Below are 144,179 nucleotides of genomic sequence, written 5' to 3'. Positions count from 1 at the left end.
TTGAATGGGGAAAAGAATAATCTTTTCAACAAATGGTGCTGGGACAACTGGATTATCTACATGCAAAAGAATGAAGTTGGACCCCTACCTCATACGAAACTGAAGTAAAAGTGAATTAAAAACCTAAATATATAAGAGCTGAAACTATAAAACTCTTAGAAGAACACATAAATTTAAATCCTCAGGACTTTGAATTATCAATTTTTTCTTAGAGATGACACCAAAAGCACAAGCAACAAAAGAAAAAATAGATAAATTGAACTTCACAAAATTAAAACTTTTGTGCTTCAAAGGATACCATAGAGGAAGTGAAAAGACAACCACAACATGGGAGAAAATATTTGCAGACCACACATAATCTCAACAATTAAAAGATAAATAGCATAATTGAAACATGGGCAAAGGATTAGAATTCCTCCAAGGAATATATACAAATGGGCCAATAAGTATGCAAAAGGTTGTTCAACATCATTAGCTTTGAGGGAAATGCATATTTAAACCACAATGAGACAGCGCTTCATATCCAAGAGAATGTCTAGACTCAAAAACACAGGTAACGACAGGTGTTGAAAAGAATGTAAAGAAATTGTTACCCTCATATACTCCTCATGGGAATGTAAAATGGTGCAGGCACTTTAGAAAACAGTCTGGCAGTTCCTCAAATGGTGACCATATACCCCAGCAATTCCACTCCTAGGTATATAACCAAGATAAATGAAAACACATGTCTGCACAAAAACTTGTACATGAAGGTTCAAAACAGCATTATTCATAATAGCCAGAAAGTGGGAGCAACCCAGATGTCCATCAACTGATGAATGCATAAATAAAATGTGGTGTACATTTTATTAGAATAGTATTGTCAAGAAGAATAAATGAAGCACTGATACATGCTACAACATGAATGGACCTTGAAAACAGTATGCTAACTGAAAGAAACCAGTCACAAAAGCACATATGTGATAAGATTTTACTTATGTGAAATGTGTAGAATAAGCAAATATTTTTATTTTATTTTAGAATATTACAAGGGTACAAACATTTAGGTTACATATAATTGCCTTTGCACTGCCCAAGTCAGACCTACAAGCGTGGGCAAATCTTTATAGACAGAAAGTGAATTAGTGGTTGCCAAGGGCTGGTGGGATAATGGTAAAGGGATACAGAGTTTTGGGGGGACGATGAAGATGTTCTCAAATGGATCATGGTGATAGATGCACAACTCTACGAATATACATTAAGAACCTTTTAATTGTGCACTTCAAATGGATGGACTGTCTGGCATAGAAATTATATTTCAATAAAGCTGTTCATAAAAGGGGTCATATACAGACGGGGAAGTAAACCACCAAAGAGCCCTACCTGAATTGGTTATCATAGAATTCTGTCTCAAAATTGCTAAATCAGTCAGAAGAAACTGGGATCACTGGGAGATTGCAAACTGAGAGGAACTGCAAAATATGGCAGGACATTACCAGAAAACACTTAGAAATGAAGCACAGAAAAAACAAAAGATTCATGGCCTTCCAATTTAGAGAGCTCACAATAAATCTTAAAGCCAGGATGATAAGAGATGCGGGAATTCTGTTACTTAGTTAATTAAGAATTAAGTCTAAAAGTGAAAAAATAGATGTAGACACTGCCAACAGTAGGGACTTGGGAAAAATGTGTCCAGTGCCAAAGGAAGACTCAAAGGCAAAAGTATTTTGAAAAGAGAAGGCAACAGTTACTTGGAAAGAACGCAAGAGAGTTTGACTTCAGAAGCATTTACTCATCAAATCATGAAGAACAAACACCATGAAAAAGCCCTACAATATCACCAAAGTTGCCATGTGTACAGTGGTCTCTTCCTGGTGGGAAACCAGAATTTTCATATAAGTCTTGATAGTTTTGTGGGAAATGCTCAATATTTTATTTATTTTAGGTACTAGAATAAGATGTGATTTATCTCAGAGTGTGAAATATGTGGGTTTTTTCCCAGCTGTGGCAGACCACAATTGGAAGCAGGGCACAATGCTGGGTTTATGCTTCCAGTCTTGTCCTGAAAGCAAGAGGTTGCTTATAGCCAAAAGGGCTCCCACTGACATAATTCCAAAGGCCATTAAGAATGTTCAGCTATGTCCTCTGTTCCTTGTTTCAGAGAAAAGAATTATCAATTGTGTTAGTTTTCTACTGATGCCTAATAAATTACCTCAAATGGCTTAAAACCACACCCAGTGATCATGTCCCTGTTCTGGAGAACAGAAGTCCATGTGGTTCAGCTGGGTTCTCTGCTCAGGGTCTCCCAAGACTAAAATGGAAGTGTTGGCCAGCCTGGGTTTTTCTCGGAAGGCTCAAGGGAAGTGCTTCCTCAGGATGCTAGCAGAATTCGGTTCTATGGGGTTGTAGGACTGAGGTCCTTGTTTCTTTTCTGGTTGTCATCCAGGGCTTGGGGCCACCATCCTACCCCACACGAAGCCATCTACATCTTCAAACCAACTGTGACACTTCAGTTCCTTCTCATGCTTGAACTCTCTCTGCCTTCCCCTTCTGCCTCTCTCTTCTACCTGCCTCTTCTCTCATCAGCTGGGAAAGTCCTCTGCTTTTAAATAATTGTGTGATTAGATTAAGTTTACACAGATAATCCTGCAGAGAATCTCTGAATCTTAATATAACCAATTTAGGACTTTAATTACAACTGCAAAATCTCTTCTTGGCAGTACCTATACTAATGTTTGATGGAATAACCAGGGACAGAAATTGTGCAACAGGGAAGAATTTTTAGGACTCTACCTACCACATCTATAAATATAAAGAGAAAAAGTAGCACATTTCTAGCTGACACAAGTGTCACCCTGTCTATCCTGATCCCCTCTGCAATAAAACAAGTCACTCAGAGAAAACAATGTATTCCTATAGTGGGTATTTCAAACCCACTTGCTTTGACCAGCATATTAAGACCAAGAGAAAAAAAACACCAATTGCTCCACTGTGGTTCCACGCTTCTCACGCCCCAGCAGAAGCCTTTTATATAAATGCAGCTGTTGGATTAAGTGCTCACCTGAAAGGTTATTCTTGGAAAATAAAGAACCACTAGAAACACAATTTCATAGCATGCTATTTCTACACTCGACTGTCCTAAAGTCGCCTACAATGACTCTTGAGACTATAGAGCCCTTACTCCAGCTGGTGCATTGCAATTTCTGAACAAAAGCTCTGTAGACGGAGGACGAATGATGGGAATAGAAACCTATAAAGACACAGGTAGATCGAAGTCATTGCCTAAGCCACTCTAATATCCTCTGAACCCAGAAGTTATTCAAGGAATAAAACCAATTATAGATCCTCAGATCAAAAATTTCTTACATGAGTCTATGTGTTGTCTTTTTACAAACCTAGTGGAAAGGGACATCGGTTTGTGCAAGACTTAAGAACCACTCATAAAGCTGGTCCGAGGTTTCCGGTAGTGCCTCATTCTGATGCGATTCTGTCTCCAGTTCCACTTACAGGTAAATAGTTCTCTGCCAGAGACCTTTCTCAGCCTTCATTAGTTTCTCTGCAAATAAAGATAGTTGATATTTTTTTTCTCTATTTCGCATGACTAACAATATACAGGTGTTTGGGCAGCAGTGCCTCAGAGGCACCTTCCCGTCTCTACATAATGATTTACAGGACATAACACTCCCACAAGGTTACAGTTTCATTCAATATAGAAGACCTTACCTCGTATTTACCTCTCCCGGAAAACTCAGGAGGATTCAATCTACTTCTTAAAGTAGCAAGTAGCTGAATATGATAAAGCCACAAAGGAAAAAGTACAATTCTGCTAAGAAGATGGTAAATTATTTAATAGTGACCTCTCCACTAAAGGGCACACTCTATCCAAAAAGAGGGAACTGACAGCATTGGAGAAACTGGAGAGGTACTAAAGGTGATGGATTCCCAGTTTTTCCAGCATAACTTGAACTTACCAAAAACATGTAACCAGAAAACTTACTTGATGAGGCTGAAACTGACCTTGTCACTGTGAAATCTAAATTACAGCAAGCCCCAATCCTAGCTCTACTTGAACAACAATAAAAAAATCATTTTCCCTTTGCCCTTTGGCACATTTCCTTTAGCTGCAGCAAAAAGGAGGTGGGGATGGGGTACCAACAAGAGGCTTTTGCTCAACAATGTAGGAAACACCAGAGATCATCTCCGATTTAGGTACTTCTCTTGACTTAGCACCTAGGGTTTCCCGCCTTGCTTTGGGCCGTGACAGTGGTTGCAAAAGCAGTCGAAGCTTCTGTAGGTATTATCCTTGCCACACCACAGCTCCAAAGGTTCCACATGCTATTCATTTTTTATTTCTGACAAGCAACATCCATCATTGTTCAGCAAGCCAATGAACTAGGAATGAATGCTATTGTTGGTCTCTCATATTACCATTTGTCAATGTTATAATCTCAATCTTGCACTGTTACTTCCACCAACTGATGAAGACGTGCCCCAGGACTATATAACTATAAAATTGAGCATCTCCAAGGAAGAGCTAGTTGATGTTTTCCTAGCAAATGTACAGCAAATGTTCTTTTTAAATGATCTAGGTCAATACCATTGAGGTTATACAGTGAATACATAAAACTGTATTAGAAGATAACCTTTGACACAAAGCCAAGCCAGCCTAACTGGTGGCACTAACAGCCCTTATAAGAGCTGGTGTCAAAAGGGACACACAGACACACACACACTGACACAGACACTCACACACACATACACACACATAGCTATTATGCCTTTGGTGTTGTACATGATTTGTCAATGCTATGACACAGAAGGAATAGCTGACCTCATCAGATAGGCCTAAAAAATGGGGAAAAATAGATGCATTAGAAGCACTGATGCTCCCAAAAGATGCATCCGTATTAAAAGTTTAGGCACATAGTAAGAACAATAGTAAAGAAGGCTAAGGGAATTCATTGGCAGATCATTAAACAAAATAAGTACACTTTTCTCCTTGTTCATAGGAGTTATTTACAATGAGGGAAATGTAAGAAAATGAATTGATTTTTTGCATACAATTTGTTTCAGACATAGTATTTAGCCCCTGGTTCAGAAAGTAGAAACACTGGCTAAAATCACGATGTTCTGTCCATTTCAATGGCCACTAATGCAGCAAAGATGGCCCCTTGGTCATACGAGAAAACTGAGGTAAACATTGACCAAAATGTACAACAAAAAACTGTTACAAAATGTTTTTCCCACCTGGGAAACCAACCATACTCCCTAATGTTACAGGTAATCATTTACTGGAACAGTCACAAAGGAACCTGGCAAGGTGTTATTGTTTAATCAAAAATCTGCTATTGCCTTTACTCTCCACAGTTTCCAGGCAAAGCAGAGGTGCAAATGTAACTATACAATTTAAATTGGCTAAGTTTTCTGAAATCCTTGGACATCCCTGGCTGAGAACTTTACCCCTAGTGGCCATCAGGTCAGCCCATTCTGGAACTCATCGAATGTAAACTTACTGGTTATTAACTAGAAGACCTATGCACCTGCAAGTCTTAGCACCCATAGCTGATTTGACCTTGCTTCAGGCAGACCCAATGAAATACTGTCAAAAGAAATTCAATAATCATTCTGACCTTCCATGGGCAGGCAAACGGGATTTTCAAAAATTTCACCTTCAGAATCTCTTTAATCCTTTAACCTGGATGTTAGGTATTTCTGGAAAAGATGCCGATTGGAAATATTGTATGGAGACACGCTGGAAAGGATCCTATGAAGGCTCTTAACAACAGACACCATGGTAAAACTACAAGGAGTGTATCTTTGGATCCACGTATCCCCTATGCAAAAGAAGGCTAAAGAAATTGATTTGGTAGTAGGGGCAACAGGGAGTCCATATTATTGAGCATCTTACTACACTGAGCCTTAAAGAAAACCTTCAGATGAAGAAAACTGTCTGAGGCTGACATCAGCTACCCAAGTACTTTGAACCAAGTTGATAGATACCCGGAGTAGACAGTATCCACCCAAGATCACCAGAATGAGACCCAATGACCAAAACTACAAAGTTTTTCTTTCTTTCTTTTCTTTTGTCTTTCTTCGTACTTTTGTGCCTAACCCTTGGAGCTATTTGGGTTCCTTTTGGGTGATTTAAATTTGCTGATAGTACACTAACAATGACTTATTCATGTTTTTTATTCTTGTCCTTAACACATGTTGCCCAGGGAGAGTTTATGCTCACCATGACATTTTCCATCCAAGAGTGTAAATACTCTAGGAAATTGGAAATACTTCTGGATCTTTTTTAAAGTATCTCTAACTTCTGGTGTATCCCATATCATTGGATATCAAGCATCCCATATTTCTGCTCAAGATTTCCAACCTTATAATGCTAACTTATCAATCATGTGGATTAAATATATGTCTGAATTTATAGGCATTGGTACCAGTTACTATAATTATACTTATATTAAATCTTTGACCCATATAAGGCCTGAAATCTATTCTAAAGTTTTGACTGAGAAACTGAGTAGGTTTTATTGTTTTTGATGTTTCTACCTAAATTTTTATAACTGTACTAAATTCTGTGAAAATTGTAAAATTGTTTTCTCAAACTTTAGCATCCATGTCATGGAAAATCTCATGAAACCCAAATCAAAATTGAAAATCAAAATTAGGACCAATTACCAAACTTTGTGCCAGCACTATATAGAGGAAGGCTAATATATTTGTGCAGTTAGAGAATTCAAATATACTAAACAATTAACATTCATGGTACACTGAGGATAGAATGTATACCCTTTCCATGACAAGCTTTTATATAAAAGCCATACTAAATCTGGTCAATTTTTAATTTCTGGAAATCAAGAATTATATTAATAAATATTTTCATGAATTTTTAAATCCCCCATATTTTCCAGGTACATTTTATACCCACCTGCTGCTCTCAATGGGACACAAATCTATCTGGAGAAATTAGAGATGGTGAGAGCCATATCTTTATTAAAGGTATCATTCCTTATCTTGCTAAATAAGAGTTTCTTACATAAAATTCAAGAACAAGCCAACTGGTGTACAAAGTGGGACAAAACATACAATTGAAATCTATTCTCATGGCTTGAGTTTGACAAAAGGAGGGGAACTTGGTAAATATTAGTTATGCTGTTTTTAATCTCTGTTTCTAATCATTGCTATTGTCAATGATTAGATTGACAATATTAAAATATTGACAATAATAAAATGATTTGTAAACACATTCTGAAATGCTGCTTCACAATCTCAACAAACATCAAATGATCCTGAATCAAAAGGACTCTAAAGTGACTCTAATAAACACACTTGAATTCTGAGAAATTAGCACCTATGCTGGAGTGTGATGATAGCCCCAACTCTTCATCCCTCTTGTATCCTCATCTTCTTCCATGTGCCCTCTCTCTTTGATGCATAGGTCCACAGGAAAAGCCTACAGCTGAGAGTGTAACAGGAATATTGAAGAAAACCCTATGGCAGCACAACCATAGTCTATACACAAGGTAAAACTAGAAGATTTTGAATCCAGTGGTTCACTGTGAGTGACCATAGCAACAACAGAACCCAAATCCAGCTAAAATATTGCCTATGTTGACTCAACTCCCCACAGAGTTAAGTCAAAAATCCTAGCAGAAGAATTGTTCCCATTTCTATGCAAAACATCATTTACTTTAGCCTTTACTACACAACACACCATGTCTGGCTTTCTACCAAAAATTACAAGACACACAAAAAAGTAAGAAAAAGTAATCCTCTGTCAAGAAACAGAACAATCAACAGAGCCAGACTTAGATATGACTAGATGTTGGAACTATCAGGCAGGAAATTTAAAATAACTGTGATTAATATGATAAAGTCTTGTGGAAAAGTTGACAATATGCATGAACAGATGAGGAATTTCAGCAAAAAAAATAATACTATGAGAAAGAATCAAATGGAAATGCTATAATTTAAAAAATTTTGTTAAAATAAGATGAAGAATGCCTGACCAAGCTCATTACCAGATTTGACACAGCTGAGGAAAGGATCAGTCAACTGGAGGAGAAGCCAGCAGAAACTACCCAAACTGAAACATAAATGGGAAAAAAATACATAAAACAAAACACAGAACGAAGAATCTAAAAGCTGTAGGACAATACCAAACAGTCTAACATGTGTAATAGAATCTCAAAAGGAGAAGAGAGTGAAAATGAGGTAGAACAGATATTAAAAGAGATAATGGCTGAGATTTTTCTAAAAATAATGAAAGAAATCAAACCACAGATTCAAGAAGCTTGGCGAATACTAAGTACTACCCTCTCCAAATCAAGACCATGCACTTAGACACATTATATTCAAGATGTCTAAAACAAAAGAGAAAATCTTGAAGACCAGAGGAAAAAAAGACATAAAAGAAGACACAGATAAGAATTACAAGAGGTTCTAATTAGGAACTATGCAGGCCAGAGATAATGGAATAACATTTTTAAAGTGCAGAAAGAATAAAACTCTTACCTCTGAATTCTATACTCATTGAAAATAATTTGCAAAAATGAAGGAAAGATAAAGACTTCTTCAGACACACAAAAATTGAGAGAATCATTTCTAGAAAATCTGCACTATAAGAATATTCAAGGAAGGTTTTTATGGTAAAAGAATTCTGATAGCAGACAGAAACTTGGATCAACACAGAACATGAAAAGATGCTCAATTCTCAGGGAAATGGAAATTAAAACCACAACTAGATACCACTACACACCTATCAGAATGGCTAAAAACTGCAAAACCAACTGCCAGCGAGGATGTGATACAACAGGGACTCTCATACATTGCTGGTGGGAAAGCAAAATGGTATAGCCACACTGGAAATAGTTCATCAGTTTCTTTTAAAGTTAAACATATGCTTACCATATGACCCAGTAATCTCACTGTCAATTATTACCCAAGTGAAACAAAAACTTATCCTCACACAAAAACCTGTCTGCAAATGTTTAAATCAGTTGTATTCATGATCACAAAACTCTGGAAATGGCCCAAATGTCCATCAAGTCATGATTGGACAGCCAAATTGTGGTACATCTATATAATGGAATACTTCTCAGCAATAAAAATGAATGAACTACTGATACACGCAAGAGCATGAATGAATCTCAAATGCCATGTGCTACATAAAAGAAACCAGATTTAAAAGGCATATGACATGGTAGAATGGGCGAAACTATGGGGAAATGAAACAAATCAGCATTTGCCAATTGCCAGGAATTTGGCAGCTGGTAACTTAAAAAGGGGTGTGGGTGCCCTTTTGGGGGATGATAGAATCATTATGTATCTTAATTGTGTAGGTAGTGGTAGCAGCGGTTACGCAACCATATGAGATTTTCAAATCTCACAGAACCTCATACTAATAAGAGACAATTTTAGTGTATATAAATCACACCTCATTAAATATAAAATGAATCAATAAAATAAAAAAATATATACTTGATACAACACCCAAAACTGATCTGAATCTGATCTGGATCTGAAAGTTTGATAACTTGCATATCCTTTCAGGTCAACCTTTCATCCCTGAATAAGGTAGGGCCACGAGAAAGGTCTGTAAAAAAAAAAACAACTCTACAATTATAGCAGTACTTGCCTGGGGTTTATCACACCTGAATGCTATTTTAATCAGCCAAAGCCGGAAAAGGACTATACACTTTGACCAATATACTAGCAAAGGTGATAAACAACCAAGAGTTTGAGTGACTCCAGTTTGCCAGAGCCTCACTGTCTTAACTGAAAATACCTTCCCAATTAAAGAACAATGAGACTCACTTCATACAACCATATACATAAAAACAGGCTCCATTCTGCCCAATCCAGGGTACAAGCTGCAGTCCTTAATTGGCAAAACCACAATGAATCTCCCCTTTGTAGCATATAAAATCCTTGATTTTTCCCCCTTCAGGGAACCATCTGATTGAAATAAATACATGTAGTGCTCACATTTCCAGGTACTGAGTGGTCCTTATCTTTCCTTTAACAACACACCCAGATCGAGAAAGAGAACAAAACTAGAACCCCAGAAGTAATGTTTTTTTCCCGAAAGCATTACTGTCCCTCCACCCCAAAGGTAACCATTACCATACTTCTAACACTATAGATTAGTTTTGCCTTTTTTGGAACTTTATATATAAGTGAAATCATATAGTATAAATAATTTTTTGACCCAACATTATGCTTGTGGGAGTCATCCATATTACTGCACGAGTAAGTAGTTGTCCATTTTTATTGCTGTATGATATTTCGTTGCATGATTACACCACTACATTTATGCATCTGCTATTGGTGGACATTTAAATTGTTTCTAGTTTGAGCTATTACAAATACTGCTGCAGGTAGCATTCCATTACACTATGGTTTGAATGGGTCCCCTCCAAATTTCAGATATTGCTACTGTGATAGTATTAAAAGGTGGAACCTCTAAGAGGTGATTAAACCAGGAGGTCTCCTTTCTGTAAATGGGATTAGATTCTCTTATAAAAGGGGCTTGATGGAGGGATTTGCTCTCTTTTGCCCTCCTACCTTCCACCATGTGAGGACGCAGGAAAATGAGGCTCTCATCAGATACTGGTGCCTTGATCTTGGACTACCAGCCTCCAAAACTGTGAAAGAATACATTTCTGTTCTTTACAAATTACCCAATTTCAGATATTCTGTTACAGCAGCACAAAATGGACTAAGATATATGCTTTTTAGATATATATCTTTTGGGTTTTAAACCATGTGACTGTATTTCCTCTTCAAAATGGAATCAAATTAAAATTTTAAAGTAATGAGTAAATTCAGTAAGCATTTCTTTGGATTTCTTTCTGACAAGTAGTAGTGCAAGTACACTCTGTGTGTAAAATGTTTTAAAGTGGTATTTACTTTTATCCCTTGCCATTAGAATCCAATAATTACCAGTTGACCCTTGAACAACACAGGTTTGAATTGCAAGGCTCCACTTATACACAGATATTGTTCCATAAATACAGTCAGCCCTCTGTATCAGCAAGTTCTGCATCCACAACCAAATGAGGGTCGAAAGTACAGTATTTGTGGGATGCAATACCTGCATAGAGGGCCGACTTTTTGTATATGTGGGTTCTGGACAGCCAACTGCAGAACTGTGTATGTGTGGATTTTGGTATCCTCAGACAGTCCTGGAACCATCCCCTTTGGATACCAAGAGCCAACTCTATAATTTATTCTAAAGCGTTAATGATATTTACATGAATTAAGAGTGTGGTTGTAATTACAGCATTTTTTGCTGATTTGTAAAGAATTCTCTGTTTAATGAAAATTAGTAAACAAGGCCAAAGATGTTTTAATTGGGAAAAGAAAAACTCCATTTGGAAGAATCACAGAATTGTATTCTTTGAGATGACACTTTCTGTCACTTTATGACACTTTCTGTCATAAAATTCAGGCACCCTCACTCTGTTTTAATTTAGCTGACTAATTTATGTCTGAGATTATACTTTAAAACCTGAGTATCAACAAGAAAGCAGCATGTAATATTAGGTTGAATATTGCAATTCAGTAGAACACTTGATAAGCTATACACATACACACAAATTTACAAGCATCCAAGGCTGCAATACACAGAAATCATAAAACCATTAATGGCTCACGTGTCCATTTCATTATTATTGTTTACGCTAAGGGTCATTATTAAACCAATGTATAAAGTATTGCCCAAAGGAATACCTGTTCTTGTCCATTTGAATACAAATGTAATCATTAACCTTTAAAACATTGATATTTTCCATGTCCTTGTCTACCTAAGAGATCAGAACACAATTTACTTAGAGAAAATGTAGATGCATGATTGAGTGTTCACAAAGCTATACTCTGCCATGGGTTACTATAGGAAAACGGAGTGTCTAACAGAAGAAACAGTGTATAGGTCCACAAAACAAGTGAGTCGTAGTTTTGGCTTTGCTGCAGTCTTATTGTGCATTGTGCATGCTTTTTAAAAATCATATTTGTGAGGATTTTCCCATATAAAAATAATTTTTTAATAATAGGACAAAGTATGTCCCAGCATGCTGATATTCATGGACCGTCCTCTCCACTCTAGTGTACAGAATTTGCAACATTCTAGACAGGTCCAGTATTTTAATGGATTAGGCACTGCCACCAGGCCCCAGGAAGAGGACTGCCCCTGCCTCTCAGAAGCCGGCCTGGGGAACACAGGGGCACCTCGCCCAGCGCTGTGGGTATATCTCCCTCTGCCTACCTTCTGCCGTCCCCTCCATCCATGCCCTGGAGATGAGTCCAACAAGACTTGCTCCCGAATCCACAGCAATCGTCCCTGATCCCGTGCCCCACCCAGCAGAGCTCTGTGCCCCGCTGAGCTCTGTACCCCACAGAGCACGTGATCTGAGTTGTAACTGCTCTGGGCCTCAGCCTCTGCACCTGTCAATCACAAGCTCAGAGTGCTTCACGAGGAAACAGGGAGAACTTTATGAGAAGACGCATTTGTAAGACTCATTTTTGGTAATAGCATTGGAGGGAGGGTATAGCCTCACATATTGCTAATAAATTCCTTTTGTTTGTTAAAATCTGAAAAATTCTTAAATGTGAATTCTTTTGTGCTATAAAAATTAAATGCCAAATTTTCTCAATACTGTGAGCCTTTAATTCTGTGCCATGGTGCTGTGATGTGACTGTGAGTAGGGACAGCTGTGCTGAGGTGCACGCGGTCGTTATGCACCTCAGATGTGGGAAGTACACTTTGGTCTGCGGTCAACAAAGTTTCTCGTCTCTAAACTTCACTGCACCGAGCTGGAGAAGCTACAGTTGCTGTTTCCTAGTGGGTTTGGGCAACGCTTGGGGTTGGCTTGAAACCTGCTGTAATTTTCTCTAGTAAAATGAGACTCTTTCTTCTAACTCCCCGGGGGCTTTCTCAGCTCCCTGTCACACCTGGTACTGCTTTTATTGCACGGTCTGTGTCATCAAACCCACCTGAGACTGGTGATCACTAAACCCACCTCCTCCTTTTCCCTGACACTCAACTAGAAAGCATTTCCCAGCGTCCCTCGCAGCGAGGTGAGGTCATGCTCATGCCACTTCCAGCCTGACCCTTTTGAAACCGGCCATGCATACTCAGGCTGGATGCTCGAGGTGGGGAGACCACGGAAGCCACGTGTGGAAGATGGTGGTGCCACTGCGGCCTGGGTCCTTGCATAACAGGGGGCGGAGGGCAGGGGCGGGACACAGAGCCACCACTCCCGACACAAACCTCCCCACTGACCTAGACCGGCCTCGGACTGTGGGACCCAGTAGCTTGGTCAGACCTGGCCTGAACGGACCAGCCTGCCTTTCCTGCTTCGGGGCTGGCACTATTGGGCACTGCCAGAGAGAAATCTCAGAGACACGTCAGCTGGGGTGCAACGTGCCCAGCAATGCTGGTGTGTCCCCAATCCTGTTCTTTCTGCTACTTTCTGCCGTGGCTATTTCAAGTCTCTGGTTTCCTGAAGCCCTTGAGTCTCTTGTCCTACTTCAAGGAGAAAGTTGCAGCCGGGGGTTGGGAACTTGCTCCGAGTGTCGGGCATCTGTGCCCACCCTTTCATCCTGTCCACCCACGTGTAGAGAGGTCATGGCCAGCCCCTCCCGAGGGGCACCGGCTCCCACCCTTGACCTTCACAGGGACACTGCCCTACCTCATGCCCTTTCTCTCTTGCACCTTCCTCTCTGTTAGTGCCTGTCTGTGGATTCAGCTGTGGATGAGAAGTTCTCTATAAGCAGGACCTAGTTCAATAGGAAAAAAAAAGAAATCTATACAGGACAGCTTTGATGCCCTGAATACCACTTACAGAGCAGCTGCTAGATACTTGCAATCTAGCCAAAATGCAAATCTTGCTCAACTATCCTGGTGTCACTCCCCTAGATAAAATGGCACAGATTATTCGTGGTGGGTAGCAAACAACATCAATTGCTACCACTTGCTTTCTTGTTTTGGTGATAATGGAGACGCACCAGGGAACACTTACATCCCTCCAACTCCCTCCTCTCAGGAGGAAGACTGGGTTGTGCTCTAAAACCTGTCATTAAAGTCGTATTTGGAGAGCTGCACTGATGAGCTGGCTGAGGTCTCTTTCTTCCCGAGCAGCAATCTGGCTGCCATGCAGCTATTTCTCAGGCGGGCTGCACAGGGAAAGCTGAGAGGCCACATCTTTGACTCTAACATAATTGTTTTTTGTTTTTTTTCCTGCTTCTTCTGTGGTTAAGCATATTTAGAGGACCTGTTTTGAATGTTTGAGTGTTCCAGAGTTGACCCATCTGCCTTAGGCAAATCATAGGCATATGCATTTATGGAATGTGAGGAACCTGTTTAAATCATCTTTTGAGAAAAAACAGAAGTTGTTTATACACGTCAATGTCTACCTAGCATTTCAAAAGTAACATTGTCCCAAACTAAATGCCTGATGTTCCTTCTCCCCAGCTACCTTCATCCCAGCAGGAGTGTCACCAGTGGCTCAGGCCAAAAAACTAGCAGACTCAACTCTTCTCATCCTCTCTCACCCAGCGTTGGCTCTACCTTCCAAATCCACCCCATCCTGTCTCCCCTCACTTACCCCTACCCTGGCCAAGACTGCTCCCATCTTTTCTGGACAGTCGCGGTGGCCTCCTCACAGGTCAGCCTGTTTCCGCTCTTGTCTCCCTAGTTCTGTTTTCCATAGAAAAGATAGACTATTTCAATCATGAAAGTCTCATTGCACTGTTCCCTGCTTAAAATGGCCTACTGTCCCTTATGGAATCAGATCTGAAGTCCTTGCTGCACCTCCATGAACTGGTCTTGACTGTTACATGCTGCCCTCCAGATCCCAGCTCCTTTTGGCTTATTGAGACTTCCAGGCAAGTTTCCAGCTCGTAACTTTTGCATGTGTTACATCCTCTGCCAAGAAAGCTCATCCCCGAGATATAAGTTACTAGAGTGGCTTTCCTTGACATCTGTATCAGTTTCTCAGAGCTGCTGTAACCACAGACTGAGTGGACAGCTCTGGAGCCAGAAATCCAAAATCAAGGTGACTGCTGGGCCATGCTCTCTGAGAGCTCTAGGGAAGAATCTGTTTTATGTATCTCTCTTAGAGTCTCATGTTTCCCCTCAACCTTCCATGCTCCTTGGCTTATAGATATATCATTCCACTCTCTGCCTGCATTGTCACCTGGCATTCTCCCTATGTGTCTGTGTCCCTCCTCCTCTTCGTATAAGGATACCAGCCTTACTGGATTAGGGCCCATCCTTATTCAGCCTGACTTCACCTGAACTTGATTACATCTGTAAATACTCTATTTCCAAATAAAGTCACATTCACAGGCGCTGGGTGTTAGGACTTCAACATATCTTCTTGGGAGACACAGTTCAACCCATAACAACATCCTATATATGTACAATCTCTATTTGCTCTATCACCTTGGCCCATTTTCTTCTCCCCATGACATTTATCATTATCTAAAACTATGCATTTGGTTAAAAAATTAAAAATGAAACTATGCATTTCGCCATCCCAAAGGATAGTGGCAGCTGCCTAAATTAGATTCTTCCCACTCATTCTCCTTAAAACTGTACAGATGAGCAACGAGGGGAAACAAAACCATCCATCACTCATGTCTACAACACACCTGGTAGACAGAGAAAGGAAAAAGTGGCTAAAAAAATAAGGGCCCGGCTGAAGCAATAGGGCACCATGGCAATGTATGACAGAAGAAAACCGGAGTCATTTATTAAAGAAACTGCCCTTCACACTAGCAACAGAAGAGGGAGCAGTTGAGCTGCACAACCAAGGAGGCCACCAGACCCCTCTTTGCCGCCATTGCATGGTTTGTTGTCGCCACTTCAGGGAAATGCAACAGAAATAAACAAGAACAACAGCGAAGGAGAAAAGGAGAACCAAAACTTTCTGGCAGGTTGGGCCACTTTGGAAAACCGTTTGGCAGGACCTCAAAAAATTAAACATATAATTACCATGACCCAGCAATTCCACTCCCAGGTATACTCAAGACAAATGAAAACATATGTCCATACAGAAACTTGTACATGAACATTCATAGCAGTATCATTCCATGATAGCCAAAAGGTGGCAACAACCCAAATGCCCATCAACTGATGACCAGATAAGCAAGTTGTGGTCTATCTAGACAACAAGAGACTATTTGGCAATAAATAAGAATGAAATACTGATTCATACTACGACATGGATTAACTTTGAAAATATCATGCTAAGTGAAAGAAGCCAGTTATAGAGGGCCACATACTGTATGTCTCCATTCACATGAAATGTCTGGAACAAGCAAATCCATAGAGATAGAAAGTAGATTCGTGGTTGCCAGGGGCTGGGCAGGGGGCCATGGGGAGTGACTGCTAATTGGGGGTGATGAAAATGTTCTGGAATTAGATAGTGGTGAGTGCTGTACAACTCTGCGAATATATTAAAAATCACTGAATAGTATACCTTAAGAGTGAGTTTTATAATATGTGAATTATATCTCAATTTTAAAACATATGAGAAAAGACATCAAAAAATGTTTTAAATAATTAAAAAAAACCTTGGGGGCAGATAAAAACACACCCAGAGCTGGGTGTGGTGGTACATACCTGTAGTCCCAGCTCCATGGAAGGCTGAGGTGGGAGGATCGGTTGAGCCCAGGAGTTTGAGGTCAGCCTGGGCAACATAGCGAGACCCCATCTCAAAAAACCCAAACCAAAAACTACCCAAACAAATACAGCTGCTGGGCCGGTTATTAAGTTATTTCCTCTCAGTTCCAAACTGATCCTCTTTCACTGTGCTTTATGATGAAACTCTGTTTTCTGGACATGGTGCAGGAAGAAAAATAAGTTCTAATTTCTGTAATAACAGTAAAAGTTTATTAATGGATCAAGTACACATATATACACACTTTATTCAACTTTATATAACTGAAAAAATGGAATTACTTAAAGCCTAACATGACTTGAATCCTGACTTGCCCATATGATGGAATCTCACACTGAACACTGGTTTAGAAGCATGTTTGAAATCATGGGAGACTGGTGAAGATATGAAGTGGGGAAACTCGGGTTCGTTAGCAATGTAGTTGGTTCTTCCTATGTCATAAAAATGGGCACACAAAAAGATTGAAAGCAAATATACTAAAATATTAACAATGTTATCTGGGGGTAGGGAAGTGGATTTGCAAACTATAATTTTATTAAGTTTATGCTTTTACTCAATTAAAGTATAATATTTTGTAATCAGAAAATTTAACTTTTTTTTAATAGACCAAAGTAAATATTCTGCAGTACGTGTCTGTAGATTTCAGGATGAGGCGCTGGAGTCGGGAAGGCCAGGTTCAGGCTGGCGTGGGGGCCGTGGCCCCCCTAGCAGCCGCCTCCAGCCCCAGAGGCTCTGGCTACGGGCCCTCTGGGTAAGGAAAGGGCTTTGCACACACACACACACACACACACACACACACACACACACACACACACACACACATGTTCACACTTCCTCTCACACACTCTCACTCGTTTTCACACTCAAACAACTCTCACACACTGTCTCGCGCAACTCGGACTCTCACGTTCACACACACTCCCACTCTCACCCCCGCACACGCACGTTCTCCCACGCACCCAAGCTCACCCCGCAGGTGGGTTCCCACTGCTTTTTCAGTGGGGCCTGAGGAATAGTCATGTTCCCTTCACACTAACAGGAGTTGAGGTGAGGCTTAAGGGGATTCTTACTAGAATTCCTCCAGGAGGAAAAAAATGTCCTTTCATTTAACTCTTGGTTCCTGCTGTGGTTTGAATACTTGCCCCCTCCAAAAGTCATGCTGCAACTTAATCCCCACTGTGGCAGTGTTGAGAGGTGGAGCCTCTAAGAGGTGACTGAGTCATGAGGGCTTTGCCTTCACGAGTGGATTAATCCATTGATGGGTTAATGGGTGAATGGGTTAACGGGTTATTGTGGGACTGGGGCTGGTGGCTTTATGAGAAGAGGAAGAGACACCTGAGCTAGCACATGAGCACACTCCGCCCCCTCGCCATGTGATGTCCTGCACCTTCTTGGGGCTCTGCAGAGAGTCCCCACCAGCAAGAAGGCCCTCACCAGATGCAGCCCCTCGACCTTGTACTTCTCAGCCTCCATAACTGTAAGAAATAAATTTTGTTTCTTATAAATTACCCAGTTTCAGGGATCCTGTTATAAGCAACAGAAAACAAAGATAGTTCAGGACTTGCTCAGCACAGCCGAGGCTCATCCAGAGCTAACCCTGTCTGGTTCCTCCTGGCCTCCAGGGAGGGATGAATGCTCCCACCACCTCTATCAGCGGAGGCAGGGCCTGGAGGGGGCCTGTTGCAGATTTTCTAGCAGCTCCCTTAGAAAGAGCTTGGAGGCAGGAGATGGAATTACTTCCCCCGTGTGCCTTATTTGTTAATGATGTGCTGATTCCAATGATCCATGTCACCCTGTGCCATTACCATAAGTGATGAAGCCCTGGCTGTACATGGCAATGGCTGTCTGGAGTGGCGAGGACCCAATTCCCAGGGTGCCTGGCCTGTCAAGCACGTTGACTGTGCTTACAAACGACACTGCAGCCTGTCCCCAAGATCCCTGTACGCTTTCATCACATCAAGTCAGAACCTCAAGATGCTATTCACTCCGAAGCCATGTCAGCTCAGCTGTCAAGATAAAAGAGTTGATTGCATCTTGTATTTGTGATAAACCTGAGCGACACACAGATTTTGAATATCTCATTTTGAAGCAATTTTAATCTGGGTTAAATGCAGCCTGTCAAATTCACCTGCAAGGTGGGAGCCCTGGTGGGGGCAGGGGGCTGAGGGGCGAGGATGGCCCTGTGGTTGACAGGCAGGGGAGAGGGCAGGGCATGTAAGCAATGGAGAAGGTGCCTGAGTCCCCAGACAGGGCTCCAGAGGCGAGCCTGCTCTGCCATTTAGTGAGGTCACCCTGGGGTAGGACGCATGGAGGGCCTCGCTTGGGGGAGCACAGACCAGTGGTCTGGCCCCAGCGGTTGGTTCCCAGGGACTGGCTCATTCCAGCAAGAGCTACTGAATCCCTGAGGGGAGGGGCACTAAGTCACAGAGGAGTCAGGTCTTTGGAGGTCTCAGTGTTTGTGAACAGAGGGTGGCCTTGGAAATTGAAGATGCTCCTGACTTACACTGCCACCACGTATGAGGCTGCTGGACTGGGACTTACTCATGCCTCTGTTGTAGCTTCCGGGATGGGAAGAGCCAAACTGTATTATTACTCTCTGAAGCAGACTTGTGGGCCCTGGGTGTATGCCACCAGGGCGCTCTCTTTAGGAAAAAGAACAAAAAAAAAAAATGTGGTACAAAATTGCTAGGGGCTCTCCCAGGGGCCCATGGAAATGGTCTGCCAGTGAGGGGGTCTTCATATCCCAGGACACAGGACCCTCAGCCTCCCGGAGCCTCATGCCCGTGGAAGGCTAAGACGGGAAGCCCTGTGATAGAATAAGAAACATACATTTGGTCTTGTCCCTGTTTCTGGCACAGTGGGCCTAAAACCCTTGGATCTCTGGAGTGATAATAATGTCTGTTGTGTGCCAGCTGGGAGACCCTAGATAGCTTCGGGGTGGCGGCTGGTCTCCTGAAAGACCAAGGCAGTAATAGAGGGTTGGGACTTTCGGCCCCGCCTCCAACCTGCGTCCGGGCGAGGGAGAGGGGCTGAAGGTTCAGTCAGTCACCAATGGCCAATGATTTGACCCATCACGCTGCCTACATAATGCAACCTGCATACACACCCAAAATGACAGGCCTCAGAGAGCTCCGTGTGCTGGGAAGTCCACACGCCCCAACTCCATGGGGACAGAAGCTCCTGTGCGACTCTTCATCTGGCTGTCCATTTGTATCCTTGGTGATAAACTCGTAATAGTAAGTAAAGTGTTTTTTTGAGTTCTCTGAGCTGTTCTAACAAATTACTGACCTGAGGGTGGTGGAGGAACCCCCCAGCTTTGTAGCCAAGTCAGACAGAGGTGTCAGTTCCCTGAGTAACCAACCAAGACTTTGGATTGCTGTCTGCGGTGAGGGCGGGCTCGGGCTTGTGGGACTCAGCCACGAACCTGTGGCACCTACCTCGGCTGGTCACTGTCAGAACTGAATTGCATCGCGAGACACCCAGCTGGTGCTAGAGAACTGGTCGGTGTGGGCAAAATCCCACACACGTTTGGTGAGAGGGTGTGGGGAAAAGCGCTTCCAGCCCATTCCTCATCTGTCAGCAGGGCAGCTTTTGTGTGCTTTGCTTTCCAACATTTCATTTTTCATCTGGGTTCCGATGGGCCTCCATGAAGAAGATAAAGCTTTTTAACATAAAAATTGGCTCCGGATCTGAGTCCACTCACTCTCCGGAGTGTCTCTGGGGTGCTGGTGGGCTCTATTTAGACGGGTGATCCCAGAGTCTCTCAGCTTCAGAGGCCCTGAGGCTGTGGCCCCCCTCAAAGGCAGCACATGCTGGAGTGTCCCCAAGGAGCCCCCATCTGCCTTGAATTCTGCCCTCAGTGGCACAGAATGAGCAGTGGGCACAGCTGGCTGCCATGGCATCAGGGGGCTGCAAGGAGACTTTTTACCCAGTGATTCTTATCCAGGGCCCACAGAGTCCCAAGACAGCACACACGGTTTTTATTTGTAAGGTTTGCTTTTCTGAGGAAATCGGTCATCTGCTTTTCAAAGGGGTTCTTGACCACTCCCAAAGGTTAAAAGACTTCCAGGTGAAAAATTAAAAAACAAAGAACAAAAACACTGCTGCATTCTCTATTTTTTTTCCGTAAAAGTCAAATCAAGTTTGGGAAATTCCAGGTTTCCGGAATGACTGGACCAAGGAGTCTTCTGGGTACTTGAACTCTGAGTTGTCACACAGTCCACAGATGCTGCTTTGTGAAGACGTTTCATCTCTCTGAAGGCTGAGATGGGGATGCGGTGGCCTTTGAGTACGTGTGGCTATGTGTGTTCAGGGCAACAGGGCAAATCTGGACAAACCCAGAGTGGGTGGCCCCCTTCCTCTCTTTCCCTGCTGGGTCAGGCAGGAGTGTCACTTAGGAAATGGTGACCTGGGGGCCATTCCTGCCTTCCAGGCTGCGTGGGACGGCAGAGGAGGCGTCTATCGCTATGGGCTGCCTGGGGAGCCTGGATGTCAGCTGGGGCGGGGGTGGGGGGGAACGGGTGGGGGAGAAACCAGCCCCGGGGGCTGTGCCAGTGGGCGAGGGAGCCCTGCACCCCAGCTGTCCCCCCACCCCAGCCAGACCAGCCAGCGCTCCACCTTTGTCCTGCTGGCTGAGCACAGAGATTTAATCAGATTTTTCTTTCTTCTAAATCCCAGTGAGACTAACTGCCTTGAGGGATTAAGAACTTCAAGGAATGGAAGGGAGACTAAAAGAAAGGGCAGTTTTCCTCCCAGCATATAAATACATGTAAACCTTTTGAACAAAAAACAGAAAAAGAGAAAGGGAGGCTGAGGGGGGAGGCATGGCCAGAGGGAGGCGGAGGCAGGGAGGGAGGAGGGGAAGGAGGAGGGAGAGGCCGGCCAGGAGCAGGGGGAGGTAGAGAGGAGGGGGGAGGGCCCCTCTCCCCCATTGGCTTCTCTTGTCCCCTGGCTGCACCCCTGCGGCACCCCTGCGCCTGCGGCCCTCCCAGAAGCCGCCCGCGCTGCGCCCACGACCCTCTCCCGCACCTGTGGGCGCCCCCGCCGCCCTCTCTGCGCCCCGTCCCCCGCCTCGCCGTCCTTCCCCGGCGGGCCGGACGTCCTCTGGTCTCAGCCCCGCGGGCGTCCCCCGCCCCTCCAGCCCCTGCTCTCCCCACCCCCCCAGCCCCCCGCCTCACCTCCACCTGCCCCTGCCCGCCGCGACGCGCCTGCCCCCCCTTCCCCGCCGCCACCCCGCTGCAGTTCAACCCCCTTTAGCCTCGCGCCCTCCCCCTCTCGGTCCGCGCCCCCCCAGTGTGTCCTCCGGGTCTCCAGCCGGAGCGCCCGAGACACCCCCGCGCCCCCGGCCCGGTGCGGTGGCGGCCGGCGCGGCCCCTTCTGCCCCTGTCCCGCTCTGGCCACCCCAGCGCCTCCCCCTCTGGCTGAGCGGACGCGCTGGCGCTGGGGGCCCCGGGACAGCTCCGGGACTCGGGCGGGGTGGGGTCGCTGCCCGGCCTACCCGGCTGCGGTGGGTCGTTTTGACAGATTTGGCCCAATGGCAAAACCCCTGGAAGTGGGTTTTTTAATATAGCGAATAAGGAGTCGGTTTCTCAAACCAGTGAAGCTCAAGTGCAGGAAACTGTCAAACTCCCGGTGACCGAGCTGCTTGGATTGGGGAGCGAGTGACCGCGGAGGGTGAGGTTCAAGAGGCCGGCGGGGGAGGCCAGGCTCAGGCTTGGTGCGGGACAGGGGTGGGGTGGGGGGCTGGGCCACGGGCGCTGGCCCGGCTGTCCCAGGGAAAGAGCTCTGAGGAGGGGAGGCTAGATAGCTGGGGAGGACGGGAGGGCGGGAGGAGGCCGGTTCCTCTTGAACCAGTCAGACCTGCCCCGAGAGAGGAGGGTGTGCTTGGGGGGCCTGCATCATCGGCATGTGTCATTGTTCCTGCTGCTGCAGGGGCTGAGGGTCTAGTGCCAGCAAGGGGTTTATAAACGCTGCTGAGCTGGTCCCTCGCCACTCAGTCACCTCCACACTGGCTTCGCCTCCTGGAAGGCCTTACTCTTCAGAATGATGTCACATCCTTGCTGGTTGAAAATAAGAAGGTTGTTTTCCTCAGTCCCCTAGAAGCCCCAAAATAGCGATGCAGATGTGCAAGCAGCCTTGGTTTGGTTACGGGAGCGTGCACAGAACTGCGCCACGCGCACAGGGGTGTGCAGAGGGAACCGGCCTTGGAGCCTCGGCCGGGAGGAGAAAGCCTCCAAGGAACGCACACCGGTGGCTCCCACCCTTCTGCACAGGCCACGCGCTCGGGAGAACAAAGCACTTGTGGTCGGCAAATGTCTCCCAGCTCTTGCCTTCAAAGGAAAGAAAGGATAGTTGAGGGTCATTAAGCAAAATGCCCAGGGATTTATTGGAACACCCTCTGATGGCTCCATCTAATTGCAGCTCGTGCTGCTAAAGGACAGCAGCCCCTGCCGCTGCCCGGCTGGAAGTCGGGGGTCTGGTTTTTTTCTTCATGGCTTCTGAGTTTTGTGGCACTTTTAGAAAGCCCTTTCCTATTCCAAGATTATGAAAATATTCACCTGTACTCTCCTCTAGCATTTTTATTATTTCATTTTTTCAGATTTACCTGTAATTATTTTTTCACCTGGAATTTATTTTGGTCTAAGACTGCAGTTAGGGATACAAGTTTTTCCCCCCAAAGAGGCTGGTCAGCTATTTCAGTGTAGTTTATTGGAGTCCATCTTTCCTCCCAATCTGAAATGCCAGCTTTATCATATCTGCAACTTAATCTCCAATGGTGGAGCAAAAAACATTTATAAGTTATGTGTATTGAAATTAAAGCAAATGTGGGGAAATGTTTGCACAGTAATTATTGAGTCACAGTAATTATTGAGTAGTACAGTCGGCCCCCGTATCCACTTGGGTCTGCACTTGCCCATTCAACCAACTGGGGATCGAAAATATCTGGGGGGGAGAAAACAATAAAAAATAACAGTACAACAATAAAAATGATACAAATAAAAAACAATACAGTGTAACAACTATTTACATAGCATTTAAATTGCATTAGGTATTGTAGGTAACCTAGAGATGATTTAGAGTATATGGGAGGATGTGCAAAGGTCACATGTAAATACCACACCATTTTCTATCAGGGACTTGAGCATCCATAAATTTTAGTATCCTTGGGGGCGTTGGAGCCAATCCCCTGAAGATACCGAAGGACAACTGTATATAGAAGATCATCACACTATTCCAACTTTCTGTATGCTTAAAAATTTTCATAATAAAATTGTTATTTAAAAAGTCAAAAAGAAAAGAAGTATGAGAAAGGAGATGTAGTTTCCAGTTTCAAAATGGATGGTTGAGCAAGACTTCATTTCCTGCAGAAGGGCCAGGGTGTGGCCAGGAGGGGCAGATACCCACCAAGTCCCAGTCCAGGGTCTGCGGAACACTGAGGGGAGGGGATTCGACCCGGGTTTTGGTGACTGTGTGTCAGGGTACACACCCGGCTTGCCTCGCCCCTGCAAGAGCAGGGCCACATCTCACCCCGCTTCATCTTCCCGTCACACCAGGAAAGGGCCCTGCAGGTGGCCAACAGCATGGGCTGGACCGACTCCATTTGCCTGAGCACACCTGTTTACCTCCTTGGGAAGCCCAGGCCGCAGAGCAGCAGAAGGAAGAACAGAGGGTAAAAAGAAGATGGAGAAGGGAGGAGGAGGAGGAGTTGGAGGAAGGGCAAAGGGACAGAGAGCAGAGCAGACCTGCCCTGCAGGGAGAGGGAGGAAGAGCCAGCCAGTGTCCTCGCAGGGCCCCAGGCCCCTTCCCAGCAGAATTGGTGACACCTTGTTCCTCCCACTGTATTTCAGACTTCCAGAGCAGCTCCGGAATTGCTTGGTAGATAGCAAGTTTGGGTTTTTATCCTTTTCTTCCTAATTACAAGGCTCATGAGAACAGGAGCGGCTGCCATCTGTACAGTATTCATCATCCCGCTGCAGTGGGGGAAAAGGAGTAATTTTAGCATAAAATGTAGAACTGCCATGAAATTCAAATTGCAGTAAGTTGACAAGAATTATAATGTTTGCAGAAAGGCTCATCCCGCAGGCTGAAGTGGTCATGTGGGGGCAGCAGCCCGGCCACCGGAGAGGAGGGTGTGCCCTGCCGGGTGGGGCCTGGATTCCCTGCCCCGGGGGACTGGGCTGAGGCCACCTCTTAATTTTTTCCACACCCCTTTGTTCTTGAACATAAAATAAGACTGAGGAAGTAGGAAGGTGGAAGATAGCACCCCTGCAAATAAAAGAGTCATCCTTCGACCGGGTATCAGCCAAGCAGGCAGAATTCTTGCCAATGTAGTTGACAGTGCATGGGAGGAGAAGCTTCTAGTGCCTTCTGGAAACAAGATGTTATTTTAAAGGGGCCATCAATAACACCCCTGGTCATTCCAAAACCGACCTACCAGGGCCTGAAGCCCATGGCTGGTCTAGTCCCAGATCCAGAGAAATGAGTGTCCTGGTGGCAGGAGGGACTGCCGGTAGCAGCTGTCAATAGTCACAAAGGCAAATAGGAAATGTGGCTGCCAAGCTGCAATCGACAATTGCCCTAAACACGCACTTTGCTTCTAAGAACTTTTCACTTATTCCTCGCACTCAAAAGCTAACAACATTTAGATTCTATGTTCTTCGTGCAAAATCTGGAAAAGACAGTGAAGGAGGCACGTGCAGGCATTTCTCAGAGAGGGGGATGAGCCTGGCATCCCTTTAGGTGGCAGAATGGCTCAGAGTCTCTGTGCCCACAGCCATTGGAATGAGCTCCCCTGGGGCTCGTGGACCCGGTGCTATCTCCGTTGAACAGGCAGTCACTTTCACCAAGGCTGGCTGGCGCTGCGTGACTTTCCCCAGAGGCTGATTTAGTGGCCCGTGCACATTAGTGCTCCTGACCCGTGAGCAGCTGCAAGCATGGGCTCAGGTTTTCTTGTTGGGAGGGAGGCGGCAGCCACCCTGCACCCACAGGCAAAGTCCTGTCCTCTGGCAGCCTGGCAGGAAGGCACAGCTCCAGGCAGGGCGAGCCTCAGGCACGGATCTGCCAGTTTCCCCAGGTGAGAATCACCAGGAAATGACAGCTGAGGCTCCAACCTGCCCTGAGCAAGCCTGAGCTCTGGGTTCATGTCGCCTCTGCTGGGAGGGGTTTTTCTCATAGTCGGTTGACACTGTCTGGAACCAGGTGCATGTCATGCCACTCCTGCTGTGCTGTCCTCAGCAGCTCCAGAGGCATTGCCCAGGCAGCACGGGCAGGGACTCCGGTGTGGGCAAATCAGTGTGTGCGTCGGGCTGAACTGAATGCTGCTTGCCCTCTCCGTTCTCACTCCCAGGTGGGGCTGCTGCCAGGAGGGAGGAGCAGGGAGGGCAGTGTGGTCGGGCCAGGGCAGGTGGCACATCGAGGGGTGGTGCAGGTCGCCCAGCCCCACTAAGAGCCAGAGAGACGAGGAGGGGGTTCTGGCTGCACCCACCTGGTCCCTGGGAGGAAGGCATGCCCTGCCACGCGGTGTCACCACTGACTGGCAACTGTCAGGTAGTTTATTTCATGTTATAAACAAGTGAAAGAGCCTGACCCTCAACCTTACCTGCCCCAGGGTACTGCTATTTTTCTGGCTTTGTTTCTCTCAACTCCTGACCCTCAACATCGTGGCTTCAAACTTTTTTTTCAAGAAAATTGCTGAAGCTTCTGGCCTCGCTTCTTCCAAGAGGCAGTCACGGACACTCGGCGGGGGGCTCTGGGATCTGACTTAGTAGGGCCTGTGCACCCTGCGCACGTGCCAGGGCCGGGACACGGGCCGGAGGAAAGGCCCCGCACAACCCTGGTCTGCAGATGGTATTTTTAGTGACTGCAGGGAAGTGGTTCCCCAATAGCAAAGCTACTGACACAGGGATGACAGGGGCTTACCGGCACCTCCTGAGAGCAGGCCTGCTGTAAACACCAGACCTGTGACAGCTCAGCCATACCTCACAAGTGCTCTGTGACATAGTCACTCGATAGATGGGGAAACTGAGGCAGAGAGGAGTGACTGTCCATGAATATGCAGTGGATGAGGAGAGGGTAGAGACAGGGTTTGAACCCCAGCAGTGTAGACACTGCACTGACCTGCTCTGCCTTCCTCCAAGGCTTGGGGTCTGCGCTGGCTGGAGCACTCCCTCTCTAGGGTGGGCCGCAGCCCTGTCCTGTGAGAGGTGGTCTGTGGGTGCTTCCTGATCCTGAGAGAGCCTGAGGCCCCATGAAGGGTCCAGGAATGGGCTCTGCCGAGCTGGCCCAGCTTGTGCTGCCAGAGGTTTGTCTTTCCAGATGTTGGGAGTATGAGCACAGGCTGCCACCCAGCCTGCAGTCCCCTCCTCAAGGGTACTGTGGAGATGGACAGGAGAGCCCATGGCTGCCCTTGGGCTCCACGCCCCTCAGCTCCCTGTGATCTGTCCTTGTGTCCACTGGGGGACTCAGTGACAAGCCCTTGGAGTACTTCCACCATGTCTCCTTCATGCCTCTCAGCATACGCTTGGTAAGTCTCTAGGACTCACCATCCCCCACAACCGGAGCCAGAGGGAGACATGCTTAGGGCTAGTCCAGGCCCGTCAGGGCTCACGGCCCCAGCCCAGAGTTGCAGAGACAGAAACCTTCAATAGCACAAACCACCTCCCCCTGCCAACTCCACCTGGGGATTGCCCTGGGACCAGGAAATGGGGGTCAGTTTCTCCCCAGGAATCCTGCCCTGCTATGAAGCACACATGTGGTGGCCCCTTTGTGCTTCTGGAGCTGCTGTCCCGATTGGCACCTGATTGGCAATAACACAAAGGAGAGTGAAGAAATGGAGCAACATTGGAGCAAAGTTTCTGTATTTCACTGAATTTAGTATTAATCTGAAGTAGGCTGTAACAAGTGAAGAATTATATTGTAATCCCTGTAGCAACCAGTAACAATAAAAGTAAAAATAAAGCAATAAGAAAAATGAAATTAAAAGGGTACACTAGAACACGTCTACTTTATATAAAAGAGGGCAATAAAGGAGAAAGAGAACAAAAAAAAACCTGAGATACATAATAAATAGAGAAATGGCAGGCAAAATAATTAAAACTTATCAATAGTTAGACTAAATGTAAATGGATTAAGCACTCCAATCAAAAGGCAGATTGACAGACTAGGTAATAAAACAAGATCCAGCTATATGCTTTGTATGAGAGATACATTTTAGATTCAAAGATACAAACAGATTGAAAGTACAAGAATGGGAAAAGATACCATACAAATAGGGACCATAAGAAAACTGGAGTGGCTATACTATTATCAGTCAAAATAGACTTTAAGACAAAAAATATTGCTAGAGACAAAGAGGGACATTTTGTGATGGCTACAAGGAAGATATAGCAATTACGAACATAGATATTCCTAACAGAGCTTCAAAATACATAAAACAAAACTGACAGAATTGAAGGGAGGAAAAGGTGATTCATCAATAAGTTGGAGACTTCAACACCCCACTTTCAATAATTGAAAGAACTAGACAGAAAACAAGCAAGGATAGAGAAGACCTAAACAATAGTATCGACCAACTTTCCCTACATCTGTAGAACACTCCTCCCAACAACAAAATACACATTCTCTTCAAGAGCACATGGAACATTCTCTGGATAGACCTTATGCTAGGCCCTAATAAACGCTTCAAAGAAGTTAAAAGGATTCAAATCATCCAAAGTATGTTTTCTGATCAGAACAGAATTAAATTAAAATTAACAAGAGACTGGGAAAGCCCAAATATTTGGAAATTAATTACCTCTAAGTAACTCACAGGTTAAGAAACCACAAGGAAAATTAGAAAATATTTTGAACTAAATGAAAATAAAACACAACCTATCAAAATCTACGGAATGTAGCTAAACCAGTGTCCAGACAGAATTTGTAGCTTAAAATGCCTATTTTAGTAAAGATCTTATCAATGAACTAAAATTCTGCCTTCAAAAAAACAGGAAAAGAACAAATGACCCAAAGCAAGCAGAAGGAAGGAAATAATAAAGACTAGAGCAGAATTCCACACAAGGAAAAACAGAACCAACAGAGAAAATAAATGAAACCAGAGTCAATTCTTTTAATATTTTCTGAGGTTAAGACATGTACTGAGGTTATGTGAGAATACCCTTGCTTTTAAGAAATATGCATCATGTCTGCAACGTATGCTCAAATGATTCAGAAAAACAGTATCTGCTATGGGTGGAATGCTTGTGTCCCTCAAAATTCATAACCCCCACTGTGGCCATATCTGGACATGGGGCCTCTAAGGCAGTAACTAAGATTAAATGAGGTCCTAAGGGTGGGGTCCTGATGCAATAGGATTAGTGTCCTTATGACACACCAGAGAGCTTGCTTGCTCTCTCTACATGCATACGCCAGTGAGAAGGTGGTCATTTACAAGTCAGAAAGGGAACTGTTACCAGAAACCTACCATGCTGGCACCCTGATCTGGGCTTCCAGCCTCCAGAACTGTGAGAAAAGGTCTGTCTGTTGTTTAAGCCACCCAGTCTGCAGTAACTTGTTACGACAGCCCGAGCTGACTACCTACCTACCTAGCGCGCATGTGCACGTGGCAAACAGTAACACTTGAGGAACCAGTGTAAAGGCTTTAAGGAAGTTCTGTATTATTCTCACAAGTGCTATGTTACTCTTGCAACTAAGTGTAAAAATATGTTAAAAAACAAACTGACCTTTCTCCTGCCTGGATGGTGGGCACTAAGTTGTTGGGCTGTGATGGGCTGGAAGCTGTGTTCTCCTGGTTCCCCGAGGGATGGAGTTGTAGTTTAGTCATAGCCCTCCCTGCCTGGGTCTCCACCTCTTCCCCAGAAAGCTACCAAGATGGTGGACACAGACTCACCTTCCGCTTTCTCCTAGTGCCTGCCCTGTGTCTCCTGTGGTCCTTCTGGGGGGGGGGGGGGGGGGTGTCACAAAGGAGTTTCAAGAGGACCCATGTCTCAGATGCTTCCTTGGAAAATTTGCAGTTTATGTGCTGTCATAAATGTGGCCTGTTAGTGGTTGTTAGAATTGAGGAACAAGTCCCTGAGGCTTGGTAGGAGCACTTCAACTTTGTTTACTTAAATATTCAAAAACATAACGATGAAACCCTGCCCCCTAGGGGCAGTAGCACGGGACCCTACTGACCAAGCCTCCACTCTCCTCCTCGGACCTATCGGGAAGAAGCAAACGAACCTCTGGGACTGTTGCATTACATGTGCCCTCTACTAAGCTAGCAGTTCACTAAGAAATTCAATTTTGCTTTAAATTACTTGGTTTCAAATCTACAGCTTCTTAACACGACTGCAATTTCTACCCCAGGAGGTATTAAGACCGAGGCTGATCCTGAGGTCTCATTTCTACTTGTCTTCCTCCCCATCCTTAGGCTGTCTTTAATACGACACAGAAGACGCTAATAATTAGAAATGATCTGGGAAACCCCATGTCCTGAAAGTCCCCTCTAGGAAGCCACAACACTGCAGTTCCAGAAAAGGAACCCACTGCCTTCATTCCATGCCAGTTTCTGCCACACACCAGTTGTCAAGAACTGAAGGGTTGTTAGTGTGAACACGAAGCTTCCCGCCACCCCAACGTTAAAAATTACCAGCATTTGGTCACATGTGAATTTTCACATTTTCCTTCCTTCTCTGTTTTTAAGGTGTAAAATAAAACTGATACCTGCATGTTTTCAAATCCATGTAAGATCAGGAGGTCATCAGTGGACAACTAATATTTTCACTGCCTCAAAAAAGAAAAAAAAAAGGTGACAAGCAAGCTCAGCACAAATATATCAAAGTCACAACCTCTGCACCCACCTCTGCCTGACTTCCCCATGGGTGAGTGCCAGAGGAGGGCCCTCCCCATGGGGGCTCGTGCGTCCCGTCGGGTGCATTTCTCAGGCATACCAAGTGAAAACCTGCTTACGCATATTCCCGGCCTGGCATTGTTCCAGTAGGCAAAAAACTTGGTGTAACAAAACTCAAATTTTTAGTCTTCACAGGCATGTGGTTTCCTAGACAACTAGGAACACAATTCACTGAGAACAGTCTATACTGCAAAGGAAGTGTCAGATGTGGAAGGCTCATCACAGTAAGTTAACAGATTTCTCTTTGGAGCACCTGGTTTGTGTCAACTTCCAGCCAACCCGAGTAATCTCCCTTAACCTAGAGCAAATAAGCTCAGGGTGCACCTTAACAGCCATTTGTTAAGCCTTGATTTTCTACAAAGTAGTAATGGAACATAAACATTTGAAGTTTTATCCATGTTAGTTCTGAACCAGAAATCCTCCAAGTTTAACATACACCTTCTTTGTGAATTCTGAAAAAAACTTGTATTTCTACACCTTCGGTAACAGTTCCTTCACTGTCAAGTAGTTTGACAGCAAAGTATAGTAAGGAGTAATTGAGTTAAAAAATGCCATTAACTGACTTTTTACTGTCTTCACATTTATTACAAGATGACAATATGGTTCTGTGAAAATCAGCACATTAGCACGGGTCTTCCCAGCACTTGATCTGGGGAGACTTGGTTAAGCAACTTCAGAGTGGTTGTTCACTTTCTGTAGCGCTGCCCAGACAGCCTCAGCGACTTGCCTTGGGACACATCTGTGCACAGTCCCCTGGTTTGCTTTCTGCAAACTGGACAGAAAGCAGATGCTGGTTCCTATCCAGAAAGTGGTTTTCAAACTTTGAGTCAGGGCAAACTGAAGACTCATTGTTCCTGTCTACCTCCAGGTGGCCTTGCCTGCATCTGTTGCCACATCCCTACAGCCAACTGCATCCCTGTCTAGACTGAAGCCACTCAGTGTCAAGGTCTGTCTCCTCCTCTGAGCTCGTCTCCATTTGCAGTGCCTCACATTTACTGCATCAAGTAAATATTTACTAAGAGGTCGAGAGGAGGAGGAGGAATCAACTCAAGTAACATTACTTGATGCTCACCAAGTTTTCTATGGAGTTCGTCAGTAGTACAGGGAAAGCGCAAAAAAAGGATTCTGACACTAGAACTTGGCCATCTGAATGATTTCACTGTCCCATGCTCAGTGCCGTGGGGAGATGGTCTGAGGCAACAGAAAAATTCTTATTCCTGTCAACATTAAAAAGCACTAGATATATAAACCTTGCCCGGCATACGAGCCATATGGTACAAGGCAGGTAGGTACAAACAACAGGCTTGCTGAGTAATGTTCCTTTCACTAACTTATTTATATGAAAACCGTCATATTTAGTCATTATTCTATGAGGGTCTGTGTTTACAATAAGTGCACATTTAAAACAGAACAGACTAAATGAAACTCAACACATATCTCATACTATATATAAAACTAAATCAAAGTGGATCATAGACAGAAATGTAAAACCTAAAAAAATTCTGAAAGAAAACTTAGGACAAAATCTTTGCACCTTAGGTTAGGCAAAGAATTCTGAGATATGAGAACAAAAGCACAATGTATGAAAGAACAAACTGATAAGCTAGACTTCATCACAATTAACAACTCCTACTCTTTGAAAGACACTATTTAAAAAAATGAACAGACTGAGAAAAAATACTTACAAATCACATATCTGACAATCTGCATCCAGAATATACGAAGAGCTCTCAAAACTCAATAGTTTAAGAAAACAATCCAATTTTTAAAAATGGAAAAAGATTTCAACATTTAGCCAGGAGAAGATATATAGATGGCAAATAAAAGATGCTCGATGTCCTGAGCCATTAGCGGGTCAAATCTACAGCACAGTGAGACAGCCCATCAGAATGGCTGTGACACAAAACACTGACAACAGCAACTGCCAGTTGAGGACATGGAGCAAGTGGGCCCGCACAGACAGCTGACAGGAGCACAAAATGGTGCAGCCACTCTGGAAAACAGGTTGGCAATTTCCTATTAGGTTAAACATACACTTACCATGTAAACCAGCAATCCCACTCCTAGGTATTTAAGTCAACTGAGATGAAAATTCATGTTCACCCAAAAACCTGTATGCAAATGCCTATAGTAGCTTTATTCATAATCTCGAAAACCTGGAAACCACCCAAAAGTTCCTCAACCAGAGAATGGATAAACACACTCTGGTACAGCCACACAAGGGAACCCTACTCAGCAACAAAAAAGAACCTCTAACAACACAAATGCATCTCAAATACATTAAATTAAGTGAAAGGAGCCAGACTCAAAGGCTACATATTGTATAATTCCCTTTATGTTGCCACTTTAAAAAAAACAAAACTATGGAGACAGAAAAGAGATCACTGCCTGCCAGGGGTTGAGTTATAAAGGGGTACCCAAGGACTCGGGGGGATGAGGAAACTGTTCTATATATTGTGGTAGTGGTTATGACAGTATGTGTTTATCAAAATTTGGAGAACTATACACTTTAAAAAGGGTAACTTACATGTAAATTATACCTTAACAAAAAAAGATGAAGTAAAATAAAATCCACAGAAGATGGATTAAATCCACAAAGATGTTCACTAAACACTATAGCAATAACCCAGATGCCAATAGAGGTGGCAGTTAAATAAATACAGTAACCACAATAGAATGTTTATAGCCATCAAAAACCATTTTCTTCCCCCAAATATGGTGACATGATAAAATGACCATGTTTTGTTCCTGGGGAATGGAACTGTATACAAATTGGTCCTAACGAACTCAAACACACACATAAATGCACATGGACTTATACATGTGAGTAGAAAGAACACACGACAGTCTACAGTCGGCCTGCTGCTTTCTCCCACTGTCTTGAGACTCTCCTGACTGGCGGCGATCCTGAACCCTTCCAGCTGGCACTGCTCACCCACCCACACACGCTGGCCCTGGCAACAGAGTCTGCACGTGCAGCACCAAATCTGACGAGGTGGCAGGCAATGCTGGGTGACGAGGCTTAGCATGTAGGATTTTAAAGCAGGATTATAAATCTGCACGAAACTAAAGACACAGTGGGCAAACAGACCAAACCAACATTTTATTTTAAAAAGTTTTATTTTGCAGATTTAGAAATTTGAGATTTTTTAATAACCGCAAAAGAAATTCAGTCACACCTAATGATTAACAGAATGTAGTGGTGTATTATCTAAACAGAAATCGTGCTGATGTGCCATAATAAATTGTCTATTAGTAAAAAAATACACTTTAGGGCACAGCATTGTATCACAAATTACAGTAGGGATACTTTGCAAGAATTTAATCAAACTAGAGAATTCTGAGTAACTGTATCTTTTAAATGCAGCACTTAAAAATGTAACAACTCTGTGCATTCTTTTTCTTAAAAAAATGACCTTGTGTGTCATAGAAATGCTGCTTTATTGCTGCAGAGGTCAAAGTTCAAGGCTCAAGAGGTACAGGAGAGAATACAAAGGTAGCCTTTAGAAACTTGGTTTTGTTTATGTATAAAAAAGGTAAAGTTTATAAAAGTTAATTTACAAACCAAGAACAAAAGTGGTATGCACGCATTATGTACAAGCATCCTTAAAACATCAAAATTTTCAAATGCATAGCCAAAAAGAACAGAAAACAACCACTGCCCCTTGTATAAAAAAAAAAAATAATAATTCCCAAATCACACCATTATTTTCTTCTTGGTGATTATATATTTCTGAAACCACCAATCCACAATTTACTCAATCTTCTTCATGATACGGTATCTAGATGTGCACAAAAGCCATAAAAACTTAGTAATACACAGCGAGAATGATCTAAGAATTAAAAACATGAGGGTAAGGCATTCCTGCTGGTTAGTATGTCTGTGGTGATATGGTTAATTTATAGATTCAAAGAGGCCATGGAACCAGTCTCACATGCTTTGGTGTCCTTCCCTAAGAAAAATGTGTTTTCATATACAATAAGTAATTGTCTTCACTTGACCTCCCTCCCCCCAAAGTTATAAATTCCCCTTGCTGTACATTTCTGTTAAATCCACTACACTGGTTATATATTCCAGGTGCATTTAAAAAATGTGTGCATATTACCTCATGCATAATAAAATAAAATGTGTATGTATGCTAGGCCAGGGCCATAATAAAGTTTGAAACAGTGTACTTTTGGAAAGAACAGAACTCAAATGTACCCCCAATTTACTGGCTGGTATTTTAACGGAAATCAGTATGTGAAGTTAAGCAATGACCATAAAAAATTACAAAAATCACAAAGTAAAATATCTTTGAACCTCTAGCCAATAACAATAGTTCATCAATCACAAACATGCAGTTTGTAGCATGTTGCCTGACCAGGGGTGTGCTCACTAATCTTCATCAGTCAAACAAATGCTAATACTAACAAATTGTAGTATCAATTCTAAGAAAAGTATAATACTTGATAGAATGGTTCCATTTAGATTTAGTAAGTTTAACCCAGTTTCACATTATTTAATCAAGTCCCTATATTTTAAGAGTTAAAAGTGGTCAATCAGGACAGAAACACAATTTGCTCCAACAAGGTAATTTGGATCTCCAGGAAGACACTTGTTTTGCCAGGTTTTAGGATCACCTATGAGAGAAAAAGAAGTTAATGTCATTTATAGTTGGCTAAACTGGCTATCAGTATGCTTTGCCATTATGGGGCAAATACAAAAACATATATTTAGATATAATTTTCTTCTCTTTCTTTAGCATATTGTACTTACATCAAAACTCTTAGTGCTATATTTCACTGCAGACTTTCTGGTACCTAATAATTCAAAAGCTGTTTCAGACTTCTCTTTTGTTATGTCATCAAATTCACTGACCTTTTCAAAAAATGACTCAAAGTTAGAGCAACCATATGCCTGGGACAGTCCTGGTTTGCCTCTGAGACCACATCATCATCATTGTTATTATCATTATTTTTAGAGACAGGCTCTTACTCTGTTGCCCAGGCTAAAATACAGTGGCATGATATAGCTCACTATAGCCTCAAACTCCTGAGCTCAAGCGATCCTCCTGCCTCAGACTCCTGAATAGCTGGGACTATAGACTTGGGCCACCATGTCTGCCAATTAAAAAATTTTTTTGTGGAAACTGGGTCTTATTATTGTCCAGACTGTTCTCTAACTCCTAGCCTTAAGTGATCCTTCTGCCTTGGCCTCCTAAAGTGCTGGGATTACAGGTGTGAGCCACCATGCCTGGCCCCACGTAATTATTAATAGCACCTTTTCACTTTCAAAAGTCTGGACCATAATTATATGATCACCCATTTGAGCTGAGAATAAGAACACATTTCTCATACTCAACTACAGACCAACAAATGAAATCCCAACAGTTCTGTAGCATCTGGTTCTTGAAGACCCTATTCCTCCTTATTCCCCCTTATTTAAAAAAAAAAAAAATTAGCAAGACAGAGCTGCTCAGCTCTGATTTCTGCTACACAACTAAATCATTTGTAGAGCTTCAAAAACTTGCTGACTGTGAAAGTGTTAGGTAGGTCTCAGGCACCTGAATTTTTAATAAGCTCTTGGTGATTTCAGATTGGCAGCTAGAGCTAAGAACCCCTGGTAGTGGACACTAAATGTGAAGAAAGTTGGAATGACTGTATGTCTCTGTGGTATCCAAGCTAGCCAAGAGTCAAAACTGCTGACTTTTGCTTCCCTTACAGAAATAGCTCTCAAACAGGAGCAATTCTGCCCCTGATGAGGCAACGTCTGAAGACATTTTTGCTTGTCACAACTGGCATCTAGGAGGTAGAGGCCAGGGCAGCTGCTAAATATTCCACAATGAAAAGGATTAGCCCCTACAAAAAAGATTATTTGGCCAAAATGTTAATGGTGCCAGCTGAGAATCCTGCCTACTATCTATCACCTAAGCAATGCCTGGAGTCAACAGCATTCCATAATGAGATCAGCAGCTTAAGAAAGTGATTTAATTTTACAGATATATGTAGACTTACTTAATACTATAAAGAACAAACTGTTCAGGCAATGAGATAGTTATGACTAGTGTTTGAAAGTAAATACAAAATATCTTTGGGTTCGAATTTCTTTATAATACACTAGTTTTTGCTGGGTTTAAGTCAGTACTTATCAAAATCTACACTGACTTTTTTGAACAGAAATTTATAGTGGCAAAACATTTTAAAGCCATATAGGAGTACATAAAGATACATTTATTTTCTGGGTGAATAAACTCAAATTTAACACAGAAAAAGTAAGCTGTTTCAATCTAACCAAACAACTTATGTCATATGGCATAAAACAATGAAAATTACAAATGTGTAAATCATTTACGCTTCATATAATATCTAGGAAAAATCATTTATTAAGCAAGTAAGTATAGTGGACATTTATTTTAAGGATTCTCATCCTAATATGGTTTAGAGAACAATGAGATCTCATGCTACCACCAGCCTTTCAGAAAACACATTTTAAATGTAGTTTTATTAACATTAATTCACTAATTCAAACTAGCCTAGTAAAATGTTTCTTGTTGGAGTCCCTAAGGAAATAGATTTAATATCTACTGTGTTAAAATTAATTTATTATTTTTTGCAGAAAATAGGGTACTTGTAAATATGAGGAAATACATAGAATTTTTTTCTCGGGTAATATTAAAATATGTTCCTACTATAATCTTTATACTATAAACCTTTATACTATACTATACGAAACTAAAACTATATAATGCTCACCTGACTTATCAAAAATTTAAAAGTAGGACTTTAAATTCTTGTTTTTCTATATCAGATTCTCTTAAAATAATCTATATCAAAGATAAAGAAGGTTCCAATTGGTAACTGACTAAAGTCATTCAAGGAAGTGAGAAATGTGAAAATGCAATGGAAACTTTGAAATTATGATCTTAAGAACAAAATGTCATTTAAAAATAGTGTGTAACAGAAGTTATTTAGGGTCTTATGTTGAAAAACCGTGGCCAAGTATGATCACAGTGGAAAATATTTTGTCTTAAATTTCTCTGGTATATATACTTTGTAGATTAAGAAATTAAAGAATAGTAACCAAAACTAGCAATAATTACATTAAGGAATAAAATTATTTTAGTAAGAAGGTAAAAAATAACTATTATCTGTAGGACTAAAACAATTTTCCCACGGCATCCTGAAAATTTTGACAGAGCAATTTTGTTGAACACCAGGAAATAGTCAATCTATGGCCAAATTATCAATTTTCAAAAGGCAGAAACTTCTCTACCTTTCCATATTCATTTAAAATATATGTGCCACAAATAAATTTGAAAACACTGGTGATGCCTACAAGGCCACAGGAACAGAGGTAGAGATCTGCTAACAAACAGCACAAGTAACATCATCAGACCAGGTATTAATCAATGACAGTACCCAAAGCCCCCAAAGGACAGAGTGAAGACAGCATACCCGACGAGGAGTCGGATGATTTTAGAGCAAAAGACCAACCGTCAGGAGTCATGGACGCACAGTGTGGTAAGCGCAGCTCCACAGGCTTCAGGAACTTGAGGCCATGGGGCCCACACATCACTAAGGGACTCAGTAGTGTTTCACCTGGAGTCGGGAAAGGAGATGGGTTGGTTAGAGGGCAGCCTTCTTTCAGACCCCCAGTTCTCCTTACCCCACTTTAAATTATATACTTTAAAGCCTAATGGGGTTAGTTCTCTATAGCAGCACTGAACAAGAAAAATCTAACAGAAGACATGTATGGAATTTTAAATTTTCTAGTAGCCACATTAGAAAGTACCAAGAAACAGGTAATGTCAATTTTAATATTTTATTTAACTCAATATAACCAAAATATTATTATTTCAACATGTAATCAATATACAAAATCTTTGAAATTGGTGTTTATTTTACATTTCCAGTACTTTTCAATCAAAATAGCCACATTTCAAGTGCTAGATAATCACATGCAGCTAGTGGCTACTGCAGTCAATCATAACAGTATATAGTAACAAACCTATTCAAATGTGCTTTTTACAAATGTTACTTATATTTTCCATTTTTAATGTTTTGTTTATTACAGATTTGGCTGAAGGGATTCATGCAGGGCCAACATAGTCAGTCTCACTGGTTTTTAAAACAGGATATCCACAAATCAGATTGTATAATCAAATGTTAGTATTCTGGGAAAATACAAGAAAGTGAGCTAAAGTAATGTATTTAAGGAAGTAAAGTACTGCTAAAAGATGCTAAAAGAAATTCTAACAGTTCATCATCGTATCATCCTGGTAGATCCACAAAGATTATGACAATGACAGCATTCTTCGTTCCCTTAAAGCAGCTCAGAAACATATGGTAATATCCTTTAAGGACACCTCATTCAGTCGCTTGAGTATTAACTAATGCTGGGTTCTCGAAGACAGCACCTGCCCCACGCAGCTTACATTCTACAATCAGTTAATAGGCACAGCAACACCTTTCTGAATGGGTGTTACCTAACCCATCTCTAGACATGGAAGGGCTGACTGATTCAAAGATGAATTTGGTTGGCTCAGCCTAGACTGCCCAGCAGTCACGTGTGAGGGACACCCCATGGCCCGTCCCTGCTGTCACTTTTGATTCTGCAATGAAAGTCAAGCAGGCCATGTGGAAAGTCACTGTAGCCTTACCTGGGGCCACTCATTGCATGCCTGTGTCACTGTCCCCAGGGTACTCCCCTTCAGTGCTCACTTGAGAGGCCCTCCCTGATGAGACGAACATTCTGTGGTTGGCCCAGCGTGGAACAGGAGAGAGGCTGCAGGATAATCCCTTTAGCTGAGCACTTTAAGCTTGCAAGTACACACAGGGCAACTCTTAAGTTATTAAAGCTAAGTAGAAATATTAACATATTTACCTTTCTCTTTATCTAAAGGTGGGAGGATGCTGTTGTCTCTGCAGACCTTGAAATAGATTTCCTGCTCAATTCCTTCGGGAATGGCTCCTTGTGGGATAATTATACTAACGCCAGTTTCTATGGAGCTCAACACCCCACCATTGCTGTTAAATATGCCTCGGGCTGTGGCCACCACAGTGTGACCATCTTCATCTTCATCTTCTTCCACAGCTGAAGGACTGAGAGTTCAGAAATGGCTGAGTAAATTTCTGATAAAATATAGGAGCTTTCCATTTATTGCTATATTGTAATAGGTGGTTTCATTTTATTTCTCCATACAATCAAGATGTTACTTGCTTCAACAAAGTAAGATTTTAGTGATAGATTTTACTCACAGGGATAACTAAGAGCATATTCTTCCTGGAGAAATCAACTCCATTTCTGAAAGCAACTAATCAAGTTAGCTTTATTACTGATTTTGCAATCTTTATGTATAAAACCTGGTACCTTGCTCACCCAAATACAGGTTGAATGCCCCTAACCTGAAAATCTGAAATCCAAAATGCTCCCAACTCTGAAATATTTTGAGCAACAAAATGAAGCCCAAAGGAAATGCTGATTAGACCATTTTGATAACGCAAATATTCCAAAATCCCAAAAAAAAATACAAAATCCAAAACACTTCTGGTTTCAAGCATATTGGATAAAGGATACTCAACCTGTACTATGGGTTTTATGGAAGGACATTTTCACATCCATGAAATTGGTGCTTCAAATTTGATGGTAAGTCAGAGTTTAATTGGTAGTACTTTTATTCCCTTCTTGGTGATGATGAATCTTACAACTGACGACATCTTAGACTTACCGAAATCACCCTAGGATTTTAAGTGTACACATGTATGGCCCTTCCTTAGTACTCCCTGCATATCAAATGCCCATACTGCCAAAGGCAAGGATTCCAAGTTTCCCTGTGCTGAAGACATTGGTATAGGTGCTTCCCAAAACATTCATGAAAGATAGATTAACTTAGTAATCAAAGAGTACCAAAGGGAAGAGGGATGTGGTAGAAATGACTGCTTTAAAAATGGAGGCTATCAAGACTTCTTGAAGTAAAGTTGTGAGCCAGGACTCAAAGGTGAGCAGAAGGATGGACCCACAAAGCAGAAGTATCCAAAGGTAGCTGTAACTTCATTCCAGCACAATTGGAGTGTCAAGGACAGGCTCCTACAGCACAGTGGCAAGGGAGCAAAGCCCACTGCCTGTAACACCAAGTAGCTCCTGCACACGAGAAGCCTCCTGTGCCCCATCCCTGACCACCTAGGAGGCGCACAGAGATAGGAAAGCTGCCACTGACATAACTCCTTTCTCTTGGGAAGCAGGCTGCAGGTGGCTCTCCTGGCCCTTGGTTCTGCCTGTGAGTCTGCTTCTGCTTCGTGGATGGCTTGAAAATTTAACTTGATTTAGGAGGCTGAGATGAGCTTATATGTGGCCAGAATGAGTCTGGTCAATCACTAATTAATGAGAAGACAGAAAAGAGTGTCTGGAGTGAGACTCCAGGCGGGCTTGCTTTGTCTCATCTGCTGAGCCATCTTACTCTGATGTTTTTTAACAGTCACTTTGAGGTTATTACATCTTTAATTTCTAGCATCCTTGTTGAACAAATAATAAACATCGATACTTATGTTTTCGAGATGTTCTCCACATGTACCTCACCAGTAGGAGGTTAGAAAGTTATAGGCAGCAATGAAGCATGGGCTCTGAGGTCAGATGGGCAGCAGCTGAATCGAGGCTCACCTCACCCTAGCTGTTGTGACCCTGGGCAAACTGCTTACAATCACTCAACCTCAGTACTTGGTAAAACAGGGATAATGACGATACCTATCAACCATATGTGGCTGTCAGCTTTATTATTTTATTAACATCTTGTACCTCCTGGAAGAGCTTCTGCATAATAGCATTCACTGCAACAACACTGCTCAGTTTAAAGGGTGAGTTAAAATTATTACTTCAAGTCCCAAGTCATATCAACAACATCACAGTCACTTAAGAAAAATCACAGGGCCAATGCTTTAAATGAAGCCAAAAATCTTACCTCACAGGAATAGCTTTAGGCACTGTGCTGATATTATTTATTTGATATTTAGGCTTATCTGCATGGATAGAGAAAGTTTCAACTCCACTGTCAAACTCAGGAGGCTGTGCTGAACTGTGCGATTTCATAAGAGTTTTTGGTGAAGTGGGGGCTTTTGAAGGTAAGTCAGGTTTGTGTGCAGTTTCACTTGGCAGCAGATTGTGATTGAATTTAGGACTTTCAAACTTGCGCTCAAATGGTCGAGCAGAACTTGTATATGGTTTTGGTGTGAATCGATTGTATGCCGGGGTGACCGTTTTCTGAGTCTGTTCAGCACCATTCACTGGAGCTTTATCTGGAAAACTTTTCTGGGGATAGAAAGCAGGTTGAGCAGTATCTTCTCGGTTTGGTGGTCTGAAAGTTGCTGGCTTATTCTGAGATGGAGGTGGGTCTGGTTTGGACACTAAAGAATTCTGAAAATCCAATGATACTGAATTACCTGAAAAATAAACATATAAGCACTTTAAAAAATTCCTGAAAGAAGTTTTAACAGCCCCTTTGATATCTCTCTCAGCTTAAGTTATCCTGGTACTGGAGTCAAGGCCTGGGTTGCACAGTCAGAGGGTGACTCTTGAACCCTGGAGGTTATGTGTGATGAAGAGGGACAACTGGTGCTATTCGTGTACCCTGCGGCCTTAGAGTCAGAGGCAGCTAAGAGTCCTGGCCTGCAGAGACTAGGGCCAGTCTACATAAACTAGAATGTCCAGTAACCACACAATAAGATATTCAACCTCACTATGAATTAGGACAATGTAAAACAAAACGAAACAAAAACCATTCAATACCATTTCATACCTACTGGAACGCAAAACTGAAAAATTTGATAATGACAAGTGTTGGCAAAGATGTGGAACAACAGGGATCCCCATACACTGTTAAAGGCAGTGTAAAATAGTACCAACTGAATTCTATGAAATAATTAAGAAAAAAATAATACCATTGTTATATAAACTCTTTGAAAATAAAGGAAGAGGGAACATGTCCTAGCTCTCTTTTATAAAACCAGTTTAACCTTGATACTAAAATCAGACAAGGACATTACAAGACAAGAAAATTATTAATCCGAATTCCTCATGAACATAGTAACATAATTTACCATAGTAAGAGAATAAAGGATACAAATCATATGACCATTTTAATACATATAAAAAAATTTAACAAAATGCTTTCAGCAAACTAGAAATAGAGGGAACTTCCTAAACATGATAAAGGGCATCTGCGAAAATCCTACCACTAACATCATAAGCGTTAAACACTAGACTGGGTATGGTGGCTCACGCCTACAATCCCAGCACTCTGGGAAGCCAAGGTGGGAGGATCGCTAGAAGCCAGGAGTTTGAGACCAGCCTGGGTAACACAGGCAGACCCTGTCTCTACGAAAAATAAACAGCTAGGCATGGTGTGCACCTGTAGCCCCAACCACTGGGGAGGCTGACACAGGGAGGATCCCGTAAGCCCAGGAGTACGAGGCCGCAGTGAGCTGTAATTGTGCCACTGCACTCTAGCCTTTTTAAAAAGAAAAAAAAAGGTGAAACACTAAATCCTTTCTCCTAAAGATGGGGAACTAGCAAGAGATGTCTGATTTCACCACTTCTATTCAACATTTCACTGGAGGTCCAGGCCAGTGTAATATGCAAGAGAGAGAAAGAAAAGGTATGAAGACTGGAAAGGAAGAATTAAAACTGTCTTTACCTGTAGATATGATAGTGTGTGAAAACGATATAAAATAATATCAATCCAGAACTACACGTCTGGTTGAAGATTTACATACCCTGGAATTTGACTCCTACGTAAATAAGAGAGAAACACAGTTTGTACTAGGAAAATGTGTGCCAACAGAAGAATTGATAAATAAGTTGGGTTATATTCTTACAGTAAAATATTACACAGCTATTAAAATGAATAAACTGGAGCTATATGTCATCTATCTTGTTGAGATTTTACCAAGGAATGTAAATGCAAAAGGCAAGGTGCTGTAGGATACATTTTATGTAAAACTTTGTGGCTTTCTGATGCTAGCGAAGATGAAACATAGTAATTTTTATAAACCATCATTCAAATACGTAAATTTAGAAATACCAGTAAACAAATACTACTTCCAGAAGATTTAGATACTGGTATAAAATTGATCTACGTTAATCAAACAGATTAAAATCTACTTAGCTAAGAGGCTTGTCAATATAATGGTCCTAGTAATAAAAACAAGAAATGTATTATACTTTTAACAAAATCCTTTGTTTTTATTATTCCCAGTCCAAAAGTTTCAAGTGTATATATTTTTGTGTAAAAAGCATTTTGCTTAGAAACTGTAAGAATTTAATTTCATGAGTATTACTGTAGTATAGTGATAATGTTAACTTCTGAATTTCTTACCTTCACCATGTGCTCCCTTGGAATGTACGTGGAGAGAAGAGCTGGTAGCAGGCTGAGATGGTTGGGTGTACTGCGAGGGCAATGGAGGAGGTGGGGGAGTGGCCTGGATTGGTTCATAGCGTTTCTCACCAAATGCTCTATCCACAGCATCAGCTTCAGGAGGCTTTCCCCTGTTAAGAAATGAAGAAAATGCCTACAGCTGAAAATGGACTCACATTTACAAAACAAGTTCTCATTCCTCCATGTATCCCTAAGTTTCAAAAAAAATTCTAGAAATTTCAGTTTATTTTCATGAGTATACAAAGCTACTCTATCAAAATATACAAACAAATTCAACCACTCATCAGCACACGAAATGTCCAGACAGCACAGATACTTTCAGAATATTAGTAGAACATCCAGAAGATGGCAACCAAAAGGCAGATGAAATTTTGGGTATACTTTTCATATTTAATTGTTATTTACAAAAAATAAATAACTGTTGGTAGATATAAGAAAATCTTGCAAATATTTTGGAAAAAAATATTTTGGCACAAATCTTCCTTAGACCCATTTCTGATTTTGTATCTAAGGTACAAAAAGCCTTGGCATCCGGCATACTCAGAGCACCATTAAAAACTGTCACAGACCAGAGGTTAGCAAACTTTCTTAGTGAAGGGCCAGGTAGTAAATGTTTTCGGCTCTTTGGGCCATAGGTCTTTGTCACAACTATTCAAACTCTGTTACAGCCCGAAAGCAACCACAGACAATAAGGAAACAAATGGGCATAGCTGTGTTCCAGTACAACTAAGAAAACTAGACTTCTTTTAGTTTAAAACTTGCCCTTGATTTACCAGATCCATTTTTTTGTTTGTTTGTTTAATGACTGCTAGAGTAGCAGAAACTGCTTTATTTTACAAGGCTCATTTAAGTCAAATTGTGCCACATATGTATTTTTCAGATTGCCAATTGTTAATATCTAACACATAAAATTCACACAAAAGAAATCTTTTAAATAGACCCATAATTGCAACACTGCCATCTAAACCTTACTGCAGAGTGCCAAAGCTGCACTGGCTTTATGTGCACAAACAATAACATATACATTTGGAATGCATGTTCATTTTCATAAAAGACTTTTATTGAAGAAGTCTAGTCTTATGATTAGCTTTAAAACTATGTTACTTTGCTTTCATGCATTTAGTCTAAGCATTTAAAGATGACATTAAAATCTGAAAGTGCACATAATGCCAATGACACAGTGTGGGACACCTTATGTAACAGCCTCACATTAATTGCCAGTCTTACCACTTGACGTTCCTTTTCAAGTAGTCATAGCTAGTGTAAGAGCCAAGAAATCTAGGTGATGGCAAAGCAAGCGCAATAGAAAAATGAAAGAAAATGGTCAATCTAACTAAGTAAATTTGCAGCAAATGGAACTCAAATGTCATTTTAAAACATCAACCAACATCCACCATTTCAACATAACTTGGTCTATAAAAGAACGTATCACTAACTCTCATTTAGCCAAGGAAATTAACAATAGATAAAATACAGTAACTCAGCTACACCCGCCCACTCTCCACATACTTTAACTGGTGTTGCCAGTGAAGAGCAATGTGTTTGAGCTTTACTCCTCTTTTACCTCTGACCACTTATATGCTACAGCTGCTAATGGTGAGCAAAGGAATGAACCAAATCAAGGAGCAGTAACTAACAGGCTAGGCAAAAGAAATTCTTTAAGTGAGGACAAAGGAAAAAGTGATACAACATGAGAGCCATACTGATTCCCTAGGAGTGGTAACGATGAATGGGCAAATGGAAATATACATGCCTTTGAAACATGACTACATTTAACATGTTTCTTTCTAACAACACCTTCTCAATCTCCAGTCATGAGCTGAGTCCTGTGGTGGGTGGAGCCTTATAGAGTCTCATAGCTTTTTTTGTCTAATAATGCCTCATGAACACAAAGACAAATGGACAATAAATGTCCTACATGTAGGTCTTAAAAAACTAAAAACCACCATCATTGATTTTGAGACCACCACTATAATGAGTGGAATCCTGAAAGGTAGATCTGGTGACAAAAATTCCTGTTGTCCTAAAGAAACTGACACAATCTCTGGGCTGGGGGCATGTGCACAGTCCCAGAAGGAGACTGCTCTTCTAGCCCTACCTTAGAATCCTGGAAACTTTCTAACTTGCTTTGGAGGTGAATGTCTTGAGCTACTACTATCTCCTAACCTTCCCAATGCTAATCCAGCTCTGTGAAACTGTAAGACAGGGTAATATCTGCTTGCTTTCTGGGGCATTTGTCCTGTGCTAGCAAAGATATCTCCCCTCTCTAATTCCTACCATTTCTGAGGTGTGTTTTTAAGTGGAACGTAGCACATAACATCTGGAGGAAGGTAATTTTTGCAATTCCTGTATTTTACTGAAAGAAATAAAGGCCTGAAGGCAATCTATTAATGACAAACTAAAAGTAAATGGTTTTGAAACGGGACAAAGAGGGTCCCATGTTTTAAAATCTTTTCCAGCTGATGAATTGGGCAAGAGGGTGAAACAGCATTAGAAAGGGAAGGCTTAGTAACAGCTTCCCTAGTAGTCATCTTCTATGACCTTCATTCTCCTTCCCAATTCTCTAACCATTAAATATCTACATGGGAAAATGCAGCAAAATTATAGCGTTTTAATTTTATATGACAAAGGAAGGAAATGTATAATAGTATCCATCCCAAATTACACTTTCCTCATTCCCACAGCACTCAAGGCAATAAAGAGTAAAATCAAACAGATCTGAGTAAATTCACAAAGACAGATGCTATCTAGTTCTTTCAAAGGTACTATATCCTTGTGAAACCATGATCAGCTAACACAGGCTCCTCCCCAGAGCTATATTAACAAAAAGAAGCATAGCTGATGCACCTAGTACACTGTGCCCTGTTAAGCTTCATTCACTCAACAAGTAATTACTGAGCCCCTACTGTATACCTGGTAGTGTTCTAGACTCTAAGTTACACATTATAAATAAGCTATTAAGTTTTCTTTCTGGAAAACCAAATTAACACAAAACCAAAAAATGCCTTTCGCTTGATTCCCTGTCAAAACGTCTTACTTTTTAGATCTAAATGTATTAAGATTGTACCCTACTTATCAAGTATGTAAATGGATAAATAAAACATCTCTTTAAACTACATGCCAGGCTGCCTTCTGACAGGAATGAATGTGTTTAATGGAATAAGCAAAAACGATTATTAAAGGGTACTTCCTTCTATTTTACCAAAGGTGAGCTCCTAGCTTGCCTTGGTCTTGACACTATTTAGGTGCTACGGGGCACCTTTCTAGTGTTGTACAGGGCAGGGTCCTAACACTAGTATAAGACACTATTTGTACTTAACATAATCTCCAGTGTAGCACTCAAAGTTTGCATCTGTATTTCTCATAAACTGCTTTCTTCTATAAAGATTTAAAGAGATGGCAGTGGGAAAAATGTTTTAAGTCTTCACTTCAAATGATGTCTTAGAAAAAACAATGGTAATTAAAATCAGGTTTTTAATGTTGGAGGCTTTTTTTTTTTTGGAGACAGAGTCTTGCTCTATCGCCCTGGCTATAGTGCAGTGGCATCACCGTAGCTCAATGCAATCTCCATCTCCTGCACTCAAGCAATCCTTCTGCCTCAGCCTCCCGAGTAGCTGGGACTATAGGCGTGCACACGACCACGCCCAGCCAATTTTTTCTATTTTTAGTGGAGACAGGTCTTGCTCCTGCCCAGGCTGGTCTCGAACTCCTGACCTCAAGTGATCCTTTTGGCTCCGCCTCCCAGAGTGCTAGGATTACAGACACCATGCAGGGCCAATGTTAGAGGCTTTAAAGTATATTCTAAAAGAACTTTTACTCAATAGTAAATGACAAATGACAGCTAGGTTCAGATAATCCCCAGCATCTAATTAAGTAAAAATCTAGGTGCTTTTAATCTAGACACAAAACTGGTAAGTGGTGACTTCTTATGTGTCAACCTGGCTAGGCTGAACTACAGTTCCAGTTATTTAAACACACACTAATCCAGGTGCTGCTGTGAAAGGCTTTTTCAGCTGTAATGTCTCTTGTCAGCTGACTCTAGTTAATCAGAAGGGAGATGATCTATGTGGGCCTGAAATAATTAGCAGAGCCCTCTAAAAGAGAACTGAGGCCCTCCTAGAGCTCAAGAGTCTCTCCCCCGTCCCCCAGATTTTCCCTTCCTGAACACCTGCGTCCTGACTTAGGACTTCCTTAGGCAGCCTCCATAATTGTGTAACAAATTCCTTTTGACAAATCCACATCTGTTTTCATTCTTGTGGGTTTTGTTTTGTTGAGGTATGAACCCACCTGTGCCTATGTGGGTTTATACCCAACTATTAGTACCAAATTCTCCACCAGTCAGGGTTCCACCCGAGAAGCAGAACCAGCAAGAGATACAAACCCATGCAGGCACAAGAAAGAAAAGCCAAAAGAGAACCCAAAAGATGACTAAACAGAAGGGAACTGCAAAGAATAGGGAAAAGATGACTGGGATTCAAGAAACTTGGGCTTTCGTCCCAGCTCTGCCCTGTCATTTCACATCACCTGATCCTTAAGCTTCGATAATAAAAAAAGATAAGCTCTGTCTTGCCTTGGGGGGAAAAAAACCTCTTTAGTGTTTCCCTCAGTGTCCTCCTCACATCTGCTTTTATATTTAAAAAATAAAAACAGAAAAGAAGGAAAAGAACCATCATTAAGTGTGTGCACAGAAGTGGAGAAACTCCGATGATCCCCGTGAAAATCAGGGTCTTCAGTTTACACTCTATTCTGTCAGAAACTCTTTGATTTTAGCATCTCTTTGAATGCAAAAACTTTTATACATCTGGTATCAGAGTTTAAGAACAAAAAAACAAACACACATCCCAGAACTAAAAAGTATGTACAATGCTGAACCACTGGAGTTTACAGAAATCATGTATTATGCTTAACTACTTTCCTTTAAAATTGAACTTCATGTGATTAACTCCACTTTATGCAATCAAATCTTTATGCTGCATCTTATTTTTAAAAGGTTAAATCTTAGGTGAAATAACTTACTTTGAAGAATAACTAGAAAAATTTGATTGATTCTGAGAATGAATTGGCTTGGCAGGCTCTGGGAGATGGCTGGCTGGAATGTGTGCAGGCAGCTTATTCTCAAAACTTCTTCGGTCAAAGTATGAGAGCTGTTTTCGATAATATTCTTCATCTTCCTCAGGATCATAATGATTCGACCGAACAATATCTTCAGGTGGCTTCGGTTGAGGTTTTTGAGGTTCTGGGATTCTGACAGATAATGAATGGCAAATGGAACAACTTTTAAGATGGTAATTTTTTAAAGAAAATGAAATATATAAATCTTACCTTGACCTTTTCATTGACTGCTGTGTTTATCCAGGATCTAACTGCGCAGAACAGTTAAAATGGATATCCCAAACCCTAAGTCATCATAGAGTATGCACAAAACGCAGCCCTCTTCTGGCTCATGGGTCCTTTAACACGATTTCACAAGCTCAAAGATTATCTGGTTAGGGGCCTCACAGTAGGAGAGTTAATTAGAAAGGGAATGTAACCAAGACAGTGGAAAATTTCTCAAAGTACATGTATCACATGTCAGCAACAATAAGTGACAGACTTTACATAGTCCAAAGTTCTAGAAGGCATAGAGAGCAGATGAGGAAGAAAATGTCATTAAACATTGATTGTTAGGTAGTAGTTCTCCTGTCACAAATGCAAATGTATATTCAGCAAATAAAACATTGGTTAGGCAGAAGAATTGTATTCAAATATAGTCTGTCACTTATTAGCAGTATGATGAGGCCCTGGGGAAAAGCATAGGCTGAGGGGCAGCTGGCCTGTTTTTCCCCCAGCTCCAACAAGTCCTGCAAGCTACTTACTCTGAGCCTGAATGCCTTTAAAATGCAGAAAACAACAGTATTATCCTCATTGTGCAGACTTGCTTATTAGCACAATGGCAAGCACCTTATGTATGCTCACTAAATGATTAACTTTAGTTATTTTAACCAATCAGGGTCTGTTTCCTCACCCCTAAGAACTAAGAGTTCACATGCCTGAAAGCAATTTTTAAACTAAAAAGCATAATATAAATGTTAAAATTAAAATTTTTAATCATTTGCTAGAAAAATGTCTTTTTATAAGCTTTGTTTACGTTCATAGGATTTGTTATAGAAGTTATAATAAAGCTTTTTATTTTCTAGGATCACTGTTTTAATTAGGAGAGCTGGTAGTTTTTATTTAAGGACAAACAAGAGTCCTCTCCCCCTTTTTCATACCTCTCCTTTACTAACATACTGACAGCAAAAGGCTTTCTCACTGGCTAAGAGGGTCAGATTCCTGGTCAGTTCTGTCACAAATGCCACAAAGTGTACTAACCTGTATAGAGTTTTGTCATGCTCACTGAATTGATTCTGAGGAGTAGGTTTGGGACCAATGATGGGAGCACTTGGAGGTTTAGATGCTACTTCTGGAGGCTGTAGAAAAATAAGACAAACATGCCCAAGGAACAGATAATTACAAAACAGACTTCATTTAAGGGGCAAGAGGAAAGCTAAGAAGCATTGTGAACTGCTCTTCACTTGTGTGCCTACACATCCAAAGCAGTAAAGACTATTTACCTTAAAACTGGCAGCGTCATTCACATCCTTCTTGGTTTCCAGTGATGCAGATCTTTTGTTTTCAAACATTTTAACTCTGGTGAGCACAGACTGTGGTTTCATTGCTGGATCTTCCTCTTCTTCAGTTAGAGTTGGGGGAGGAGGCAGTGGTTTGGTATTTGAAGGCAGAACTTCTGGCTTATGTTGAGATGAAGGTATCAGAGGGGGGACAACTGCAGCACCATGGAGAGGCTCATAATGGCCTGCTTTAGAGGTAAATCCTTGCGATGGTACTTGCTCATAACTTCGTGGGTATTGGTCAAAATACTGCTTGGGCTCAGACGACTTAGGAACTGCTGAAGGATAGGGCTGTGGTTCTGGTCTGTATCTGTTATGTACATCATATCCAGCGGTTGGCTGCTCTTCGTGTCGTAGGGTGGAGGTTCTAGGCGGCTGTTCATAACGTGATCTACTGTCGTAAGACAGAGGGGTTGGCTCTTCAAAACGTGGGAAATATCCTCGTTCTGACGACTCTTCAGGATGCTGTCTCAAATCCAGGTCTCGAGGGTGCTGATTATCAAAAGAAGGCCGAGGTTGGTAGGACTGTTTGTCATCATAATACGACCATTGTTCTTCATACGTGGGGATGCGATCTTCGTATCGTAGACGATGGTCATAGTTTCGAGCAAACTGGTCTGCATAGCTTGAGGAGTCATATCTGTACGTGGGCTGCTCAAGGTCTCTGCTGGCTTGTTTCTCTACATATGGGAGTTGGGGTTCATAGGTCAGATTAGGCTCTTTGTCTGGCCTCTGCCCTTGGTGACCAACAGCTGGCTGTTTCAAAACATGATTCTGTCTCATCATCTCCTCAGGATATGGATCCTTTCTATATGCCTGTATAAAAAATCCACATTTAAGGACAAAGACTTGCTTTTAATTCTAATCTATTTTATTAGACTATGATTAAACTATGATTTAACATGTGAAAATGATATGTTCTACCATTTATTACCAGGATAGATATGATTAGTGGAAAAAGCTAGTTTAAGTGAAAGCTCAAAATTTATAATGCAGATAGGGGCTTTTGTGTTTCAGCACATACTAAATGAATAGTGAGTTAAAGGTAATTATTAAATTTAGTAGAAAATTAATATGCTATTGATTCCACTTGATTCTGACATTGAGAATAAAAATCCTAAAGAAAATCCACGGACACCATAATTTATATGAATATAAATATGTTTATGAATGAATCTTCAACTACACATTAAAGAATTCTGAAAGATACATAAAACCAAAAATAAAAATAAAAATAAAAATATTAAGCACAAATCTCAATTAAAAGGCCTGTTCTTAATCAGTATACCGCTGGAAGCCATGCAAACTACAAAACTGAAATGATCTGTATTGATTTGAAAGCACTACGGTGTTTCAAAGACCACAGTAAAAAAAAAGCAAAAGAAACACTTAAAGGGCAAAGCAAAAATGATCATGTGCTAGATTGATGGAGAGCAACAAATTAGTGCAACACTGCAGCACAGGTACCTTTGTTGGATCTACATGCGACGACAATGACGGTTCTTGATCTCTTAGCATTATGTGAGCTGCCTCAGTACTTGGTGTTCTTAAAGAATCAGCTTGTGGTGAATAAGAGGTGGAAGGAGCTGGGGTGGGCTCCTCCAGTCTGACATTAGTTAAATTTATATTATGATTAACAGCAGAGGTTGATGATGCTGGGTTTGTTTCAGGCGAAAGGTAAGGGACTGGAGATGAGGCTTCTGCTTTCTGTGAAGTGTTTAAAATATTTTAAATATAGTGTTTCTGTTTACTGCTAACTTCTCACTTCAATTTATAGTGATTGGTAGACATACATTTTAAGTGTGCTGAATAACATAACTATGACCTCATGTCCTAATTAAAAAAAAAAAATCCAGTATATTGCTGTGTAAGACAAACACACAAAATTTAGAATTCAGTCCCTGGTACTCTCAAATTAAAATTAAAGATTAATTCTTAATCTGGAGAAAGAACAAAATATATCTTTAAACTCAATCACCATATTCTAAAATTTAATAATGCACCTCTAACTACAAAACGTTGAATGCTTGCTGCTTACCTGTTGAGAGGCTGTCTTAAATCCAGGGGAGTCTATTCTATGAATTGGTTGTGGCTGTGCTTGTGGTGAGTAAGGAGGATATGTTTGGCTTTCATGATGCATTCCAGAGGAGTCCTCTCTTACAGGCTCAGAGGACCGTGTAATGGCAGACTCCGGTGGAGTCCCAACCTCATCATTAAGAGTTTCATCTAGTTCTTGATCAGTGTAGGCCCCGCCTTCTGTATCTGTGTCTTCATAGTCAGAAGTGTGTCTACTGTCCGTGCTATACATTGAGTATTCACTACCTGGGGCTGACAGGTAGGACAGACGATCATCATGCAAATCAAGGTCATCACTTGTAGCACCATCCGCCTGGGTCAAATAAAAGTAAATTAAAAATTTTATTCAGTAGTCCTTTAAGAGATGGCCTTTATTTTACAAGGGAGATTGAAAAGGATATTTTTCTTTGGAAAAATCACATCTGTTTCTTGAAACTTCTGGTGAGGAAAGGTCAAGAAGATTGTACAAGCACACATGCAGACACACAGAGCATCCCTTGAGATCTGAAGGGCGTGGATGAGTGAAACGGTGGCTGGTCAGCCAGGACAAAGCTGGACTCCAGGGCCCAGCCCCAGGAGACCATGAAGGAACCCTGGCACTACTCAGGTTTATAAAACCTAGTCACTGGCTTCTCAGCCCAAAGCAAGGTGAAGAGCGAGAATGTTACTAACCCAAGCTCACAGCAACAAGGACACACTGACAGAACAGCGCACGTGAGAATAATTATGAAATAAACCCCACAGTTCAAACTGAATAAGAGCTAATATATTCATATTTAGGAAACAACTTTTTAAAAAAGTTGGTGTTTGGCCCTTAAAGCTATTATGAAGCAACGGAAACTCATCACCTACATAGTGGTTGCTCTGTTAAATTAAGAAGAAATTTTTTATTATTTTTCATAGAGGCAGGATCCAATGGATGGAAAGGGAGAAGTGCAGTTATGCTCTTCTTACAAAAGTAATTAAGAGCTCAGTTTCTAACAGTCTATGCTGATTATCTTCTGAGTAGATCAGAAAGAAAGTGAGAAGTATTTGAAGGAAAGGAGGCTATAGAGTTGCAATCAACAGGTTTCACTGGATACTAATTTGAAACTAATAACTGGATTAAATAGTCCCTGAAGATCTTGCTAGATATTGTGCCCAGCCAGTTAGGCACAAGAGCTGAAGGATGTGGAATCCAGAAAATATTTCTTCCATTTCAGCATAGACTGATGCTGAAGGACAAACATAAGGCTTTTGTTTTCCAGGAAGATGTATTGCTGTTAACCAGCAGGACTTGGTGTGGCTCTGCAGGTCTGCTGTACTAGAAGCATGGTGTTGGGAGTTGAGCTCCCTGAAAGGAGCTTTCCATGCAGTCCCATGCATGGCTGTGGAAGAGCCTGACCCTTGAGCACTGTCTTCCTAATAAGAAAGACCAGGGTGTCAGGCCTCCCTGTGCTTTGGTTTTCAACAGAGCACCTGCCAGTCTGGGGAGAATGAGAATCCCAGGGCTCTGCCCGGTTACAGCGAAATCTCTCTCTGACTGAAGTCTCGATGGCTTCTAAACTCTGTTAATGGCTGCTGCAGAAGAGAAGTCGTCTAGGTATCTACTCTAATCTTTAACTTGCCAGGGTTTCTAGAAGACTATAATCCAGTAGCCAGCTGGGGAAAAATTTAAAGCCTGGGGAAGAATAACTTGGAACTCACCAATCCACCTAGCTTTTGCAGATGGTCTGAGATGCAGAAGTGAGCAAGAACCATGGATGCTTCAAACCAAGAAATGATATGTCTACATGTTAAGAAAGCCTCAGGATGACTTTTCTAGGTTTAGCGGGGACCACACAAGACTGTGTCAGATCTTGCAAAAAGGAACTCTTCCTACCAATTAGGTCAAAGTAGTTAGTTCAGGAAAGTCAATGTAAAATGAAGTGGTTTTAGTTTAAGAATCTATCTATTCTGATAAGATATACTTGAGTAGAAGGGGGCAGGAAGATAACCTTGATTTAAGTTGTAACAATCCTTTCTGATTTACAAAATGCATCAGTCTAGCCTAATAAAAAATGACATATTTTTCCTTACGTAAGAAGCTGGGGAATTTAGACCTTTATTTTAAAAGCAAGCAAAGAAAGGAATAATAATCTCACAAAGAGAAATTACAGAAAATTAAGATTTGTGGATTAAAAAAAAAACATCTCAGATAGATAGACATGTATACTTTGTACATTTTGGAAATGTCTACAGACTGATTCATTTCAAGAATTCACTAGTGCAAGCTACTAACATTCTACCTTACAAAGGATGTTAAGAGAATTGTGTTGTTATAGAAGATTAGTATGAAAAAGACTGCAATCCTTTTTATCAAATGCCGCAAATGTAAAAATTAGTAATAATGTGTTGCTGTAAAGTGGTGTGACAGTTTTATTGCACCTGCATTATTCTATCAAGTGTCCCAGCTGACATGTAAATTATTCAGAGTGATCTTATGATCTCATATGCATGGTCTATCCCCCAAACTGGTACACAATGAGAAACACCATGGTTCTGACGCATCACTACAGGTGAGAACAGCAGACACTACCTCTAGATGTAAACGTTTAGCATCTCTTCTTGCAGAGGCTGTGTGTTTCTGGGTGAGGGGCACGGTGGTCTTAAGCATGCAGCATGCACTGCCAGAGCATCTGTAGCCACAGCCAGGCAGAGGAAGGGGGGTGAAGGGGGGGAACATGCAAGGGCAAAACACAACAAAAACCAAACCAACAAGGAAACACAAAAACAAATAAAAAACCAGAGATATTCTCAATCTTCCCTAACAACCAAAACTTATTAATATTGCAGTGATCTGAAGATAAAAGACATTAAATACAAAGGTCCCTTCAACAGTGTACTTTGAGAAAAAACTACTAACTACAAACCAAATAAACAGACCTCTCTCATCAAAGACTGCTATAAAACCAGAAAGACTGACAACAGAAAGTAGTTATTTTAAAGCTGGCCTTTAGATGTATGTAAAATAAAAACTCAAAGCCAGGAAGGATCTCTTGCTTTGTTCAATACTTCCCAGCAAGTTGCTATAAGAATGTTAATAGGCGCTGACTGAAAAAAAAATTCTCTAGGTAAAATGTAAGGAAATGTTTTAAACAAAGTAAACTTTCTCACTTTTCAGACTTCTCAGAGCCTGTAACTGCTAGTGGCTACTGTGACACTCCTCAAGGGGACTAGGGTCTGCAGTATTTCCCGCCCACTGCTTGCCTTCAGAGTGCCTTTTCTCTCACAGCAAGTCCTGGATGGAGTGTGCTGAGGACAGCACTTTGGGAGACGCTCATCTAGGCCATCCAAATCCCCTCATTTTCAGAGGAGGACACTGAAGCCAGGTTCAAAGTCGTCATTCCACAGCCAGAGAGGGGCACAGTCAGAACTCAACCTGCTTTTCATTACAATTTGAGAATTCTTTAAGAGAGAATCCTACTGGAGTGATAATTCAATAAGTGAGAAAATTTAAGAGTTTCTTACTATCAAAAACAACTTTCATAACCCCTACACACAAATTATAAAAACCTAAAAGCTTACTTTCCCAAGATTACTCTAATACATTGATCCAATAAGAAAGTAACGGTAACTCAAAGGCATCCCTGTTTAGTTATGCAATTTATAGAACAGGTCATAAAAGTAATAGGAAATTTCTTACCTTTCCCTCAGAAACCCACACCAGCTGGTTCTGTTGTTGCTGAATTGCTTCTTTCAGTGCACCATACCAACCATCATTCATTGAATTTAAGTTAATTGTAGCTGAAAATAAATTAATATAGTTTTACAGTTAGAACACTGCCAAAAGCCAGAAGAATTCATTCAACCTTGCTTAGAGCTCCAATTGTCACTACTGAAAATATGGTATTTGAAGATATAAACATTTGAAATTTCAATTTTGGCACTGCACATTTTCTTTTAACCAAACAGCAGGAGTTAGCACAACAGGAAGCTTCCCAGGCAAAAGTCATATAAGTTTTAATATTTTAACAACACAACACTTTTGCCTAGATATTGCCTAGATATTGTTGCCCAGATATCTTAAGCTGAAAGAAAGCTTTTAAAATACTCACTTGTAAAAAGATGGTGATTATTTTTACGAAGTTTATGAGATCGCTCATATAATTTCCTGGCACTTTTCCGAGATTCTGGACATAACCTCATTCTCATTGTTTTCACACCTTGCTTAGAATCAGGGTTAAGGAATACGACAATTGGATACCACTGGGCGTAATTAAGACGATCAACTGCATTTGGTGTTACATCTAATAAAGCGTGTTTGTCCTGGAGACAGAAAAACATATACAAAGATACATTATTAAGAATCATTACCTTCAGAAAAAGTCAAAGTCTATACTACATTTCAATGGTAACAACTTTAATTCTGTCTCCAGAGCACATGTTAAAAAACTGTAATCAGAAGTTAATTCAATACAATTTCTAGTCCAATTTCAAAAGTGAGTTTTTAACCAGCTCACTTTTAAGACTTAGCCCCAATACTTGCAAGCTGACAGAATTATCTGTGTTCAGCTAGAAGCGAAAATAAATATAACAATCTAATGTTCCTGACATTTCCTAAGCATATAAATATCAAAATGCAACTTGAATTGGACTTATGTAATATCAACAGTCTGTTAATTACATCTGAACATTATATACTTTTTTTTGTGGTAACGAAAGATCTTTTGATGCCTATAATAACTATTCCCTTGAAAGTGATTATTACAATGCCTTTTAGTAACAGCTTAATTTTCTTACACTGTATCAGTAATAATCTTAGAAAAACTACCTTCTACCTTCAAATTAACCATACCCCATCCCACTCAAAAACAACAATAACAGCTTTTAACGAAGTAGGTCAACATTTAATAACTTACTTGATCTATGATTTGCTTTATTGTATGAAGACGAATAATACCAGAGCTACGTTGGTCAGTTCCAGCATCTCGTGGTTCACTTTCTATTCATCAAGTCAGGACAAAAATAAAATATCAAATTTTCATTGGTTAGATCAGAGCTTCTCAACTACTGGCCACCAGTGACATGCTGGGCTGGACAATACTTTGTGGGAGCAGTCCTATGCATTGTGGCCTATTTATAGCAGCATTTCTGAACTCTACCCACTAGAGGTCAGTAGCACCCGCTCCCACCAGCCAAAAACCACTGGATTAGATCAATGCTTTCCCAACAGGATTAGAAGACAAGTGAGGCACTCGCTTTGGGTGCAAAATTAAGGGGATGCCCAAAAAACTTCAAGTAATCACAATAGGTAATATTTTGATGCAGTATTTTTTTAAAAATCAAAATTGATGCAAAAAAAATCCACAACGAACATATCAAAAATTTAAAGAGAATCAATCAGTAAGCAGAACTCGAGTAAAATTTAAGATAGTCACCTGGTCAAGAGAAATTGTCAAATATGGCAATTTGCTCAATTGAAAATGAGGTAGAGAAGATTTAAAAAACAGTATGGATGAACTTACTTCAATTAAAGCCAGGAAAGTAAAATTATAATAAATTCTGTGTTTGGTATACATAAAATATTTACACTTAAAATAACGTATATTTTGATATGCATTTTTTTTCAATATTTTTCCAACTACTTTAATGTTCTGCAAAAAAATAGCCATTGAAGAATTCACAAACATATAGACAGGGATGCCGATTTTTTCTTTTGCCTCAGGCTCCAAATGGCACTCGTATGCCTACTGGCACCACTTCCCACCCCTTCTCATGCTGTGACACATGGAGGAAATGCTATGATCCGTACCGCATACTGAGAGAGACCGAGGAGGCTGCTCCTGAGCCAGGCCCTGCCCAGCTACTGCTGGCTGAGGCAATCAATACCTTGGCATGTCTGCAAGTCATCAGCAACAATGCTACAGCAAACTGCCTAGGGAGTGCTGATTTGAGAACTTCTATCAGTAGAAGGAGAACCTTAGGGAAGGGAAGCTACTAATCTGTAACTGTGAGATGGCCTATGGCTTCATCCTGGCAGCCTGTCCATCTCTACCAGTGTATAATATGCCAAATGCAACTTGGGGCTGATTTCCAACCAACAATCCCAGAAGTACAATTGACATGAAGTTCTTCACTAAAAAGGCACAGCAATGTTTGTGACTCTGGTCAGAAGTGAAGCTTGCAAGGAAAGGAAGAGCTCTGGTGTTTCAGATCAGACAAAGGCAGAGATTTGGAAAGACAAGTCATACTGAGGCACAAAGTTAATGATTTCAGAGAATGAGACAAAGCTCCACCGGCAAGCAGGACAGAATTTCCAATCTGGTGAACACAGGGTAATTAAGGAGAAAGATCAATTGGGAGTTTTGGCTGGAGAAAATGCTACTAATTCCTTAACTCAAAAGACTCTCATTAGATTCAAAGAGGACACATAACTAAGCTACCTGAGTTCCTTTTATAATAGTCTAGCTATGGAGCCAAGCTATGGAGTAAACTTGATCAAACCAATCTACCACCCTGTAAGGTACACCATTGCTAGGTCTTCAGACTTGGTTTTCCTAAATTTAAAAGCCCTAAAATTGGTTATGGGTGCAGTCACCACCAACTTTTTCGGGTAAAATGTTATCTACAAACGACTCAAAAAAGACCTCTTCTGAAAAAATTAAGTGGAGAAACAGAAATAATTTCTAATCTGCTCAAATTTTATGATCATTTGTCTGCAAATATTCTGATTTTCGGAAAATAAATATTCTCAAGTTCATCAGCAACCAAATAAAAAGCAATGTTAAAAAAAAAAGAGTGACATTCTGACTCTTTAAATTAGCCCTAGGTAGTTTAAAAACGTTAGTGAGGGTCTCATATAGTGCCAGTGGGGCAACAAAAATTCCTCAGCACAACCCTCTGGAAAGCAATAACAATTATACATATCAACAACCAGACAATGTTTATATCCTATGGGCGAATTTGTCTAAAAAAAAAAAATCATAAATATGGAAAAAGCTATATTCTTAAGGATTCAAATCCTTTGGGAAAAAAGGCAAAGCATAAATAAGCAAACAAAATATGAATAGATTTTTACATTCTTTGTAACAGTAAAATATAAATTTAAAACAAACTATATAAAAAAAGAAAGGCTAATCAAACCACAAACTAACTGCAGGATTGATAATAAAATGAAAATATGCCATTATCTATTAAGAAAAAAAAACAAGATATATACTTTCCTAAACAGTATAAATAAAACCTTGCCAAAATATGCTTACAAAGGTAGAAGAAAATACAACGATGTAAAATTTAGGATGGTGATGATATATGCCAAAATTAATTTTCTAACTTTTCCAAATAGGGAATGATAGTTATTTATAATTAGAAAAACATAGCTGAAGTTTTTACATATAATTTAAAACGAGCCAAAGAAGTCATAACTAAGTTTATATATTTAAACTACCACAATACCCAAACTAACAAAACAATTAAAGGATCTGCAAGCAAAATCTATTAGGTATATACAGCACTGAAGTCTCAATATTTACATTAATACTATCTTACTATAAATTATCACAATAACTGATAGCATTAATCATGCTTTATTACCCTTTTTACATATTTGTGTATTTGTTAGTTTATGATTAAAAGCATTGGAATGGAGTCAGAAAGGGTTACGGTTAAAGCCCACTTTTGTCACTCAGTAGCTGAGTGTCAACAAGAAAGTTCATACTAAAGAAGTTGGTGATGATCCCAACCATAATCACCCTAAGGCTCACGCTGCTTGACTCTAACATGGATATTATAATTCTTACCTCACAGTGATACTGTGAGGATTAAACAAGATTGTGTGCTAAGCAGTTTTCATATGAGGTCAAGAATTTCACAAACAGTGATTCTTCCTATTAAAGGGAATTGGTGGAACAAGGACATGGTCACTCAAGTTTCCCTCCAAATTAAAAGAATGGGGTAAACTGCAAATTTTTCAGTTACAGAAAGTTTTATTTTTATTAGCTGAACGGGTAAGACCCATCCTTTTAGAGGCGTAACTGGTAAAGAATCATTCTCAACCCCATCTTAAGTCCCTCTTAAGGCTACTTACTTGCAATCTGATAAATATCTGGTTCTTCTCTTGCCAGCTTTTCTCTAGCAACATCAGCTATTGGTCCAAAGATGGTTACAGGCCTCAGAAATCCAGCTGCAGAGAAATGCAAATAAAAAACAGCATATTTATACCTTTTCTTTTTAACATACTGACATTAAGGGGTATCAAATTAGTCTGTAGAAAATAACTACCTTCTCGAAGAACCACCCTTTCATAAGCTGGAAACTTTGTTTGAACTGGCTGAGCTGACAAATCCTCTCTGCTTTTTCGAAGATTTCTCTTGGAGCTGCGAAGACCTCGGAATCTCCAGAAGTCAGCACGGTCTCCCCCTGCTGTTTTTGGAAGTGTGTACTGTACACTGGCTAGCTGCTCAGCTCTATACAAGAAAAGATAAAATAAAAATAAGGGTATTCAAAAAAGGGGGGCAGGGGAAGATCCACAATGAAACGAAACTTCACAATACTGAACAGAAATTCACATGCAGTAGTTTAAATCTTAATGATTACAATAAAGAGGAATTTGTACAACTAAGTCTATTACAGATATGGTAAATACAATGAAAAATAATTCTTTATATTACCAAAATTTCCCAGTAGGATCGAAATCTTCTATTATCATTTACTTAATTCATTCTTGAGAAACATCCAAGCATTCATACCTGTTCTTATTAGGGATGATTCCTCGTTCTACCTCCTTATGATTTTTGCCAATTCGAATAGCAAGCCAAGAGCCCAGTTTTCCATTGTACAAGGTATCCACGACACGGAACACCTCTCCTTTGTTAAAACTAAGTCCATACGGAGATTCTTTTTCATATTCAAAATGGGTTCTAATATAGAAAGAATCTCCTACATCTGATTCTACAATGCGACGATAAACTAAAAGGAATCAAAACACACATTATCAATACTTAGTGAGATTAAGAAAATAATCTGAAGAGAATACATTACATGAAGATGCTGCTGACAATCCTAACAATAGTATCCAACAAATGCTAAATTCTTACTATGTGTCAAGTACTGCATTAAGTATTTTATCTCACATACTCATTACCATTACCTCATGAAATGAGAACTCTTAGTACCTCCATTTTGTAGATGAGTAAACTGATGCAAGTAATTTGCCCCAAGCCACACACCTGTTTCTATTCATATCATCTAACTGACCTACAAACCTGCAAACCTTATATAGACATTTCCATATTTTAAATCAACAGTCTTCAAATGAGGGCAATTTTATCCTTTGCCCTCCCAGGGGACATTTGCCAATATCTGGAAACATTTCTGATTGTTGCAACTGTATGTGTTGAAGGGGGCAGGGAGGGTGTGGGTTAACACCATCTCATCCAGTGGGTACAAGCTAGGAACGCTCCTAAACATCTTAGAAGGCACAGGACAGACCCTAAAACACTGCATTATTTGGTCCAAAATGTCAACAGTGCTGAAGCTGAGAAACCTTGTTTTAAATGAAAAACTTATCCGTTTCACCGAAAATTAGGTTTTCTCTTCCATTAATGCTAACAAACACCTTGAGTGTACTGCTTAGAAAACATCAGTACAAAATTTCAAAGCTGCCCATATATACTTTTGTATGGTTCTCATGGCTAGTAACCAAATATAATTCTTCTATGACTTGTAAAGAACTATATGATATTTTACTTAAATTAGAACGCCATAAAGGTTGGTCCTATTAATGTGATCTGATAGTGACAGTAACTTCAAGATTCTATGACCCTAAATGACTTAAACTCTCTGAGGTTAACAAATTCATCATTCAACTTTCAGTGATTTATATTTAAAAAATGGATAAATCCCTGTATTAAGTCCTCAAATTCCACAGGTTTATTTTTTCTTCTGACAGTATCTCACCATCCTTCTTCTTTTGAGCCAATATGGTCACTTCTTCGCCTTTAGGGAGGTCAAGTAGGAAAAGGACAGCTTCTTCTCTTATGATATTTGTGAAATCTACATTGTTCACCTATTAGAATAAGATTTCATAAATCAATTTTGGCTGCTTTTTAAAAATATAAAAATATTTACATAGATATGACACAAATAATCTCAGAGTCTATCTAATTTGAAAATATCACATCTTTAATAGGGAAAAATTTATTTTATTTTGGAGAAATATATTGTAATTTACTACAAACAGAAACCAAGTAAATAAAGTGAGTTGAAGATGTAAATTCATTTAAATAGTAGTCACAGTGTATCCTGACATTAAAGATTACCTGTTGTAAAATCTAACCAATTTAGACCAAAAAAATGACTGCTAATTTCAAATATTTATTATTATCGTAAAATCTCTGGCTTTAAAATTTTATATAATTCTATGAACGTATAATACAGTCCTGCTTTTTATGAGTCACTGATAAAAGAAATCAAAAGAAATGGCATTTTTAAAAAGACAGTGTACATTGTGGCATCCCTGTAATGGCAGCTGTGTAATGCATATTCAATGTCTGCCAAGTTAGTAATCACTTCTATCAGAAGCTCCTAAGTGCCAAAATGAAACTTATCAAGATGTAAACCAGTGACTCTGTAGAGGATGATGGGTAAGTTTTCTTCTTTCCAAGTTTTGGACATTTTCCAGATTAAAAAGAAAGAAAGAAAAAAAAAAACCAACATGCACTACTTACTTTTATGACACAAAACAAAAATCAACTATTAAGAAACATTTTTTAAATGTATGCCCTGATTACTTCAAAACAGGATATGAGTTGGGTAAGAAAATAGGTCTATTTAACTTCCTTGGTATAATGAACATCATCAAACATGTTGTGTTCAAATGTTTTTGACAGAACTGGATTGAAAACAGTGCAGGCCAGGCACAGTGGCTCACAACTCTAATCCTAGCACTCTGGGAGGCCGAGGCAGGTGGATCAGGAGTTCGAGACCACCCTTAGCAAGAGTGAGACCTCGTCACTACTAAAAATAGAAAGAAATTATATGGACAACTAAAAATATATACAGAAAAAATTAGCCGGGCATGGTGGCACATGCCTGTAGTCCCAACTACTTGGAAGGCTGAGGCAGGAGGATCACTTGAGCCCAGGAGTTTGAGGTTGCTGTGAGCTAGGCTGACGCCAAGGCACTCTAGCCTGGGCACAAGAGTGAGACTCTGTCTCAAAAAAAAAAAAAGAAAAAAGAAAACAATGCAAATACCACTGGAAGGAATCACAATACAATGTCAGGTAGAAATCAGTCAGAAACGATGCCTTGCCTTTTTGACATGCTAAGTTTGAAGGGAAAGGAGAAGGACCAGATGAAAATGGCCACAGGTGGCAGTCTGAAGGGGCTCCGGAAACTGCTCAGAGTGAAAAGATTTTGATTGTGGGGTGCTCACTTGAGCAACCAAACCCAAGATAGAGACTGTGAAGCAAGAGAGAAGCACAGAGATACTGACATCCTCCAAGTTTTAGAAGAATCAGTAAAGGCGGCAGGAAAAGAACAAAAAAGATCAGAGGAGTAACAGAATGGAATGGTTATGGAATCCAAGGAAGAAAGCACTTCAAGAAGGATTATTAAAGACAGTCAAAACACTGCTAAAAAATAAAGGAAAATGAGGGTTGAGGTGGATATTACATCAATGATGGCTTACTGAAAATTCATTCTGTAGTGGTTAAGGTGAAAGCCAGAGTGTAAAACTGTATGACCACAATGACTAAAAAGAAAACAGGGAAAGGACTCAACCACACCTTTAAGAAGTTCAACAGCAAAAGGGGAGAAATAAGACAGTAGAAGATAGATGAAGAACTAGAGGGGAGGGAAAACTGAAAAAAGTGAACAAAACTGCAAGATTCTGGAGCAGACAGGAGACTAAATTCAGGACACAGGCAAGAGGTACGCTGGATGCAGAAAGAGACTAGAAGAGAGGTGGTAAAGAAATCTTGAGGTGGAGAGAGAGAGTAATAGATTTTATCTTCTGACCAAAATGAGACAGTTTATCTATCAGAAATCGAAGGGAGGTTTGGATATTTTAAAAAGAGAAGAGACAGATGAAGATGGTACTATGTTACTAAGCAATACTGCTTATGGCAAAAAAGAAAGAAAAGAAAAAGAAAAACAAGACCTCAACGACAGACTGCATCTACCCCAATCTTTCCTGACTTTTGTAACTGATGCTGTCTCCTGTAGGGTATGAAGATTCAAAGACACAGTAGTTCACATAGTTGCCCTGCCTGTGCCTGGGCCACATCTGGGGTGAAGAAGGTCCCAGAGGCTGTGTGGACAGCTTTGAGGACTAACCCCACGTAAGACGAACACCTAATGCTGTCTGCTAGCAAGTTGTGGCCCACGGCAGAGTCTTGCTAGTCCAAATGTTTAGTTGAACTTTAAAACACTATCTCGTAGATATTATTCTAGGATAAGAATAGGAACATAAGACATTTTCTTGCAGCTTCTATGAACACCAGTGAGTAAAATGAAACATCACACTGTAAAGTAAAATGTAACACAGCAGTAAACAACAATTTAATATTAATGCAGGAATGGGAAGTGACAAGTCCAGCACAAGCTAGACCTGGTGGACTCTTACTTTGAAAGTTTAATTAGTTCAAGAGACTAAACATAGATTACAATCTAATTACAACAGTTGTGTTTGATATCTTTTTCTAGAGGTTCAAGTACTTTTGAACCCATGAAAGATAAATACTGACATACCCTGAGAATTTGGTCACCTTCCTCTAAGCCTTCTTTGGCTGCAGGGCTATCTTCTAGAACACCAGCTACAAATATTCCAACATCATTTCCTCCAGCCAGCCGCAAACCCACACTATCTCCTTTTCTGAATTTTACCAATTTCATGCTGGGCCTGTTAAAACAGGTATTTCATATGAAACAGTTAAGAGAAGCTTTAAAAGTTATAGCAAACCACTACAATGAAAACCACATTCAGAAAGATAACCATCATTTCAGAAAAAGTTCCCACACACCACTAATTCACTAAATAAAATTTAGTGTTAGAATTCAAAATCAGATTTCATAACACTTTATTTTCTGATTAAAAAAATAAGTATTGGAATATTCAAATTTAATATGTAAGTATTGCTTTACATGACTAGCTTATAAAATTACCTTGTACAACGTTTTCTCAACTCTCAGTCTTGCCTGTATATGCTACATTCCCAATGGCTAAAAAATCTTACATTTTTTTCCACCCCAATTCACACCATATCATTTCTATTGAATAAACGCAAAGTCTTGTTTTTTATAAAGGTAGAAACTGAAGCACAAATTGACTAATTTTCCTAATACCATGAAGTCAAAATCAGGCTCTAAGCATTGTGATCTCTACATCCAACAGACAGTGATTTTTTAAACTTTGCAGTTGGTAAAACTCTCTTAGTAGCTCACAGAGTAGTTCACTTACTCTACTGCCCCTTTGAATTTTAAAATAAATATCTTATAATCATTCAGCCTTTCTGGATTAGTCCCATATCCAATCTCTGCCCCTTTCTTGTTAGAGAGAAAATGGAAAGAAATTGGTGGATGTACTCATCACTGTAGTGTTGAAACCTTGAGATGCTCCTAAAACAAATACCAAAGGATGCCTTAGAAGAATGGCTGGGCAGAAACAGATGGTAATTACAAACTGCCGTTTATATTTCCCTCCTAGGTTTTCATAACTACCCCACATTCCTAGCCAAGATACACTATTTTACCTATTCTGACATGAAGTGTAGAAAAAGTCCCTTTTCTCTTAATTCACTAAGTTAATAATAACCAAATTATTAGAAGCTAACGGAAAATAATAAAAAAATACAAATCAAATAAATGAATGGAGGGAGGAAAGATTTCTAGTCCTTTTAAACCAACTAGTTAAAGATCTCCTTAGCTTTTAGAATTTATAATATATTTATTTTTGATGCAGTTTCCTGACCTGGAACTAACCTTAGCTAGACAAAAAATTGAGAGCCTGTAGGTTAAATAAGGTCACTCACTGCCAGGGCTGGTGGCATCCTTGGTCTCTCCCTGAAACAATTTACCAGCTTAATCACAAATGGTCTAAGTCCCTTGGTTATGGTGGTATCCTACTTTTCCAACCAAGTCAAAAGCATTCTCACAGACTCCTCTCCTAAACCAACTGCACACAGCTCTCTGAAACATTTCCTCAAAAACTCCTGGTCCTTGGAAACCCTCTTCTAACCCTGACCAATCAATCTCATGTGACTCAACAAATGACAACAGTTGTGTGTAATTTGTACCCTTTAGTAAAATTGGGCTTTTGAAAAGTAAAAAAAGTAGACTAACTACTTCTGCCTCAAATCCATTCACTGGATTTAAATGAAAAACCAACCTTTCCTGGCTCAGCTACTAATCCTGCCCACATCTTCAAATCCTCTTTGGTATTTGTTTTTCAGAGCTCTCCCAGGGAAGTAGATCTCCCAGGGAATCTTATCATTAAAGTTTCCTTAAAGACTTATAAAAACTTCTTCGCAATTCCCAAGGAAAAAGAAAAGGACCTCACCTTCACAATTTATATTGCAAAAGTTTGAATTACCAATTACCTAATATTAAAAATGTGCAATTTTAAACGTATAATCATCACCTACTTCAGAAACTATTTCTCTTTGACTAGCTAGGTTTTGATGTAACAACCCAATTTTCTTTAGCAGAGAAAATAAATGAGAGTGGAAGGTTCCAGATCTAATCTTGAGGAAATCTGTCAATTTTCAATTACTCATATCATGTCCCTTTTACCATGGAGGCAACAAAAAACTAATCTGATGATCACGATAGTTTGAAATTTGTTTACAAAATTTGCATCTCAATTCTACCAAGCATAAAATACAAAGTAATAAAAGGTATAACAAAAACTTACTTTTGAGTTGCTAAATAATCTAGAACAGGTTCTCAACCATGGGTAATTTTGTCTCCAGGAAACATTTGACAATGTCTAGATATTTTTGGTCATTACAACCAGGCGGTGAGGGGGAGTGCTATTAGCATTTAGTGCCTAGGGATGCTGCTAAACATACCACAATGCATAGGACAGGCCCCCATGATAAACAATTATTTGGTCCAAAATGTCAATAATGCTGAGATTGAGAAACACTGATTTTTTTTTTTAAATGTGAGGACAGTGGAAAGTCGTGGAAATTCTGATGTCTGAATAGTAACCTATTTTTTATTTTTGCAATTCCTGACCTAAAAACAAGATAGGGGATAGTGGTGAGAAAGAAAACATCCAAAAAGTTTCTTTGTTGTTCTTTAAAAAAATAACCTAATCATAGTATTAACTGGTATACAAGATTTTAAAAAGTATATGCAATATGGTTTGCAATTAAATTCTCACTCTGAGTAATGCTTAATAATGGACAAAGAAGACTATATAACTTTGAAATCACATTACCGAAGAATCCCATCTTCATGAGTTGAGTTAGGTAGGACGCCATCAGATGGACTGACAGGTAAATCCACATCTGGTTGCCCAACCTGAGCATACACAGGCTTTGGTTCTAAGGGAAAAAAAATTTAAACTGTGTAGGACTCACCTCATAAAAACATGGTATAATAATTATGTAAGCAACCAGTGAAATAACCAAACAATAAAAAGACTACTAAATATATATATATGAATCATCAGCAAAAATAAGTTCAGAGAACCTGACAAGGAGCATATATATTAGAATGCATCTTACAGTTATAAATTCTGAAGTCTTTATAACAACTATGTTTGTTACATGGCCACCTGTGCTTTCCATAGCTCCAGTTGTTAGAATTTGAAAAAAATCTATTCTCTTGGTAAGAATAACAGAAGAATAGATATAAATTGTCTGTTATGACTGTGAAAGTCACTGCCTTTCCTCATTAAGGTAAAATTTGTTTTTAAATATCCATATTCCTGCCACTAACCAAGAAGAGGAAGACAGAAGATTTCAGAAGAGGAGCTGAGAGATATTAGAAACAAAATCTCTAGGCCTTTCTGGCAAATGATCTTAGAACCTTGCAGACGCTTATGTCAGTCTTCATATACAGCTTAAAGATATACTTTATAAAGTGTTTATGAAAACACTTTCTATAAGTAAAATAACTTTTTAAATTTTAGAAGTCAATCTCTAAAGTTTCTCTTTAATGAGCAATTTTGGAAAACCTTACTAATGCTAGTAACTGTTAACCATGAATTTTTTCTACCTAGAAAATAAAGAGACACCTTCATGAAAGGCTACTGATACATGCCAACCTCCCACTCATAAGGAAAATGCTGTAAGTCACATGCAGAAAAATTCACACATGGGTAAGAATAACAACTCCATATTTAAAATCCTTTGTAAAGCTTAACAATTATTTAGTCTTACTGAAAATGTTTTTAGAACTTAGCATTTTGTTATGCTTACCTGGAAGAGTAGGTGTTTGTTTCTCATTTCTTTCAACTGTAACTTCTTCCACTGTTTTAGGTGTGTGATCATCTGCATGCTTCACAGGAGTTGAGATAGCCCCAGGTTTAGAAATTCTCTCTTCCTCTCTGCTCCGGAGACTATACATTATTAAAAGAAAAAAATTAAGAGCATAAGATTGATTCTGGAAATCATTTTTAAGAGAACAGTATAAGAAAAGGCAAGACAACTTCAAAAAACAATGACAAGGGATTTGCTCTAACAGTTATCAAAATATTATAAAAACCCAGTAATTAAAACTAGAGTAGCATTACCACAGGAAAAAAACCAAATAGATCAATGTAATGAAATTGAAAATAGGCCAAACATGGTGGCTCACACCTGTAATTCTAGCACCTTGGGAGGCTCACTTGAGCCCACCCAGGAGTTTGAAAACAGCTTGGGCAACAATAAAACCCTGTCTCTACAAAAAATTTAAAATATTAGCTGGGTGTGGTGGCATGCACCTGTAGTCCCAGCTACTTGGGAGGCTGAGGCAGGAGGGCTGCTTGAGCCCAGGAGTCTGAGGTTGTAGTGAGCTATGATGACATCACTGCACCCTTACATGGGCAACAGAGCAAGCAAGATCTTGTCTCAAAAAAAAAAAGAAAAGAAAAAAGAAAGAAATAAAGAAAAAGAAAAATATCCACAGGAGCAAACTTTATTATGGAAGTGGCATTCTAGAACTGTTTAAAAAGAACATATGCATAGCAATTTTAAAAAGTTGATTTCAGATGAAAGAAATAAGGTCCTAAACAAAAAGTTTTTAAACATTTATATTATTAGTAGGAAAGGCAAGGCCATTTAAACTAAGACTCAATGTACAGAAGCCATAGTACAGCAACAAAAGTGATTACATAAAAGTTAAAAGACATGCAAATAGGCCGGGCGTGGTGGCTCACGCTTGTAATCCTAGCACTCTGGGAGCCCAGGCGGGCGGATCGTTTGAGCTCAGGAGTTCGAGACCAGCCTGAGCAAGAGCGAGACCCTGTCTCTACTAAAAATAGAAAGAAATTAGCCAAACAACTAAAATATATACAAAAAAATTAGCCGGGCATGGTGGTGCATGCCTGTAGTCCCAGCCACTCGGAGGCTGAGGCAGAAGGATCACCTGAGCCCAGGAGTTTGAGGTTGCTGCGAGCTAGGCTGACGCCACGGCACTCACTCTAGCCCAGGCAACAGAGTGAGACTCTGTCTCAAAAAAAAAAAAAAAGACATGCAAATAATTGGGAAAACATAATATTGGGTTGAACCAAATGATATGGAGTTTTGGTTCTAACAGCTCAATATTAGCAATTTCATATAATTTGACCAAACATAAATAGTAAGAGTTATATACATATAAAACTATATATTGACCTAACATATATAAAGATTTGATATTTAGAAAAATAAAGAACTATCAATTAGACAACTCAAGAGAAAAATGAACAAATACTATGAAAAGGCAATTCCCCAAAAAGGATATACAAATAGGTAATAAATATGCAAACACATTCAACCTCACTAACTAGGGAAATGCAAATTAAAATAATTAAAAATCATCTTATCACCCATGACAACTTTCACATGATAACATCAACTGCAGAGAAGGACACAGAAAAACAGACACTCATATAATGATGATAAAATAAAAATAAGTGTACAACTATTTGAGGGCAAAATAGGATTTATCGAAACAAAAAATGTAAATATGTCACACCCTATAATTCCACTTCTAGTGTTTACCCTGGAGATATACTAACATATGTGCTCAAGAAGACATTTGTAAGAATATTCAGGCCAAGCGCAATGGCTCAAGTCTATAATCACAGCACTTTGGGAGGCTGAGGCAGGAGGATTGCTTGAGCTCAGGCATTTGAGGTTGCAGTGAGCTATGATGGCACCACTGCACTCTAGCCTAGGCAACAGAGTAAGATTCTGTCTCCAAAAAAAAAAAAAAAAATTTAAATGAATAATAATAAAAGAATATTCATTCTGATATCAGTCTTAATGGCTAGGTTGTTTTTTATAAGAGGGCAGGTCCAAACACATCTGTTTGTGTGACTATAGAGAGACAATTTTTTAATGCCTAAATGATGTCATGCCATATGTATTCTGTAATGTGTGCCTCCTAACTTCACATTTTGTTTTCAAGATATTTTCATGTCTGTACATCCAGTTCTATTTCATTATAACTTATTTTAATATTTGTTTTCAATTTTGAAAACAATGTACACTTATTAGAACAAATAAAATAGACCAGGCACAGTTGCTCACACCTGTAATCCTTGCACTTTTGGGAGGCCAAGGTGGGAGGATTGCTTGAGGCCAGGAGTTCAAGACCAGCCTGGGTAACATGCAAGACATCATCTTTAAAAAAAATTTAAAAGTTAGCCAGGCATGGTAGCATGCAACTATAGTCCCAGCTACTTGGGAAGCTGAGACAGGAGGATTGCTTGAGTTCAGGAATTAGAGGTTACAGAGAGCTATGATATGGCTACAGCATTCCAGCCTGGGAGACAGTGAGATAAGACCCTGTCTCATTAACCAGGGGGTAAAAAAAAAAGAAGAAGAAGAAGAAGAAAGAACAAGTCAAATAGATCAAATCCACCAATGCCACCTCGTCCTCAGATATAACCAAACAGGCAACAGTGGGTCATGTTGGAGAGAGAATTAGCCAAACAGTAACTGAAAGGAATTTTAGATTTATCCCTACTATTTCAATTTTTATAAGAATATATTTATATATTACTTATAAAGTAAAGACTGGGAAAAAGATTCAGAATTATTTTAAAAATAAAGTTTAACTTTAAACAAATAATTTAGTTTTATTAATGCATATTATTAAGCAATCTCTTATCAGGAAAGATTTCTTCCTATGTTTTCCTCCTGAAGGGGTAAATATAAGCACTTTGTATAGTTTCTATTTTCATATTCATTTAACTACTGTGTGGAATATATTCTACTTTTAAATTATATATACTTAATGAGCTACATGTATGTAAAGTAGTCTTTTTGGGAAAAAAAAGAGCCAAGGTATTTTTTAGTTCAAACAAGGATGAGCTACTTTTAATCATAAAAGGTCAAAAGTTTTAGCCATTGCTTATGTAATAAAATAACACAATTAGCTAAGTATAAATAAATACAATTAAGCTCTAACCCCAAATTGTTAAGCTCCTCAGATTATAGAGTTAGTGCAAAATAGTGAATTATCCCTTCATTCTTTGCAGTAAAGAATACAAATGATACATTATAAATGTAAAATTATTTTAAAAAGAGGACAAAATAAAAAAACTACACAATTTTAAGAGTTCTATAGATTTCTAAAATTGTTCTGCAACACTCAGAATCTAAACTATTTGCTTATAAAAGATAATTCCAATTTATTTCTTATAACTGAAAAAAGCTTCCAAAATTTAAAATTACAGTATTTTAACTCAAATGCTCTCCCAGTAACCAATAATATGTCATTTGTTATGCAAGTAGAACTCTTACTCTGTATATCACACAAAACTCCTGCTAGTATTTTTATCTTTGGCTAATTTTTATACCCCACTGTCTATTAACTTTTTGCCCTGTGATGTAATTATTATCACTTTAAAAGCAATTAGCCTTTAAAAATAACATTTCACATGGATGAAACTCACACCATTCTATTAAGTTTTTCATACACTTAATATGTGGAAAACTTTGCTCCTTTTTTACACTTCCATTATGTTCCAAAAGATGGAGACATTATTCAGTAAGACATGAAGATCTAGAGCGGTGCTGCTTAACAGAATTACAAAGTGAGTCGCTTATGTAATTAAAAATTTTCTAGAATCCATGTTAAATAAAACAAGGTGAAATCAATTTATAAATTTTATTTAGCTGGGCACAGTGGCACATGCCTGCAGTCCTAGCTACTTGGGAAGCTGAGTAGGAGGATTTCTTGAGGCCAAGAGTCCAAGACTAGCCTGGGCAGCACAGTAAGACTTCATTTCAAAAAATATAGAAATAAATAAATTTTATTTATATCATCAATATAAATTATTTTCATATAATCAATATAAATTATTAATGAAGTATTTTACATTCTTTTTTGTGTGCTCTGCCTTTAAAATTCAATATGTATTTACAACACATCTCAATTTGGACTGGCCACATTTCAAATGCTCAATAGCCACATGTGGCTAGTAGTTATGGTGATAGGCAATGCAGATCTAGAGTTACAACAATATAAAACAAAATCATCAACTTTTTCAAACATTAAAATGTTCTATTGTGAGCAAATATGACCACTAAGTCAAGACAAAAACTGAATTTACACACATGATATCAGTCTATAATCAGTGGCAATTACTGAAAGAAACTGGTGACACTGTGATAATGAAAATACATTTTCCCCAAACAATCCTTTATATTATCTTATCCTGATGGCTCTCAAATATTTAAGCTTTAAGAAAAAAATTTTTTTCTATTACGAAGAAAGTTGACTTTACATGAAAACCATTTATGTTCTGAGTCAGACTCACACTTACCTACCATACTCTGGCTCCTACTAGCCTAAAAGGAAACTTCAGGCATTCTCAGGTACCTGCTTAAGGGCATTTTTGCTTTCCCCCAGAAGGGTAATAAGAAGACAGGTTTTGTTTTTTGAATTTTTTAACTTACACATATCAATATAAGAGTGATGATCCATTTATTTGGTTAAAAGCTCTATAAAAGACAGTTGTCAAAGATGGAGTAGAAAAGAGTCTCTGAAGAGGGTTTTTAAATTTCGCAAAAATAAACTCATTGTAAACAGAGCCTTAAGTCTTACCCAATCAACTATTGTGAACAAGGTAGCAGATTAACACACACTCAATCAGATCGGCAGGTTGTTTAAGTGAAAAAATTCAGGTGTAAAAACAGAACTGTTTGGAGCCATTTAGTGCAGGTAGAGGGTGGGCAGCTTGGTGGGTAGAGGGACCTGTAGAGACATTGCAGGAGGGTGCATTTCCCCAGCATGCTCCTGCAGTACACAGCGTGCAAAGTACTCACTGGCCAGCAGCTTGCCCCAGAGACTCTCTCATAAGGTTTCGTGGTGCAAAGTCTGATGACATACCTCCCCAGCACTGCAGAATGCAAATATCTTGCAAGTTCGTCTGGTGACACATCACAGCAAATTCCCTGCCACTCAGGGAGCTCTGGTTGTGCCCTTGCTAAGGCAGGCCTGGATCTCAGCCTGGGGATAGGTGAGGGAGCCTCTTCCTTTGGCACTCTATCTCAGCAGCAGGGGTAGTGGCTGCTCCTTATTATCTGTAGTTTTTACATTCTTTAGAGTTCTGCTTACTTCTTAATAGCCAATCCCTCATTACTCCAATCCCTGGTTTAATTTCTTTACATTAAACTTCCTCTGTTCAAAGAAACTGCTTTCTGGCTCCTGATTAGATTCTGACAGGTAAGATATGCCAGGTCACCCATTCATGATGCTTTCCCTCATACTTCTAGCACTCAAACACCTTCCCAATTAACTAGTTATGCCTATTTAAAAAATAACCATAATATAGAAAACAAACAGAAGAATATTCTCTCTAGTAAAATATCCTTTTTTAAAGCTAACTCTCTGTTACAAACTAACGACCTATCCCACAAAAACTGATTCATACATACCTTTCAAGTTCATTTATTACATAAAGGTAGGCAAGAACAATGTAGTTTAGGTTGAAAACAAAAACAAGGTACTAACACCTTTAACAATAAAAATATGCTAAGAATCTAAGTTAACCATTCTCCACAGTTCTTTGCCATTAAGAAGAGTTCAGCCTGGAGGACTCTAATACATATGAGCAAGGTATACTCTAGCTTGACTACTCAGAATGTTGCAATCACTGTTAATTCTCTCAATTTTATATGGAAACAGATTATTTACACATTGAAGTTCCTTCTTGATAGCAATTAAAAAATCAAATTAACTCTCTCTCTGCGCTGATACACAGAGAATTCTAGGCATGAGAAAGCAAGAGATAGATTCTGGGATGGTAGGTACATTGGCACAAAGTTGAAAAGAGCTGCCCAGGAATTACACCCAGAAGGCAGGGAAAATAATTATCTTAAAGCCACTCTGCCATCTTGGAAAGCTAATTTCTCACAATGTAAATTGTTCTTTATGTGTAATCTATTTTCTAGAAATATTTATGTGTGCGTGTGTATGCTTTTGAAAAAATCTGAGTACATTTCACTTTGACATGGTTTTTAGACAATAATCATGTGTTTATAGAGTTTATTCTTTTGTACAGAGCTTCTCATCTTAACATGTTCATTTATTATGACTAATCTAGTCCATTCAAATTAGAAGGAAAACAGATCTGCTATTCAAAAAGCGCAACTTTTGCAGAAAGGGATAATTTTTTAAATAGGAAACAAATGAGGAAAGACTAAGCAGGACCTTTTTCTTAATTATTGTCATTAGGCCTATACTGGAGGCAGAATGATAATTCTGTACTTCGAGTAATATTTAGAGTAAAACAGCCCTTGGATTGTGTGGTATATTTGGTGGATTTTATAGCTGGAGACCAATGTCACAATAATTCTCTTATTTACTAAGATTCTCTCAAAGGCAGTAGAGGACTGTCCTACATTTCTAAAATCTGGAAATACGGGTTTTCATACCTTTACTACTTTTATACATATAAACAAGTGAAAGTCTGTTTTTAAATTTCATATTTTATTTTTATATTGTGCTCGTAGAAGAAAATTCTCAGCTGGTAGAGTAAATAAAATTTATACTTTTACTTTTTAAATGATGGATCTAAGGTATAATATTTAAGCCTGACTTTCTGCCATTAGATTCATGATCTCCTTAGCGGTAAACTTACCATTACTGTACTCGGGTTGCCATTAAATAGATGAAAAGTGTATCAACTACAATCTTCCCGTGTCTGGCCCTTCATAAAACTTAAAAAAAGCCTCAGACTGGAATTTCAATCTAGTATAAAAACCTGAAAATTGAATATAGCAGTTGGTTTCACAAAAGTTCAAGATTGATCGTCCATAGTCCACTCACTCTGAAATGTCAGATAAAACATCTTAGCAAAAAAGCATTTAGTAACATTTCAAGTAACAAACAACATTAAAAAAAGAAGTTTACATTCTCCTTAACCCAACAATCTACTGGCTACAAAACAGAAAAAAAAAAAAAAAAAAAATCACTTCTTGGAACTCCAAATCACTCTCTCTGCTCTTGTGATCAGCCACCCAGCCCATGTTGCTGTTCTTCCAAAAGGCTGAGAGTGTTTCCAATCTCAGGAACAGTGCATGCTATGTATTATTCCAGGATGCTCTTCATCCAGCTGGCTCTTTCTTACCCATTTCAAGATGAAGTGACCTCAGAGAAGGCTTCTTCCATGAGCATGTTATCTAATACTGTGCCCTCCCACTTCACTATCACACCACCCTGACATTCTTCACAGCATTTACCACTAATGGAAATTACTTTTTCATATTTTCAAGCTTATTTATCTGCTTTCTTGATTTGGATATGAGCTCTATGATAGCAGGGATCTTGCCTAGATTGTTGAGGTTATTTATAACCATACACTGATAACACATATGTGATATCAATAAATATTTGGCAAAAGAAGAATTAGCAGGGTAATGTCCAAATTACTGGTAAAATCTTTCAACCTTCACTATAGAACATTCACTGTGCCACCTGTTGATCACTCAAAACCAACTGAATTAGTTAAAAGTTTTAAGGCTGCAGTCCTCAACCCCTGGGTCGTGGATTGGTACTAGTCCGTGGCCTGTTAGAAATCAGGCCACACAGAAGGAGGTAAGCAGCCCAGCATGCAAAGCTTCATCTGTATTTACAGCCACTCCCCACTGCTGGCATCACTGCCTGAGCTCCGCCTCCTCCCCCCGCAACCTGGTCCATGGAAAAATTGTCTTCTATAAAACTGGTCCCTGGTCCCAAAAAGGTTGGGGACTACTATTTTAAGGCACAGGAGTCATGGGAAAGAAGTCATCAATTAGTTGATTAACTTCATTGAGATACTTAATGCAAGTATCCTTCTATCTGGTGCCCTTTCTTTCATAGATGAAGGGGAAACAAAAAAGAAAAAAAAGGTAAAGGACTTCATGGTGTGTCTAAAAAAGAAAATCTAGTAGTATCTACACCATGTCAATTACCAACAGTATTCTATATAATTCTTATTTAGAATAAGGAACCTATCTAATTGGAGGTATGAAACCTGTTTTACTTAGTTAGAGAACTAAAACCAAAGACTAGTAAATAAAACCTGAAATTTATCAGTCAAAAGATGATCACTTCTCCACATTTTAAAAAAGTAAAAATAAATGTTCAATTGATGTATTAGTATGTTTCAACAATTTAGCCTACTGGCCAAGTTATGCACGTTGCACATCCCTTATCTGAAAAGCTCGGGACCAGAAGTGATTTCAAATTTTGAAATATGTGCATTATGCTTACCAGTTGAACACAACTAACTCGAAAATCCAAAATGCTTCAATGAGCATTTCCATTAAGGGTCATGTTGGTACTCAAAAAGTTTTGGATTTTCAAGCACTTTGGATTTCAAATTCTCAAATTAGGAATACTCAACCTTACTATGTTCCAGAGAAAATTAAGCAATATTTGAAAGAAACTACATGTAACAGGATGAAAAAATATTTATAACTCTCTAATATCAAAGAAAACAATTATAAAAGGTGACAGAGTAAGGTGTGTAAATAAAAAAACAAAACTTTTAATTTAAAAGTCAAGACTTCTTTAAGGAATTTAAGTAGACAAAGTCATGCATCACATAATGTTTTAGTCAATGAGGGACCACATACATGACAGTGGTCCCATAAGATGGTAATACAGTACCTTTTCTATGTTTAGATACACAAATACTTAACACTGTGTTACAACTGCCTATAGTATTCAGTACAGTAACATACTGTACAGGTTTGTAGCCTAGAAGCAATAATCTATAATAAATATAGCCTAGGTGTGTACTAGGTTCTGTTGTCATTGAAATGATGAAATCGCCTAATACCACATTTCTCAGAATGTATCCTCATTGTTAAGTGATGCATGACTGTACATTATAGGCTTTACGTGCATACATAAGAGGACTTAATTGGCACTCTCAAAAAACTGATGATATAAGTGGATTGTATAGGTAAGAGGTTTTGATCCCAAATATAGTCTTAACTCAACACTTGAATTTAAGCTAGAAATTTCTGATTTATTAAATTCAACTTTACTATCATGTATTTGCTGTATCACAAGCCACATCAGAATTTAGTGGAGGTATTCCTCTAAGGAAGAACAAACAATGAATAAAGAAAATATTTAAAATTGTTTCAAAGTTTCAACCTTTTGAAAACACGGCTTTCAAGTTCTTCAGAAGCGACCATTTTCATAGAACTGATATGCTAAATATAAACCGGACTGATTTTCTATTTGTTATAACACATTCCTTAAAAACTTTACACAACAGCTGAGGCCTTAGATGAACTTTGTCAGTTTCATGGAATGAGTGGGTATAAGTAAAACAAAATGTAAATCTTGACAATCTAAATTTTCCGCAATTCAACTTTATCCTATTTGTCGGAGCTTTTACTATAATAGAAGTTTTTCAATATCATACCTGCTTATGATTAATCAATAGCATCATAGTCATTTTTGTAAAAGTTTACCGGACAGAACAAAAAAGCTAAACACACATTGTTCCCCTAAGGGAAAAAGTCCTAAGATGGATGTATTAAAATAACTGTAAATAGTAGGGAAAGTACAATATAACCAAGCAGAGGCTTAGAACATACCCCTGCAAATAAAATACTCTCTAGTTCTGTAGGGACTACAATAATACCTTTTCAGTGACACCCACTCAGTGATCACCAAGTAGCAGTACCACCATCAACTACGGATTCTCTCAGCATCCCCAAATCCTACAGTACAAGTCTTGGCCCAGGGTGGGCTATGAAACCATACTGAGTAACATGCAAAACAAAGCAAACAAGCCCAGCAACACATACATCAAGGTATAAGAAAATCACTGTAATAATTTTCCCTATGCATATATTGTTGTTTAATTTAAAAACAAAACTATTTTTAACATTCTAGACCAGGGATTGTCAAACTTTTTCTGTAAATGACTCCTTTAGCCATATAGTCTCTGTTATAACTTCTCAATTATGCCATTGTAGGATGGGTTTCCAATAAAACTTTATCTACAAAACTAGGCAGCAGACTGGATTTGGCCCTCATGATGTAGTCTGCCAATCCCTGTTCTAGACAACAGTGAGGATACTTTGTTCATCTTATTATAATGAAGAACAAGCTCATGTGTTTTTCTCACAATTCTCTCCATATGTTTGCTAAGAATATCACACAGAGGAACATAAGTAGGTCATGAAAACAATGAAACTCTTTGTAGATTTTGTTCCCTAAAGATAAAGTAGCAACCGAGCTACTATCTTCCTTTCTCTACACTAGTAAGGTCAAAGATGAGTGAATCAAAAGACCAAGAGTTTTAATCCTGGCCCCAATCCCATATCAACTACGTAACCCTGGACTTTATCACACCCTTTCAATTTTAGTTTACTTAACTACAAAGTGAGGAAATCTTCTCAGAAATAGTTAAATATGAGCAGGTATGAAAGCACATTTGGAAATTCTAAGTCATGATACTATTATTACTACTACTACTACTAATCACCATAATAATAATAGCAGCAAACATTATGTGCCAGGTATTGTAATAACTAATTTAATTCTCACAAGTTTATAATGTATGAGCTGTTTACTTTGCTGCAGATGTGGATGCTGAAACACAGAGAGGTTAAGGCTATATAAGTAACCAATGGCAGGGTGGGACTTGAACCCAGGAAGTCTGGCTCCAAAGTCCAAAGAAATCACTATCTTCTATTGCCTCTAACAAAATGAAGATGAAGATTCTATTATTCTCAGTAGATAACTGCATGTACTAAAAATATTCAGAAATCTAGGAAAACAACAGGACAGGGCTGATGTTTACTAAGACAGACTTTTTTTTTACATTTAAGTAAACCTTTTTTCACAGAGACCAAGTCAGTTTTATATTACTTCTTTAAACAATGAAATTTAAATAACATTTGTAAAACAAAGATATTTATACAATCAAAAGTAAATTACAGAAATAAAAGACTCTACGGAGGTCACATAGGTGCTCTTCTAATACTAACATTTTACTCTTGTATCAAAATTGTTTCTCAAAATGCACCCTCTAAATTAAAACTCCACACTTATTCAAATTTTAAAATTAACTTTAGAGGGGATATGAAACTTTTAAGTAGGCAGGAGACTGAATTTTCAGGCATTAAATTCTTACCACAAAAGTCTGGAATGAATTCGATGACTTTCATTCTTCTGCAATTGAAGTGTAATACTATCTTTTCTTTTGTATGCTACACTTTCTAACCAGTAATTCCCAAATCTGGTAGCACACAGAAGAGAAAGATATCAGGAGCTTTAAAAAATAGTACAGCTGACCCTTGAACAACATGGGTTTGAACTGTGTGAGTCCACTTATACAAAGACCTTCTCCCACTATATGCCACCCCTGAGACAGCAAGAACAGCTCCTCCTCTTCCTCCTCCTCTGCCTTCTCAACATGAAATGATGAGGATGAATATCTTTATGATGATCCACTTCCACTTACTAAATAATAAATATATTTTCTCTTCCTTTTGATTTTCTTAACTTTTTCTTTTCTCTAGCTTACTTTATTGTAAGAATACAGTATATTTCACATAATACACACAATACGTGTTAGGCTATTGGTTAGGCTTCCAGTCAAGAGTAGGCTATTAGTAGTTAAGTTTTGTGGGAGGTGAAAGTTATACATGGATTTTTGACTGCATGTGGGGGCTGAAGGGTAGGGTTGGTGCCACTAACTGCTGAGTTGGTTAAGTGTCAACTGTACTCCCTCCCTCCATCTCAGATGAACTGACAGCAGGCCCCAGGATTCTGTATTTTTAAAAACTTTAATATAACTGGTGTTACCCATGAGAATACTTAAGGTTCCTAAGAAAACTAAAACATCCTGATATAACATGAAGACAGTTAATTTAAAACAAAAACAAAAAACTCTTTAACTTTTAAGTCAAAGTTACACCTGCCAAGTGTTTAGGAAATCTCAATAAGAAAAATAGATATCACAAAGAAATTTAGAATGTGCTTACAATCAAAACAAATGGCCACAATTTGGAGATTTTTGATTAATATTTCTTGTCCAAATTACTTGATATAAGCATGGTTTCTAGTTGAGAAATGTGTTAACATTATAGCTGCTCCCATGAATCATCAAAGGTGTTAGTTATATCACTATGCATGTGTTGTGGCAACAACCCTTTTCCTGATAACATCTATGCTGTGTTAGAGAGATTTTTAGAATTAATAAATTAACCTGCAGCAGTTAAAAATAATCATCAGTTAAAAGATAATGAGCCATTTTTTCTTGTGACATACCAAAATATTTCTTTTAAAAATCACTACAACCTTAAAATAAAGACCAGGATTGATATACTTTAGAAATCTAGTTTGAAATTTAGAAATAGTAACTTTAACAAATAATCTGAAAACTACAGTGGACATAATAATAGCAACCACACTCATAGCTGTTACAAGTTATCCTCTTCTCTTTCTAGCCCCCATTTTAATAAAAAGTCAAACACCTTTGCCAGTATACAGTTTTAACAACTGTATCACTATCGGTTTTGACAAACTTAAAAAACAATCTCTCTCCTGTCTGGTTACTTCTTCTCACCATTTACCTCTCCCCTGCCTCCCCTCCCTAAAGCAATGTGCTCCCTGTAGTTCAGTTCTTGGCCTTCTCTTCAAATTGTTTGTCTTGGGAATTTTAGTGACTTCTATGGATTCTGCTAACAACTCTATGCAGGTGAGTCCCAAATCAACATCTCTAATCTTAAATCATCTCTTCAGCTATAGACTCAAATTTACTTTTGCTTTCCAGTTTTACTGAGGTGTAATTGACAAACAAACATTGCATGTATATACAGCATACAAAGTGACATTTTGATATACATACACATTGTGAAATGATGACCGTAAGTAAGCATATCCACCACCTCACACGGTTACCTTCCTTTGTGTGTGTGATCAGAACACTTAAGATCTACTCTCTTAGCAAATTTCAAGTATATAATATGTTAGCATTAACTACGGTCACCACAATGTACATCAGGTCTCCAGAATTTACTCATCTTACTACTGACACTTTGTACCCTTTGTCCGACATCTCCCCATTTACCCTTAACCTTGGTAGTCACCATTCTACTGTTCAACTTTGAGTTCAACTATGAGTTCAACTTTTTAAAAATTCCACATTTAAGTGAGATTACACAGTATTTGTCTTTCTGTGTCTGGCTTATTCCACTTAGCATAATGTTCTTGAGGTTCATTCATATTGTTGCAAATGACAGGATTTCCTTCTTTTCTAAGGATGAATTAAAATTTCATTCATTGTGTGTATATATATATAAAAAACACATTTTCTGTATCCATTCCTCTGTAGATGGATTTCATATCTTGGCTATTGTGACTAATGCTGCAACAAAAGCATGGGATTAGATGTATCTCTGATATAGTGATTTTATTTCCTTGGCTATATACCCAGAAGTGGGACTGCACGATCATGCAGTAAATCTATTTTTAATTTTTGGAAGAACCTCCATATTGTGTTCCATAACGACCACAGCAATTCACATTCCCATCAACAATGTATAAGAGTGCCCTTTTCTCCTGAACTGTCCCTTCAGTCCTGGGTCCACATTTTTAAAGTGCCTCCAGATCTCCATATGGATTACAGTTAACTGTAAGTCAGCTGGTGGCCTACAGAGCCCTAGCAATCTCCAGAAATTTGTATGCAAATTGCTGCATGTATGTACACATGTGCCTCTTTCTACAGAGAAGTATAATTTTCTTCAGATTCTCAAACGTATATGTGACCCCAAAGACAAGATAAACTCAAGTAGGTCACATACCACTAGCATACCAGACTCTGGCATAAATACCAGATAATGTATTTTTAAAAGGGAAAACAAAGTCCAGGTCAATGTGTTCATTAAAGAACTTCTATGACAGTTCACCTTCCCAAGCAACAGATTCCTGAAGCATCTTCTAATTTTCTAATGCAATACTGCAGCTGTGGACCAATTGTTTTTATGCATAACATTTTATGGAAACACAGCATGCCCATTCATTTACATATTGTCTATGGCTGCTTTTGCAGTTAAGTAGTGACAGAGACTATCTGGCCCTTTAAGAAAAAAGTATGACTGCCCTCTGTTATTCTAGATTTAGAAAGTCCAAGTGAGAAAGAAAAACAGACCTAATCAAAAGAAAATCTACCTTCTAATTTTATTTGTAAGTAATTCCAGATACACGTATCAAGCAAATATAACCATTTTATTTTAAACAGGGCGCTATTTACCTGCCATTGCTGGGCTGCTGTGGAGAGTGTCTGGAATGATCAGAAGGCTCTGACCGCTGGTCAGGAGATCGTGACCGGCTGCGGCGGGGAGGCCTGTCGTGTGATCGACCAGAATGATCTGATGCTAGTGACTGAATTTCTGAAATGTCTGTTAAATAAAAGGGTACGATTTATTTTTCCATAAAAGGGTTAAGGTATGCCAACAATAATGGAGATAAGCTAGTAAGTATAATTTCATATAAAATGGCAGATTTAAACATTAATTTTATCAGTCAGTAACCAAGTCAACAGTGGTAAGTTACCTACAAGAAAAATACATATATTTGTGATTTTTAGATTTTCAAGATTATGGCTTGTAGAAAATTATCACTTGACTTAAAGATGTCCAGTCTTCCTAGTACTGTTAACTACTTAGAGCTGCGGTCTCCAACTCCCAGGCTGTGGCCTGTTAGGAACCCAGCTGCGCATCTCCACCGGAGCTCCCCTGCACTCCCTCTCACCCTTCCCCACCCTCCCCCACCCCCATCTGTGGAGAAACTGTCTTCCATGAAATGGGTCCCTGGTGCCAAAAAGGCTGGAGACCGCTGACTTAGAGGGAATCTTCAAACAGAATCATACTTACCATCTCTCTCGGAGGCATTAGCAGAGTGGATACTGTCAGAAAGATCAGGGACGTTCAATAGGGTAGCTCGTTCATCTCTTTGAACTACCATTTTTAACTTGCCTTTAGACCTTTCTATCAATGTCTTTGCATCTGTCAATGACATATTTTCTGTCACGGTACCATTTATCTGCAACAGAAAAGAAACTATAGGTTGAAAGTAAATGACAAAACGAAATACAAATGTTAACTTAGTCTGTTATAAACAGGAACATCCAAAACTACTCTTTGGCTTGCTGAAAGAACCAAAATATTATTCCCTCTACAGTTTTCTAAAAGATCAACCTATTCCACCTTCCTGAAATGAAAAAAATCTTTACTACACTGTTGCTGTCATAAAAATCCAAATTATCATCCCCTTGCCCCTCCCCAAAAGCCTGTCATATTCTATTACTTATAAGCAAACTAACAAAATAAACATTCCAATAACATCTGGAGCAATTATCAAACCCCTGTGTATAATAGTCATCTATCTACAAAGTAGCTCCTGCTGGTGAATAATATACATCTATAGCAATTAATTCTCTTGGGATGACTCCATACTAACTAAAGTATCTGTGTTGATACGTAATAATGCACAAGGGCAATTTACATTCTTCTCCCCTACTGATTTTTTATTTATTTATTTTTGAGACATGGTTTCACTCTGCTGTCCAGAGTGAAGTGCAGTGGCACGATCACAGCTCACTGCAACCTCAAACTTCCTGGCTCAAGCGATCCTCTGGCTCAGCCTCCCAAATAGCTGGAACCACAGGCGTGAATCACCACACCTGGCTTTTTTTTTTTAAATACTGACAGGGTCTTGTTATGTTGCTCAGGCTGGTCTTGAACTCCTGGGCTCAAGTGATTCTCTTGCCTCGGCCTCCCAAGGTGCTGAGATTACAGGTGTGAGCTATTGCACTTGGCCCTGGTTTTTAATTCTCTGGGAAAATAGCTTCAAACAAGAGCAGAGGCTATATGGTGACTCTAAAACTTGCATTTCAGTTCATTAAAATGTAAGAATATGACTATACCTTCAATACAACATCACCTTCTTGAATATTGCCGTCTCTTGCTGCCAAACTATCTTGTGAAATTTCCTTCACAAATATATGGCTGGCCAATCGAAGACCATATTCTGAAATAATATATTTAAGTGTCTTTAGTGTAAAATCCTGAGACATTTGTATAGAGTTTAATAATCACTGCATAAAGAGAGTTTTTAAGTATAATCAATAACAAGGAATTATTCTTGGCCACCCTGCAAATAAGACATTCCCTCTAATTAGCAAAAAACCTGCAATGTCAACATGAAAGCAGAGTGAAAGTGTGTGGTTCAAATAAAAGACTGACATACTGTGTTCCCATTTTACTGAAAGGGAGAAAAACCCTATAGAGAACATCGTTTATTTCTGACCATATGCTGATATACCAGCTTCCCAGAACATTAAAGAAATATAATTCTAAGTGGTAAATGGTATGAGGCTTAAACAAACTTTGGAAAGGTAGACAATTTTACTGATGACTGCTATCAAGCATTTATTTTTGTTTTCCCCAGCTCCTAGAGCAAAAATATTTGTGCTCCTACACACCTCTGACACTGGAGAGACATGCTCAGAGTGTTAGCATACATTGTGTACAATAGTAGCTCAAAGGCTTACGACCAGCCAGGCAGATGTGAGCAAAAGTTACAACGTCAGTCCTTTCCTTTATACACCCAACAAAGTATCCAAGAGGGAGGCCACATTAATTGTATCTGCAGCTGAGGGAACAAAGTTGAGGAAGTTACTAGGAGAGTCCAGAGAACTGCCCAGGTTCTTGCGATAGCTATGGAAAACTATTTTTTAAAAAACAGGACCAGTAGCTACAACTATCAGTATAATGTTAATATAAAAAGTACTGCCCCTGGTTCTGTTAGGAAAGAGTCTTACTGCATTAAAAACAAAAACAAAACAAAAAAACAAGATGGAAAACAGAAAATTGTTTTTAATGTAAGGTAAGTTAGCAAACTTGTCACTCAAGCATCTAAAAGTTCCATCACAGTTACAGTTTAACTTAAGGCAAATATATAGAGTGCTCACAAGAAGGAACAGAATCAGAATTAAAAAAAAGAAAATGATTTTTTAAGAGATCTAGGCAAGGAACTAGGCAGTCAACTGTGTGCTTTGTAAATGGTCATTATATTATAAAGGAATACAGTATTGGTTAAAAAAACTTTCTTTTTCAAGATTAAAAACTTATAAATGATCATTACAGAGATGACCACAAAATATTCCTTATATTGGATAGATAACAACTATGTGCCAGGCGCTATGGATAAAGTAGCAAATGAGAGACAGTTCCCTACACTCTGGCAACTTACACAATTGTGGAGAAAAAGATGTTACCACGGCAATTCTAGTGCAACAAAGAGTTCAGATAGCAGAAATACAAGGCCTTCCATTCCGGAGGGGTGGGGGGAGTCACAAAAGGCCTCCCTGAGGAAGAAATATTAAAGCCAAAACTTTACGTACGAAATACTGAAACTAAACCTGAAGAGTGTAATTATGTGAGAATGAGTATGAGGGGTGGGTGTTGACAGAACTGAATCAAAACAAATGCACCTGGGCCGGGCGCGGTGGCTCACGCCTGTAATCCTAGCACTCTGGGAGGCCAAGGCGGGTGGATCGCTGGAGGTCAGGAGTTCGAGACCAGCCTGAGCGAGACCCCGTCTCTACTAAAAAATAGAAAGAAATTATCTGGCCAACTAAAATATATATAGAAAAAATTAGCCGGGCATGGTGGCGCATGCCTGTAGTCCCAGCTACCCAAGAGGCTGAGGCAGTAGGATCGCTTGAGCCCAGGAGTTTGAGGTTGCTGTGAGCTAGGCTGACGCCACGGCACTCACTCTAGCCTGGGCAACAGAGCAAGACTCTGTCTCAAAAAAAAAAAAAAAAAAAAAAACAAATGCACCCAAATGTATGAAGGAAAAAACCTGGCAGGTCTGATAAAGTCGTAAGTCTAGTGCAGCTGAGACTAAGAAGTAATGAAGAGAGGGGCTGAAGAATAAGACAGAAGCATCACAGAGGATCCAGAGACCAGGTATGAGACCAAATGTGTCCACTTAAGAGATGATGGTGGCTTGGAAAAGGGTGGAGGCAGTGGAGAAAGACAGAGTGGGATGGATAAGAGTACTGTTTAGACAGTGAGGACATACACTGTGCACAGAAAAAAGAGATGTCAAGTATAACCATCATGTCATCAGGAATGGCTTGAGAAATTGGATTGATAGGAATATATTCAAATCAGATACTTCATAAGAAACACGACAAAAAATTTTAAGAGTGAGATGTGTTTCATTTGAGATGTGTTAAGTTTGAGGGACTCACAGAGACTATCTAAGTGAATAGGCCTGTCAGGTGGACCACAAGAATGTACAGATTTGGGTGGAGAAGTAAGTTTTGCCATCATCAGCACTGACCTGAGGCAAGGGGAGTAGATGAGATTGCCTAAAGAAATTACGTTAAGTGGAAAAGAGATTCTAGGATAGAAACCTATAGTACATTAAACGGTAGGATGAGAAGAATAAGCCTGCAAAGGATACGGAAAAAGGGGTGCAAGAATGCCCCAGAAGGATGCAATATTACCAAAAGAATATATTATTTCAAAAATAGGCTGGGCCTAGGGGCTCACACCTGTAATCTCTGCACTTTGAGAAGCCAAGGCAGGAGGATTGCTTGAGGCCAGGAGTTCGAGACCAGCCTAGGTAACACAGTGAGACCCCATCGCCACAAAAAAAAAAAAAAAAAAAAAAAAAATTAGCCAGGTCTGATGGCACACACCTGCAGTCCTAGCTACTCAGGAGGCTGAGGTGGGAGGATTGCTTGAGCCCACGAATTCTAGATTACAGTGAGCTATGATTGCACCACTGCACTCCAGCCTGGTTGACAGAGCAAGATAGTGTCTCTAAAAAATTAAATAATTAAAAAAGAAAATAATAGGGAGGGGTTAACTATGGGAAATGGCACTGAAAAACCAAGTAAGATAAAGACTGAAGTTTCTACTGAATTTAGTGTGAACGATTTTGGGGGGAAGGGAGAATAGAGACCAGATTAGAGAAGGCTGAGGAAAAAGTTAAGAAAAGAAGTAAAACCAGCAGTGTAGACAGTTTTCCTGGAAGTCCACTACAGAGTGGGGTAGAGAGCAGTAACTAGGAAGAGGTATGTCAAGTGGTAAAGCAGATCAAAGTAAGCCTTCATAATATTCTCACTGTAACCCTTTTTATCGAAAATGATCAGATATACACGTACACAGAAAGAGGAAGCCACAGTCAGATCCATTTTTTTTTTTTATCAAATTTGATGAGGTGTGAGGGAAAGCAGCTAAGCTTCCATTGCAAAAATTTTAAAGAAATCCTGCATTATAGAGGAAAACCCTGTAAGGGGTTCCCATTCCTTTAATCCCTCCATTTTAAAAAAGTCTACCAAAAAAAAAAGTCCCAAGATATCTCTCCATGGTTAGACTAGTACAGCTAAGAAAAACACTGAATTTCAATTTGGTGATGGTGTGACATTTCTTGTTAGCATAATTTGTATTTGACTGTTCTCATCACAACAACAAATCCAAAATCCAACTACTGGACAATTTAATTGAACTGCTACCTGCACCAACAAAAGGATTCAAGAAGAGAAAATGAACAATCCCTGAAGCTTGCCATACAGGATCTGATTTACAGCAACAGAACACAAACACAACAAAGCAAAGATATGAAGAGATAGCAATTGTACTTGTCATTAAAATTAGTCTAGCAAGGAAGGAGTTGGTAAAGAATACCTTCATTTTTCCGGGATTTCACCAGTGTGACTTTGGTGGGTTTGGCAGGCTGACTGGAGGCCAATGACCGCCTATCTGATCGTGGAGACAAGCTCCTTTCTCTACTTGCACTTCTATCCCTTGCCCAGTTCTTATCACTCCTTCTGTTAACCACACCACCACGGCTACTTCTTGGATCATGTACTTCCTCATCATAACTATCTTCTTCATTATCAGATGCTGGTTCAGGATCAGGACGAGTTACTGGTATCTGAACTTTCTTCTTCCTTCTAATGGTCTGCAAATAAAAAAGATTATAAAATAAACAGATTAATTTTCATATATCTACTTTCAGTTCCTAAGAGAAAGGAACATTTCTCTTGTCCCATATTAATAAATTTAAATATGAATCAGAGATACATAATACACAATTATAACACATTACTAAGGAATATACTTTCATAATGGCTGTGGTTTTCACTGTCTTGATAAACAGATCTGGTTAAGAGTCATGTTAGGAATAATGGGCCTAATAAAGCCTTTATATACTTCATGCATAAAGATCTTCCAGGTGTAATAATCCTACACTTACAGAGAAACTAACAATTGCTGGTGGTTTGAATAAAGAATGGGCACTGTACTCTAATGCCATCTATACTGCTACCAAAATCATAGCAAATTTGCAAGTCCAGCTTGATTCCTTAAAAATTTTAGAATGCATCAGTATCAAGGCCCACATCTGCCCTGTCAGACCTCTAAGAGATAAATTCATTGGATCTTCACACTAACATTCAACTTACTATGCTGGAGCTAATTAACTCAGTTATACTTCACCAACACACACTGCTTTCAGTCTCTGTATCTCTCCAATTTGTAACTTCTGAACTAGATGCACATTTTTTTCCTCTGGCATTCTTTTCTCAGTGACTCTGGCAACTGTTTCCCTTGTCCACTTATTTTCTTCCTTCTCTGGAAGTTCAGGATCTACATGCATTACCTTCTAATTCAGGGATCGATAATCCCTGGACTGCATTTTGTTTTCCCATATTGGCATATACGCAACCTCATCAGAAATCTGAAAGATATTCTTGGGTAACACTCCTTGTCTTATACTTCTAACATCTTAATCTACTTCAACTTTTCACTATACATCTTATTTGCAATTCCTCCATCGTCTCCTATCCTCTCAGTTTCATCAATGCCCTCCTGGTTTCAATTGCTTTTCTCCAAAGTTTGCGTGAGATGTCATACTGCCACATTTAAATGACTTTTTCTTGACCCTCAGTCATCTGCCATGACAAATTCCAGTCCTGTATCACCTTCACTTCCACACTTTGCTGTTTAGGTCCCCTACAAACTGATTTTATTTGACAGAATTCTTGGTCTTGTTCAGTAATTCTTTTATCTATGTCTCATGCCTCTCTACAGAATTTTCTAACATAGGCATTCTAAGACTGTTCTCCAAGATCCCAATCACCCAGTCTGTTTTATGGAGATTAGTAATACTTCATTATGCCTCTGCTCCTAATTTTTTATCCCATTTATTTGGTCTACCTTCCTTCTGGTCTCAAAGACCAAGTTGATCCTCTTCCTGTATGAATGAAACTCTTATCTGAGCTCTCATTCTCATTCCTACCCACCTCCAAGACCTTTTTTCACCAATTACCATCACCTCCAAGTTACCTGTAACTTTAATCTCTCCTTATTTACCTCAAATCTGTCCCTGCCTAATACTCTCCCACTTAATCTTCTATTTTTCTGTCTTGATACTCACCTCCATGTTATCATCCTATCTCTTCTCTTTGTGGCGAATTTTTTCAAAGGGCTGCTCTACACTTACTACTGCTGCTTCCTACTACTACCAACAGTGATCACAGAGGGCTTTTCTGAGGAAACAACATTGAAGCTGGAAGTTGAGAAGCAGCAGAGGCCAGCATGTGGGAAAGGAGGACAGGTAATGTCCTGTTACAAACAGAGAAAAGTAAGGCCGCCTCTGCCCTCTCAGGGCACCACCACAACTGAGGTCCTTATCAAGCAACATTTACTGTAAAGCATTCCTAACTGCCTCCCTGCTTTTACATCTCACTTCTACTTCAATCTCCAATATTTTATACTGGAAGCAATACTTTGTATTAGTATTATTAGAGATAAGCCATATAGCAAGGCAATCTACAAAGGGCTAGAAGGCTAGGGCTAGTAACTGTTGGGTGCACAGTCTCAGGGAACACCCTTTCCAGCTCTCCCCACAGCTCCCAGAGGTCAAAACTCAATGCAGGCCTCCCCTCACTTCATCCTTTCTATTGGGTCCAACTATGTTCTGACTGTCTGCTGGAAGGTAGAAAGGTTCTGAATGGAGAAAGCAGGACAGAACACCCAACCACCCAGCCTCTTCCTTCTGCCTTGTACACCTGAGCTAAGGCTTCAAGAGGTGACTTCATCAGTCCGTTCAGAGGCTAGGTAGGAAAAAAACAGGGGAGGAGCAAGGTGGGTAAAGTGGCTATGTGCTTCTTCCTAAGTGTGAATATCATTTTAAATAAGACTTTTACATTAAATCTATTCTGTGCCACAAGTGCCAAGCTTTAACTGTGATTTGAGGCCAGTTATCAAGAGGTAACTGAACTTTACCTAAAAAAGAAAAACCAGACTTCTCAGTCTACTCAAAAATAAGACATAAAGATTCTAGCTATATAGTAAAATAGTAACATTAAATGCACTCTGAACATCTCTATCAAAAAAAAAAGAAAAAAAACAACGGGACTTTTTCTCTGCTCCCATTATCACAATAACAAGGAAAGTAGCTGTTGATGTGTGTGTTCAAGAGACAATACAAAACTTGCCCAGTAAACAAATCTTGTACCAGAAAATAAGGCCATATATTTGAAACTGACTACATGCCAAGATCCAATCTAACTTGAGTATAGTCAGTCATGTGTCACTTAACAGTGAAGATACATTCTAAGAAGTGTATCACTAAGCTATTTTATCTTTGTGTGAACATCACAGAGTGTACTTACACAAACCTTGATACATAGTCTACTACATACCTAGGCTATATATTAGGTTATTAAGTATGAAATGTCTGATTTCCTTAAGTGCTAAGTTTGACAGTTGATATCTTTGACACTTCTTGTTTTATTTCTGTTGTGAAGGTACATCCTCTCATTCTTTCAAACACATGATTTGGCTTGTGATTATCTTTCAAAAAAAATTTTAGAGCAATTTTTGTGAGACCATGGGTAAGGCAAAAATTCAAATTATTTTCAAATATGAGTTCCATTGTGGAACCAATGCAGCACAGATAGCTCAAAATATCATCAAAGTGTTTGGGAAGGATATGGCTAATGAACACACAGTACATCAATGGTTTGAGAAGTTCCATTCTGGTCATTTTAATCTTGAAAATGAGCCACATGGGCAACCTGAGACCAGGTGGATAATGACGAGCTGCCAGCTGTAGTGGAAGCGAATCCACTATTCCAACAATATTGGACCATTTGAAACAAATCAACAAGGCAAGGTAAAAAAGTTAGATAGATAGGTACACTACATGAATTAAAAGAGCATCAGAAGAGAAATCGTCTTGACACTTGCCTTTCTTTGCTGTCGCGACATAAAGGTGAACTATTTCTACACTGTATTGTTATGTGTAATGAAAAATAGACTGTTTTTGACAATCATAAGCATTCAGCACAATGGTTAGGTAAAGATAAAGTGCCGAAACACAGCCCAAATCCCAATACTCATTAAAAAAAGCTAATGGTGCCTGTTTGGTGGTGCAGCACCGTTATATTATCCGCTACAGCCTCATGAAACCTGGCCAATCGATTACAGAAGATGTCTACTGCAACCAACTGGATAAAATCATAAGGATGCTTGCTATTAAGCAGCCAAGAATGGTCAAGAGATACTCTTGAAAGACAATGGTGGACCAGGTGTCGCACAAATAATGCTGCTCAAACCACAGAGGCTGAACTTGGAAACTCTGTCATCCACCGTATTCACCAGACCTTGCACCAACTGACCATCACTTCTTCCAGGCTTTGGACCACATCTTGCAAGGGAAAATATTCAGTTCTCAACAAGCAGTGGAAAACACCTTTTGCAATTTCATCGCCACTCGGTCTCCAGGCTCCTTTGATGACGGCATAAATGAGCTACCATTAAGACGGCAAAACTGTGTTGACAGTTTAGGCACATACTTTGATTAATGGTACTGCTTCTTGTTTGAGATATAATAAACTACACTTTTGATTCAAAACTGGACATTTCATATTTAATGACCTAATAGTATAGCCTATTGCTCCTAGGCTACAAACCTGTACAGCATGTTACTGTGCTAAATATACTGTAGGCAACTGTAACACAATGGTAAGTATTTGTCTCTCTAAATATATCTAACCATGGAAAATGTACACAAAAAATATGGTATTTTGATCTTACGGAACCACTGTTGTATATGTGATCTCTTCTTGATGGAAACATTGTTATGCAAGATATGACTATACTTAAAAGAGAAGGAAACATTAAGTCATAAAGAGGTAACCATGTGACTACTCCCTTTCCTTTTTCAACTGTAAAAACCCTGGTATCCTAACTTTGAGAAAATAAACACGTTGGTGACAAAACACAACACTACTAGAAGAAACATTCTTAGGTGTAAACAACTAACTTTGAAAATACCATTTCAGTTTTCATTTTCTTAAATGGGAAGATTGAATTCAAATACCAGAAACACAACAATAAAGTTGGTACTTCACTAAATTAAAGATAAAAGATACTTACAATTTTTGCATTTTTCCCACTTTTCCTTAGTTGCTGAACAGCAAAAGCATGTTCAACATTATCCATGGAAACTCCATTAACCATAGCAACTCGATCATTTTCCCTAGGGGGAAAAAGTCACCAAAATAACATGTTACAGAAAAACATATGAAAAGTTTATAAAGAGCTTTCAAAATGGGTACTTCTAAAAAATTCTATGGGCTAATTAATCTATTTCTTTTCAGATTAATGTCAAAATAATGTCAAACGATTTACTTTCAGATCTAGCAAGTAACTAAACACAGGTCCTTAATTTTTTTTTAACCACTAATACAATGTTTTCCCAAAGACTGAACAGGTACCACAATACACAAAATGATTTTTGGTGGTACAATTACAGGACATTAAATGATACTAAGTCATATAACTGGAAAAAGTTATTTCCTTTTAAAAAAGTAAAGTCTGTCTCCTTTTAATTTTCTTTCAATCCTTCTGATTATAATCTTTTTTTTTTTTTGGCTAGTATATGTTTTGCTTCTTTTTATCTTGCTAGTCTCCTGACCAAACAAAAAGGGCAAGACTTGGGGTGAGAGGCTCCTGAAGGCTAGATTCTACCTAAAACTGGGTTACAAATTTTCTTTTTCACTGTTTTTATTTTTAAAGTTACCTTCTATTTAAAGTAAGTGATACTAGCTTTCCACTTATGATAGAGACAGAGCTTCCTTCTTAAGTAAATAAGGGTCTGTTACTTTAAGAAAAAATATAAACTAAACCATGGCACAGGTGGTGTGTGAATACAGCAAAATCACCAAGGCAGTATGCTAGTGACTGAGGACAGAAACAGTGCTTGTCACACAGGCACTCAAAATAAGCAGCATACTTACTGTAGCTGTCCTTCAGCTGGTCCTCCTTTCAGCACATCTGAAATCACTATTGAGGTTTCTCCACTCTGAAAATGAGGATTATCTCTTCCACCAGATATTGCAATTCCAAATCCAAATCCAGGTGCCTAAAGTAATAATTACAGTAAAATGTTGCTATTGAGGACAATAATAATTGTTCATTATATCACACTCTATACCCTAGAAAAGTTAAAATATAAAAATTATAATTTTAATTTATTTGTGATCCACAATCACTTCCTTGTATGGTCACATATAAGAATTACCTAACTTGTACAAGAATGCATACTCTAATGAATTAAGTATTGGACAAAACCAAATACTTAAAAATCCCAATTACATCATTGCTCTTTGAGAACTAAAACATTTAAAAATTCTAAAATTATGTCTGATTATCAGAAGGGCCCTGAAGGGATTGGTAGTGCCCAGTGTGATCACTGCAAACGCTGGCAACTGATTTAGAAAACAGACTTAACTAGCGTATATACCATTTGCCATTTTACATAATAAACTATCAAGAGCTTTAAAAAGCAAACATTATTTATTAGTTATTTCAACTTCCTTCAATTGTTCTAAAAATCTTTGTAGACGTAATACAAAATCAAATCTTGTACACTGTACCACTGTATATAATAGAAGGTGTACATTAGTCATACTTAACATTTTAAAATTACTTATATTTTTAACTAAAGTAAATTGTAACAAGCTATCTACTTCTAAAAGACCTAAGAATCTTTACCACAATGACTATGGACAGGCTAATATAGAAAAAATTCAAAATATTACCAACTTACTGAAATAATTACTGAATCTCAAAGAAATTCACACCATTCCCTAAAACGGCAATGAAGTACTCAAGAGTATATCATAAACTTTCTTAGGGCTCCAGAATCAGAATCACTAAACCAGAACAGTGTGTTTTCGTATAAAATTGTACAATCCAAACCGCCTGAGGACTCAAAGTACACAAAGAAAATCCAGGTTCACACACACATGTATGGTAGTCGAAAAAGAGAGGAGTTACTTTAGTATCCTTTTTAGGTAATTACGGATATTCATGTTTGGTTTTATACCAAAAACTTGATAAATGATAGTTTCTTAAAGGATAGTTGCAATGTGCAATCTGAAACCATATCAATGAACTGTTTGTGCTGTTACATGAATATCTATTGGCCTATTTTGCACTCTGATTGGGTATTTAATCCATGAATGATTTGTAATATCATGCCTTGGTCTTTTGGAAAATACTGGTTCCCTAAATTAGGCAAATCTTTCAAATGATGACACATTTCACCATACAATATTTTTTAAAAATCATGTGTTAATATCACCATCAATCTCATCGGAAAAGTCCTTAAAGTACTGAAAAGGTGTTGAGCTCATGGTGGCAGGTAAAAGTTTTCAAAGTTTTAATTTTTGTTTTAAAATTCAATTTTCAGGCTGAGCATGGAGGCTCATGCCTATAATCCCTGTACTTTCGGAGACTAAGGCAAGAGGATCACTTGAGCCCAGAAGTTTAAGACCAGCCTGGAAACACAGCAAGACCACATCTACATAAAAAAATTTTTTTTTAAATTAGCCATGGTGGCATGCACCCGTAGTCCCAGCTACTTGGGAGGCTGAGGCAGAAGGATCACTTGAGCCCAGGAGTTCAAGGCTTCAGTGAGTTACGATCACACCACTGCATTCCAGTTCAACTGACAGAGCGAGATTCTATGTCTCAAAAACAAAAACAAATTCTGTTTTCATTGTTGGCACAACAAATACTATCCAGAATTGTTTTCCTTGAAACAATAGGTATTCATTAATTTTGGAGAAAAATGTTTGTCAAATATTTAAGTTTAGATAACCATATATTCCTTCAAGTAAAAATGGTGTCTGTCCTCCCCATCCTCCACCACACAAATACACAGCAGGTTGAGTTTGCAATTCAAGTACTTCATTATAAGGCAGAAGCACTTTATGCACACTTCCCATTTCTACACACAGACTACTGAAAATAAGTGTACACAAGAGTTGAAAATAGTAAAACTAATAATTTTCACTACTTCGGGTCATTCTGAAGTAAAACTGAAATAGTTCTTTTAAACTATGAGCATATGGCAGTGGTATTAGTAAGGTTTAGTGTCACTGCCTTCATTTGGGCTATGAAGAGCCCAGTTTTACCCACCATTGCTTCTGAATCTTCTCTCAAATAACAATACAGTGAAAAAGATAAAATAATATTTTCATATTATTATGAAAATAGTGTTGCCTTTGAACCCAAAAAGGTTCAAGGCATTTACAAAAATGACAATTTACAGAAGATATATGAGATGTTAAAACTCAGAGAAATACGAATTAAATCCACATCAAGAGCAGCAAAAATAAAAGTATATCACATTTTGTTGGGGAGGCTATAGAGAAACAGGCACTCTAATACAGTGTTGATGGGCACACAAACTGCTACAACTCTTTAGGAGAAGAATTTGGCAATACCTAGTAAAGCTATAAATGTACTATCTTTTGACAGAGCAAACCAGTTTCTAGAAATATTCTCTGAAGATACAGATACATCTCCAACAATATGAAAACATATACACACAAGGTTATTCAGTGCAGATTATTTGTAACTGCAAAATACCGGAAAAAACCTAAATGCTCAAGGGTAAAAGATCATTCTTTCCCTATCCTTTTTTCTCCTTGGAAGAGGTAGGGACTAATCTTTTACTCTATGTAATTTTATACTATAAATTTACATCTTGCTTCATAATCCTTTTATTTAAAAATTAAAAACATAAAAAGATTAAAGAAATAGAAAAAACATTAGGAACTTTTAATTAAGGAAGGCAGAGATGAAAAGACATTTTCTTAAAAATTACTTGTGAGCAATATAAATGTAGTTTGGGCCCCAGTGATCCAGGGCCTAAAACCCAGACCCGACAGCTTGGACACCTAGTAGGGGCATATAATTCTACTAGACCGATGCTTCCTACAGTTCACTTAATGACTACCCAGGAGTCTGTGATTTTTTTACCCTGGCTGCAAATGAGAAGAGTCATTTGGGAAAAGTTTCAAAATGCTTGCTGAAGCCCAAATAACTCAACCCACACCAATTAAGTAAAAATGGAGGAGAGCAGTTGTCAGACATTTTTAAAAATAGCCCCCAGGTTATTCTAATCAGCAGCCAGGGACATGAGAACTGTAACTTTCAAGTTTTGTGACCAGACCAGGTCAACAGAAATTTGTTCAAAGGGTTCAACTATTCCACACTTCCCTTCCTTCTACCTTCACCACTGTCTTATTTAGCCTTGTCAATAGATTTCTTGCCTCCACTGCACTACAATTTATCCTTCATCATGTTGGCAGAGCTGTCACTCTAAAATGACCTAATCCAATAGGTCTGCCTATAGGTCCAAATTTGTTAGCACGCAATAAACAGCCTTACATATAACTCCAACTTGCTTCCCAGCACCCCAGTCTTTGCTCTAAACCCGCTTAACTACTGATCCCTGCTTAAGCATGTCATGCATTATCAAATTCTATGCCTTCACACCTCCTCTTGCCTAGGATTCCTTTAGCACCTCATCAATCTTGCAAGCTTCATCTCGCCCTTCAAAACCCAGTTTCAATGTCATTTCATTCATAAAATCATCCATGCTTTTCAGAGGTAGAAATGGTCCATCCTGTATCCTCCCATAGCATGTGTACATACTTCTGCTACTTAACACATGGCACTGTAAATAGCCTGGGTTATCAAGGCCCCATTTGGAAGGGATTCACATATTCATCTACACATTTCAGTTCAATGTAACCTTGCAGGGGCCTGACAATACTAAACAAGTATTTGACTGATTATTCAATTTAATTTTAATTCTATTCCTCTCTATAGAGACTGTCTTTTTCTAAACTAGAACTAATTTGGGCACTAAAAACTCAGAATTCTGGAAAAATTAGCAGAATGATAGTAGGCACAGTGAATCTTCCTGAATTCCCAAATAAAAACAGGCAAGGCAACTACATAACAAACCAAAATCCACGGACAACACTTAGAACAACACCAGGGGACCAATGTATCCCCATCAAAGTGCAAAATGCAAGCAAGCGGGATAAACATCCAGCTATGAGATGTGTTTAGTACGTGAACATGCTGGTGCACACACATAAGAGAAAACAAAGTCAATTTCTAAAAACTCAAAAAGACTAATTTCACATAAAAATGAGCAAAACTACAAAGCTACCATGAAAGATGAGTAGAAGAATACCATCCCCACCATGAAAGCATGGCAGAAAGAATGCTCAGGAAAAAAAAAAAAAAGATCAAAACCGTTACTATCACAAAACAAGCTAAAGGCATTAAGAAAATTATATAAGACATAAAAGAACATAAGAATTAGAAAAAACTTAGAAAACAAGGGACAGAATTCAAGAGCAAATTAGAAATTTTAAAAAGTCATTGTAGATAGGAGGAACGTAAGACCAAAGAAATAGTATCTTAAGAGAAAGTGAAAAGGAGAAAACTTTTTAAAAACCAAAAAGAAATAATGCAAGAGATTTTATGAAAAAGATTTGGGAGAAAATTACAAACACTGAAGACAGGCAAAAAAGATATACCATATGGATAACAGGAGTCCCTAAAGAAGCAAACCAAAATAAGGGAAGAGAAAAATGAGTAAAAAACTATAATAAAAAAAAACCTTTCCTGATATTACTTTTGGAAAAAATCTAATTACATACAGAAAGAATTTGTATCACTGTAGGTATATGAGAGTTACCTGAGAATATCAACCCAGGAGGACTAACACCAAGATACACTAAAATAAAATTACTAAATTTTAAGAAAAAAACAGTAGGCCAAAGATTTCATATCCAACAAAGCTAACCATCAAGTGTAAAAGGACACAGATAAACCAGTCAATGCGTTAAGAACAGAGGAAATACTGTCTTCATGATCCCTTCCCATGGAATCTAATAGAGGATAACATTTCTTTTTAACAGGAAAAAAACAATTTTAATTATGTAGTATACATGAGACTCCCACAAAGAATAGAAGACTCAAAGAAGGGCCAGAGGATTGACACTTATTATAGAAAGGAAGAGGAGCTTAGGGCTTTCTAGGGGGTGGTGGAGACAAGTTATGGGAGAGTGAAGGGAAGAAATGCATGGTGAATAAAGGTTGCCTTTTTATGCAGATTAAGAGTCTCTTAAGTGATCAGTGTTGTCTCCAGAGCAGCCTAATATAGGTTATATAATCTCTTCCTGATATAGATACTTTCATTAATGAAAATTTCCTTTACAGATGTGAATTTCTTTTACAAAAGGGTAGCTTTTCAGGGCTACTCTGGTGTCTGCAGTTTCTCAAAATAACTGTTGTTAATCAATTTGTCAAAGAGGATTATTTGGGGGTGCCATGTCCCGAGTCCCAACAGTGACATAAAGTAAGCAGTGTTGGGAGATAATTCTTCAAAGTTCTCTTGGTTTCTGCAGGTATTCCAAATTAGGTACTGACTGCCCTTTGTCCCAGACTACCTTCTCATGGATGTTTATATAGTGAATAGCCTTAGAAGATAGTCTCTGCCACTGGAGTAAACACCAAATTTTCTGCAGCTTTGGAAACCAGAGATAATGTCTGTCTCTCTCCAGAGTAAAGAACTTGCTCACTGCCCATTGTAAAATATTTGAATTACCTAAATTCAGGGTTCCTCTTCTGAAATAAAACCCACTTTATATGTATGTGTGAGAATAACTTTCTGACAATCAAAATGACAAGAGACACATGGTTAGGACTGGTGACAAGCATTACATATATGCTGTACTTACTTGGAACACTGAAATTAAATGAAGGTTAAAGGGTTAAATGATATAATAGCCATATGATCTAGATATAGTAAAACCATTTTAAAATATGAGATGAGAAATGAGGACAGCATGTATAAAAAAATTTTATTGATTGCAGTTGTCAAAATTGATAATGGTAGAATTGAGGCAACCATATGCTCTGTACCAGATTGTTCTGAGAGACTATTATGGTACCTTCCAAAGAAATTTTCAAGAAATTGAAAATATTCCATTTTTTTCATGTATCTTTACCATTAAAATTTTGTAGGTATGTCAAAAAGATAGTTGATTTTTTAAAAATACCTTTACATGAGAAAATGTACAGGATGATGTTTAGCTTTTGGAAGACGGAAAAAAAGAGCATCAAAATTTTACTTTCACTGTATTTTAATCTTTGGAGATCGTAAACTGCCGTGAGCAGCAATAACTTACGTGTTTATATCTCTGCCTGGTTGGGAGACCAATTTATGTTAGCACTGGTGAACAAGGGTCCTGGAATCTTTTCAGTTATTTGTCCAGGTTTACTGGACACTAGCCATGCCCATTTCTCTGCAGATAGTTATGACTCCTCTTGCACCAAATAGCTGCAGCAGGGATCCTACAAAGCTGAGCTATTAACTATCTGGCCTGTCACAAAAAAAAATTTGCTTACCCTGGGTTAAAGCATTTCTTGATTCCTTAAAAAACAAAAACAAACAAACAAATACACTCCTGAAAGTCGATTCAGATGTAGAAATAACCGTTTAATTTATTCTTCAAAAATTCTTCTTTGTGCCCATCAAATATGCCCAATTATGTACTTAAGGATCCATTGCCTTTTACTACCCCATTTTTCCATGCCAAACTTGTATAATCAGTTAACTTAATCATAAGTTTCCTCACTAATTCTAGTCTTATCCCTTTCTCCCCTTATTCTTCCAATCAACCCTCAACTTTCACTGTAAACTGTTCTAGTCATTTGTTTTCACACTGGCCAATCGGACCTCAATTTTAAAACCAGATGGATCCTCAGTGATCTTCTGATGCAACTCCCTTTTAACCAATGAAGTTAGAAGACCTGGGTCCTACGTGTCTCTCTACTGCTTACCAACTTATGACCTTATGTAAGATCTCCACGGAAGTGAGTTCCCTCATTTGAATAACTCTATTATAATATACTTGGATTCTATGAAGTCTTAAGAGATTTAAAAGGCCTGTTTTAAATTAGTTAGTGGTAAACTCAGACAGATTAGCAGTCACAAGACCCAAGCACTGAAGATTTTCTACCTTATCTTGGTAGTTCTCAAAATGTTTAAATCTTCTACGACTGTCAGATTGGTTCTTTTTTTTTTTTTTTAAGCTCAGTGTCCTTAAATAGTCCCTTGGCTATATCAATTGTGTGTGTATGCCCCCTTTATTCCTTTTTTTTTTTTTTTTTTGAGACAGGTCTCCCTCTGTCGCCCAGGCTAGAGTGCAGTGGCGTAATCATAGTTCACTGCAGCCTCGAACTTCGGGGCTCAAGCAATCCTCCTGCCTCAGCCTTCAAAGTGCTGTGATTGCAGGCATGGACTACCATGCCCAGCCTCCCCATTTATTCTTACACTGTGATGCTCACTCTTGTAGTTCTGATTCCCAAATTATAGTTTACATTTCTCATTCCTTTTCCATTTTCCTATTTCCAGTTTCTTGTACACCTCCAGTTGCCCTTCTCCAAAACTATCACTTTCCCTTCAAAGTTAGACTCATCACAAATGCTCTAAACTTAAAAAATGGTTCCTGCCTTACCATATTTCCTATTTGTTCATTTTATTGCATGTACAGTGAACTTCATGTAGTTTATATGATAGAATTAAGTTCTGAATTTCAGAAATCACATTCCATATACATCCTATAAAGGACTAATATCCAGGATCTACAAAGAACTCAAACAAATCAGCAAGGAAAAAACCAAATAACCCCATTGAAAAGCAGGCAAAAGAGATGAACAGAAGCTTTTCAAAAGATGAAAAAATGCTCAACATCATTAATCATCAGGCAAATGCAAATTAAAACCACAATGAGATATCACCATACCCCTATCAGAATGGCATTAAAAAATCAAAAAACAACAGGTGTCAGCATAGATGTGGTGAAAAAGGAACACTTATACCCTGTTGGTGGGACTGTAAATTACTACAACCTCTATAAAAAACAGTATGGAGATTCCTCAAAGAACTAAAAGTAGACCTATCATTTGATCCAGCAATCCCACTAGTGGGTATCTACCCAAAGGAAAAGAAGTCATTTTTATCAAAAAAGACACCTGCACCCAAATGTTTACCACAGCAAAATTGAGAATTGCAAAGATATGGAATCACCCTAAGCGCCCATCAATTAATGAGTGGATAAAGAAGACGCGAGTGAGTGTGTGTGTGTGTGTGTGTGTGTGTGTGTGTGTGTGTGTGTGCGCGCGCGCGCGCACAAGGACTACTGATCACCCATAAAAAGGAATGAAATAATGCCTTTTGCAGCAACTTGGATGAAACTAGAGAACATTTTCCTCAGGGAAGTATGCCAGGAGTGGAAAAACAAACACCACATGTTTTCACTAATAAGTGGGATCTAAACAATGGGTATACATGGTCATATAATGGTATAAAGGAGACTGGAAACTAAGGAGAGGGGAGGGGAGGGCGGATGAGGGATAAAAACAGACCTATGGGGCACAATGTATACTACAAGCCCTGACTTCAGCATTATTCAGTTCACCCATGTAAACATCAAAAACATTTGTACCCCCTTCATATTTTGAAATAAAAAAGAAATTATCTTCCATAAACATTTTTTAAATTTAAAATTAAACTTGACATATAACTTGAAAGAGCATTGTATGCTAAGTCCAAACCTTGGTTCAAGTTCCAGTTCTTTTAGGGCATGTCACTAGACCTTTGAAACTCAGTTTATTCCATGCAGTTATTAACACCTACTTCACAGACAATTAAATAAAATGAAGAGTTTGAAACATTTTAATATATTCTATAAACAGTAGCCTTCTATCTCACATAACATTCAACCTTTAAAGTGTATAATTCAATGGTTTTTACTATATTCACAGTTGTGCAACCATCACTACAATCAATCTTATAACATTTTCATCACCCTAAAAAGAAATTCCCTATCCTTTAACCATCATCCCGCAATACCCACAGCCTAACTAAGCATCCACTAATCTAACTTCTGTCTATTCACCTATTCTGAGCAGTTCATATCAATGGAATCATACAATATATGGTCCTATATGACTAGCTTCTTTCACTTGGCATGTTTTTAAGGTTCATCAATTGTAGAAAGTATCAGTACTTCATTTCTTTTTATTGCCAAATAATATCCCATTATATGGATATACCATACTTTGCTTATTTATTAGCTAACGGACAACTGGGTTATCTCTACTTTCTGGCTATTACGAATAATGGTACCATAAGCACTCATGTATAACTTATTAATTATGTGGCCATTTGCTGTCATTTCTCTTAGGTAAATACCTATGAGTAGAATTGCTGGGTCACATGCTAATTTCATAGTTAACTTTTGAGGGACTCCCAAACTGATTTCTACAGTGGTTACACCATTTTACAGTCCCACCAACAATGTATAAAGGTTCTAATTTATCCACATCCTTGCCAACATTTGTTACTGTCTGTCTTTGGGAGTACAGCCATCCCAGTGGGTGTGAAGGGGCATCTCACTATGGTTTTTGATATACATTTTCCTGATGGCTAATGATATTAAACATCTTTTCATGTGTTTATCGTACATCTGTGGATCTTCTTTGAATAAATGTCTATTCAAATCCTTTGCTCATTTTTCAATTCAATTATCTTTTTATTGCTGAGTTATAAGAGTTCTTTGTGTTATCTGGAAAGAAGTCCCTTATCAGACATATGATTTACAAGTATTTTTCTCCCTCTCTCTGAGTTATCTTCTCACTTTTTCTGGAAGAGATAGGGTCTCAATCTGTTGCCCAGGCAGGAGTGCAGTGGTGCTATCATAACTCACTGTTATCTCCAACTCCTGAACTCTCACCTTGGCCTCCCAGAGTGCTAGAATTATAGGTGTGAGCCACTGTGCCTGGCCGATGGGAGACTTTTATTACTGCTTATGCTGACAAGACTATTTTTAAAAATCTTCCAAAAAACCCATTCTTGGAGGGATGACTGTTGAGGACTTCAATTCTGTCACAGTCTCTCTTTGAAGAGGCTCAGAAGTAACATAGCTCTGTGTTCCCAGTACAATAGTCAACATATTTAACAACCAAAGAATTACAAGTTATATACCCCTCTTATCTCTATGTATCTTCTGATGACATTTTTTCTGGGCTGCCCTCTCAAAAGAAAACTGAAGCAGGCTGGGCGCGGTGGCTCACGTCTGTAATCCTAGCACTCTGGGAGGCCGAGGCGGGTGGATCGCTCGAGGTCAGGAGTTCGAGACCAGCCTGAGCAAGAGCGACACCCCGTCTCTACTAAAAAAATAGAAAGAAATTATCTGGCCACCTAAAATATATATAGCAAAAATTAGCCGGGCACGGTGGCACATGCCTGTAGTCCCAGCTACTCGGGAGGCTGAAGCAGTAGGATCGCTGAAGCCCAGGAGTTTGAGGTTGCTGTGAGCTAGGCTGATGCCACGGCATGCACTCTAGCCTGGGCAACAGAGCGACACTCTGTCTCAAAAAAAAAAAAAAAACAAACTAAAGAGGGTATTAGGAAAAAGAAATGTCATGTGATAATGGCTAATTATAGCTATGGTCTCCAATAAATGATCTAGCATCTACTTTAAAAAAATTATAAAAAAAGGCAACTTAAAATCAATGCATACAGAAAGATGGAAATATTATAATAAGAGGAGAAATCAATGAAACTGAAAACAAAATAAAGAATATTAATGAAAACAAAAGTTGGTCTTTTGAAAACGTCAATAAAATTGTCAAACCTCTAGCAAGACTGACCAAGAAATAAGGAAAGACAAATTACCAATATCAAGAATGAAAAAAATAACATTACAAATCATACAAAATTAAAAATAAGGGAATATTATGAACAATTTTATGCCCATAAATTTAACGTACATGATCAAGACAAATACTTTGGAATATATAAACCAGCAAAGCTACCAAACAAATAAATGACAAAAAAAAAAACCTAACAAAGAAAAAATATATAACCTGAATAATCCTATATAAAATTACAGAAACTGAATTTGTAGTTAAAACCCTTCCCACAAAGAAAACTCCAGCACCAGATGGCTATGCTGGTGAATTCTACCAAATATTTAAGGAAAAAAAATAGTATCAATTGTATATGAACTCTACCACTACCCACAAGAGGAAGGACTACTTCCCAACTTCTTGTTTTGAGGTTAGTAGCTTTCCCCATACCCAAACCTGATAAAAACAATATAAAAATGTACTGACCAATATCCTTCACAAACAATGAAACAAATATCTTCACAAAGCATTAGTAATTCAATTCAGCAATATATAAAATGGCTAGTACATCACAATTAAGTAGAATTTCTCTTACGAATGCAAGGCTGTTCAACAATCAAAATGCAAGATATTCACCGTATCAACAGATTAAGAAGAAAACCTACATGATAATCCCAGTCAACACCTGCAAACAGCACTGACAAAATTGTTCATTCATTAAAAAAAAAAAAATTCAGTAAACTAACATAAAAGGAAACTTCTTCAAACTAATAAATGGCAAAATAGAAATAGAAGGTAACTTCCTTAACCTGGTAAAAAGGCATCAACAGAAACATCGTACTTAATGGTGAAAGACAGAATGCTCTCACCCAATATGGGGAGTAAGGCAAGTATGCCTGCTCACCATTACTATTCAAAAACATCCTTAAAGTCCTAGCCAGTGCAAGAAAGCAAGAAAAAGAAATAAACAGCATACAGATTGGAAAGGAAGTTTAAGTAAAACTGCTTCTATATACAGATGACATCATTGTCTATGCAGAAAAATCCCAAGGAACCTACTAAAACCATTCCTAGGTACTAGTAAATTTAAGAAGGTTATGAAGTCACTATGAAAAAAAAAAAAACCAACATTATTTCTACACACTGACAATGCACAAAATTTTTTTTAAAAAATATTTACAATAGCACCAAGAAACCCAAGATATTTAATTATTAATCTAACAAAACATATGCAGGATCCATATGCCAAAGACTACAAAACAGTGGCGAAAGAAATCAAACAATGGGGAGATAACACCATGTTCAAGTTTGAAAGATTCAATATTATTAAGATGTTAATTCTCCCAAATTGATCTACAGATTCAGCCCAATCCAAATGAAATCCCAGAATATTCTTTTTGGAAGGAGATAAAAATTAACAAGCTTATTCTAAAATTTACATAGAAAGAGAAAGGAGATAAAATAGCCAAAACTATTTTTTAAAAAAGGACAAATTAGGAGGATTCACACTATAGGATTTCCACACTTAATATAAAGCTATAGTAATCAAGGCAGAAGTTAACTAGTACAAGGGTAGACACATATAGATCAGCAGAACAGACTAGGGAATCCAGAAATAGACATATGGCCAAGTGATTTCTGACAAAGATAGAAAGGCAATTAAGTGGAGAACAAATAACCTTTTCAATAAAATTGTTCTTCAAAATATTGGATATCCATACGAAAAAAGTTTTCTGCTCATATCTCATAGCACATAGAAAATTTAACTTACAACTTTTAAAGGAAACACAGGAAAAAAATCTTTGTTACCTTGGGTTTGGCAAAAGATTTCTAAGATACAAACAAAACCAAAAGTATGACTGATGAAAGCAAAAATTAACAAACTTGATGTAATCAAAATTTAAAACTTACCCTCTGAAAAAGACACTGTTAAGAGAAGGAAAAGGCAAACCACAGACTGGAAAAAAAAATATTTACAAAACAATACCCGATAAAGGACCTGTATCCTGATTATATTTAACAAATTCTTAAAACTCAATAATTTCTATGCACCAAAAAGGATAACAGAATAAAAATGTAATCCACAGAATGGAAGAAAATATTTACAAATTGTATATCTGCAAATATTCTGGAGGTTAATTAATATCCACAATATATAAAAAGCTCCAGCAACTTAACACTAAAAAATAAGCAACCTGATTCAAAAATGGGCAAAAGACATTGAACACAGTGAATTCTACATTATGTACGTTTTGCCACAATTTTTAAAACCTCTATAATAAGAAAACAAACAACCCAATTAAAAATGGGCAAAAGATTTGAATACATTTTATCAAAGAAGATATGTGGAAGACAAGCACATCAACAGATGCTCATTATCATTAATCTGTACAGATATGCAAACTAAAACTATTAGAAAATGAGATATTGCTAGACCCTATTAGAATGACTAAAATTTTTTTTTAAATCTGATAATATAGAGGTTGAGCATCTATAATCCGAAAATCTGAAATCCAAAATGCTCCAATGAGCATTTCTGTTGAATGTCATGTCAGCCCTCAAAAAGTTTTGAACTTTGGAGTATTCTGGATTTCAGATTTGGGGTGATCAACCTGTATCATGTGTTGATGAGGATACAGAGCAACTGGAGCTCGTACACACTGCTGGTAGGAATGCAAGATGGTACAGAGTTTGGCAGTTTCTTATAAAATTAAACAATTACCATATGACCCATTGCAATTCCATTCCTAAGTATTTACCCAAGAGACATGAAAAGTTATGTCCATACAAAAACCTGTACACTAAACCAGATTTATTCATAATCACTAAAAACTGTAAACAACCCAAACGTACAACTGGACAATAAACAAATTATTATACATTCATACAATGAAATGCTACTCAGCAATAAGAAGGAACTAACTACTGATACAAGCAACATTATGGAGAAATCTCATGCACTAAGTTTAAGAGGTCAGCCTTAAAAGGCTGTATATTGTATGAGTCCATTTGTATGATATTCTGGAAAAGGCAAAAGTATACGAACAGAAAATGTATCACTGGTTGTCAAGTGCTGGGTGGGGGGTGGAGACGACTATGAATGGGCACAACGGAAAGTTTTAGGGTGATGGAACTGTTTCTATATTTTAATTGTGGTGGCAGTTCTATGACTATATGTGCTGGTCAAAACTGTATACTAAGGATGAATTTTACTGTATATAAATCATTCCAATAAAAATAAAGGTATTAAGAAAAATAAATGTAATTGATAAATAACACCAATTCATTGATATCACAACCAGCTAATTAAACAGTCATAAGGCAAAAAGTTATTTTATATGTTTAATCATATATATGTGATTTAAATATGCTACCTATCACCACATTTCAAACAAAAGGAGTGCATATTTCAGCTTTATAAAGTAAAAATTAAGGTTAGTATTATTTAATGACTTCCTTCACCACTTAGTGAGACATAAAAAAGTCAACTATTAATATATCTTATCTGAAAACAACTTTTTTCAAATAATTAATTTACCTATTATCTATTATGTACAAATTCAAACATTCATGAGATAATCAGGGGCAGGGTTCAGGAACATGCTTTTCCAAACTCTTTCTATTTTCCTAATAATGGATACCGCTGGTAGAAATAGTAAATGACCTATATTTAAATATTCTCTACTCTCTTTCTGTACATTCTCTGAGGAGGAGAGTAACCAGTAGAATCAGTTCTCTTCAAAGGAAGAAAAGAGAATTAACTTTATCAACTGGTAAAGTATGAACTGGTGTTATTAGTCTCATTTTAAGCACGTAAAAACCAAGGCTTTAGAAGGGGACTGAATCACTTGCCCATTTCTAAAGCAAGAGAAAAGCAGAACAAGGATTCAAATTCAGGGCAATCTCACTTCAGACAAAGTTGTTAACTCCTACTAAGTTTCCTACTAATCTCTCTCCACTCATCTGCAATTGTTTAGTAACAGCTTGAGTTTACATGTTTCAAATCAACAAGTATCTTTTAAGATCTTATTATGCACACCACTTGGTTTAATTTTAAACTTCAAGCTTACAATATGTGCATATACACTCAGAAAGGTTGAAGCAGTTTATAATTTACACTAATGTACAAAGTCTTTTATCTAATCACTCAAAATTAAAAAAAAAATCACTTTTTAAAGAATAAAAACAGCAAAGACACAGATAACCAAAAAGTATATATGAAAAAGTAATCGTGTTCACTTTTGACCTTAATAAAAAATTTATTGTGACTCTAATTTTAAACAAAAGAATATAGAAAAATTTCCCCCCCTTTCTTGTGGCTTCCTGACATCTGGCTTTCCTCTATTGTTTTCAAAAGCTGCCAGTATCCTGAGTTATACACAGATTATTTACTGCAACAGAAACTTACCCTGTGAAGCGTCACTGTGTGTTGTTCCCATATAGCTGTTTCCTCCATTGCAATGTTCTGATAAAGAAAAAAAAAAATCATTTACCTATTAAGAAAATGTCCTTAAAGAAGTGAAGTGAACAAGAACATCCCGCAAACAATTTAGCAAACTGAGATACCAAAATTCATACTATTAATATTAGAGATACTCTAAAAGGAACTTCGTAATTATGGAAGGTTTTTCGTTTGCTTTTGTTTTAAGAGACAGGAAACTACACACAGGAACTTCCTTTGTTTTTAACTTAATTTGGACAGATGTGCTCTATATTCATTTCATGCTGGCTGAAATCTGTACTTAAGCTAATTCTGGAACTTTATACTTAACATCAGCGAAGAATAAAAGCTGAAACGGTATTATTTTAAAATATCTAAGGGCACATAAACATTTAAAAGCATTCCTTACATTTTGCAAAGGAAGGAATAGTTAAATACCTCTGAACACAGTAATTATAAATATACATGCTACAGGAAAACAGATAAAATCATTTGATGCTTTAATGTCACAATTAAACATGACTACTCTACCTAGCTTGTTTTACTACAGAATTACATTCTCAAGCTTTGCTTATGAACATAAAAAAATGGCTTTTCTAATATATATATTACACACATCAGAAATAAAAAATAAAAACAACAATCTGTAATACGCCCCCAAGGATCACCATAAAAGTGACATAAGCTCCAACTCAACAGGTCCTACTCAAACCATAGCATAGTTCAGTTAGTTTCACATCCTTGTCATGAACCTCTCACTATACTGGAAAATAAATTATCAAAAGGATGAGCAGTAAAGAATTTAAAATATTAATAAATTTCTCTTAAATCGGGTTAATTGTTCTTGGAGGCTTAAGTAATTCAATCCCTCTTAATGTTACCATTTTGTGGAAGTGGGGCTCCTAAAAATGTATTCATTTACAAATGAATATTTTAAAAAAGATTTTTCAGAGTTATCTGAGCATGACATTCTCAGAACATCACTCATCACCCACTATTAGGAATGCGTATTTCACAAGTGACATGTTTTCTGTTATACTGCTGTTATTAGCATCAAGAGAATATGGTATCTAGGTGCCATGAACCCATTTCTCCTTTCCCACAACAACTTTAATTGAAGATTAATGCCATTTTAGAAAATAAATCCCTATAAAGAAAGCCTGCTTCTCTAAATTCAAAGCAACTAGATTAACTTTCCTGCCAGATGAATAAGAGAGTAGAGAGAAAGGATCTCTCTGTTCACTCCCACAGATAAGAACTGCCAACCTTACCAGCATTTTGTTTCAATCTTCCAATCAAGTGCAGCAAAACTTCCCTTTAATGAGACCTCTGCTGGAAACAAAGCTGTTTTGTTTTTTAACAAAAACTGACTGGGATTTAATGTGTTAAAAAAAGAAAACTCTTCCATCAATGAGAAGCAATGAGGGTATAAGTAAATCTGTTAAACATCAACAGCCCCACTGAAATATACATGATTAAACTATCTGCAATAACTGCCAGTTTGTCCAATCTCAGCTGACATTAAGAATGAGAACTGCTTGCATAGCTCAAAGCTCATCTTTTCTTGATCCACTTCATTCACTAGTGACATTGCTTTACCGACTTTTTAATCCCTTTCCTATCAGTCCAAACTGCAAGTGATCTGATAACATGCATTTATTCTCCCTGATAACATACTCTTTGGTATGAAACAGTTTATCATCCTCCCTGTGGTTTTAATGAACACATACTTTTCCATTTTGTAAAAAGAATATTAACCAAATGGGGAAATTCACTTAATGTTGGGGGGAAAGCAGGTTATGAAACTGCTTGTACACCATGCTGATTTTGTTTAAACATGAGTAGGAAAAGAAGGCTGAAAGGATACATAAAATGTTTTACATTGATCATCTATCATCTTCAAAGTGAAGAGACTGTGGATGACATTTTTTCATCAGGTGTTTTATTCTTTTAGCTTATCTGTCTCCATTCCCAATCAGAACTGGCCACATATTTTAAACCATATTCACCAAATCCCATTCCTACATGAAACTTCAAAAACAGACTGTCCCCTATTTATAATGGGTCAACTTTATGATGGGGCCCATACAACCATTCTGCTCTTCTCTTTCAGTACAGTATTCAATAAATTACATGACACATTCAACACTTTATTCACTTTATTATAAAATTGGCTTTTATGTTAGATGATTTTGCCCAACTATAGGCTAATGTAAAGTGTTCTTTCTTAGCATGCTTACGGTAGGCTGGGCTAAGTGATGATGTTTGGTAGGTGTATTAAATGCATTTTCAACTTTTAATATTTTCAATTTATGATGAGTTTATCAAGACACAGCCCCACTGTGAGTTGAGGAACATCTGTATCTATTTTTAATTTGGCTTTTAGGAAAATCAAGTAATGGTTAAGAAGCTTATTTTATATCTTATCATTAATACTAAAAAGTGCATATTCTACTGTTACTAAGAAATCTATACATTAAGGTCTTAACATACAATCTCCAGGAGAAGTGCAATAAGAGAAATTTATTTTGTTTGCATAAGGGGAAAAAATTAAAATACTAAAACATAATTGTTCTCAGCATTCCATGTCAAAATCAGTATAGTTCTTCGGCGAAGGAATTAGAAAAATACACATCTCAAAATACACAACTTCCCAAAAAGGGTGATGTAATAGCTCACTTCTCTGTTAAAGTCAAACATAGCTTTATTAGCTTAATTTATCTGAAGGCAGACCTATGTACAGGAAGGTAATAGAGAATGAAATTCAAACGGAGTGGTTAGTTAGGCTCTTGACCAGCCATTAAACCAACTTAATATATAATATAAATTAGTTACTATGTTTTACCACTCATCTTTTTTTTTAATCACAGAAAAATGTATTCCTAGTTTAAACTATAGATCGTTGTCATCTTTCTCTACCCTTTCATTTGCTTCAGTGGCAAAAGCAGCAATATTCTATCCATAGTTGTTCATATAACCAGGCAGTCCTCCTGAGTTCTGAATGAAGTGAGGGACAGATGGATGAACACAAAGATACATGATAATGCAGATACAGTAAAATGATAATGGTAGAATCTCAGTGGTTGGGATTCAAGTATCCTTTGTAAACTTCTTTCAACCTTGTTATACATGTTTCAAAGTGATCACTAGTAAAATGGGGAGAAAACAAAGGAGCTCCTTCTAGTAAATCACTCAGAAATGGTGGCTAAAATTGATATAAAACATTTATGGTACCAGTATATTTGTCAGGTAGTATTTTCATGAGCATTCCATAAAGAAAAACATGTTCACTAGTGACTGAGAATTTTGACGCTTGAAGAAAAAAGGGGGGGGTGGGAGGGGCTCCTTTGAAAGAATACCTAAGGAACAAGTGGCTTCTGGGATAGAGAAATGAAAACCAGGGTGGGGGGAGTCTGTCTTTTTCACTGTGAGCCCTTTGCTTCATTTAATCACATTCTTCTGCAACTTACTGAAATAGATGATTTTTAAAACTTAATATTCTAATTGTAAACTTGCTTGTCATTTTTCTTATTTGAAAAAATGCAGAATGAATAATTGCATAACTTGCACAAGGACCTTCTGGTAAATTACCAGTCTCATTCCTAAAGCACTTCAACTTGTAGGAGACCAAAAAGAAAATGTATTATTCCTTTAAGCATGATTCTAGCATATCATTCCCTAGTAACTCTGAAAGATGCAGTTAAACAGAAAATGAACTAGACCAGAAATAATGAGACCACAGCCCAAATCTGCCATTAACAAGAAACATGACCTTAGTTTTTCTCACCTATAAAATGAGGGAATTGGATGAAATTATCTTAAATAAAAAGACCTTTCCAGCTCCAAAATTCTATTAGACTATAACTACAATGAACAGGCTACAAATTCAATAATTAGTGAAGCACTGCAGGCATCAAAAGTGATTACAATTCATGGTTGCTGGATTCTGAGTTCTGCGTACATTTCTAAGTCAGCATCAACTGACTAGAATCACAATTTCTGAAGAAGCAAAAAGCTGCATTTCAGAATCTGCCAAGAGTTTGTTTGGTTTCTTTGTTCTAAGTTCCAGCTGGCAAAGACACTACTCAGATCACCAACTCTGAAAGGCTTCCTGCCAAAACTTCAGATCCCAATTCCAGGCAGTTTCACTGTCCTTTAGGACTGATTACAAAACTAATGGGCAAAGACAGGAAGGCACAGGAACTGACGAGACAAGATGAACCTACAATTGAGAGAAAACCAAATCGAAAACAGAATCCATAAAGCAAGTATATGCCAAATGAAAGAACTCCTTAACATTATCTAAATATACAGCCAGTTAAATTTTACTATCCTTATGGCTGTAATTTCAAAAACGACCCATTCATTTATTCAACAAATGTTTATAAATATGGTAAATGTTCTGAAGACCAAAAATAGATCCTTCCCTCTCCCTAGGGGCTCAAAGAAGCAACTTAAAACACAAGATAAATGGTACATAAGAGGTGTCATGTAAGATGTAGAAAGTCTCTGCCGACTATGAAGATCAGAGACCAATTCCCCAAGAAAGCAGCATCTGAGTTCAAGCTTGAAGGATGACTAGAAAAAAAAGGGGGAAAGATGTTTTCAGGAAAAGAAATAGCATGTCAGTAAGCAAGACTGTATGATGCTGCACATGACACTGGCTTTGATGTGACTGAGTTGTACAATATGGGGAATAGGCAGAGGGTAAAAAGAGAAGTTGCAAGGTACCAGATTACAACAAGCCTTGTAACCTAATGCCAAGGACTTTAACTCAATCGGAAAACACTAGAGAATTTTAGACAATTGAATGACATAGTCAGAATTCATTCTGAAGACTATAATGTGGAAGATGGATCTGAGGGGAAAAAACCAGAAAGAAAGTTAAAGTGAAAGGAGAGGGGAGGAGTTAAAGATGGCTCTTAGGTTTCTGAATTCGGCAGCTAAGTTTAAGCAGGAGGAGAAAGATTACAAGTACAGTTTTAGATATGCTTAACTTAAGGTGCCTGTGGAACTATCAAAGGAGATGAGGGCGATAGGCAGTTAGATACACAGGTTTGACGACTGCGACTGAGATCTGGAGTAGATAAAGATCTAATAGTACACAAGGTAGTAGTATTGAAGTCACAAGAAAAGATCCAGTTTGCAAAGGACTAAGATGACCCTATAGACTACCAATATTGTAGGGGGGAAAAGGAAGAAGCAAAGGAACTTGAGAAACAGCAGCCAATGAGGATACATGCAAACCAATTAAGCTAACACAAAAATCATTAGTTGTCCAGACAATATACCAAAACAAAATATAAAAACTTAAGTTCTCTCAATTTTTGAGATCAATATAGCTTATCTGACATCATGAAAGAATAAAATTTTGATGAATTAAAAAAACTGTTAGACCCTTAAATATTATTAAATATAGGCACCTGAAGTAGATTATTCAGTACTACCTCTTAAAGCACACTGAACACTCTTGACGACTTGCAGTCCCCCAGGAGGGAAATCAAGTAGTAAAGGGAGCTGGAATACTCTGGTGACCTCTCTGGGTTCCCTCTGTGAGCCAAGATGCTACACTGGACTGTTTCTGACCTCTTCTGTGCTCCAAAGTGTTTGGCGTTTTTATTTTTATGTTTTGTGGTTTTTTTTTTTTTTTTTTTTGCTTTTTTCCATCCAAAATAGAAGGCAACATCACCTATAGAGATGAAGCTGAGCCAGGAACTTAAGAAGTACAATGTAAGTTTTAGTGAATAAAACAAATGGCTCTTACCCTTCATTGAAGTTTCAATTATGTAATTCCAAACTGTGATCACTGCTATGCAAATGAAATACAAACAGAACAGTGTATATACTTAAATGTAGGGGAAAATAGATATATCTAGACTGATTTGAAGGCCTGTCATTTAAATTCTCAAAATGGAGATGACCAAGTGGTGGTAAAGATCTAAAATCAAATGAAGAGAGGTCCTAGAGATACTCAGACATTCAATAAACTTCACAAATACAAGATAAAAATTCAGTAAGTATAAGAAAATGATCAAAATAAAAGTGCATCAACTATGGGATGAAAGTCTCCCTAGAAATTAAGTAAATTTAGCATCCAACATCCCACTATACTCAACATCAGTTAAATTTACAAATATATTATTTTGTCCACCCCTTGGCTAACAATTTAGGAGACAAATGATGAGATGGATACAATTAGGAGATATTAAAAGAAGACATAGCGAACTTAGAATTTTCTGATTGATCAAAGCTGGAGATTTGCTAAAAATTAAGTTCACAGATAAGTTGCTATAACAGTTGCTGTACTAAAATCAGAGAGAAAGCGTATCAGGTTAAAAGTTACTATTATGTTCACATTAAACATTGAGAAATTCCCATTAAAGACAGTTACTAACATTACAGAAAATTCAAAATCTAGAGTGCTTTCCAGTTATCAAAAATGAAACCATTTTTAGGTATGGCATTTTTCTAATGGCTGAAGATGCATAAAAGTCCTCCTGATTTTCCAGGTGGGAAGGAGGAAGAAGGGAATGGGGTAGCAGGGATGAAGAGGCAATAACATTTCACTGAGTCTATCTTTTTGTGTATCTTTGACTCTTAGAACCCCAGTATAACTTCATGATATAGCCTTCACAGATCAAAAAAAAAAAAAAAAAAACCATTAAAACCAACGAAGATATGGGGGGAAAGGGAGGAATACAAAATGGAATAAAAACAGTAACAAATGAACATAACTATATTACAAGTGAATAATGTAACTATACTGAAGAAGGCAGGGAAGAAAAGGTTAACTTTTCTGAAAATCTATTATTTCAAAATAAAAAGTTTAAAGAAAAACGTTATAAGATATATGAAAAAATGCAGAAAATTAACAATTTTGTTAAAAAAACATATTAATATACTCACAGGAAAAACGCTTGGTTTCAGAGTTGTGTGTTTCAATTTTTATATATTCCACAATAAACACACGAACTTTATAATCCATGAAAAGTGGCAAATGTCATTTTTGAATAACAAAACAAAAAACAGGCAAAAGTGATATATACTGTTAGAAGTCAGAGCTGGCCATGGTGGCTCCTGCCTGTAATCCCAGCACTTTGTGAAGCAAAGGTGGAAGGATCACCTGACCCCAAGAGTTCAAGATCAGCCAGGACAACATAGCGAGACTCTGACTCTAGAAAAAATAAAATTAGCTGGGTATGGTGGCATGCACCTAGTCCTAGCTACTCAGGAGGCTGAGGCTACCCAGGTGTTCGAGGCTGCAGTGAGCTATGATCCTACCACTGCACTCCATCTCTGGGTGACAGAGCAAGACCCCATTTCTAAAAAAGAAAAAAGTCATAATAGGGCTACCCTTGTGTATGCAGTGAGTGGAAGGGCAAAAAGGTTGGAGGGGGTACTCCTGGGTAATGTTCTTTCTTGGTCTCGGTGATGAACAAACACGTGTATTCACTTTGAAAATTCATCAATCTGTATACACCTATGATTTGTTTACTGTGTTACATTATAAAAATTCAAAATAAAGTAAGTTAACAGCAAGGATTGTAAGTAACTTAACTGCAATGAATTAAAATAAATCAAATACGCTTCAATCCATCCATATGTTCACGGTGATTTTTAAAAATGAAAAGCACTGGCAGAACTCATTATTTTGAAAAACTGGTATACACAGGGCAAGAATCAAATATTTATTCTGCCTTTCCTATACAAACAGTACTGGGGGTAACCAAACAGCATATGAAGCAGGAAAGTTTCCCTTCTTAGAGGTATTTCAGCTAATCAATGAAGAAAGAATAAAATTTGAATATCATCATTTACAACACCTAGTGAATTAAGTGATCTAGACATTGATCATCAATGGTTGCTGACATCATCAAAAACCAACAAAAATCCCGGGAACCTTCTACCCCTTATGAAGTAGTCTTGTAAAAACCAACCAAAAAAAAAAAAAGAAGAAGAAAGAAAAAAAAAATCAAATCTGAATCCAATCAAGGCTCTAGATCTGTGCTATCATACAGTAGCCACCAGCCATATGTGGCTACTGAGCACTTAAAATGTGAACTGAATGCTAGTCCAAATTGAGATGTGCTATCTGTGTAAAATACATGTGACATGGATTTCAATAATTTAGTATAGAAAAATAATTTAAAGTATCTTTTATAATTTTATAACATTATATACTAAAATGGTAATATTTTTGATATATATGTTAAATATTAAACTTAAATTTACTTTTTAAAAAAATTTTTGATTTGGCTACAGAAAATTTTAAATTATACAGGTGATTCACATGGTATTTCTATTAGAACTGCTCCAGTTCCAACTAACCAATATACAAGAAACAAATACAGAGGGCCAAGCATCACTTTAACTGCCACTGTGAAACAAACACAAAAATCTATACTATGAAAAATTCTACTAAACAAACAATCCTGTTCCTCAACCAAAAAAACTTCAAGAGAAAGGGGGAAAGAAAAAGAGAGAGAGAGAGACAGGAGAGATGTCAAACAATCACAATGAAAGGACCTTATCAAGGAAAGCTGATATTTAAGACAATTAGAAAACACCAAATATCTGATTTAGAATTTATTTCAAAAGTGTGTTAATGGCAACATAGCTTTTTTTTTTTTTTAAAGAAGAGTTATCTTTTAGATTTATAGGTATACTCAAATACAAGTTGAGCATCCCTTACCCGAAATGCTTAGAACCAGAAGTGTTTGGATTTTGGATTTTTTTTTTGAATATTTGCATAATACTGGTTGAGAATCCCAAATCCAAAAATCTGAATGAAATCCAAAGTCCTCTAATGAGCATTTCCTTTCAATGTCATGTCAGTGCTCAAAAAGTTTCAGAATTTGGAGCATTTTGGATTTTCGCATTTGGAATCCTCAACCTGTATTAACAGATCAAAAGATGTCTGGCACTTCCTTCAAAATAATGGGGAAGGGAGGACACAATGAATGGAAGTACAGGTGAAACAAGAGTGACCATAAGTTGATAACTATACTGGGTGATGTTAACATGGGGATTCATTATACTCCTCTCAACTACTTTTGTATGGGTTTGAAAATTTTCCACTTAAAAAAGAAAAGTAGGCCAGGCGCGGTGGCTCACGCCTGTAATCCTAGCTCTGGGAGGCCGAGGCGGGTGGATCGCTCGAGGTCAGGAGTTCGAGACCAGCCTGAGCAAGAGTGAGACCCCGTCTCTACTAAAAATAGAAAGAAATTATCTGGCCAACTAAAAATATATATACAAAAAAAAAAAAAAAAAATTAGCCGGGCATGGTGGCTCATGCCTGTAGTCCCAGCTACTCGGGAGGCTGAGGCAGTAGGATCGCTTAAGCCCAGGAGTCTGAGGTTGCTGTGAGCTAGGCTGATGCCACAGCACTCACTCTAGCCCGGGCAAGAAAGTGAGACTCTGTCTCAAAAAAAAAAAAAAAAAAAAGAAAAGTAACTCAAGAGGCGTAGAAATTAATTACTGATCTAGAAAAGACCCAAACTAAGAATGCTGCTACCATAATGCCACAACGGTAAGCAAAATTTCCATGAACTGCTTACTCCAGCAATTGCCTTTCAGAAAAGTAAGAAAAATGCAGCTAGTTCTGGAGATGTACTCATACCTTCTGGGAGTTTCTAGGCTGAATTTAAGGTGGTCTAACATTACCAATAAGTTAATAACAGAATAAAAAAGGCAATTCTTGTCTAGAAAAGGTATCAGATATTAATCAAATAACAGCAGACAACTAAATACAAGTTTTTAAAGTACCATAAAGGACCTAATGGGTACAATGCACACTAACTGGTTGAAGGGCACACTTATAACTCTGACTCTAACTGCACAAAAGCAAATTCTGTAACCAAAACGTACGTATCCCCGTAAAAATTCTGAAATTAAAAAAAAAAAGTATATAAAATTAAAAAAAGTACTGTAAAAGACTATAAGGAGCTTAAAGCACTGAGTTCTGATCTAGTTTCTGGGCTCTTGGCAAAGTTCTTGAGGAAAAGAATGAGGGACAGGTACTAGGTGAATAAGGGATGGAGGTAGGAAGCTTTCCAGGTACAGAAAATAGCACATGCAAAAGCCCTGGGGTAGGAAAGAGCATCTCTCGTTCATTCAAATAATGCTTGGGAGTTTATTATGTGCTAGACACTGTGTTAAGCTCTGTGAATAACCAGGTACAATTAGTATGACCTTAGTTTTCATGGAGCTTATAGTCTAGTGGGAGAACAAGATGATCAAAAAATTTCACAACTAAATATATAAGCACAGGCTTAAGTAAGTACTATGAAGGAAAGAAAAACAGTGCCATGAGAGGAACTCAAAGAGAAAGCTGGCAGGAAGTACACCTGCTAGGAACTAAAAAGAGTAAAGCATAGTTTGAGAAAGAAAGAAAGCAGGAGGACGTAAGATGAAGCTACAGGGGGAGGCAGGGGTCAAATAATCAACTAGGAGCTTACTGACTACATTAAAGATTTTGATCTTTTGCTCTAAAGGCAATTGAGAAGCCTCAGAATTTTAGGATGAATGTGCATATGTGTATGTATTGGGGGGGAGAGGGAGAACCTAATCAAACTTCGATTTTGATTAAGACTATTTTAGAAAAACAGATTATAAGGGTAACATGGGCTATGGTACTACTTAGGAGGCTATTACAGAAATCCAGAGGGAGGATTAGTGTGTGTGTGATAAGGGGGAGGAGGAATGTAAATGGTAGAAAAGTACATATGGAACAAGTAGAAAGATCTGAAGTGCTTGGCAAGTAAAAACTGAACAGAACTTACTAATGAAGCATTCACCATACTAGGTGGATATCCAAACTGAGCCAGGTACACTGGATTTCAAAGTCTTTAATTTCTATTGCCTAATCGATCAGACTAAAGACTGCATCTCTTACTTAAGGCCACTGAAAAAATTTTTTGAAAAGTATCTCAGCCAGGTGTGGTGGCACACACCTGTAAGCCCAGCTACATGGGAGGCTAAGGCAGAAGGATTGTTTGAGCCCAGGAATTTGAGATTGCAGTGAGCTATGATGACACCACAGAGCAAGACCCTGTCTCAAAAAAAAAGTATCTCAGGAGCCCAAGGACCTTCTCTGAAACCACAAAACATCTTGCTAGGCTGAAACTACTAGCCTACAGGCTGACCTTTGTCCATAAATAAACAGATAAATCAACCTAAGTATACATGTACGTGTGCACACACACAACCATAATTCCTATATGCCTCTTCCCTGATAGTAAAATGTTTTTAGAAAGCACAGCTAACATAATATTAATAGCTTAGTATGTGCTGAGCCTACAAACACCCTGAGATGGGTACTGTTGCATTTTTACATCTGCAGTTTTTGTTTTTTTTTTTCATAGATGAGAAAACAGCTATTGTTAGACCCTGGGTTCAGATTCCGGAGCCTAAACTCACAAAGTGACGATAATAATCTTTTCAGTCCTTATTTTACTTGACCTCTCTGTACAGGATCTAGCCTGACAGGTGGATGGGTGTTTACATGGGTGCTCACTTTATAATTATTATTCATTAATGTACATTTGTTTTATGTAGTTTTATACGCATGGTAATATATTTCACAATAAAAAGATATAAACAAATCAACTAGTAAGATTTAAGTCAGAGTAATTTACATGAAAATCCGGATTTACAACCTCTTGAAAAACTGGAAGATCAGGCCTGTCTTGCTCCATGACAATAATCAGCTGGAACTGAGCGAGAGCTGCTTGTTTTAAACCAGCTTCTGCTCTCTGAGTGCCATAGTACACTCTCTTCTGGCTTTCATGATTCATGCTGCTTGTCTGGTCTAAGACTCACCTAACACCATTCCATACTTCTCTCCCTGACGCTCATTTAGAACACATGAATGTATAAGGGTGTGCATGTATAAGTTATAAAGTGTACAAGGAGATGTGTGATTAGCAAGCAAATTTAACCTCAGATCCCTCACCTGTAAAACAGAGATAATAGTAGTACCTAACAAAATTGTAAAGATTAAATGGGATAACGCATATAAAACACTTAGCTCAGTATCTGCCACAGAGTCAGCACTCAATATTAGGGGCTATTGTTTACTACTGACAAATATTTCTCTTATTTACAACCAAAATGTAAATCTACTTGCCACGGCCACTTTCTTCTGATTTTATACGTGATACAGCATCAAAATACAGGTTAGTATATCTTTGTTTAATTAAATACTCGAACACTTATCACTGTTTTAAAAAAAAAAATCAGTAAAAAGTCTTCAGAAGTTCCTTTACATACATGACACTCAGGAAAGAGTTTCTACAACTATATTTTGAAAGGCAGAATTGTTTTTACTTGTTTTACTTGTTTTGTCCAAAGCATGTATTTCTCCTGATTGTGGCTTTTAGTGATCTGATCAGAGTGAGGAAAGTGAATACCTACTAAAACATACTTTAATATTACAGATTTAAGACCACAGTCATAAAATGTCCTCAAAATTAAGACTGACTTTTCCAGGTAAGTATCATATGAACACCAAAAGCAGCTTACCACCTTTCACACAGTTGTTTTAGAACTCAAATGGCTGTCTAATAACATTTATCTAATTCTTGTCCCTCAGACAGATGTATACAGTATTTTCCCCAAAAAGCCACAAAAGAAATTGAAACTATTTTTTCCCAAAGGCAATATGGCAGTAAGTCCTCATACAACAGCATACTATGAAGCACGTGAATACGATGAAAACGAATGAACTACAGTTACCCCACAACATAGATCATCTTACAAACATAATGCTGAGCAAAAGAAGCCATATACAACAGAATCCACACTGGAATATCTGTTTGTGCAAAGTTCAGAGATAGGCAAAACTATACAGTGTTTACACGATGCATAATTAGGTAATAAAACTATACAGAAAAGCTGGAAAGTAAGTATCACAGAAGACAAAGTAGACGTGATCTTCGGGGGCCGGGGAGAGTCATGACCTAGAAACAGCATGTTAGGGATTCTAGCACTTATCATCACGTATAGTATCTTATTAATTATCTGTTGCTGTCTACCAACACTATTAAAATGCTCCATCAGTACAGCAGTGTGTTCACTGCTCTATCTCCAGCACCTACAACAATTCCCAGGATCACATTAGGTATGCAGTAAATATCTGTTGAATATAAAATAGTTTTAAGAATCCAAATTGTTACATATTTCACAGCTTGTTAGACCCTAAATATAACAGTAACAGCATAGTATCCATTTTCCACTTCAGTATATTCCAGATGTATGTAAGTAAATTCCAATTACTTTATAATTCTTAATCTTTCTCTCCTATTGAGATATTTATACTAAACACATGCAGAAAACACTTACATGGACATACCCAGATTCAATTCAAACAAACATTAAAAAAAATTAACAAGAAAAAATGCAAACTCTATGGAATAGTAAGCCCAGGCTCTAGATATGACTCGGACACCTCCCCCAACCAAGAAAGCACACCAGAATGCTGTATTATAGGATGACCATAAATTTGCTTATATTTATTTTTTCAGAGTAAACAATGCAAATCTTTTGGTTTTTAAACAACAAATCACACATTTAACTAATGATGATTACAGTATGCAGCAGTTGAAAACTATAAGCTTCTAGGGTAGATTGATGCAAACAAAATGTACTCAATTAATGTTTGCTACAATAACAGAAAGAATTAGTCATTACCGGGTATTCTCCCACAGTTTAAAATTTCATGTTGAATTAAGTGACTTAATCTTAAGTTTAGCTTGTGATATTCAGTTATCAGAAACTGCTGTACAACCCCCAAAGATACTAATGACAATTCCAAAAGAATGAAAATTCCTAAAATAACCAAGAAGTGAAATGAACTTTTTTGATTTTGGGGAATGTACATTATTTTAAAAAATGAAACCAAAAATAACCAACAAATCAAAAGAATTTTAAATGAAACCCAGTGCATGCTAATCTTATGTTCCTAATTAGCATTTTTAGCAAGTAATATTAGCTTTTGTTTTCACCTCCTTTTCTGGGCATGATAAACTAGAATGATTGAGGTCATTCATTAGTGTCAACCCACTTCCCAGTATTCTGCCTGCACAAAACAGTTGGGTTGTTCTTGATGTATAACTGCAACATACCTACAACACAAACTAATAAAACCTTATTTTTTGATCTATCCCAAAGTAAGGGGCACCAAAGATTCAGCATTGAACACTATAGTCAGGGCTTTGTTATTACATTTCAATGGCATCTTTAATGGTACATAGTTTGGCAACATCAGTGTTTCTGTGATCTAAAATAGTGCTCTGTGGTATAGCTGATCATTCAAAGTGAGTTTATTTTCATCCATTTTTAGGATATAAAATGAAACTCCCTACACCCTTGTACTTCCCACATACTTGCCATTATTAAGAATTTATCTGTTCAAGAGGAATGGAAATAAAGCACCTGGCTAACCCATAAAGGAGCAATCTGAAGCCACTCTTCTCTGCAATAAATAAATAAAGAAGCACTCTAGGTCACAGATAGCAAAAGACCTATTTTTATTGCTGGCTTACACAGGAAATAATGAAACACACCAACTTAATAGGATTTAACTTTAAAATCTGTAAACTATAATAATGTCTATCTCTTTATGCAAGATGAAAAGTTGTTAAACTAGTAAGGTTTTTTTCAAAACGGGTTTTCAAAATTCAGAAGTGCAAAGAAAGTTCTAGTCAAATATTTCAGGAGTATCATTTTAGACTTAAACTATCTTTTATGTAACATATGATCAAAATTTTGCTAATAAACAATAACTCTGTTCATTCCACTAGCTTGTCTTCGGCTACTACAATGCTCGTTCAAACACAATGCTGAGTGCACAGGCCTGAAATGAGAGGTGAGCGAGCAGTCAGGGATAGGTGGAACCACATGTAAATTTACAGCTGGACTCCGGGTCTTTCAGTAGACTGGACTTCTATCATATCAGGGCTATGTCAAGAAATAGGATTATGTTTACAAAATTTTCACCCAAACTATTATTTCTGAAGACATTTTCCCTAGCAGCATGGTAACCTATCTTATTTATACTCAGTTTATTCTTAGAACTGTACTGAGTTTACATTTGGTCTCTAAATAGAAAAAAGATTAAAGAGCAAGTAAAAGTCAGAGCCAGACACTGTTTCCACAATTGGGGGAAAAAAAGAGTGGAACTACTGTAATTTTTTTCCTTCAAATCAAACAGGAAGCAGTATATATACTGCACTACAGTTCTCAAAGTCACAGATTGGTTTTAGCCTTGTTTCTTGTTGGGATGGATGGCTGACCTCCTCTCTCACTGACAGAAATCAATGGGCAGCACATGGAAACACCAGTATTAAAGAAAGAGATAAAAGAAAAGAGAGTCTTTCCGAACAGAACAATGTAATTTGTGCCAATATATAACCTGGGAGAAAAAGCACTGTATAATTTGAAAAATAACTGTCTTATGAAGCTGTCCTAAAACAAGCAAGAGTTGTACACTGTAGTTAAGATTATGAGCCAACTACATAAATTACAGCTTTAACCATGAGCATGTAAAATGCCAAACACAGTAACATAAAAAATTATTACTACAGTGAAGATCATTAAAAGCTGGCAGACACAATTAAGTGACTTCTCATAAAGCACAGTAAGTTATTTTACTTTTAAAGCAGTATGAAGCAAAAAAACCACTGATCAGAAAGTACAAAAATTAAAATTACCTTATAATAGTCACTGAGGAAATAATCCCTATCTATAATATAATGACTGATTTAGTAATCAGTTTTGTTCATTAGCTTGGCTACTTTCGGCAGTTCTTAACTTTAAAAAATGTTCAGTCATTAAGAAAAGCCCACTGTGCCTAACTTGATACAGTAAATCTAATCCTGAGAATCCTGTAAATCAATGGTGTAATGGTAAAAAATGGTATAAATCATTTTCATACTAACTTATAATTTCAACGATAGCTACAGGAAAATGAAATACTATTCCTGAGACTTAACAAAAACAGTTACATATGCAGGAAAATATAATAAACATATATAATAGCACAATCTTAAATTTTATTGCTTCCTCCAAAGAGAAAGTTTGAAAAGTCAGAAGCCACTGCAATTTCCTTCAGCCACTTTCTGTGAATCAACCAATGAAAATGTTCCTAATAACCATTCATATCATCTTCTTACATAATTAAACAATCTTTTGGTCAGGCAGAGAACCACTCTCCAAACTTGTTTTCAATTTTTGAATAACCGTGTATCAGGTACACTAGTAAACAAAATCCTGATTGAAATTCAGCTGCATATCACACATACAGAAACCTTTTTTTTCCTTTATTACATCTTTGTTTTCATGCACAGATACGTTCTTTCTAACCCAGGCATATTTTTAAAAAAAAAAAGTATCTTACATTTTCTCCTAGAATTTTATGATTTAGATTTCATTTGAATTTTTTCTTTTTTGGTCTACAAGGCAGAACACTAACAACAACAAAAAAGAATAATCAACTGTCCTAGCACTATTTACTGAATAACCCATTCTTTCCCAATAATCTACAATGTTGTTTATATCACATATTCATAGTTTTCCCTCTTACTGGCTAAATGAACTTAGGCAAGTTACTTTATCTGTGTTTCAATTTCTTTATCCATAAAGTAGAGGTAATAGTAGACCTCACTTCATAGGTTATTTTTGAGAATTAAATTAAGCGCTTAGAACAATATCTGACACATGTTAAATACCCATACCATAAATACTAAAAGCTCATAATGGAATTCAAAATACTCTTTACACCAACGAGTCATACTTTGGGGTGAAATTTCCTGAGCTGCTTCAGTTCTCAGTGAATAAAATCTTTTAAAAATGTAAAAAAAAAAAAAAAGTTCATAAATGCACATGATGTTTGTGGACTCTGTGGACCGACCCATTGTCTATTCTTGAACTGATATACTGCTTTAAATTACTGTGATTTTACAACAAATTAGGTTTTCTAGGAAGGCCATCTTTTTCCAATATTTTGTGTCTATCATTCATTTATTTTATCAGATAAACTTTCTTATCAACATGTCAGGTTCTCTACAATACCACACTGGAATTCTATTTAGAATTCTATTACATTTATACTCAACTCGGGGAAAACTGGTTAATTCTCCAATAATGACTTGCCCCATCCAGCAAATATATCGTTTCATGTCATTTATTTAGCTTTTATGTCCTTCATTAAGATTCAGGTGGCTCACAAACATTATATTTATTCCTAGGTAGAGTCTTTCTGGAGAAAGATTTAGTGGTGTATATCAAAATTTAAACTGCACATACCCTTTGACCCAGCAATTCCATTTTTAAGAATCTGACATACAGTAATATAAGGCTACTACGGCAATAGCAAAATCTTGGAAACAGTTAAATGTTGTAAGGCAAAGATGACCTAAAATGCAGCATATTCATGGGATGGAACACTACTCGATCATTATAAGGAATATATTATAGAATTAAAAGCTCTGCCTTACACAAGAGTTCTACAAACTACTATGCTAAAAACAAAAAAGCAAGCTACAAAATTAATGTCTTTTATTTTAAGCTGAGGGGAGTGGGGGAAACAAAACCATCATATGTAAAGCATTGAGAACAGCCTGCTTCACAGGAAGCATTTTAATCACCTTAAAAAATTAAATGTGACATACTGGAAACAGGTCATTGAATATTATTTCATTTCACCTATTTATTTACAGCCTGTCTTCCTCTACATGAGATTTCAAGATTGCCCCATAATACAGCATTTTAAAAAATAAGCTTTCAACTTGTGTTTTGCTAGTAAATATTTAAGAATGCAAATGTCCCTACAAGGTAATAATTAACTAGTGATGCTTTTCAATATGCCATAAAATCTCAGTACTATAGTTCAGGAGGAAAAGTACTCCTCCTCCTAAATCTTACTATGACAATCTATTTTAAACTTCTTTCTCTCCATTACTTGAAATACCGTTTTAAAAGTGCGTTGTCTTGCATAGTAAGTACCAGGGGTCCCACTTTAGGACCAGAACAAAGTGACATTCTGTGTAATATGGAAACAAAGCCTTTTCTCGAAGGAAAGAAAGCCCCAGAAAAGGTAAATAATGGGACTTATTTTAAAATCAAAGCAAAATTTTGTTCTAAACCTCTGGATCAAATTTTACCTTTAGATTGTTCTTCATCAATGTAAGATCAAAAACGTGTAAATTAAATTTTTCTCAAAGAAAGAATATTATCCTTAAAAGAATCTATTCACTATGAATGTAACCGCTAACTTCTGGGAGCCAGCAAATAAGGTCCTGAGAGTTCAGAAACTTCAGAGGCATACTATACCTGCGCTCCCAGATGTTACGAATTAAGCATTTCAAACAAAAATAAATACATAAAACCACTACCTGCTTAAGTATCCCGATGCTGTATGAATCAATGAATTGACTTTTTTCAAAAGAGAGATTTTTACTCTTCACATTTCTGTATTCCTATAACTGTTTCAAAGAGCGGGTACTACTTTATGATGAAAAAGATTAAAACGTACAAAAGGGGAGGATTCTAACTGATCTTTAGGAATTTTAGCTTTTTAATGTTACATACAAGTTAGTTTCAAAGCACTGAGAGATGGCATAATGCTTCAGAGCACATGGGAAAATCGACAAAGTGTTACTTTTGCTGAACCCACAGGTCTTTACTAATTTTTAAGAGCTCATCTTATTGTTCACGTGTAGGGCTATTCTGTGCTACCTTTGAAAGTTTAATTCAAATATAATTATTAAGAAGTGTTAACAGCTTAGTTTTTTCAAAGTTATCTTAAAGAAGTAATACATCACGGAAAAAAAATCCGACCTACTACTCACAGGCTGAGTGTTTTGCTGTCTCAAAGCCTTATCGCTGGCGTGAGCATACCGCAGGGAGTGACATCAGATCGAAACTACACGGTTTCGCCGGGGACCAACCACTCCTCCAAGGACAGTAGCTACTGGCCAGCTGGAAGTGGCACCCCAAACCCCGACCCGCCACGGGCTCGCTCCCCGTCACCGGAGAACCCTCACCCGGCGACGAGTTTCCGGACGCCAGACCTGTTGCGCGTCCTCGCCCGCCGCCAGCCGGAGCCAGGCACAGGCGCCGGCAGCGATGCACCTGCCTGGGACCACGGCTCCGCGCCCCCACAGCCCCCTCCCGGGACGGCGCCGCCCCGGCCGCCCCCTCTCCCAGCGCGGCCCGCGCCACCCCCGCCCGAGGGGCTCCGAGCGGCCCGCAGTCCCGCGTCAGCCCATCCCACTCCGCCGCCGCCCCCAGCGCCGGGACTGTAGCCTGCGGGGAGGGCGGGGCGCGGGCCCGACGCCCGCCAGCGGCCGCGATCGCCCGGGCCGGCCCCGGCGGCGCTCACCTTGGCGGCCGCGGCTCTGGCGGACATCTTGTCTCTCTCCAGCGCCGCGCGAGGCTCCTCGGACCCGAAACTCCGCGCCGCCAGCCCGCCCGCTCCTCACGCCACAGCCCAAATAAACATCTCCTGGGAGTGAGCGGGGCAGGGGCGGGGGCGGCCGGAAAGGCCCGGCCCACGGGGAGGGGATTCAACTCGGACAAAAGTCCGGGAAGCGCCCGCCCCGCCCGGGTCTTCTCCACGGGGCGCGCCCGGCCGGCGCCTCCCTCCGAGTGCAGCCACCCGCTCGGCCTCCCGAAGCTCTCGCAGCCCGGCCACGGCGGCCCCGCCCGTTTGCTCGCCACTAGGCAGCACCGGGGGCCTCCGGCTGTGCACACAGCCTTCCCGGCGTCTCCTCGGAAGCCGGCTTCCGCATGAACTTCCCGGGCAGAGACGCCGCGTCGGCTGGCTCACCCGACACCGGCAACCCGACCGGCCACGCAAACCTGCCGGCCCGGCCCACTGAGCATGCCCGGCCGGCGGGGGGCGGGGCCCTGCGGGGGCGGGGCCGCGGGCCGGGGGCGGGGCGAGCGGCCCGGGTCCGACCCCGAGCGCGGAAGGAAAAGCCCGGTTGCCCAAGTAACTTGGAAGGCAGTTTCCGCCGCCGTGCCAATCTTCCTGTTTGTTTCTATCAAAGGTCCGGCAGAGTTCGCCCCCAAGGAGAAAGCCCCTGTGTACCAACGTTTTGTCGACGTCCTGCAGAGACTTGTCCACTTGCTCCTCAACAAGCCACGCCGAATGAGCCCCACGCAAGAGCGCGACGAGAAAGGCAGGCCTAGCAAATACCTCACGGTTGTTTCCTGAACCCGGCAAACATCAGTGGTCAAAGCTGTCACTACGAGTCTGGGCGTTGTCGCCTCCACTGAAGGCAGAATGCATTTTCTGTAAAGCACGTCATGGCTTTCATATCTGAGGAGCTCCGACAGGGTCAGAATCATTGCTCTCGTTCCTGACAAACCGCCTGCCATAACCGAAACCGGTGACCAGGTCATGGGCACCACCGGGACAAGCAGTCTGAGAAGCACCCAAGAAACCTGTGACATCTTGGCCCACCGCACATTAGGCCCTAACATATCTCCAAAGTCTCTTTCTCCTGCCCATCTGGATCTCAAAAGTCTATTTTTGGCCATCAAGATGGCTGAAATTGGCCGGGCACTGTGGCTCACGCCTGTAATCCTAGCACTTTGGGAGGCCGAGGTGGGAAGATCTCTTGAGACCAGGAGTTCAAGACCAGCCTGAGCAAGAGTGAGACCCTGTCTCTACAAAAAATAGAAAAATTAGCTGGGCGTGGTGGCACATGCCTGTAGTCCCTGCTACTTGGGAGGCTGAGACAGGAGGATCACTCAAGCCCAAGTTGAGCTGTGATGATGTCACTGCACCCTAGCCCAGCAACAGAGCCAGACTCTGACTCAAAAAAAAAAAAAAAAAAAATTGCTGAAATTGTTGGTGAATGAATGGGTCAGGATGCCTTGCGTTTCTAAACCGTGTCCTTACAGAAAAGGGTATAAAGACATGTGGTCCACGGACCAGTTTAATCAGCCCCTGCACAAACTTCCCACAGTGCTGAAGGCCTTGCTAAACACCAATGGTAAGAAACCATTCCCAGCCTCATTAAACTACACTTTGTAAAATGTAAAGCTCTTCACAAATGTCAGAAATTCTTAGTAACATTAAATGGTACCATCCTTAAAGTACCTGGTATAGTGCCCAACAGGCACACAAGAAATGGAAAAAAGCATAAACATCATGGTTATTTTTAGTTCACTGCAGCCTCGGTCTCCTGGGCTCAAGTGATCCTCCTGCTTTAGCCCCCGAGTAGCTGGGACTACAGCCTGCACCATTACAGAGACTGGGTCTTGCTATGTTGCCCAGGCTGGTCTTGAATTCCTGGCCTCAAGTGATCTTCCTGCCTTGGCCTTCAAACTGCTAGGATCACATGAGTGAGCCACCTCACCCAGCCAACATCAGTTTTAGGTGATGGGTTTCTCTTTGGAATTCAACTGTATTAAAAGATCAAACTTAACCAAGAAATATCTGTATATTGATACATAAATATCAATTAAGGTTTCAAAGTAGAGTACCATATATCTTGTAACCAGAAGCTATTTGAACTCTCTAGAAGAGTATTTTGCAAATCAAACCCTTTTTCTTTTTCTTCTTTTCCTGAATAAAAATGGTTGAAGTCATGCTGTAATTGTTTTGTTTTGGGACAAAGTATTATTTAATCTTTTAAGAATTGTGATTAAAATTTCCTTAAGATCAAATGCCATTTTAAAAACCTTGGGGGGTATGTTTTATTTTAAAAGGTAGTTGTGGAAGACTTTTCCTATTATCTTTACCATTTAGTAAGATGTACAATGGTTATAACCTGCCTAGAACTAGGTATGGTAACTTTAATAGCACCTAAATCTAGCAACAGTATCTTCAAATGCACTGACCCTTTTCCCTTTCTTCTCATTTGTCACTTTTACAAGTCACTTTGACAAATTCTCCCAAAATATAATTTAAATGCTAGATTACAACTATTAGTCACAGATCTAATATATCTGATTATAATTTTACCTTTCCCATGGTTTAAAAAAATGAAATCAAGCAAAAATATTTCACCTTAATAATACTATACTTTAAAAATTACATTAATAAAATATTTCAATAAATAGTATCCCTTAAAATTTTTTCAATAATCATTTTAGTATCTAAATTACACTGTATAAAGTGTGTTTTATATATTTCCTTTCCTCCAAATAACCAAGAGAAAGTTTTTGTCATTTGTAAAATAAAGGTAAAACACTGTTGCCAAGAATTAAATCAAAGCTCTGTTCCTACAGTTTATTTTGGGGGGAGATGCTTTAATAACAAGTGGAAAGCATAAAGCTTAATCTCAAACAATCACCCCCTTTAACAATGAAGAGTTTATCCATTGATCACCAGAAAATTGTTTCATGACATATCCTCTAGATCAATATGGGGAGAAATACAGGTAAATTAAAGATTCTCATTTAGAGTTACAATAGTGTTTAACCAAGAATCTCTTTCGATTATACACATTTATCTTATTTCTGGTCCATCTATGCAACTGAACAGGAAACTAAAAAACCACAACACTTACAAAGAAAACTTCCTGTGGGATTTTTGGTGTCTGCGGCTCAAAATGAAAAAAAAGCATTACGTGTGCAAAATCCTTATAAATCTTAGATAGAACCACTTATTAAAACAGCCTTGACTAAATCAATAACTATATCCATGCCTACATTTTATATATGTATGTTTCCATTACAAAAAAGAGCCTTAGGAAAGCATATTTATGTTATTTTTGGTATGAGCTGTGAGCTGTGAGTTTACACTTGAAATGCAAAGGGGAAGTATTATGCACTATAGTAGAGCATGAGACAATCTTGATAATGTCACAGAAGAGAATGTATACAGAATACTAGAAGAACTTTATCAAAGCAGTATAACAACAAAAAATAATCCTAATCTCACTCCAATGCCATATCATTAAAGATTCTATAAATTGCTTCAGAATTTTCCTCTGCCCATAAAGTCATATAACAAATGTTAAATGGGGAAAAATCTTTTAAGGCTCATAAAGTTTCTAGATTTCATAGACCAATAAAATTTTAAAACACTTTAGGGGTACAATATAGGATTGCCAATTTTTTATCTTATTTTGCAAAGTGAAGACATTTTGAAACAAACATGAGTTGTAAACTTAATTAAAATTATAAATTTTATATTATTTACAATTTACTGCAGTAAAAAATACAAAAAGAATGCTACTATTTCAACATCATTTCATTTTTTAAAAAGGACATAAAAACACTTAAAACAAGTCGTGTTTTATTCAGTTAAGAATAAAGAATAGCTGTTCCTAAAAAGAACTCCTTCTTTGGGGCCACCCTTCCCTCTGACTCGGCCAAGGTGAAGCTTTTTCTTTTTAGGGTCCCGAATAGTTAGCCACCAGGCAGACTGGAAGCTCCGTAAAGCCATGACTATCAAATCCAGCCAGGCTGGCAGGCAAGGCTCTAACTCATCTCTGAGAAGTTTGTCCTCCATTCTTCACAGTTCCTACACTCTCATCTTCTACACTTTCCTAATGATCCCTCTAAGGCCCCCTCCCCAGCCCAAGCAAAACATCTCTTCTCATAATCTACAGAGAAAATAGAGATTAAAGAATGGAAACTCCCTTTCCTTCCTGCCAAAACACTGACAAGCCAGGCCTGAGCATCCGCTATTCCTCCCATGCCCCACCCCCACCCCCGGGGGTTGTGAATCCCATCTTGGGGGCTGACCCTCTCAGCTGTGTCCTCTCTCTCTATCATCTTCGTCCTCTCTTTAGCTAATGAATTCTACCTCTCAGAATTCAAGCTTCTTCTAGTGTTTCCCATCTTAAACACACAAACAAAAAATCCATTGACACCCTCCAGGCTACCTTCAAAGGCATGCAGTGTGGTGTACAGGACCCCTGTGCAGAAGGTCCTGCACTTGGGGTTTAATACTCTGCAGTTGCTATCTTGAATCTTAATGATTTTAATTTTGGATTTGGGTTTTGTAAATAAAGGTCAATGGGAAAATGAGGCATGTACTGGAGGACTAGGGCCTGTGTTCTCATACAGTCCTGTTGCCCCCCAGAAGGGGCTCTAGGCTGCCTGCTCCCACACCTCCTGATGTCCCTGCTGTTCCTCTTCCACCCTGCTGCACCACCTCTGCCCCTTCCTGGGATCTGAGCGAGGGGTAGGGTTGAGCATGCATACCCACAGCATTTTAGGCTGCACACAAGTGCCCGGTGGGCAGCACCACCTCCTGTCTGGTGGGTACCTGACTGGAGGCCACTTCTTAGTGGGGGTGAGCCCAGATTCTAGTGTCAACCCATCCAGTTGTGGAGCCTTAACAATCCTTGGTGGTTGCCGTCTGCTTGAGTTGGAACAGTGGCCCCATGGCTTGACTTCCCCAGACCCTGTCCCCAGCAGGGCATTCGGGTCAGGAGGCTTGTGAGAAGGGCATCCTGGCAAGCCACCAGACCCAGCACAAGCATGCAAGTGGGACCCAGGGCCCTGTGAGGGACTGTACTTCCTGTGATTACCCACCCACTCACAAGCCTAGGAGGGTTCCCTGGGCTGGTTCCATGCCTGGGGATGAGATCTCCCTTCCTCCTTCCAAGTTTCCTAAATCTGGCTGTGTTGGTCTCTTCTGGCCAGTTTGAGGCATCCTCCAGGGACAAGCCACAAAAAACGAATTGTGTAATTTCAGTGATTCCTCATATGAGTTAAATATTCTGATATTTGCATTTAAAACTGGTGTTACACAATATAAAAGTAAAAATTCGTGATAGTAATTCACTTTTTTTTTTTTTTAAATAGAGACAAGGTCTTGCTCTGTTGCTCAGGCTGGAACTCTGGGCTCAAGGGAGTTGAGTAGCTGGGATTATAGGCACACATCAGCATGCCCGGCTAATTTTTTTATTTTTTATTTTTTGTAGAGATGGGGTCTTGCCATGTTGCCCAGTCTGGTCAAGAATTTCTGGCCTCAAGCGATCTTTCTGCCTTGGCTTCCGAAAGTGCTGGGATTACAGGCATAAACCACCATCCCTAGCTGTAATATGCATTTTTAACTGTTCTTTACTGTGAACATTAAATAACAAATAAAAAAAATACGACAAGTCAAGATGGAGACCTCGGAAGAAAAGAAAAAGCTTTACATGTACGTTTAATGACACTTCTTCCTGCTTTTTAACAAGGGGCCCTATTTTCATTTTGTACTGGACCCCAGATTATTATAGGCAGCTCTGAGTCCACCTAGATATTGTTCTAGGTGGACAAGCTTCTCAAGAGTTGTCTACCACCCCTAGCCCTCTGTTGTTGATGCATGACAGGTCTTTTGGCATTCCTCTCCCCTCCTTTAATTTCACAAGTAATACTGGCATATATTCCTTCTGTAAAAGAGTCATGCAATAGGTTTTTTTTTTAAAGTCCAACTAGACTACATCCACTACATTCTCATTCCTATCACCCAGGAATACTATTATTTAAACCTAATTAAAGGATATGTTTCTAGATCACTTTCTGTGTATTTATTTGTGTGTGTACATAAAAAGAGAGACAGAAATATCAATTTATAAGAATATATGGTTTGTGTTTTGGAAACAAATGATAGACAATATTTACTATTCTGCAATTTATCTTTTTACATAATATTTCACCTTGGAGATTACACCAAACAATGAAAATCTACCTCATCATTTAAAAATAGCTGTCCAGTATTCTATAATATGGATGCATTATAGATTTCCTAACTAAGATGATTTCTGTTATTATAATGTTGAAATGAAAAGTCTTATATATGTCTTTTTGTACATGTGTGTAAATATTTCTCTAGGAGAGACATCCAAAAAGGAATTTTCTGGATTGAAGGATATACTTACTACAATATTTTTAACTGATACTGCCAACTTGTCCTCCAAGAAAACCAGATGAACTTACTCTGTTTTCCCCCACCCATATGAACACTTGATAATAACCTCTTACATTTCTACCCATCTGATAGACAAAAAATGGTAATCACTTGCCTATTATACCACTTACCCAGTTTGTTCTATTAGGTTATTTCTTTTATCAATTTGTTAATATTCTTTACATATCCTTCGTATTGATTGCATTCTAAGTCTTGTTTCTTAGTCTGCTCTGTGTGTGTGTGTTAAATAAAATGTATTTGAGAATAATTTTAGCTTTACAGAAAAGTTACAAAGATAGTACAGAGTGTTCCTGTACACCCTTCACATGACTTCCCTAATATTAACATTTTGTATAACTATGGGACATTTGTTAAAAACTCAAAGATTAACACTGGTACAATATTATTAAATTGCATCAAGTTCTGCCAATTAACTCTTTAATTTCTCTTATATCCTTCCACGTATCTTATTATGTTTAAGAAACTTTCCTCAGGCTCATCTTTGTGAAAAAACTGCTGTGAGACATTTTCTAAGCCTCAAACACTAAGTGGAGATTAGAAGAAATCTATCTACGTCTCTTTAGTTTGGAGTCTGTTCTCCCAAGGTGGCAGGGAGTACCAAACTCATTGTATTAAGGAAAAAAAGAGATATGTTTCTTAAAAGAAGCTGAAGGGTCCCCCAAAGTATAATGTTTGAATTTTTTCTGTGTGTGTGTAAAAACCTTTATAATAAGTCTTTTTAAATAAATAAACATAAACAGAAAAGTCAGAATGTCACAAAACACTGTTTAAAAAGAGGTATTTAATAAATATATTTTTTATTTTTAAGATAATTCGTAAAAGATAAAATATATACACATTTTCTTATATTTGTAAAAAGAAACAGTAGAAAGAAAACTAAGAAAACATAAAAATAGTTACTTTTAGAGGAGGGAGAGAATAGCAATGATATGAGACTTTTCTAAATATACCCTTTATAGTTTTGACTTTGGAAATATAAAAATATTTTACATATTTAAAAAATAAAATGAAATCAAGAAGAAAAAAGCAATCTTTAAAAGCTAAAAACAAATTAAAGCAAGAAAATTTAATATACATCAAACTGGTGATCTAACTATGCAGAGAAAAGAATTATTTCCAGTGGATCTAGCATATTCTAATGAAAGCAGCACTCAAAGAAATCTTACATTTCATTTAGGAGTCTGTCAGTAATGATGAGCATTATTACTTTGAAACTGTTATATATGTGTGTATTAACTAATGTAAAACATATACTCACTAACATATTATCTAATATATAAAGTATTATCTATATGTGTAGAGATAATATACAATCTCAATTTAGATTATAGAGATAATATACAGCATACATATGTAATGTACATATTACAATATGTGATATGTATGCTGTATATAATATATAACGTATTGTCTAACAATATAATATATAATGTGTTAATATATTAGTGTTTTAAACACATATTGGCATTAACATACATCAATTTATAGTACTAGCATTATTATACTATGTATAATAGTATGTATAATACTATGTATAATATTTATGTAATAGTTTTTAAATTATATAACAAATTTCAAGGTAATACTGCTAACATCATTATATATGTTAGTATATGATAAGAATGCTAGTATTATTATATATAATTATACTAATATATATTAATATGTGTTAATGTTGTTAGGAACCAAGATTCCTTGGCTCCGGCCATTGTAAAGGACAAGAACTAATGAAAACTCAATAACAATGAGCACTTTTAATGTTCACATTATAATCTCCAACCAGGAATGGCTGATTACAGGTCTGGAGTAAGGAATACACAAGATAATCTTGGGATATTTCGTACTAGTGTCCACATTGTAATCTCCAACCAGGAATAGTTGATTATAGGTCCCAGGAAGGAATATACAAGATAATCTTGGGATATATTCTACCAAAAAACAAAGAAGTTCTCAAACAATAACGATTCAAAAGGATACAGAAGCCAATAACAAGTAGCTCCCATTGGCCAAAGATAATACAATTTGACCTTCCCCCCCAAAAAAAGCAAACAAAAAAGAAAAGAAAAAGAATGCAACTGATTGAAACACACTGAATATCTAAAGTCCACGAATTCATAATAATAAAATAAAGAGCAAGAAAGCAAGAGTCCTGCAAACAAACAATAACTTAATGAACACTCCTGGATAAAACTTGGGCACCAACTCCTTACTCTGTAAGCTGACAATTAAAAGGAAAGGATATATTTTATACGAACTTTATTTCCAATAACAAATAACTCTAATTGGATGAGGGAAAGTTCCTCATAGAACTGCAGCTAATACCTCAGGAAGGAATGACAGAATTAGAAAATCATCACCTCGTAACACTTAACAAAATAATAGATTCAGGCAATGATCATCACTGGATCAAAGGACCAATCTTAGCATCACTAAAAGTTAAGACAAGCAAACATTTATGCCTCCCACGTGAGGCAATTGAAAGCATACAGAACTAGTTATGAAGCATTCCTGCCAAAAAGTGGAAGCTGAGTGAAATCTAGCTTATAGGACCAACTTGTAAAGACAAATACAGGGAATGAAGGTGCAAGTTAAAGGCCTCCACAAGGAATCAAACAGACAAATGTGGCAGGTTTTATATAGGGAAGTGTGACCAGTTTTCAAAATAAGTCAGTAGAAAAAAAGAAAAGAAAAGAAAAGCACGGAGGGACTCTGGTGGGCCTTATGTGGATTCCTTTTCAAATTTACTCACTGTAAAAAGATACTTTAAGACAACTGGGGAAATTTGATTATAGACTGAGTTTGGATGATACCAAGATGTGATAATGGCATTGCAGATACACAAGGAGGTACCCCTTTTTAGGAAATACATATTGAAATATGTAGAGTTGAAACAGCATGTTTAGGACTTTAAAATACTTTAACAAAGAGAAAAATTAAAAAATAGAAGAGGCAAATGTAGCAAAATATTGGAAATTGGTAAATTCAGGTGAAAAGCATATGGGAGGTTTACTGCATTATTCTTTCTACTTTAGGGTATATTTAAACATTGGTGTACACTTGACTATTTTTTATCATGAAAATCAACAAAGACATAAAAACTGAAATATTTCTGTCAGCTAAGATAGGCAGATTGTAAATAATTGTCCCAAATTGGTCCCATCCCTGTTTGGATATGCCACGACAGCTTTTCCCATCAACAAGGGGAGTCTTTTAATCTATCCCGCGAATCTGGGCAGCAGTGGGACCTGCTTTAGGTAAAGAGTAAACATAACAGAGGCAGAGGCTTGCAAAGCACCTAGGCACTGGGGCTTGCTCTCTTGCTGCTGAGAACCCCGAGACAACCACAGGAGAAGCTCTGACTAGCCTGCTGGAGAGCTCACATGGAAAAGAAATGAGATGCCCTGGCTGACAGTCTGCCAATCTCTAGACATATGAGTGAGGGAATTCTAGACCACATAGCCCCAGCCAAGCCACAAACTGACTATCACAGGAGTGAGCCCATGCAGGTCTAGCTGATCTGAGCCCAAGTTGCCAGCCCACAGAGTCATGATTATTTTTTAAGATGCTAAGTATTATTGAGGTAGTTTGTTACACAGCAATGACTGATACCTCAGGTTAAACCTGCAGGAGTACTACATACACGTATATACACATATGCAAAAGACTAGCTTCTTAGCCCTGTGGGGTACACAGCATGCACTCAATAAGGGTGTCAATGGGAATTCCATGTCATTAGATAATGGTATATATGAAAATTGCTCTAAAGGCAATGGAAGGCTTAGGTAGAATACCTCCTTTTGTATGTAAGAAGTGCTATAAAACCAAGTAGTTATTTCACTGATAGAGGCAAATATGAGAAGATAAACTGTGTACAACATTTTTTCCTTGGAGGACTAAAAAGGCCTGGCTCTACCTATGGTCAACTATGACCAGACTCTACAGATACTGTCTCTGAGATTGCTGGCAGATGGCCCTGCCTTTCTCCCCTGACACAATTCTGCAACCCAAGTAGCCAGTGCATGGAGACAGCATACATCCCTGGGAGAGGCTGGCTAGCCTTCCCTCCCCTAAGGGCCACACTGGGCCACCCTAGCCCACATGAACTTGGCTGGCACACAGTTCAGCAGAGCAGATTCTACCCTATATACTCTGAGAACAAATCATGTTTCCTCCTTACCACAGATTTTCACTTGCAAGTGCTGGATCTATGTATAAGGATTAATTAGGGAGTATTGAGAGTGCCACACACACAAAAAACTATATAGAAGCCACTGAGGTGCATATAGACATTCTAGTAGAGGTAATTCTCACTAAAAGAAAATATTAAAACATTTTTACTATAAAAAGTTCAAGTAAACTATGACTGATCAATTTCACAGAATCACATAATTTAAAATAATACTTAGGACTGTGCAGCTAATCTTAGTATCATTAGCAAAATACTGTACTTGTAAAAGAAAAATTCAAGATAGTTAAATATTTCTCCATAATAGTAGCTATTTACTTGGAAAATATTTTTCAGTTAATTGATACTTTAATTTTTGATGAACATAGCTATTTTCAGTACATTAGAATTACTGTTCACAAAAATGCCACCCACATTTACACGCTAATTTATTCAAATTCTTCGTTTATATTTTTAAAGGTTCAGTAAAATTTCTTATAAGTACATATTTTAAGCACAAGAATCTTATGAGTAAATTATATTTTATAATATTTTGCATAGCAGGCTATTATTTAATAAATGTTGCAAACGCCTTTTTGGGATGTGGGTTTGGCATTAACATTATTCAATAAGGTTTACTGACACAAAAAAGATCATTAAATACAGTATTGGAGAGGAATGGAGTTTAAAAGCTATGTAAAATTAGTGGCAGCTTCATAATTGGTAAAACTAAACTTGTGAGGGACCAATGAAAACTTATAGTTGAACTTAAGGTTGGTGGGCAGAAACCAAGGCACCACAAGGATCCTTTGTTTAGGGGGCACTTTTGTCTTCCTGATAGTGACGATCCTGCCTTCTCTTCCTGAAAGGGCAACACAGAGAGCTGAGGAAAAGCCATTAGGTTCATTATCACTCTACTTAATACTAAAATAATGTTCTCTTTGGTTATCAAAGTGTGGACACAGGTGGTGAAGGCATTAGAAAGAACATGATGGAAACAAACTGGAAAAGTTCTTCTGGGAATAAAGTTTCCTCATCTGCACAATGGATGGGGGAGCTGATGAGAGGGGCTTGACGTGGGGAGAGTGGGCTGGATGAATTCTAAGACCTTTTATAGCTAGAACTTTCAGTGATCTAAATAGTTAAAAGCTGAAGGTCTTGTTCATTCCTGACACTATGAGGCCAGTGTGGGATGTGGTTATTTGTGGGTCTTGAAAGTTTTGGAAAGATACATATAAGATTATATACTTTGTTTCCATGAAAAGCTCTAATTTTAAATGTGATTAATATTTCCATAAAAGAGTGCATATTATATGAAAATGAAAAGTTTTTATAAAAGCTGGGCAAATTAAAACGCATACAAAATTCCAGCTAAGCTTAAGTATATGTGTGCAAAAGTGTGTGTTTTGAAAGGGTGTGGCTTCCTGTCTCTGGATTGTTTGGAAACATTCTGACAAAGCCAAATTCATTTCTCTGATATCCTGAACGCAGCAAGGAACTGGTGCCTAAAATAGCACAAAACATGATATTCCTATATGTAGAATCAGTTTACATCAACTAAGAAATGTGATAAACGCACAAAAGATTTGAAATCTGTATTCTTTAAATCCTTTTTAGAGATAGTCTCCACCACTAGCTGTACTAGAAAATTTAGCAACACTTGGCATACTTTTTGCTTACTCACTCATTCATTCATTCATTCATTTTTTCATCTATTCAACAAATGTTTATACACCTCTATGTGCCAAAAACAATTTCTTTTTAAAACTTTTCCAGTTTTCTCCTCCTTCTTCTTTTTTTTCCTTTAGAGACAGGGATATTGCTATGTTGTCTGGGCTGGACCTAATTTTTTTTTTTCCTTCTTTAACTCTATATTCCCTTTCTCTCACTCTTGTCTTTGTTGGGTCAGGGGTTCACATTCAGATTATTCAAGAATACATTTAAATTGTGGCATTAAAAGTAGAGTTCTCGCTTAGTGGGGGATAAAAATACAACCCACATGGGTCAAGACCTCACACTGTGGTGCCAGGAGGAAGAAATAAATTGTGTGAGTGGCTTGGTACACTCTTCACCAACCCCACCTAAAGGGACATACAGAGGTGCATCAGGAAGCCAGTTCTTACTGCCACAATTGTTAAGTTATTCATGGGATGACCAACTCTTAGAGTCAACCTGGGACACAGCAATAACAGATAAAAAAGACATAATAATATAACATTGCTATGGTCTGAACATCCCCCCAAATTCACATGTTGAAACTTAATGTGATGGTATTAAGAGATGGAGACTTTAGGAGGTGATTTAATCATGAGGGCAGGGCAGAGCCTTCATAATGGGATTATCCATCTGATAAAAGGGATGCAGGGAGTGAGATTGCCCCTTTTTGCCCTTCCACTCTTTCTGCCATGTGAGGACACAGTGTTCCTCCCCTCCAGAGGATGCAGCCATCTTCCAAGAGGTGACATCCTGGAAGCAGAGAGCAGCCCTCACCAGACACCAAACCTTCCAGCTCAGTCTCCTTGGACTTCCCAGCCTCCAGAACTGGGAGAAATAAATTCCTATTGTTTATAAATTACCAAGTCTGTGATATTTTGTTATAGCAGCACAAAGACAAACATAAAATAAGCAGTTATACCAATCTGTGTCATTACTTTAACATAAAAAATAGGTGCAGATGTGAAATTATATATTATTCTACATTATTTACCTTTCTGTTACATAAATATTATTTAAACAAAACAACAACAGAACAAGTTAGTGGTAGCAATTAATAATAATTAATAGTAGGACTGATTAAACAAGGTGTGAGAAAATATAATATTATTTTAAAATGTTTTTTTCTGTTCTCTGATACCACAATCTATTTTAATTTTTTTAAAAAAATTATTTATTGGCTATTTAAATTTTGTAGACTTTATGCTGTATATTCTTTTTTAAAAATTTTTTTATTGATACATAATAATTGTACATATTCATGGAGTACATGTTATATTTTGATACAAGCATATAACATATAATGATCAAATCAGGGTAATTGGGACATGATTCACCTGAAACATTTATCATTGCTTTATGTTAGGAACGTTTGAAAACTTCTAGCTATTCTGAAATATAATAAATTATTGTTAACTATAGTTGCCCTATTACACTATTGAACACTAGAACTTTTCCCTTCTATTTAACAGAATTACCCCTTCCCACCACCCTTACCAATCTCTAGTTATGCTGTATATTCTTAAGATCCATAAATGTAAGACTTTTGAAAAGGAGAACATAAATAGAATATGGCTAATTAAAGAGATATTGCCTATATTTAGTAAGAAAAAATAATGTCCTATTTCTTTATTCCCCATAATAAAGTAGGATATTTTTACTCTTTCTGTTTCCTTCTCTAGTAATACTTCTTTGAACGGCCTGCAGCAGTTAAGACATATTTCTTTTCTTTACGTGGTGGTAAAACTGAATACAACATACACAAAAGTCACGTTGACTTGGCATTCTGCTCTTCTCAAGCTCACAGTACACACATCCCTGGTGTCAGTCCATTGTGATAACATCAAGCTAAATATCCTCTCAACAAAAGCATTTGAGAATGGAATACCTACGATTTTATTTACGAGCAAGAGCAAGTTTTTAGACTTGTGAGAATTCATTTCCCATTCTCCAAAAATGTCCATTCATTTGTGTTTACAGGCTTGTTTATCAGGTTGCCCACATCTTCGAATTGATCATACAGGCTATTCATGCCTAAAATATCCATTGTTCTATAAAACTTTTGATTTTGAAATAGCGATTCACAAGAAGTTGCAAAGAAATATACAGGAAAGTACATGATCCCTGCACCCAGTCGCCCCCAGTATTAGTATCATACACAACTCTAAAACAATATCAAAGCCAAGAAATTGACTTTGGTACATTCCAAACATGACATTTAGATTTCACTAGTTATAAATGCACTAGTGCGTATGTGCGTGTGCTGCGCACGCAGCTCTACAAAACTTTATCCTATTGCAGTCATACATAACCATAACCATCATCACCAAGAGATTTAACTATACCTTCACCACAAGCCTCCCTTACCCCTTATAACCACACCCATCCTCTCCCCCAATCCCTAACCTCTGGTAACTACTAATCTGTTCTCCATCTCTATAATTATGCTACTTCATAAACGTTACATAAATGGAGTCATATACTATGTAACCTTTTGGAATTGGCTTTTTTCACTCAGCATAATTTCCTTGAGGTTTATGCAAGTTGTTGCATGTATCAGT

General features: G+C 38.3%; 1 protein-coding gene across 5 annotated transcripts; it reads right to left on the bottom strand.

The window, feature by feature from the left end:
- Nucleotides 1-33,653: 33,653 nt before the first annotated feature.
- TJP1 (tight junction protein 1) lies at nt 33,654-129,720 on the bottom strand. 5 transcript variants are annotated; one of them, XM_045561524.1, is made up of 28 exons: nt 129,237-129,720; nt 109,823-109,879; nt 94,638-94,762; nt 93,775-93,877; nt 89,014-89,290; nt 85,236-85,339; nt 84,184-84,352; nt 83,562-83,709; nt 69,076-69,215; nt 68,091-68,196; nt 65,399-65,549; nt 62,606-62,714; nt 61,396-61,615; nt 60,929-61,113; nt 60,735-60,830; nt 57,568-57,650; nt 56,764-56,974; nt 56,352-56,452; nt 52,650-53,000; nt 52,079-52,318; nt 50,555-51,427; nt 50,313-50,410; nt 48,978-49,205; nt 43,902-44,071; nt 41,490-41,967; nt 39,419-39,636; nt 37,990-38,133; nt 33,654-35,175 (listed from the first exon to the last, which is right to left on the bottom strand). In XM_045561524.1, the coding sequence occupies exons 1-28, from the start codon at nt 129,261-129,263 to the stop codon at nt 35,081-35,083; spliced, it is 5,307 nt and encodes a 1,768-aa protein (XP_045417480.1). In that variant the 5' UTR covers nt 129,264-129,720; the 3' UTR covers nt 33,654-35,080. The 5 variants fall into 5 exon arrangements, with proteins under 5 accessions (XP_045417480.1, XP_045417481.1, XP_045417482.1 ...); XM_045561525.1 differs by having other exon boundaries at nt 38,029-38,133; nt 129,237-129,714; XM_045561526.1 differs by having other exon boundaries at nt 38,050-38,133; nt 129,237-129,714.
- Nucleotides 129,721-144,179: the final 14,459 nt, after the last annotated feature.

This window comes from Lemur catta, chromosome 9 (assembly GCF_020740605.2).
Source record: "Lemur catta isolate mLemCat1 chromosome 9, mLemCat1.pri, whole genome shotgun sequence".
NCBI classification, from domain to species: domain Eukaryota; kingdom Metazoa; phylum Chordata; class Mammalia; order Primates; family Lemuridae; genus Lemur; species Lemur catta.
The sequence above is the reverse complement of the archived record's forward strand: the minus strand, read 5'-3'. Positions and strand labels throughout refer to the sequence as shown.

What these genes read in the sequence shown, in the direction of transcription:
- TJP1 (XM_045561524.1), bottom strand. Translation starts at nt 129,263, where the DNA reads ATGTCCGCCAGAGCCGCGGCCGCCAAG. An exon ending in CCAGCTGAAGGACAGCTACA is followed by an intron (nt 93,878 to 94,637) that starts GTAAGTATGCTG and finishes TTTTCCCCCTAG; the next exon opens with GGAAAATGATCGAGTTGCTA. An exon ending in ACCTTTAGATAAAGAGAAAG is followed by an intron (nt 38,134 to 39,418) that starts GTAAATATGTTA and finishes TCCCGACTCCAG; the next exon opens with GTGAAACACTACTGAGTCCC.